This window comes from Myotis myotis, unplaced genomic scaffold (assembly GCF_014108235.1).
Source record: "Myotis myotis isolate mMyoMyo1 unplaced genomic scaffold, mMyoMyo1.p scaffold_m19_p_1, whole genome shotgun sequence".
Classification (NCBI taxonomy): Eukaryota; Metazoa; Chordata; class Mammalia; order Chiroptera; family Vespertilionidae; genus Myotis; species Myotis myotis.
Window position 1 is genome coordinate 147,258,945 of NW_023416313.1, and position 133,117 is coordinate 147,392,061.

The window sequence follows — 133,117 nt, forward strand, 5'->3', positions numbered from 1 at the left end:
GGAGGCCATGGCAATCAGTAAGTGGTGTTTTAGGTCTGAACTATTCTGCTGGAATTGATTATACACAGAAAAGAAGGATGACAAGTGACCTTGTGAAGAAAAAATGTCCAGTTTGGTGGCAAATAAACATGGGGTGAGGAAAGCTTATTTGGACCCCTCAAATCTGTGAACAGAGTGTTGGTGACACAGCAGTCTTGGCCAGACTCCTCCCTCTGATTTCCCCTCCCAGCAGGCCCCAAGGCCTCTGGGCCATGGTGTCAGGTCAACTTCAAGCTCTGTTCATTCATACCTCCAATCTAGAGTCCAACTCTAGGCCCATTGTAAGGCCCAAATCAGACGGCTCTAGCGAAGAACTATGGAGCCCAGGATCTTCTCATGTAAAGTTGGTGGCTGTAGTCTCAGTGTCCCTTTTGGGGGCTGACCCTGACCCTAATCCTGGGTAGAAGGTACAGAAGCCAGGCCGCAAACCCGCAGTGCTCAGACTGTTCCTTGACAGAACCTGTGGGTGGAGGAGAGGAAGGGGGCCCAGAGATGCCAGCAGGAAGAAAACCCCAGTGCCTGACTCTCATGTTGCATCTCGGTTATCTCTGTGACCCCTGCTACTTTATCTTCCAAACAAATCAGATCCGGATTCCTTTTTCAATAAAATTTTATTTTAAAAAGAAAATATAAAGTGCTTGGCTTTAGGGCTGGGGGAAGAGGAAATGGTCCCCCTGAGTTCACACCATTTGGACTTCCCCAGTTCAGTTCCTCAGAGATAAAAGAGGGTATATCTCAAAAATCAAAACAAACAAATAAAAAAGTGGCTAAAAACCAGCCAGACACCATGAGGAGTTGAAGGACATACCATCACAGACAACCACTAAGAATTATCACCGAGGGAGGCAGGTCCACAGTGTGAGAATGAGTCTTTCAGAGAAAACAGGAAGAACCGAGCAGAGAGGAGGAAGATAGGTCTTCCAGGCTCTGCACCAGGGACAGAGCGGCCGCCTGGTCCTCTGGACGCTCTGCCAGTAAATGCCGAGCGAAGGCCTGCTCCATCTGCGCCAGAAGAGGAGGGAAGAGGGCATCATGAGCACAGCAGGGCAGCCCCCACCCCTGCCCACCCCAGAGCCCTTCTCCTGGACCCCCTCGCCTACACAGGCAGCTATTCTCACCCTGCCCTGGACTCACCTGAACTGAGATAAGACTCTGTGGGGTGTGGCTGGGGTCAGGGTCCTCCTCTAAGAAATTCAGTGTCACCTGGAACTTGGGTGGGGGGCCCAGGCCCCGGAAGTACCTCTCCAAGTCTGAAAGAGAGAAGGTAAGAGTTGGAAGAATAAAAAGAGAAGGGAGAGGGCCATAGGCAGGGAGGGAGGGAACAGGGAAGAACCCATAATGGAGAAAGAGAGGTGGCAGTGGGGCCACCTGGAGATGAAGGCCAGAACAGGAGCTACAGGGTCACACGCCTGCTGCCTTGTGCAGGAGAAATGCTAGGACTAAGTGGTACTCGCCCATGTGCAGATAGGAAAAAGTACTCCTTCCTCCAGCAGGAAGTACTTAGCGGTAGCCGACTCTACACCACCTGACATGTTCACTGCTGGGAGTTTAGCGTCTTCTCAGCAGCAGCCTTGGCTGCTCACACACATGTTCGCACACCTTGGTTGCCTGCTCATACTATCTTGCCTGTGTCAGGGCACCCATGGCCCAGGAAACACTCAAGCTCTGTGTCCCTGTACTCCTGGCCCCACTTCCAAGGCCAGATTTAGAGTTGAATGGAGGCAGGAAATGAAATTCCAAGTGTGGATGGGAAAGGGGTAATTTGAGGGGACGCCCGGAGTGTGGTAGGGCCAGAGTGTGTGACACGTGTCAGCTCTCCTGAATGTGTGGGCGTGTGTGCGTGAGTGTAGGAGAGGCCCACGAGGTGCACCTTCCCATGATTACTGTATACGTCCATGTGATGGTGCTCTCTGAGCTGTGATGCTCTTGTGCTGGACTCCACCTGAGCCTCGTCTTCCGCGGCATGGACTGCGGAAGGAAGGCTGCCAGGCAGCTGCCACGGCTGAGCACAGGGCCTCACAGGATGTGCACCAGCAAGTGCAGGGTGCCATCCATGGACTGTGATGGTGGATCTGCTGGAGGAAGTGCAAGGGGAAGAGTACAGAGCAGACTAACGGGGGCGAGGGGAGGTCAGGAGCTGGGCTGCAGCAGCCTCACCTCTGCAGAAGTGGGCGGTTTTGAAGAGCTCCACATACTCGTTGCTGCGCAGCGTATGCGGGCGTGGACCAGGTGGGAACTCGGGCGCACTGTAGGAGATGCTGATGGGGCAAAGGTTCTGAACAAAGAGGCCTCTGGGGTTGCTAGCCACCATGACACCTCTCTCGAGCTGGCTCAGCAGGCGCTGGGTGGGTCCTTGCGGGCTGGGCTTGGGAAATACCACTTGCTCCATGCTGCAGTGGGAGCTGGAGGGCTCGGCCACCAGGCGGCAGTCCAGGCTCTGCACTTGGGCCTCGCCCACCACGTGACCATCGTAGATGAAGGTGAGCATCAGGGAGTAGTCTGTGGACAGAGAGCAACCGACTGCACCAAGAGCCTCTCCCCAAGGGGACATATACCTGGTCAGCATAGGCTCTGGGGAAACAAAGAGGGGCTCTTGCAAATCAAATGTCCTCGTTTTGCTGCTGAGGAACGTGAGGCCCAGACAGGAAACCAGGCAAGGGTTGGGGAGGACAAAGCAGGCTGTGGAGCGGGGACAGCGGCTACCCCTCCTGAGTTTAGAGAAGGCCCCGTCACTCCTCATCCTCCTTCCCCTCAGCCTCCCCGGCAAGGGGCCTCCTGTCAGACTTCCCTATCACTCGGGAGAGTAGCCAACAACCAGATTCCCACCGGGGCCTCAAGTTTATAAGAAAATCCAAGAGATTTGGTCTTTCTACAGAAATCCATGTCTCAAAGTGGATTTCCAGGGAACAGAATGTATAGGGGGTATTTCTGAGGAGCAAGCTGCTTGGAGTCTGTAGCTGGCCAGGTACACTGCCTAGAAACCAGTGCCTCTGTCTGGGTAAGGTGAGCCCAAGTCGCCGCAAGCCTGACATTAGATAATGCATGTACAGCCACAGGAAGGTGACCCGTGGCGACAGTGAGCAGGGATAAGTTAGACGTGCTAAGTACCTGAGCCTGGAGGGGGCAGAAGCTCCGGAGACACCGGATCTCCTTGGAAAGGGGCCTCATTTGTGTCTGCACCTGGAAGGGAGAAAAGGCACTCATTTCGGAGTGGGACTGGAGTCCCAGGGCCAGAGGGTGTGGCGTGGGGGATGACGAGAGGCGCAGAGGTGGTACCTTCCTGAGGCTCAGGGCTGTTGCTGTTGCTGCAGCTGCTGCTGCATCCAGAGTCTGAATGGCCTGCTGCTCCATTGGCCTCTACCTTCTCCTGTAAACACGGTATCTATTGTTGACCCCTTTTCCCCCCAGTTGCTGTCCTGCCCTCAGGCCCACCCAGTTCCCTCCCCCAGCTCTTACGTTTTCAAGGGAGTCCTGAAGCAAGGCAGGACTGAGTATACAGCTCTTTGTGGTACCCTCATCCTCCTCCCTCTTAGGGGACACTGAGCTGTGGTGTCTCTTTGCGGGCGATTTCTGTGTTGCTGGTGCGGCTGTGGAATGTTGTTGAGGGGGAGAGAGAGGTCAGAGCCTTAAGGGGGGGCAGAGGGTAGGGGAGAGCTAGGAGGCAGTGAAAGGATGGGCAGGCCTGGGCAGGGGAACCAGGGTACCAGAGTGGCAGCTCCCCGAGGATAGGGACAAGGTAGAACTCTGACTGCGGGGCCTGGAGGGAGTCCCGCCACGCTCCCAGGAGCTCATCTCCACCCTTCCTCCCTACGCTGCTTATTCTAGGGGACACTCACCGAGGAGGGTTCCTGGTGGCAGCAGCCGATACACCTTGTAGGGCTCAGCCCCATCCCTATGGCTATTCTCAGGAACCTCCTCAAATTCAGGGCTCTTGTTGAGAGCACAGCGTAGACGAGTCTTCCAGATAGCGGGGCCTTCTGTGTCTCCCTCCTTGTACTTTCCCTTAAATATTGCCCAGGCCTAGGAAACAGACGAAGTGCAGAGAGGCATGTTACAGACCGCAGCTGACACGCCACAGGGCCAGCTTCATGGATGTGCAGCCTGAGCAGCTGCACAGGAAGGCTTGTGCTGGGTTTATGCTCCGTTGTTGCCACTCTGAAATCCTTAGTAATTTGTGCATTTTCATCTTGCGCTGGGCTCTGACAGTCATGTAGCTGGTTCAATCCTCTACTCTCCCCTTTATCTGACACCCAGGCAGGCACAGCCCTTGGGCATCAGTGTCCACTCTATCCCTCACTTGGACCGGGGGGGGGGGGGGGGGGGGGCGTTGGTCCCAGGTCCATTCACCTTGAAGAAGGCAGCATCCTGGTCCTCCCGGAAGTCCTGCTTGCCTGCATGCTTCCAGGGAATCCGGAACATAGTCTTAGCTTCATCATCCCAGCACACCCCTGGGAACTGTCCACTCTCCACTTGCTCCACCACCCAGTTCCGGAGCTTTCGGGTGCAGCGTGCCCGGCCCGATGCCATCCTGGGAATAAGAGCAGCAGGCAGCATAAGTAGAACCAACCAACCCTTTGGGAGGAAACATCGGCTGAAGTCTTGGCCATTTGGTTTGTATTCTGGCAAGGGCCTCCAAAGAGCCCATCCATCTTTTTCTGTAGCTCAAAATACTCCTGAGGCCAAATAGCTTTGTTTCTGACATTACTGGCATTTACCAAAAATTATGCTTTTTTTTTAACACCCCAAGCTGTGACATCTGGAAGGAAACCTTGGGTACTGGTCTTAATTTTAAGACTTTTCAGGAATATGCCCTGGCTGGGTAGCTCAGTTGCTTAGAGCATAGTCACTATACACTAAAGTTGCAGGTTCAATGCTGGCAGGACACAGACAACAATGAACCAATGAATGCATAGATAAGCTGAACAAATCGATGTTTCTCTCCTTTCCTCTTTCTCTAAAATCAATACATTAAAAAAAAAAAAAAGCACTTTTTGGGAATCCACTGTTTGGAAGAGAATTCCCTTGGTGTTCTGTTCCTGGTGAGAGGCTCAGTCTAGATCCCTAAACATTTGCAGAGGCGTCTTCACCCACCATCCCCACCTGTCTTATGACCCCCACCACACCCCTCTGCTTGCCCCTAGGGGTAGGTGGGGCAGGGCAGGGGGCAGGGGCAGGGCCAGAGCAGAAGTAGGCAGGCCCTGAAGGCAAGAAAACAAACAGGGCCAAGTGCCCTGGAGCCACCAGTCTCCTTCCCCGAACCCAGCGGCAGGTCCTCTGGGCCTTTGCCTGTCGCTCGGGACACAGACCCTGGTCAATCTCTCACTCAGGCCAGCCTCCTGCTTCCTGGCTCACAGGCCTTTAGTCTACGCCTCAGTCTCGCAGAGGGGACCCCAGGAAACCTCACCCTCCTCCCAAGTGGCTGGGCCTTCCAGCTTTCTACCCAGGCTACCACCAATTCTTGGTTGATCTTCTTACCTGAGCGGCTGTGCAGGCTGCTACAGGGCTCAGCTGAGCTCAGCTCAGCTCCAGGCTGGGAAGCTTCCTGTAACTCCGCCCTGTTTCTACAGTCCCCTCCCTAAGTTTCACTTCTCCTCCTGGGAGGTCCGTTTCCCCGAAATCACGTGGCCTGAGTTGCAGGGCAATGAGAGGCCACCAGGGGGAGCAGCATTTGAAAATCTCAGACGCAGGAGGAACCATCAGAACGCAGGCTCATTCTCCTTCCTCCCTCAGCTACTCCTTGCTTGTGTCCGACCATCTCTGTGACACTGCTGCTTCCCCAGGGAGGTCCTGGTGTGCTGGTCTGTCCCCAGGGCGTCTGGATAGCTCTGTACCACCTAAGCATCTGTGCCCTGATGGTGCCTGCTTAGTACCTATTAGGTGCCTTAAGTATCAGCTGAATTTGATGAAAGGAAGAGAAGCAGGGATGGAAGAAATCAGCCCATGGCCAAGTGGCTGGACAGGGAGGACCTCCCTTTGTCAGCCATGATATCAATTCCTTTCTGGTCCTGGGTCCAGGGAAGATCAAGTGGTGGGCTGTAGGGGCCCTTTCAGCAAAGCTCTGTTCACCCCCCTTTTTCCCTGGTGCCCCCAGATAGTGGGGTCAGGAAGAAGGACCACCAAGAAGCCTGGGCAAGGAGATGCCTCTTTATTGGTGCTGGAGCTGTTCCTGAGGACGTGGGACCCTCATCAGGACCCTCGCCCTCAGCTACTTCCTCCTGCGGGGTATACTCTGTCCCAAGGGTACCTCTTCCATCAGTTTCTGCAGAGAGAGAGAGATGATGATGATGATGATGATGATAATCCTGGAGGCCTGGAGCTCAGACACAGACTGGACAGGGGACTTTCAGAGCATAGGATCAGAGGTGAGGTTGTGGAGGAAGCTTCACCTGTAACAAGCGGGCGTGGTAGGCAGGGGCATCCTCCCCAGCCAGGGGCTGTGGGTGCACATGCAGGTAGCGCTCGACAGCTGTCTCCAGCTCCTCCACCTTATACAGAGTGGCTGGGTCCAGTGAGTGGGCATTGATGAGGCTTACAAGATACTCTTTGTAGTGTGCCCTGAGGAGATTAGAAGGTGGGAGATTTGTTCTTCTGTTTGGCTAGTAGTAACTGAGTGTGCCCAGGTATACGTGGATGAATAAGATTGACAACCTTCACCTGTGAACGCATGCCTACCTGAGCACATTGCTTGCTGCTACCTATCCAGGCCCTTGTCCAGAAAGCCCCTCCCTCCTACGCCTTGTAGGACCTACTGCTCCCAGAGACCCACTTTATTGCCTGGGCACACCCTCAGTACTCCCCAGCATCATGCTCCCAGCCTGGCACTTACTGGCAGAGGCCGGCATAGCCAGCTGGCGTCTCCTTGCCACAAGCTTCGTCCCGGAGCCCATTGGGAACCTCCTTCTGCTCCATCACTCGGCAGCCACCTATGGGTAAGGGCAGAAAAAGATCCTTTGTTGGGAAAAGGCCACTGACAACCAAGCCTTAGAGAACTGGGATAGAAGCAAGGGAGGCAGCCTCCAGGGAGGGGCTGGGGGACAGGAGCCCCTGCTCAAACGGTGGTGGTGGTGGTGGGGGTACTTAGAGATGCCATCATGGCAAACCAGCTCTGATACAGAAGCAGGACCTTGTTGCCCTGCTTTTATCCAAGCCGCCTTTTAGCCTATAATCACATACGCCCTGAGACAATTCTTTTGTGACTTAGCTCTTGCATAGTTAACTTATTCTGTGAAGGTCTTACTCTGTGTAGATGGTAAGAAGTAGGGCATATTAGAACCATATGTAACATCTTTCTGTTGCCCTCATGGAACCTAAGACAGTGCAACTAGCAAGTGTCAGTAAATACTCACTCAGTTAATGAAACATTAACCTTTGGGAATGGGAGAAGAAAGTTAGGATCAAGGTGCTAGATGCTTTAATGTGGCCTCATGTAAAACAACCGAGCTGAAAAGTGAATATTACCCCCATTTTACAGAGGAAGAAACAAGGTTAACTCGCCAATGGGCACAAAGTCAGCACAGGATGAGTCTTCAGCTCAGAAGCTGAAACTTCCCCTATACTCACTGCACAGTGTGTGCCCAGCCACCCTCTCCCCTTCTCCAAGGTTTGTCCTGACCGACACTCACCTCCAGGGACTGCCCGGGCCCCCGCTGGGGGCTCTGTGTTGAACATGACCTTATTGTCCTGAGAAGGAGCAGATGGGGGGTGTTAGGTTATCCTTGATGCCAGCCCGCTGGATCCTAGGCCCTGCCCCCTCTCCTGGGCAACCTGCAAACCCAGGCTGGTTGGCCACCCCTCACCTGTAGCAGCTTCTGGAGCCGGAGAGCACTCCAGTCCCGCAGGTAGAAGAGGCAGTCTCGGGGATGGTGTCCGTGCAGGGACTTTTTCACTCTGCAGTTAGGCTCTGGACATTTCTGGCAGAAACCCAGATAGGAGAGGGGAAGTTGGAGACTGTTGGGGTCCTGGCCTCTCAGGAACCCCTGCATGAGGGGTGTAGGGGTGGGGGTAGATGGAGACACTGGAGGGTCTGGAGCAAGCAGAGGGGAAAGGGGACAGAGAGAGGTAATTTACACCCACCAGCCTCCTCTGCTCTTCCCCTGGGCTGCTCCTTAGTGGCCTCTACCCCTCACACCCACTGGCAGCCCCCTACCCTGTTATCCCTCCCGTCCCCATTCTCTAGGCTCACATTCTTGGCGTAAAAGGTATTGTAGCATCCACTGCAGAACTGGTGGCGGCACTGGGTACAGTGAAAGTGCATGCAACCTCCTCGGGCCAGTGCATACGAGAACTTGCACTTGGGGCAGTCTGCAAGGAACAGCAGGTCAGGGCTAGGGCTGCCACTGCTCCTCGAGGCTTTCAGGAAGAGAGCCACTGGCAATGATAGATTACTGGGCAAACAGGGCTAGTGGGGCAACCTTACCAATGCCATTTTCCTGAAGGTACATCGCCAGGCCCTGGGCCTGGTATTCTGGGTCATTGTTGCGTTTCCAGTTCTGGAAATCCTCACAGCTCCGGCCCCGGTGCTGCTCCTCCCACTGTGAGGAGGAAAGCAAGAGTCACATAGAGCTCTTAGGCCCTTCTACTCATATCCAGTGTCCCAGGCTTAGTTTATGGCACTCCCATTCACCATTTGCTCTCATCCCAAACTGAGGGGCCAGCCTTGGGGCTTTCATGTCCTCATACCACCATAGACTCACCAGCAAGTCTTGTTTCTAACACCCAAGCCGAGCTAACATTGTAACCATGTCTATTCACAACCCTGACCTTTCTCTTCATCCTACTGTGACCATCTTCCTCTGGGCCAGGTCCGGTCTTGCCTCAATTACTTGCCTCAGTTACTAGCTGCTCTGCCTCCACTCAGACTTCCCTTTGGTTCATCGTCAACCTTGCAGTCAAAATGCCTTTGAAAGTGTAAGTCAGGCAGCCCTAGCTGGTTTGGCTCAGTGGATAGAGCCTTGGCTCTCAGACTGAAGGGTCCTGGTTCAATTCAGGTTAAGGACACATGTCTGGGTTGTGGACTTGATCCCTAGTGAGGGGCGTGCAGGGGGCAGCCTATCGATGATTTTTTTCCCCTCTCATCACTGATGTTTCTCTCCCTCTCCCTTCCTCTCTGAAATCAATAAAAATACACTAAAAAAAGAGAAATCAATAAAATACTTTAAAGAACGTCTCTAAACTCTTTGGGGAAAAAATGTGTAAGTTAGGCAGCTTCAACAGAATAGGGAGTGTCCTAGTTTTGAGGTTTGGTGGTAGGATCTCAAGGTTTTTTGCGTTGTTTTAAATTATTTATTAATTGACTTGAGAGAGAGAGAGGAAGGAAGAGAGAAATACTGGTTTGTTGTTCTACTTATTTATGCACTCAATGGCTGACTCTTGCATGTGCCCTGACCAGGGATTGAACCCACAACCTTGGCGTATCAGGATATGACACTCCAACCAACCAACTGAGCTATACAGTTAGGGCTCAGGGACTTACTGTGTCTCGTAATATAGATGCAATTTTTTTGTATCAAACATTAAAGTTTTTAAAAGATAAATGAACTCGTATCACCTCTTGCTTGGTCTTAGGATGAAAAGCAAATACCTTCCTCACTTGGCCCCAGGCCTCTCCTGATCAGGCAGCTCGCTCCTCTCTGACTGCCTGCCACTCTCACCCCTGCTCTTGAGGCTCCAACCACACACTTTCTTCTGACTTTGGCCTTTCCATGTGCTGCTCTTTCTGTCCCAATAATCTTTGCATAGTTGACTTCCTCTTCTTCCTCTTAATTTTCAGGCCTGAGCTTAAATTACACCATTTTAGAGTAGACTTGACCTCTCTATCCTAAGTAGGTCCATTCCATTATTCCTAATCTCAGATTCCTATTTTCTTCACAGAACTTACGCCCTTGTATAATTATGCTCTTTCTCCCTTCATTTTCTTTCCTTCCCTCCCTCACTGCCACCCTTCCTCCTTTACCTTACCTTTCATCCCTCCTCCCTCCATCTTTCCTCCCCTTTCATCCTTCTTCCCCCCTCAAGCTGCTTCTTCTATCTCCCTCATCCTTCCTTCTTCTCACCCCTCCTCCCGCCTAGTCTGTCAGCACTCTGAGCCCAGAGCTCGTGTCTGTTCTGTTCTCCAGGATCCCCCGAGTCTAACAGAGTACCTCCAGCGTGCAGCAGGTATTTCTGGAAGGACGGATGTGCCTCACCTGGCGCTTACAGCGTACACAGAAGGTCTGGCGACACTGGGGACATGTTGCCTCCAGCTGCTCACGCTCGTATATGAAGCCAAAGGAGCACTGTGGGTGCAAGAGCATAAAGCTATCCGAGGCCTGACTTGGCACCACCCCTGACCCTCTCGTCAGCTCTGCTGGGCAGGCCACTTACCTGGGCACACCACAAGAACTTGGGGTCCCGCATGAGCACAGCCTCAGTCAGCTTCTTATGGAACAGGGCATAGGCATCTGGCTCCAGGCTCTCTCGAAGCTGGGGACAGAATGCAGAAGTGGTGTGTGGGCAGGGTTCCTATTCAGAGCCCAGGGCACCCTGAGTCCCAGAATCTGCAGTACCTGGATGTCAAGAGTAGAGAAGTAGCTGAGCAACTGTGTGTCATCGGTAAGGTCGGGGCGGCCACAGGCAGGGCACACCATGTCAGTGATGTGCTTCTCCTTCAAGGCGATGGTGAAGTGCTGACGGAAACAGTCAGGACAGATGGTGCATTCACAAGAAGTCAGAGCCTGCATCTAGAGGGTGAGCGGGGAGAGAAGGGGGTCAGAAGCCACAGCTGCCAGCCTGAGGAAGGGGATGTAGCTAGGTGTTCACTGAGAAATCACTAGTTAACAACTGGCCAGGGGTAGCAGCCTCATATGCCAACAAGTGCCAGGCAGGCAACCTAAATGTCTGAAGACTGTCAGGTGGAGGAAAACAGACAATGGTAAAACTAAGGTAAATTAACCAATGTCCTCTAAAGGTATTCACATCAATTAAAAGCTAACACATATGCCCAGCCAGTGTGACTCAAGTTGGTTGAGCATCGCCCCATGCACAAAGAGGTTGCCGGTTCAATTCCAGGTCAGGGCATATGCCCAGGGTTGGAGTCTAATTCCCAGTGTGGGGCATGCAGGAGGCAGTCAATCGATGATTCTCTCTCGTCGATGTTTCTATTTCTCTCTCCCTCTCCCTTCCTCTTTCTCTAGTCAATAAAAACATAAAAAAGCCCTAGCCCTCGCCCTAGCTGGTTTGGCTCAGTGGATAGAGTGTTGGCCCACGGATTGAAAGGTTCCAGGTTTGATTCCAGTAAGTGCATGTACCTCAGTTGCAGGCTTGATCCCCAGCCCTGGATCAGGGTGCTGCAGGAGGCAACCAATGGATGTGTCTCTCTCACATTGATGTTTCTCTCTCGGTCCCTCCCCCTCCCTTCCATTCTCCCTAAAAATTCAATGGAAAAAATATCCTCGGGTGATGATTAACAAAAACATTTTTTAAAAAGCTAACACACAAATAATCTTGAAATGACAAAATAACTGAGATAGAGAACAGATTAGTGATTTCCAGGTGACAGGAGAAAGGGACAAAGTTGTGTATATACAACTACAAAAAGGCAGCATGAGGTAATTTCTTTGTGGTGATGGAACAGTCTGTACCTTGAATTGTGGAGGTGGTGGTAGTTACATGGGTTAAAATAGCATAGAACCACATATATACACATCCATGAAAAAACAAACTAGGTCTGCAGTCTAGCAAACAATGTATACATTTCTATTTTTTGGACTTCATCTTATACTATAATTATATAAGAAGTCATCTTGGGGTAAGGTGAGTGAAGAGCACACAGGACTCTGTACAATTTTTACAACCTCCTATGAGTCTACAATTATTTTATATATACACAATTATCTTAAATAGAGTAAAAACAAAACAAAAAGTATACCAAGTGAGCCTAACTAAATTGGACTGTATTTAGCCAAAGAACTGCCAGTTTTCACCTAAAATAAGTGGGGGCTCAGGAGATGAGAAGGGGCCTTTTTCTACAAAATGGATTTTTTAAAAAAGTTACTCCTGTTAATTTATTTTATTACTAGTGGCCCGGTGCATGAATTTGTGCACATTGAAAGGAAATTAATTAGAAGAAATATTTTAATATCGCTATTCGCCCTTTCTCTATAATAGAAGTATCAACCAAATTCACGACCGACAATGACAGATCAAAACACACGCGTGCGATTGGCGCTAGCGAGAGCTTTATATGTATCGCACATACATGAGTCAACTTAGCCTTTTATAGATATAGAATAAATTTGCTTAATTAGACCTGCTTTCTCATTTAGCTAAACTTTTTCCAGTCCAGTGAAGCCCCCCAACTTCTCTTCCAGGTAATTGTCAGCAACACAGCAGTAAATATCAACACGCAGCAGATTATTGTACATCACACAGGGAGAACAAAGGGTAAAATATATTCTGTGCAGTGAGGCAACCTGAAGTCATTTTCAAGGTCCACTATTTCTTACTTCTTTTCAGACGGGTCAAGTTTCTAAACTTGGTAATCTCCATTTTCCGGCTAATGAAAAGAAAACAGGATTCCACCGAGTCTCCTATCTACCTACTCCAGGACTTCGGTGAGGATCAAATGAGATGAGGCATGGGAAATGCTTCACAGACATTTGGTTACAGTGTGAAATGTTTCCACCTGGCTATAAAGCAAGTCGTGTTCCTGGGCTGAAGAAACTGCAAGGAGGCTAGTCACTAGGGAGAGGAAACCGGGTGTTGCTATGTGATGTCATTACCTGGATGGACACTTAGCATATTAGCCTTATATATATATATATATACTATTGTGTGTTTTTTTATCCTCACCCAAGGACATTTTTTTCCATTGATTTCTAGAGAGAGTGAGAGGGAGGGAGGGAGGGGGGAGAGAGAAACATCAACATGAGGGACACACTGATTGGTTGTCTCCCACACATGCCCCTACTGGAGCTAGGGAACCTGCAACTGAGGTATAAGGTATGAGGTCTGTGCCCTTGACTGGTATGTGCCCTTGACCTGGGAATCAAACCTGTGACCCCTAGGTTTGCAGGCCAATGCTCTAACCACTGAGAAAAACAGGCCAGGGCCAAAATGGATATTTGATGATGTTATTAAAGAATTACTGTTGCCGAAACCGGTTTGGCTCAGTGGATAGAGCATCGGCCTGCGGACTGAAAGGTCCCAGGTTCGATTCCGGTCAAGGGCATGTACCTGGGTTGCGGGCATATCCCCAGTGGGAGATGTGCAGGAGGCAGCTGATCGATGTTTCTCTCTCATCGATGTTTCTAACTCTCTATCTCTTTCCCTTCCTCTCTGTAAAAAATCAATAAAATATGTTTAAAAAAAAAAAAAAGAATTACTGTTAACTTTTTGGATGTGACATTGTATTTGTGGCTATGTTTTCAAAGTGTTTTATATTTTAGAGATACATACTGAAATATTAGCAGATAAGCCATATGATGCCTGAGATTTGCTTCAAAATAATCCTGTGTGTGTGGAGAAATAAACAGTGGCCATACATTTATAATTGCTGAAGCCTAGTCATGAATACATGGTGGAGAGTGGAGAAGAGAATCTGTGATACAATTTTCTCTACCATTGTATGTTTGAAATTTTCCATAATAGAACATTAAAAAATGGGGATTGGGAGAGGTGGTCTAATTTTTCCTCCCCTTCCCAGAAGCCTTCAGGGGCACATGGGCAGCTGTAGAGCAAAAGATGATCAGAGACAGGCTGGAGTAGAGTGGGGGTCTAAAGGGAACGAGAGTCACTCTGAGGCCAGGTTCAGTGTGACGGGCTTACCCGGTTGCGGGGCAGGGTCCAACCACACACAGCACATTCCTGGGCAAGCAAGCGACGCAGAAAGGCCCGATCTTGGCTCTGCCTCACAGCTTCTACCACATCCCCTAATTCATAGTTCCTGGGTGTCTCCTGCAGCAGCGATAGCGCCAGCTCTGCCCGGCCCCAGCTGGGGAGTGTGTAGACTGCCAAAAGTCGTCTGACCAGGCTCTGCAATATGATTCAGGTGGAGAGGGAAGAAGTGGCTGTCAGACCCATTTCTATCCTTCAGCCTTCCCTCTCCCCCTCCATGTGCCTCTTCACCTCCTCCCAGCACCTGCTTATCTGAACTGTCCCATGAAGGGGTGGGCTCCGGGCCACTGTCCCAGAGGCGCTGATGGAAGGGCTCTAGGCGCTGACGCTGTAGCTCAGTCAGGGCCCGTGCCACGTCACCCCCGTGTTGATACAATGCTTGAAGAGACCCCTCCTCAGGCCCAAAGCCCAGGGACCGGAGCTCCTGCACCTGGGAGTTGGGAGTGGAGAGAAGGAATAAAGAGGGAAAAAGCAAGCAAAGGAGAGAATATGAGAGGCTCTGACCTACAACCTTCAACCCTATCCCACCTGCAGCACAGCTGGTACCTTCCTGCGCCGGACCCGCACACACTCTTCCACAGCTTCATCAAGATTGCCATGACGATCCAGCCAGGCTTTCTGGGCCTCCTGACAGGAAAAGGCACCTAGCCCAGGGTCCTGTTGTCCAGCCAGTTCAGCCACCATCTCCAGCACGTAGGGCAGCTCTGAATGCAACCACTGCAAGGGCACCTCGGTGCCAGAGTACTGCAGAGCAGAGAAGACCTCCTCTGGACAGGCGCCTGCGGCTTCTCCTTCCTAAGGCACAGACAGAGGGTTGATCAGGAAGGTGCCCTCCATCCCCCCTCAGACAGCACCAAAATGCTGACAGTGGTTGAGCTCAGACTATGATCATGTGAGCGGAGCTAAGCATGACACCTATCATATGCGAAGTGTTCAATATGTTCAATAACAAGTAGCTGTGGCTAACAATCACCAGATTTATAAGAATTCATATTATTTGACTGCAGCCTATCCTTCCCCCACCAGCTCAGCCCCACCTCATCCCAGGCCCAAATCCTCACCCGGATCTTGATCACTAGCTGACGACCTTCCTCCCGCATCTTGTCTTGGCGCATTTTGTCTTGGCGCTGCTTCTCAGGGTCCCCACAGGAACTGGGCAGAGGGGCACTGAGGCGTCGTGGAGGCTCTGGATTGGGGAGTCGCTCTTCCAAAGAGCTGGCATTGGGCCGGGAGGCATGCTTTACTGGGATGGGGCTGCTGGTCCGGTTACACATAGCACATACCCAGCCAGGGCCCGAATTGCAGAAGGTACAGTGAATACAGTACCAGATCGAAGTCTGGGCAGAGGAGAGCAAAGTATCTCTCTGCTGGGAAGGCAGAAAGAATTATCCCATTGAAAGTTGGCTGAGGCTCAAGATGGAAATGTTGGGAGCGGGTTGGAAGATAAGGGGAAACTGATGGAAAACCAGGGATGAAGAGGTAGAGAATGGCTTATGGTAACAGGTGCAAATAAAGAGCCGGGAAGGCCAGGAACAGGTTACCTGAAGGGGCTGCAGGCAAATGCCACCATCCTGAGAATCCACCACCAAGCTAGGAGGCTGAGCCAGCCGAGGTCGCTCACACATGGCACACAGCACAGCCGCTGGCTCATTCTCAAAGGTGCAGCTCTGGCAGGCCCAGTGACCCCGTGCAAGTTCAGGTTCTAGGCCGCCAGCTCCTTGGGGACCCTCAATCTCCAGCCCCAATCCCTTACAACCTCTGGGCCGATCACAGGCCTCACAGAGCACTGCCCAAGGTTTATTTAGCACGGAACAGGTGGCACAGTGCCAGGATAGACGGGCACTTGCAGGATCAGGGGACGAAAGAGAGTTATCTCCGAGGGCCAGCAAGGAGGTTAGCTGGGGCAGTGGTGGAGCTGCGGCAGGTAAGCTGCAATGGAAAAAGCAGACATGGCCTGCTGAAGGGGGGGGGGGTCCCCTGGTGCTTGGGTCCCCCACCCTGGGCATCCCTCATTCCCTGCATGATACATGGCTCTTGCCTTCGCACATTTTGTTCTATCTGGAACACTCCCATACCCGTAGCCTATTCAACACTTAAATGACAGCTTAAAGTTTACATCTTGCTGATAGAGATCCCTAACATAGGGCCTGACCCATCTAGGTGCTTAAAACACTGTCAGCTGATTGAGCTGATCTTCAGACTGGGTTGCATCCTCCTATTACCTATTTGCACACCATGATAATCTATCTTGTTGTGACTGCTACTTGCTTAACATGTATGTCTGTGATCTCCTGGAGGGCAATTACTAGCTACTTGCCCTCTATAAGACAGTCTTTAGCACAGAATATGGTACACAGAAAATTCTCAAATAATTGTAAGTTCTCTCAATTTCACTCCCTCCCAGAAGAGAAGGCCTCTCACCTAGGGGTCAAGTGGGCAGCGTGAGGGGCCCAGGTCTGGCGGAGGTGATGGGCACGGGATGGGTGCCCATGGAACAGGCGATCACAAGCTGGGCACAAGGCCTGTTTACAGGCTGAGCAGTGCAGTGTGCCTGGGGCAGAACCACAGAGGAAGCAAGGACCAGGAGTGGAGCCTGGAAAACAGGAGAGAAAGAATAGAACATCTTTCTGAAAAAGGCCAGGTTACATCTGAATGTGATTTGGGGCGGGGGCAGGGGGGGGGAGAGGGGGGAACCAGTCACAGACTACTTTCCACATATCTGGACTTAAGGAAACCATTTTAACCTCTTTTTAAAAAAGAAAGATAACCAAGAAGGTAGACAGAGAAGGGCTCCAAATTTCCATCCATACGGTCTACTAACCCTACCCCTCCCAAGATAGGACCAATAATACCTGGGGCAGAGGGTGTGATGAGGGGGCCAGGAGCAATCTCTCTCAGTAGGGGGGCAAACTCTGAGAGCTGTAGCATCTGAGGAAAAAGGGCAGGGAATGGGCAAGGGTTTGGAGAGTCCCCAACCCCTGTCCACTCTGTTCACCAGGCCCCAAAGCCCCATTCCTGCCTTCCTCGCATCATCTTCCGCTTTGTCATTCAGCAGCTGCTCCAGTGTTTGCTGTCTTGGATGATTATTCTGTAAACAAGATAAAGAAGAGTTCCCACCTACAGTCCCTCTAAGACCTGGTTCCCCAACATTCACAGGAAGAACAGTAAGGGTAGCTCCCAGATTGCTGAGGGGACTGTGCCCAGGGCTTAGTAGCATGGGAATCCCTAGGCTGGCTTTGGAGTTAGGCAGACCTTCCCAGCCCTGGTGCTTAAGCCCTCAAGACCTGAGAAACCTCACCTCTAACAGCAGATTGAGCTCGGTCCGAAGTAACAGTACTTCCAGGGTGACTGTAGCCACTTGGTGCTCATCTGGATCCTCTTGCCCCTCGGGGAAGCTCAACCCATCCGGCTGCTCCTCGGTGTAGCCATACAATCGCAGAACATCCCGGCCCCCCTGCCACACATTCACAACCAGTCAACACCCAGCAGGCCCTCTTCCCAACAGGGCTGAACCCCTTCCCATTCTGCTCAGGCCCTTTCTACACCCCCCCCCCCCCGCCCCTCCCTAGCCCAAGCCCAAGTCCTTTCTCCCATAAGGGACTCCAGGGGCTTCACCTGCACAGCATCCACCGTACTTCGAAAGACGGGGTTATTAAACTTGACTCCGCGCCAGTAACGCGGTCTCTGAGGGCTGAGGAGGTTGCGGCCATATTTCTCCAGGATGTTCAGGGCCGTGGAAAGGGTGCCGAGGTAGGTCTGGGGCTGAGAGCAGTCACAGAGCAGAGAGCTGTGAGCGCCTAGCTCGGGCTCAGATTCTCGGTCCCCCTCCCCAGCGGTGCCCGGCCTCACCTGCCCGTGAGCATTGCAGCGGATCAGGCGTGCGGCGTCCAGCTGCTGGTAGCGGGCGGATGGCGGCAGAGAGGTGACCAGCAGCGGCCAGAGCTGCTCCAGGGAAAACGCCTGCCCGGAATCCTTCCGCAGGGCGCTAGCCAGCTCCTCGCGGGCAGCCAGGAAGGCCCGCTCCTCCTCCTCCCCTGGCATCCCGAGACAGCAGTCAGCCCAGCCCCGCGGCCCGCCTGGACCCGCACCGGCTGCGCGAGGCCCAAGCGCCGCCCTCCTGCCTGCGGTCTGACTTCGCTGCGCACCCCGGTCCGCGCAGCCTCGCAGGGTCACTCCGTCCACGGTCACTCTAGGGGCCCCGGCTCCCAGCCAGGGGTAGTCGGGAACAGGAAGTACTGGAGTAGAGGGCGGGACTGCCACCCAGTTTCAGAGGAAGAGGCGGGGTTTAAGGTTAGGAAAGGGCGGGGTCATGAAATCAAGGGGCGTGGCCATGATGGGAGACTGGCTCCCAGCCAATGAGAAGGGTAAATGGCCCCTGGCTCCTCCCCTAGGGCGTCTCTACTTGAACCCAGTGCTGGAGATATTCCCCGCCTTCCTCCAGGCTGGCCCGCCCCTTTCCGGGGAGCCCAGGGAGCGGCGTTACCTAATTTCCCTCCAAGCCTTCCGCCCCATCCTGACCGGCAGGCCTGGCTCCGGTCCCCCCTGGGGAAGTCCCTCTCTGCGCCCGTGCCGGGCTCCAGCGAGTCTTCTCCAGTCGGCGTGGGCGGCAGGGAGCCCCCGCCTACTCCCTTTCATAGCTGCTAGCGTGCCTCAGTCCCCGGCCCCCTCCTACTTCTCCCGAAGCTCCGATGCCTCTCCACCTCTGAACACCCACTCCCCACCTCTCATTCTGACACTGACTTCCTGTAAGCCCCGCCCCTGCTCAGGCGGGGCCGCCCCAGTTCAGCGTTCGCGGTTCCACTCGCCCTAGCTCCTCCCTCGGACCCCCCCTGGCCTCGTACCGCCTCTCCTAGTCTCAACTGGTTGAGTATGGCTAAGGGGCTCCCTACGGTTGGCGGCCTGCCAGGGGGCGGGGGGGAAAGAGGAAGGGGGTGGGGTTAAGGGGGGCGGGCCTGGTATGTGGGGAGTGAAAGCGAAAGCCCAGGAGGCGAGCCCAGAGACCCGAGATCTAGCCACTGGAGCAGCATGGCCAAGCCTTGCGGGGTGCGCCTGAGCGGGGAAGCCCGCAAACAGGTAATGGGGACCGGGAAGCTAGGAGGGGGCCGGGGAGCCGTCCCGGATAGAGGCGAAGCTGGGTGTTCAGGGAACCAAGGCCGTGCCCGAGACCTACCCCAACCTCTCTCTTTAGTGGTTTCACTTCTGCCCGGGGATTCCCAGATTCCTGCCCTCTGGCCTGTCTCTGCACTGAGCATGGACTTCCAAGGAAATCTGGCTGGTGGTGGGAAAGGCCAGAGCCAAGTTGGAGGGCATTTAATTGGGGACGGGATCTTACTGTTGACAATTGAGACCCTTAACCAACGTTCGGGTACTGCTCTCTATGCAGGTGGATGTCTTCAGGCAAAATCTTTTCCAGGAGGTAAGTCTTCTGGATTCAAGCTATTTGCCCCAGAATCTTAGACCGATGCTTAAGGATCACGACCTCTCAGAGTGATCCCCAAACCCACCCTAGACTTGGGCCCTACTTCCCTTATCAAGCCTTCACCCAAGATAAGCACCTAATTGATCTCTACCTCTAATTTGATATCTTCTAATATTGTCCCCATTTCTGCCACTTCTCTCTCCTTTTCTGGTGTGGAGGGAGATGTTGTGGCCCCGAAGCAGGAATACCACAGCCTTAACCTTGGATCTGCCACTTCCCAGTTGGGCAAGTCCCTTCACTTTTCAGGACTTCAGTTTCCTCATTTGTAGGTCTTGGGTTCAGTAATTTTCAAGGGCCCTACCAGTCCCACTTCTCAGACATCTCACTGAGTCTTTTCTGTGATTCCCCACCCTTGCAATATAATCCACAGGCTGAGGAATTCCTCTATAGCTTCTTGCCACAGAAGATCATGCACCTGAATCAGCTCTTGCAAGTGAGTAGTATGGACCCCTTTTGCTCCATCCCATGACCTCTGTCCTCTCCACCCACCCTCTCTAACTAACAGCTGGGCTCAGCATGCAGAGAACAGTTGTGAGTGGTGGACTGGGAACTTGAGGACGGTGTGAGGCCTGAGCCTAGGTTGGGAGGGAGAGGGCAGATGGGATGTGTGGAGGGAAGGTCGGGCAGCCCCTGACAGTAAGCTTTGTGCAGGAGGACTCCCTCAATGTGGCTGACCTGACCTCTCTCCGAGCCTCACTGGACATCCCTATACCAGACCCCCCACCCAAAGATGATGAGGTGAGGCACTCAGGGTGTGGGGTTTAGACAGTAAACCCAGTGCAGAGGATGGCTCTCTAACCTCCCATGACTTTTCTGAAGCTACTTTCACCCTTTCTACTTTAGATGGAAACAGATAAGCAGGAGAAGAAAGAAGGTAAGAGAAGAAGGGGTAGCTAGGGAAAGGGAAGTGGCACAATGACTGCTGGATAAGAAGGGGCCTAAATCTCCTCTTTTTCACAGTCCCTAAGTGCGGCTTTCTCCCTGGGAATGAGAAGCTCCTGGCCCTGCTTGCCCTGGTTAAGCCAGAAGTCTGGACTCTCAAAGAAAAATGTATTCTGGTAAGCCTGGGAACTGAGAGAAATAGAGAAGACAAGCCAGGCCAGGCCCTGGTGTCCTTCAGAAATGCAAGTCCTTCATTCAGGAAACTATTCCTGAATAGGAAACTTCCTTCTGTGACATGGGTTTAGATACCCTTTGTTCTGCTAGACCTCTGATATCACAGTGGTATCCCTGAAATCAAAGACCGTGCTATATTCACCTCCATAACCTCAGAACTCACTGCTATACCTGGTGGATAGTGCAGATGCTATAATATAGTGGGTTGATTTAAGAGTTTGGGCCCTAGAGGAAAACTTCCTGGACTCAAATCATGACTCTATTACTTACCTAGCTGGTTATCTTAAATAAGTCACTTAGATGTTCTATGGTTCAGTTTTTTCATCTGTTAAGTGGGTATAATAAGAATATGTAACTTGAGCTCTAGACGATTTGGCTCAGTGAATAGAGCATCAGACTGTGGACCAAAGAGTCCTGGGTTCAATTCCGGTTAAGGGCCCGTACTTCAGTTGCAGGCTTCTCCCCAGCCTGGGTCCTGGTCAGGGTGCATGTTGGAGGCAATCAATTGATGTGTTTCTCTCACATCGATATTTCTCTCTGTTTTTCCTTCTTCCACTCTCTCTAAAAATCAGTGGAGCCCTAACCGGTTTGGCTCAGTGGATGGAGCGTCGGCCTGCGGACTCCAGGGTCCCAGGTTCGATTCCGGTTAAGGGCATGTACCTTGGTTACGGGCACATACCCAGTAGGGAGTGTGCAGGAGGCAGCTGATGGATGTTTCTCTCTCATCGATGTTTCTAACCCTCTATCCCTCTCCCTTCCTCTCTGTAAAAAATCAATAAAATATATTTTTAAAAAATCAATGGAAAAATATCCTTGGGTGAGGATTAAAAAAAATAATAATAACAAATAAATAAATAAAGCAGTTTTTTTTTAAAGTATATAACTTGAAAGATTAAATGAGATGTATAATACATAACACAGTACTTAGCACATAATAAATGCTCAATTAAAGATAGCTGTTATTATGAAATAGCAGAAATAGGAAGAACCCAGTAAGTTTGTTGAATGATTCCGACATGATAACCTCTTCATGTAGGTGATCACGTGGATCCAGCACCTGATCCCCAAGATTGAGGATGGAAATGACTTTGGGGTAGCAATCCAGGTAAGAAAAGGGTATGTGAAGACATTAAGAGCTGGGAGAGAGTTGGGGAGTAAGGAATAGGAGCTAGACATACTGGGAGGAGGAAGAAGACGGGAGGAGAAGAAGTGTTTTCTTTACCTCCCATCTCTTTTGTCCCCGCAGGAGAAGGTGCTGGAGAGGGTGAATGCAGTCAAGACCAAAGTAGAAGCCTTCCAGACAACCATTTCCAAGTGAGGGCAGCAAGAAGGCCACCATGGGCGGTGGGGGGTAGGGGAGCAGCTATAGGGACATTTCTTGTGACTCCCAAAGCTGGGCAGTCCCATTGGGATGATGGGGGGCTTTGGGAAGGGCCTGAGGGAATGCATCTCTCTGAATGCTTACTCTGTGGTTACTCCCCTTGCTCCTGGCAGGTACTTCTCAGAACGCGGGGATGCTGTAGCCAAGGCCTCCAAGGAGACCCATGTAGTGAGTAGATTGTCTACTAGCCTTTCAGCTGAGGCTGGCAGGTGGGAGGGTGAGGAAAGGGGGCTGGAAGTCCTCTTTGTCTTGTTTATGACCTTCCCAATATGGGGAATATTAAGGTAAAAGCATTGCCTAGGAAACCGATTTGGGTTTCAAAAACATTGACCCCTTTTTTTGTTTGGCACGATGGGAATCCCGTTTCTTGTGTAAGCGCTCATCCTCAAGTTACCTATTCCCTGTGAGGAAACCAGACTATGTCTCAATCTCCTGACTCAGCTTTGCCTTCCACATCCCAGATGGATTACCGGGCCTTGGTGCACGAGCGAGATGAGGCAGCCTATAGGGAGCTCAGGGCCATGGTGCTGGATCTAAGGGCCTTCTATGTGAGTATGGAGTAAGCCCCCAAGGGATTTGGATGAGGGGGTACAGAGGGAACGCCAAGGTCCTGACTGCTGTACTTCTGGCCTTCTTTCAGGCTGAGCTTTATCATATCATTAGCAGCAACCTGGAGAAAATTGTCAACCCAAAGGGTGAAGAGAAGCCATCTATGTACTGACCCCAGGGCTAGAAGGGAAATAAATTACCAATACTTTGTGTGGATTACCTCTGGTGTGTGTCATTCATTCAGAAAGCATTTACTGAGTGCCACCTTTGTCCAGACACTGAAGGTGAATGTGGTGGCGGGAAAGGTAGGGGGTTCCAGGAAGACAAAGATGAATTATATGCCCATTCTGTTCTTAAGAAGTCATCCTAAAGAATAGGGTGGAAACTGTTACCTTCCACGAAGGCCATGAAGATAACTTGTATTTGGGATTTTCACAAGATTATTTCCATCTGAGTGCTTCCTGGAAGAGGCAGTATTTGGGCAGTCCTTATAGGATGAATCAAGGTTTGGACAGACAAGAGGAAAGCTCTTTGGCTGAGGTCAGGGAATGAAGAAAGAAAAGCCTTTCATCCCTTCATCAGCTCAGAGCAAGCCTGGAGAAAAGTTTCACTGGAGAATTACAGGTTAATGGTTGAACTTCTCAAAGATGGGAGGAAAAAAAACTCCCAAGGCATTATGCTAAAGCAAATTACAGCACAGGACATTATGGGAAGGATGGGTCTGTATAGTTTTTTTTTGTTTTTTTACCCTCCTTCAGCCAATTGCTGTCTTTGTTTCTGCAGATATTACATCAAGGAAACCAAAGGCCAGATAACCTGTAGTTGGCTCATTATTAAATGCAAGAGCCGGTCTAGAGTACAAACCCACTCATTCGATAGTAGGAGAAAGGTAATTCGCTACGTGCCCAAGTTCAAAGTACCTAACGCGGGCTGAGCGGGCTGACCCTGCGGGCCCTTCTGGGCCGGCCGCACAGGTAACCGCAGAAGCCATCCTGCAATCACAGGTCCACGCTGGGCAGCCTAGCCAATCAGCGTGCAGGCCGTTCTCTTCACAGCGGTGGGTCCTTTCCACTCCGCTGGAGACAAAGGTGGGGCAAGTTTGGCTGAGGCCGGTGATTGGACAAAATGAGAACCTCTAAGCCTATCACAGAGCACCATGTGGTCAGTCCCCCCTAGAAGCTGGTCGCTCGGAGCGGGCGGCTCCGGGTCTGCGGCCGCCCCCTGGAGGCGGGCGGGCGCGGGCGGCGCGGGCTCCGCGCTGCAGCATGCTCTCGGGCAGCCTACGTCCCGGGCCGGGTTGGACCCAGGCTCCAGAGCCAAGCACCTTCGAGCCCAATCAGGGTTACCACCGAACCTAAGCGAGGGGGCCTAGGAAGGCCCAGGGAGGGTGTCGGGCGCTGGAGGAAGCCCCGCAGACGCGAGCGGGCGCCCGGATCGCCATGGGGGAGGTGGAGATCTCGGCCCGGGCCTACGGGAAGATGTTACTGCATGCCGCCCGGTACCCGCACGCCGCGGTCAACGGGTTATTGTTGGCGCCGGCGCCGCAGTCGGGAGAGTGCCTGTGCCTCACCGACTGTGTGCCGCTGTTCCACAGCCACCTGGCCCTGTCCGTCATGCTGGAGGTCGCCCTCCACCAGGTGCGGCTGCTGGGCGCGCACCAACCACCGTGAACCCCCCAACTCCCCCAGCCCACGACTGTCCCCGCTTCTAGCAGCGTGAACGCCCGCGGGCCGCCTACTGATGGCCCCTTTCCCATGGCAGGTAGATGTGTGGGGCGCGCAGGCCGGCCTGGTCCTGGCTGGGTACTACCATGCCAATGCAGCTCTCGGTGACCAAAGGTGAGTCGGGTGGCCGGAGGCGGAAGGCTAAGGGTTAGGGGTGAGTGTGGGGGTGGGGTCAAGAGAATTCCTCTGGGTCATTCCTTCCATCTTTCCTTTATCACACGCTCAGGAGCAGGGACTGTCCACCAGGCACGAGGTTGGGCACTGGAGCGAGGAAACAGAAATGTAAAGACGCTCTGGAGGAGCTGCGGTGGGGTGGGCAGGATGACTGTGTGTAAGAAAAGGCTGACACTTGTTTTAACCGAGGTGCCCCTCCCCCAACTGCTAAAACAACACAGGAAGCCCAGCAAGCAACTTAAAACCACAAAATTTCTTTTCTATAAGTAGAAAAAATTATCTACTTATATGTTAAGGATATATCTGGATCAAAGTATACATAGTTTTGTAATGTACTTTTCCCTCATTTATTAAATAGCTGACATCTTTCCATCTCTACACCAAGATCTACCTAAGCTAAGGCTATGTAATATGAATAAGGATGTACCATAATTTATTGAATGCCTATACTGAATATTGAGGTAGTTCTGATTTTTTATTATAGTGCCCTACAGTAATTTCTTTATAAGTGGACTGTCTGGGTCAGCATATGTACAGCATACAGTCTAAATTTGGATGGTTATGCCAACCTACCCCCCAAGACCACCTTTGATTTCCACTCTCACCAGCAGTGTCTAAGCACCTGTTTCCCACAGCACTCAAGCATCAAGCAGTCCTGCATGAAGCATCAAGCAGACCTGAACCCCCCGGGTTAACTACAGGGAAAGGCAATCACTGCATCCATGTCTGTGAGATCTGGAAAGCACAGCTCAGAGGGACAGGGCCTCTCCAGTCGGCTCCTCACTCCTCTGATCTTCCCTCTACACAGCCCTGGGCCCCTAGCCTTGAAAATCGCTGGGCGGATTGCAGAATTCTTCCCTGATGCAGTACTTATTATGGTGAGGCTTGGGTTTGGAGAAGGGGGCTGGAAAGAAAGTAGGAAGGCGGATCCTTGAAGCTCTCACCTGCCCTTCCTTATCTACACAGTTGGATAATCAGAAACTGGTGTCTCAGCCTCATGTGCCCCCAGTCATCGTTCTGGAGAACCATGGTCTCCGCTGGGTCCCCAAGGACAAGAACTTGTGAGTGCCCCACTCCCTCTACTTCTTGGAAATCCAGTGTTGGGGCCTCTGTCCTTGGTCCTGTTCCAAGGGTCATTCTCTAGACCAGTGGTTGCCAACGGTGGTCCTTGAGGTCCGAAAGGTTGGTGACCACTGCTTAGACCTAACCTGTTATGTCCGGCCCCACTGCCTGCTGAGTTTGACCTCCATGAGGGTTATTATTTCAGAGTGATGTGGAGGGACTGGGAGGATTCACGACAGATGGTGGGAGCACTTCTGGAGAGCCGGGCCCAGCAGCACCTTGTGGACTTTGACTGCCACCTTGATGACATCCGGCAGGACTGGACCAACCAGCAGCTCAACACCAAAATCACTCAGTGGGTTGGTCCCACCAATGGAAATGCCTGAGCCAGGGCCATGGGGTGTGTGTGTCAGGATCCAATAAAGAGACTTGAGCTAGTGGATACCATTATGACTATATTTATTGTGCCTAAGAGGCAAGTGAGGGAGAAACCTCAAATGGCAGAAGGTGGCACAGTCTGAAGTTCCCTGTCAAAGATAGGAAGGTCTCTGCTGGACGCACTACAGTATAAGAGGAAGCTCTCAATAGATCATTCCCTTTGTTTCTCCCCTGGGCTTCTTGAGCTTCTCAAAGTTCTTCAGGATGATATCATATAACACAGCCTATAGGATCAGGGAGGAGTGGGGATCAGCCATAAGTTCCCAGTGGCTCTGTGCCTCATTTCTAACCTTGTAGAGACACAGAGCTTTGTCACCCTTCACCCCCAGTTTGCAGAATCAGGGGATAGGTGGCCTGGGAAAGCTGCCTCTGCCCACCCCATCCCCACCCTCTCCTCCTCACATAAGCGTTTCGGATCTCCATGACCATTAGCCGGATGTCCCGGTACTCTGCTTCATCCAGCTCATGCACCAGTTGCCTGTAATCACCCTGTGGGAGACCTGGGTCAGGGCTGACTTCAAATGCGTCCTTCCCTTCATACACCCCACCTGGCTCTCACCTACCACATGGGGCTGCTTGGCTGCTTTGGCCACGGCGTCTCCCCGTTCAGAGAAATACCTGTGGGAAATAGAAGGGTGTGGAGTGGGAGAAGGAGAGAGACCAAGCCTCTATCCAAGCCAAAGGCAGAGAGTGTAATGGGTGCAATTGGGCAGACACTCACTTGGCGATTTGAGTGTGGAATCCTTCCAGCTTGGTGTGAAGGGCGGTCATCAGCTCAAACACCTTCTCCTGGGGAAAGAATTCAAGGAGGAAAGTGGAAAACAGCATGGACTAGAGAGGTAAGGACGGAGAGGAATGAGGCAGTGCTCTAACCTGGACAGCCACTCCAAAATTGTTTCCATCCTCAATCCGAGGTATCTGCAGCTGCAACCAGGTGGTGACCTGGGAGGAGGGCATAGCATCAAAGCCACATCAACCCCTCAACCCAATTCCCAACTTCCTGTCCTTCCTTGCTTGCTTCCTGCCATACCTTCACCTGGGTGGAGGTATCCCAAGACCATGCTGAGCCCCAGGGCCTAAACTTCTGACTTTGTGGCTATGCCCTCTCCTGCTAAGACCTGGCAGGTGCCATGCCCTAAATGGCAGGGGCCAAGGAAGACAAGGGCTTGAACTAAGGCCTAGAGGTGGAAGTGAAGTAGGAGGGCTCACCAGGTTAAGCTGCTCAATGACATCCTTGATCTCAGGCTTTAGGCGCTGCAGGAGGGTCAGGATCTTCTCGTTGCAGTTCACTGGGCCACAGGGAGGACCTAGAGAGTGGGCAATAGGTCAGTCACACGGCTGGGACTGAGTGAGGGGTGGGGAAGTGGAATCCTTTAGGAGGAGCTCCTGGGAGATAAGACTCAAGACCCTTCCCACCATAGTGGTACCTTTGTCTTCATCATCTTTCTTCTTTTCATCCTTGTCTTCCTTCTGCAGGGAAAGAATGGCTCTTGGGAGTCAGGTGTAAGGCTAATTCCCCCCATCGTTGGGTCCCTCCTCCCAGCTCTTCCTGGCTTGCCTCCTGCTGTTTCTTCCGCTCTTCCTTCTCTTTCTCCTTCACTGGATCAGGCACTGGAATGTCCAATGGGGCCTTCAGATTGCTCAGGTTGGCTTCATTGAGAGCTGGCTCCTGGCACAGGGTAGGAGGGAGGCTGGAGGCCAGGGTATCCTCGTGGCCCCTAGAGTCTCCCCCTTGGCCCCTACTCTATAAAGCTCCCTGCTCAACCCCAGTACCTTTAAAAATGCATCCAACTCGGAAATCTTCTTGGGGAAATAGCTCCCAAGCAGGTTCTCTGTCTGTGAATGAGGTGGAGGTGGGAGAAGTTGGGGGGGGGGGGGGGTTCAGAATCAAATGTCCTTCCTAGGCAGTAAGGAAGGGCTAAGCAGTGGGAATTGAGTAGGGATGGGGTGCTGATGGGGCAGGTCTTACCTTGGTACACAGGTCTTCACGGAACACATCTACCTGTGGGACACAGGCAGCCTTTCAGACACCTGGCTTTATGGCCAGTTCATCTGAGTACTGTCCCCTTAGGGTTGTGTAGGGCCTGGCCTGGGGAAGGTGGAGTGGGTCCCCTTGGGGCTGGGTTTTGGGGATGAGAACCTTCCTGGCTGCGAAGGGCGAGTGGTTCAAGTGAGAACAGACCCCTCGGGGCTCCTGGCTGTGTAAGGAGAGTGAGAGCCTGCTGCGCCCGGGGCAGGGGCGCAGTGCCCTGTGTGGTGGGCCCGGGCCCTCCCCGTGGAAAAGGCAATGCGGTGGTCGGAGAGGCCCCGCACCACGCCTGTGTGTGGGCCCGGCGCCGGGCCAGCGGACTTCCCCTCCACGCTAGCTCTCCGCTTCGCCTCGCCCCGCTGCACCTCGGCTGCCTCCCCTCTCCCGGCGGCCGAGCGCCGCGGGACTCCTCGGGGCTCAGGTGCTCCGGGCTTGGAGGTCACTAGGGCTCGAAGACTGACCCCAAGTGTCGGGGGGAGCGGGGGCCGGATCACCTACGCCCTCAGCCTTTCGGCGCCACGCCTCCCTGATGGGTCCTTCCTCGGACCCGCAGCGCTCACCTTGGCTTGGGCTTCAGGCTGGACCCTGAGCGTGGCCATGGCTGGGGCGGGCGGGGGTCCTGGCGCCGCACGAGGAGCGAGGACCGGGCTCGGGGAAGGGAAAGCGAAAGCAGCGCGCGCAGCCGGCCGGCCTTCCTGAGTAGCGGGGAGTGTAGGCGCTGGAGGAGGCGGGGACAGGCCCACGAGAGGGGCCGGGCCGGGTGGGGTGGGGTGGGGGTGAGGCGTGCGGAGCCAGGCGGCTCAGGCCGGGCTCCCCCTAGAGCCCGAGGGGAGCGTTTCCACTGATCGCCTCCGCCCGCCCCCAGCCCGCCTCCCTGCTCTCGACGCCCCGCCTCCTCCCTCCCGTCTCCTTTCCACGCCTGTGCGCTCTGTGCTCTGATTCTCCCCTCCCGGCCTCACCAGGCGTGCCCTCCCTCTACCCGGCCAGTGCCCGCCTTTGGACGCCCGCACCCCGCCTCCCGACTTCCCACTGGCTCTCTTCTTCACCTGCCGGCCTGGGACAGGGATAAGCCTTATCCGGTGCTCTACCATCTTTCCTCAGCTGTGGAACAAACCTCGCTTCCCCCCAGCCCTGCCAGCCTGGGTCCCGGACTCCCCAGCATCCTCTGGCCAACGCAGTGCCATTCAGACCCCAACCCAGACTCCAGTCAGCTCTCTCCTGACCCTTGTTGTGGACTCCATTCCTCCATAACCCGCTCTCCACACAGCTTTTGGAGACTATATATAATTTTACTGATTTCAGAGAGGAAGGGAGAGAGAGAGAAACATCAATGATGAGAATCACCCATCACCTGCAACCTAGGTCTGTGCCCTTGACTGGCACTGAACCCAAAACCCTTCAATCTGCAGGGCCACACTCTATCCACAGAGCCAAACCAGCGAGGGTGCCAAGTCTCTCTCTTACAAAGCATCCTGTTTACCTTCATAGCACTTATCTCTGATATGTCAGTTTATTTTTTGAGGCTAGTGTGGTTTAGACCAGGGTTTGGCAAACAAACCTTTTCTGTAAAAGGCCAGATAGTAAATATTTTAGGCTTTTTGGGCCATAACGTGTCTATCACAACTACAGTACTCAACTCTGCCATTGTAGCAGGCAAGTAGCTATACCTAAATGAATTAGTGTGGCTAGGTTCTAATGCAACTTTATTTATGGACACTGGAATTTGAATTTCACATAATTTTCACAGATCATGAAATATTAATTTTCTTTCGACCATTAAAAAAATGTTAAGGACCTTTCCTAGCAATCAGGCAATACAAAAACTGCCCACAGGAGGGCTGTAATTTGCTTATCCCTGGTTTAGAGACAGATAACAGACCCATAGTGCCTGGGTTTATAATCCTGATTCTCATGTTTATTAGCTGTGAACAAGTTACTTACCCTGTGCCTCAGTTTTCCCAACTGTACAATGGACATACTACCTACTTCATAGTGTTGTTGCTGTGAGGGCTAAATGTGTTCATTTATATGAAGAACTTACACTTAGAATGGTGCCTGCCACAGAGTAAGCACAATACAAGTGTTAGCTATTGTTATTTGTGAGTTTATCATCTGCCTTCCCCAGTAACCAACCCACTGGCCCCCAAGCAGCAAAAAACCTAGTCTTTCTTATTCACATGGCATGGAACTATGCTTGGTTCAATAAACATGTTAAATAAATGAGTACACACGGACCCCTATGAAGAAGACAGGGTAGAAAGGGTCTCTAGACAGGCAGGCCCCTGCAGAAAGCAGGGGTAGGATTCAGTGGGAGAGGCAGGAAAAATAAATCAACCAGGCTGGAGATGGGCACCTGCTCAGCAGGAATGCTGCCCATACCTAAGGGCACCATTACCTGCCCTAGCAGTGCCACTCCTTGACATCAGAGCCTCAGATAGCTCAAGTCTGTAAGGACTAGGAGAATAAAAGGACAGCAGGAGAAATGGCCATCAAGCATAAGGGAAGACATTCAACGTTGGTAACAGCAAGGAATGGCTGAGGAACCTCCGTGACCACCAGCCTCTTATTTATTTCAAATATTTATTTTATTTTCCAGGCTCTTTTTGCCCTTCCCACCCTTTCCAGGTCCCCCCAACCAAATGATGAGAGGGGCCAGAGCCAGGCCAGACGTGCCTTTCTTTCTTTCTTTCAGTTACGCTTGCGGCTGGAGTGGGGGCGAGGGAAGAGCCCATGACCAGGGCTCCCTGGAGACCAGGGCTGATGATACCAGCTGCCGTAGGTGAGGTACCAGGCAAAGGTGCCCACTGCGGCGCCCACCACCTTGTGAGTGTACTGGTGGAAATAGATGACAGTACAGAGCAGCAAGAAGTTCCAGAGGCCCAGCAACAGCACGTTGAGCAGGAAGACGAGGCGCAGCGGCGCGCCAGCGGGCAGCCCGTGGGCCAGGTACTTGGCAAACACTGCCGCTTCCTCAGCCATGAGCAGGCAGCAGAAGGTGAGCAGGAAGGTGTGGGAGGAGACCGTGTAGCCCCGCCACTGGTGGCCGGCTGCAAGGCAGCTGCGGCGGTCAGGCAGCTCATGGAGCAGCAGCCCTTGGGGCAGAGGCTCGAAGCAGGAGCCGGTCAGGTCCTCGATGAGCAGGAAGGCCCGGCCAGCCCCCCGCCACACGGCTGCCCCCACCACCAGCCGGCTCAGGTGCCGGGCAGTCACTGCCACACGCCGTGTAGCCAGGAACACCACCAGCAACACGAAGCCCCCCAGGAAGGTGCATGTCCAGCCCCATGCGGAATTCACAAACTTTCTGTGGGCAGAGAAGAGGAGAGATTACTAAAACCCTCTCCCCACTCTGGTCTGTGTTCCCCACTGCTGTCCCCAATCCTACATTTCGTCACTGGCTATTTCCTGTGTCTTATACCTCCCACCCCCATCCACTTATAGGCCCATTCAGCCTGCGAGGGTCCATATTTCCTCTTCAGTCCTGCTCCCGACTTCCCCTGGACCCCCAGTGCTGGCCCCCTCCCCCTTCTCTGACCTTCTCTTCAACCTCCTAGCCTATTTTTAGTGTCTGGCCTGGCAGGAGGACAGAAGCCTGGAGGGAGCTAGGATCCCAGAGTGCAGGGAGCCGGCGCCCCTAGCCTCGAGTGGACTCACATGTTGAAGAAGTTTCCGTGGCTGGCGAAGATAGTCCGAGGGTTGACATGGAACTGAAGAAGGGGCCCAAAGATGACCACTGCTGCCAACCAGGCATGGTATAGGCGCCGTAAGCAGGGGCTGCCCAGGAGGCGGGCAGCCTGTTCACTTCCAAAATACAGCAAGGCAGAGGCCACCCAGAGCAGCACCTTCACCAGGCAGCCCAGCAATGCCCGGATTCGGGCCCTGGCCCCCAGCCCTGCCCCCACCACCGGCCCCCGCTCCATGTTCCCTCCCCTCCCCACTAACTGCTTGCTCTGCTGGGCAGCTGAGGAGGGGCTGATGGGGCCCCCCCCTGGGCAAGGACAGACAGTGACAGGTGTGGCAGACACAGAGCAGAGCCCTGTTGGCAGCTGGCAGGCGGGGGAGAGGGGCGGGGGGCAGTAAGGGACCAGGGCAGAGGGCTGCCACGTCAGCAGGGACCCAGCCTCGGGTGTGTCTGGATTGCAGCCTGTGTCCTTTCTATTAACGCTGGTCCCCCTGGTCCTCTAGGTCTGTCCCCGGCTCTATGTTCTAGTTCATGTCTTAGGGCCAGGTCTGCTGTTTAGGGTTGTCTTTGACCACAGTCTGCTTGGGTCTGCCTACTTCTGTTTGGTCATCCCCACTCCATCCCAACTTTACTGTGTTTGATTCACAGGGAAATCAGGGGTCAGAAAGATAAAACTAACCAAATCTTTTATTAAAAAATCTGTCTCCCTCATCATCAGTGTGGTCCAGCCCCTCTCCTCAGGTTTGAGCACAAGAGCCCGCCACTGAGCATGCAGCAAGGTGGCTATCACTGCACTGTGTCCAATCAGGCCACGTTAGGAGCCCATGACCCCAGTGGCTTGGCTCAGCCCCAGCTCGTCTGGTCTGAGGGGCTCTGAGGGGCGAGTTTGGTCCCAGGGCTGCTGTGTGAATGCACAAGACGTTAGATCTAAAGGGGACCCTTCGTTGGTATGTTATGATGGCCAACAGATGAAATTCAAGTGACCTCAAAAAGGCGTACTATATGAGACGGTGATGGCCCAGATCGGACTCTCAAAGACCCCAAGATTAGATTTACTCCCAGGTGATGGGGAAGGAGGAGAGGAGACCTAGAAGGACAATCCCCAGCCATCAAAACCTTAGGTTGCGTCCTCTAACCAATTACTCTGGGTCTTAGCCACACATAAGACTTGGCCTCCCACCCTGGCCGGGTGGCTGTTGGAGTGTCGTCCCACACACCAAAAAGGTGGCAGGTTCGATTCCTAGTCAGGGCACATACCTAGGTTGCAGGTTCGATCAGTATGGGAGGCAACTGATCAATGTTTCTCTCACATCAATGTTTCTCCATCTCTCCCTCCCTCTCTCTTTAAAAATCAATAAAAACATATCCTTGGATGAGAATTAAAAAATAAAAAAAGACTTGGCCTCCCAACCTGACCACTGAGGCTAGAGCTATAGAGCAGGGAGCAACTACCTAAACAAAATCCTTGTTATTCAGTAACTGTTTTGCGACCCTTTTGTCTTCCTTCCTCATTCCTCAAAACTGGTGGTGGGACTTCAAAGCACAGTGGAGACCAGCAAAGCAATGAAAGGAATGAGCAAGCAGGCAAGGACACCTGGGTTCTGGGCCCAACTGTATGACTTTGGAAAACAACTAACCCTCCTTGGTCCTCAGCACCCTCATCTGCAAACTGATCAAGATGGATTAATCAGCCCAGCCGGTGTGGCTCAATGGTTGAGTGTCAACCCACAAACAAGGTCACAGTTCGATGCCCAGGTTGCGGGCTTAATCCCCAATTGGGGGAGAGGGGTCTTGCAGGAAGCAGCCGAACATCAATGTTTCTCTCTCTTCCTCTCAGAAATAAATAAAAATATATTAAAAAATATAAAGTTGACAAAGAAAGTTTTCATTGTAATTGTAAATAGTTGTAAAGGACATAATCTTAAAAATTGCCTTGAAATGTGAGGAAAGATGGACCAGAACTGGATGCGAACCCTAGTTCCCCACTGGCTGCACCATCAGCTGCTCTGGGGCATGCTGCACGCCTCCACTTCCTCAACGGTACGAGGGGTGGCTGTGGGGGTGGAGCGCCCAGATGGGGCCTGGCGTCAGTGACCATCAGGTTCTCTGGCTCTGGGTGATTTTTTCTTGTGGACAGACCAGTTCATGCAAGTGTGCTGACCTAAGATGTGCCTATTTCCTGCTCTCTTGATTTCTGCTTGCTGGGAAGTTTCTAAGTTGGTGAGGGACTGCCTATTAAAAGGCTCAGTTAAATAATTTTGGTATTTCCTTACATCTTGGGCACCAAAGGGATGTTTTTTTCCCATAGAGCAGCAAATCTGAAGGCTTCGTTGAAGGTATTTTCTTGACTTGAGAGTATAAAAGCCTCAGACAGGAAAAAGACAGACACCGAGCCAGGTTCCCACAGAGAGTTTATTGAGGGAGCCAAAGCCAAGGAGAGGACCAAGGAGTCCTACTCAACATCCCTCCTTGAAGCCGCTGGCCTCTGCAAGATGGACTGTCCTGGGAGGGAGGGCCTGCCCTGTGTGAGGCCACATGGAGCCCCTCACATCACAACCTGGCCTACCCCAAAGACCCAGACACAGAAAAGAAACGACATAATTCCCACCCTAGGAGGGTGCTGAGGACCTGCCTTCCCCATCCCACCCTCCCCCAAAGGGCTGCAGCTCTAGCCATCAGGACCTCTGACTGGCCAGGCTAATCCTTAAGGTGAAGGCCAGGCAACGGGCCTGCCTGGCTGCTCAGGTCAGACATGGCTCCAGGCATCTAATCTAGGAGCTAATACCTAACATCCAAACATGATTAAAAACACTCAGGACAGTGCTCTTGCTAACGATGGCCACACCCAAAGTAAAGGCAGTCCTGCCAGACCCCAGCCAGAGATAGAGACCCAAGCTGAATGAGGGTGAGATTGTGAGGAGACCCACGGGGAGGATTTTCCAGGGCTCAGGGCCCTCGAAAGCCTGGGCTTCTGTTTCTCCCCATCCAATGCCAATGACTCCCCAAAGATTCCTCAGAAGGGAGAAAGAGAAGAGAGCTTATCAAGAGGCTCAGCCACATATGGGCTGGGGGTCAGATCTACTGGGGCGAGGAAAAGGCTGAAGAGGGGTGGGGCACTGAGGCAGGAGCACTGGGGTGTTCCTCAGACTCTGGCATGTCATCCTGGAAGTACTCAGCCTGGCGGTACTGCCACAAACGCAGGTTCCCGTCCCACTGCAGGGCAGAAGGTGGCAAGTAGTCAGGGGGTGCTGCTCCCTCCCAGGTCCAAGTCCCAGACGTGCACTGCTCCCCCGGCTCCCCCCCCCTCCCCCAACTCTTGCAACCTCACCGAACTGCTGACAATCTTCTCCTCAAAGGGGTGCCAACTGACGTCACGCACACAGGCCTTGTGGTTGGTCAGCTTCTTCACGATGTGCCCACTGAGGAGGTCATACACTGTTCACAAAGGCCAGAGTGGAGAGGCTGCCACAGGACCTTCTGGCCACCCATCTCTCTCTGAGCAACGCCACTTACCTACCTCTCAGGCACCTTCCCACTTGCCTAGAGTAACAAAACCCACAGCAGAGGATGGGGCTGTTTCTCAATTTCTTTCCCCTTTTCCCACCTCAGACTGAGGGTATGGTCTAGCAGAGCTCAGATATCTCTGGCCCTCAGCTACATTTCACAAGGTCTAAATGCAATGTGGCTTTAAAGCTGTTAGCAGCCATTTTCTAAAAAGCCCACGAGATCTGGAAGGCATCACAAAAGTGAATAATAAATGTCTCCACAGGTACGAGAACCTGGTGTTCCTTATCTGGACAGGGCGCACCTTTCTCTCATTCTGGTGGGTCTCCCCCTGAGTGCGCGATTTCAGGCTCCTTATAGCTGCAGCTGTGTTTGTGCATTTCTCCTGCTCTAGGGCTTGAATGTCTTTGTGTCATTCCTTTTTCCTCTGTTCCCTCCTACCTTTCATCTGCAATCTCTCTTCTTGACTGTCTACAAAACAACAGCGTATATTTTTGGTAATCTGTTATATTTACTGACTAGAATTCTATGTTCCTTGTCTTAATTTAAAATGCTGATGAATAGAATGTTTTCTGTTTCTGTTTAAGCCTCCCTTGTTCTAAGCTAAATTCACTTCCACTTGTAGATGCCACTGAGCTTAAGGTGGTCACTGGTATTATTAACCTGAGGAACATTCCTGCCCTTCCCAAGACTCCCTGTTCTGACACAATCCTTACCAACCACTTTGCCAGTGGAGCAGCCACTATAGATGAACTGCTGGCCAGTGCTATGGGTCGGGGAGAATCGGCATCGGATGAGGGTATGTAGCACCCCATGGCCCCGGTAGGTCATCAAGGAGCTGTCCCCTGGGAGCTTCAGCTTCCGCCAGGCTGGGTAGGGGTGCAGGGAGAACCCTAGGTTAAGAGTCTGGATTCTCCCAAATCACCAATCCTTAGCAAAGATCGATGCTCAGAATCATTTTTCCAACCCCCAAATGGTGGCTCTTTCCCCACCTAACAGTCAACTGGTATTCACCTACAGTCAGCTGGGCTTCCTGCTGATTAAGATACTGAAATACTTTCATATTGGTTAGTTCTGAGTGATCCCCAGCCTCCAACCCTGGGAACCCTTGGCTCACCCCATGGTTTAGCAAACAAAGAGTTAATGCTCTAGGCCAGAGCATATTCACTGTGCCCATGACAGGCCTCTCCAGGGGTTAAATATTTTAACTACTACCCCTGACCCCTCACTCTCCATATCTCAGGCTCTACCTTCCACTCTCACCTTTAAAAAAAAATTAATTTCTTACTTACTAAAATTAAAAAAAAAATGTTTTTATTGATTTCAGAGAGAGGAAGGGAGAGGGAGAGATAGAAACATCAATAATGAGAGAGAATCATCAATCAGCTGCCTCCTGCACGCCCCCTACTGGGGATCGAGCCTGCAACACGGGCAATGTGCCCGGACTGGAATTGAACCTTGACCTCCTGGTTCATGGGTCAACGTTCAGCCTCGGAGCCGCACCAGAGGGCCCTCTCACCTTTCTTGGGCACCTGCTGCCAGCGGTAGTCCCAGTTCTGCTGTGTGGCAGCCTGGCGTGAGGCTTCCATGCCTTCCCGGCTGGAAAAGCGCCGGATATCCCAGAGCTTGATGGTCTGGTCTTTGGAGTTGGAGATGAGATACCGGGCATCACCCTGTGAATCCCAAAGTAGATGATGAAGTGTCAGATCTTGCAAATGTTGGTGCTGTCAGTCCAGCTCCCCTCCACAGTTGAGGGGTAAACACGCCAGTCCTCTGATTTTGCTTGCCTCTTTCCTCATCTAGGTGAGCTCACATTTTTTTTATTGTTGTTAATCCTCACCCAAGGATATTTTTTCCATTAATTTTTAGAGAGAGTAAGAGGGAGAGGGAGAGATAGAGAGAGAAAAACATCGATGTGAGAGAGACACATCAATTGGTTGTCTCCCGCATGGGCCCTGCCTGGGGCTGGGGATTGAGCCTGCAACCCAGGTATGTGCCCTTGAGTGGAATCGAACCCGAGACTCTTCAGTCCACGGGCATATGCTCTAACCACTGAACAACCGGCGAGGGCTCACATCCGTTTTCTCCCTCAGATCCCACCCCGTGGTTATTCTTCAGCTTCTCTGCCTGTGCCTGAGGCACTGGCTGGTTCTCCTATTCTACCTTGGACTGTGTTCTATGTTTCTTCTACGGAAAGCCCTGCCGAGCTCCACTGGTACCCATCAGTGCTGAGTACCAATGGATCTCATGTTTCCTGGCTTAAGCCCCTTCCCTAAAGTCCAGCTCTTGCGAACTTGGCTAATAAGGACCTTGGGCGAGTTTCCACACCAGTCCTCTCTGACATCCTCTCCTAGACAACTGGAACCTTAGTAGCCTAGCTTCACAGTGCTGCCTCCCTGCCTACCTTGCTGTCAATGAAAGTGATGCCATCTTGATGTCCGGCCAGTGCACCCACAGGCTTGGGGTCATCCTCCCGCATGGTGCGTCGATCCCACACTTTGCAGATAGCATCGTCACCCCCGGAGAACAGGATTTGGGAGCTTATGTCAGCAAAGGCCACTGCATTCACATCATCCTCATGGGACTCAATCTAGGGAGAAAGAGAACAGGATATCTAGGACTTCTTTCTGGGTCTTCTAATAGCCAAGGACCAGGAAGCAGAGACTCTAAGTCTCAGCAGCAATACCTGAAGGGTGCGCCGGTTCTGTTCTCGATCAAAGACATACAGGCAGCCGTCATTGGCCCTGAAAGGGAAGGGATAAAGAGGGTCCTGAAGACAGCACTGAGAGGACTGTTGTGAAGTCCTGCTAAAGGGCAAACCCTTGTCTCCTCTTATATAGGAGGTAGAAGGAGTGTGAGCTGTGTTTGCAAGGAGGTTTGAGACCTCCCATCTCATTCTGGGTAAATGGTGAGCAAGAGGTAAAGCGAGTCGTAAACCTTGACCTTGGAGAAGGGCTGGTTGTTCTCCACGATGCCTGAGTAGGGGTATCCAGTATAGTCTCTGTGATAGCAGAGCTGGTCTCAGGGAGGACTCTGTCTCATTAACTGAGGGCAACATCCCCCATACTCACCCTCCTAGCACTTCTCGTCCATCTGAGGACACAGCAATGGAGAAGACAGCAAAGCGACGTTCATCTGGCCTGAAAAGAGCAAAGGAGGAGCTGATTAAGTGCACTTCCCTTCAGCCTTTGTTGATCCACACAGAATCTGATGAGGGTTGTAAGGCACATTTCTCAGGGGAAGAGAAGTCCTGCCAACACAAGCCAGAATTTGGATCACCTCAGGGAGAACTCTGAAATAATCTTGCAACCATCTATTTTACCCCGCTCCTCTGCTGACAGGACGGGTGGGTCCCTCCCAGGAATCCACACAGAGAAACTTGCAACCAGTGTACTTTTCCCTCTAAGCAGGAGTTCCAGTTCAAAAGATTTGCTCCTGGAGAGCCTTCCTTGAGAAGTTTCTGACCAGGAAGGGAAGCCAGTACCTTAGATCCAGGGCAGTGTGTGTGTCTCCCTCCCCGTAGATGTTGCAGATATGAACTAAGAGAAGCAAGAGAAACAAGAATCTTTCAGGGCTGGGGGAAGACAGGTAGAAGTGAAACTAGAGAGGAGATGGAACAAAGGGCCAGGATGTCAGACCCTGGAAGTGATCTTTCCAGGAGAAGGTGTAGAGTCCTGGCACAGAGGAGGTGGGCATTTGGAAATCTCAGGTCCCAGGCTGGAAAGACACCAGAAGTCTGGGGCATACTCACTGTAATCAGACCAGCTGGAGTATAGGAAATGGTTTCCATCAGGGGTGAAGGCCACATCCAGGACACTCCAGCCTACATCCCGGGCCTTGATGCTCTTGAATTTATGAAAGCGGCCATACCGGCAGTCATACAGTCTGATTGTCTGGTCTGTGTAAGTGGGGACCAGGCAGAATTAGGGAATAACCTCCTCAAATCCTCCTATCAGACCTCTAACAGTGTATCTGAGAAATGTGCTCTGGATAGCATCCCTAAGTCAGGGTCTGGGTGTTTCTAGCCTCAGCCATAGGGAGCATTCCTTGTTCTAGGACAGTTCATGGGACCAGGGTCTGGTACCTTGGCAAGCAGACATGAAGATTTGACCATCTTTGCTGTAGATGCCACAGAAAGCCTTCTGAGAGTAGGTATCAGTGAAGCCCAGATCATTGGGCAAGAAGCTGGGGAAGCAGAGGGAAAGTAGGGTTAAGGGGAGCTCGGGATGAGAAGCTCCCCCGTTAGCAGAATCCTAACAGAGCTGGACGTGAATACACAGGCATTCTTCTCTTTTGGCCTTGGGTAAAATCCCCTTTCATTTATTCTATCATCCTCTCATTTCCATACTTTTCCACTTTGTTTACTCTCAAAGCCTTAAGCCCACTTAACCTAACCTTCCTATCCCTGAGGATCCTTTAACATCTATACCTTCAAAACGTAGGAGATAAGACCTTTCTGGCCCTTAGAGCGTCTCCACCGAGCCCCATACTCACTGAGACATCACTCGAGACTGTTCTCCAAGGGAGAAGCTTCCCCGGTGGCAGAGGCCCCGTTCTCTCTAAAGGAAGGGATTGGGGAATATTGCTAGCAGAGACACAGGCCCCTCCTCCAAAGTTGTTGCTCTTGTTACAGAAATGGACACCACATAAAGGATGTCCCACCAAACCCTGGAGCAGGCTGGCTACGAACTTCCAGTTCCAGCACTTGAGGCTTCTTTGGAAAGTTTAATTCCCTCTTCTCTGGGGATGGCAGCGCTTCTGGCTACCTTGATAGGCCTGCTGCCAGGCTGGCGGGGGGTGGAGAGGCCTACCTGGTACAGCATTTGAGGGAAACTGTGCTCCCGGGCTGACCGCCTAAGGCCCAGCCGCCCTGTGGCCAATTCCACTTGCGTCTTGATCTCATTGCATTCCAGCTCCCGGGTGTCAGGGGTTGCATCCACTGTGAAGGCCAAGGAGAAATTTCATCCTAGGTCTTTCAGCCTCAGAGGACAGTTAGCAGAACTGTACTCAAGCCCATTCAATGTGGCTGCATAGAGTGGGTCTTAAAGGACTCCCTCATTCCCTGAATTATCTCATCTTCTTTCAACCTAACCTATTATTCTTTGTCAAAATTAAAAAGAAGATTTTCTGCCCTGGACGGTTTGGCTCAGTGGATAGAACGTCGGCCTGTGGACTGAAGGGTCCTGGGTTCGATTCAAGTCAAGGGCACATACCTCGGTTGTAGGTTCCCCCACCCTGGTCAGGGGTGTGTGCAGGAGGCAACCAATCGATGTGTCTCTCTCACATCGATGTTTCTCTCTGTCTCTCCCTCTCCTTTCCCCTCTTTCTAAAAATCTATGGAAAAATATCCTCAGGTGAGGATTAACCAAAGTAAATAAATAAATAATAGAATGAAAATAAATAAATAAAGTAACTACTGATAAGAAGAGACTTATTTCTAAAAAAAGAAAGAAAAAAGATTTTCCAATGAAAGTCTTCTGATGTTAGGGTGTCAGTCTGCCTTTCCTCTTACCAGGTGGGTTGTATCTGTCTCCAAGACGCCCGTCCCAGGCACTGTCATGCTCTTCCTCGGAGTCCGAGAGGGCCTGGATGAGTTGTAAATTTGCTGCACCTCCTCCCTGCACCAACCTCACTTGGCCCCTGTGGAGATACCCCACCCCCCATGATAAAGGGAAAGGGTGCCTTTCCCAAACCAACCGAATTCAGGGTCAAGGGCTAGCCAGTGCTGAGACCACCTGGTACGCAGCCCTCATACCGTCCCCATTTTGAGGTCTGAGGTTGACTAGACCTTGGCTGTTATTTTCAGTCTCCTACAATTCTCACCCTTTCAGCAGGAGTAAAGAACCCCAACATTACATGGAGATTGACAGACCTACTAAGTTAACTTCCCAGAGAGTTAAAAATTCTGAGAGCATTTCCTTCTGAGCCTCTGCCCACGGAGTCCAGTATAGAACACAGTATTCTGAGGGGACCCCCAAACTTGTCTTCTCCTCAAGAAGCCACAGCTAAGAAACGAAGCCAGTGTCTCTCCCTTTCCAGTCAATTCCTGGTGGCCACTTGCCTCAAAGCATTCTTTCTTCAAGAGCAGGGTTATATTAGGCTAATTTAAACTTGTTTTTCAAGAAAATCCACATGGTCTCATATCACATGCAATTAACTTCACTAAAGTTCAACACCCACCTCCCCAACTCTTCAACCCCTCACATCACTCCTTTTCTACCAGGGCCTTTTATCTTATTTTTAAAATTTACTTGGAAAATAGATTACACTTGTGTAGTCATAGCTAGAGAGGCTCCCTTCAACAGTCCCGGAAAACACAAGAGTGATACTTTGGTGACCCTCCCTGGGCAAGAACCACTCTTCCTGGGTATGAGGCTCAGTGCTCAGTGTCCAGCAGAAAAAGGCTGCCGTGCTCAAACAGAACAGCTGTACCGGGCCAATCCCATTCCCTATCCTCTGTCTGGAGTTGGGACCAAGGGACTGTGGTGGCACCTGGTGGGGACACACCACAGGGCAAGTTACCTGCGGAGGAGATAGGCCAGTACCTGGGCCAGATCCACATCTTCATCCTCCTCTTCCTCTTCCTCACTCCGACGCAGACCAGCCCCTCTTCGGGGCAAGCCCTCGGAGGAGTCTCCAGACCCAGATCCTGCGCTGCTGCTGTTCCGCGATCCCATCTTCTGGTCACAGCATCCTTAAGTCCGGTGCAGGCACTCCTCCTGTCACCTCCTTAGGTTTGGTGAAAGCAAAGCCTGCTCTAGAAATACTAGGGTCTCCTGGGATAGGGGTGGCTATCTCTAGGAGGGCGACACTTCTTAGGGACCGAGGGGACCCCTTTTTCCTTAGCCTGTGACGACTCCCCACGCTTCAGGAACACAAAGCTTCCCCAATCTTGGGAAGCCAAAAAAAGAAGAGAGAAGCCTAGGGCCCTGGCTCACCAATGAGAATCCTTGAGAAGAGGAATTTCTCAGTTTTCTGCCTCAAACTCACCTATCAAAGTCCCAGGAGGGGGTGGATTCCCAGGTAACCTCTCTGGCAGACCAATCACAACCCCTTGCGGGAGAACGCGCCTCATTAGCTTATCTCATCTAGCCAATCAGAAGCCTATGGACTCAGAGACCCCCGACGCCCCCCTTACCGACCAATCAGAGTGCTTCCTTGTGAAAGTCGGCAGCAGCGACAACCAATGACGTTAGAATTCAGCCTAACACCCCCCCTCCCCAGCCTCACGCCCACGTGTGTGCGAGGGTGGGGGGTGTGTACGCCGAGGAGAGGAGGCAGGGAAGAGGCTGAGAAGCCCCTCCCACTGGAGCCGGCGGTTACCGCCTCGCTCGAGACCACCCACCAGCCCGGAGCGGTCGCAGGAGCCGCACGGGCGGGAGGTCTTGTTTACCCCGACTGCAGCCACAGCGTTGGCCAACTGCTCCTCCGTCACGCGCCCCCTTCGTCACTCATCTCCCGGCTTCCCGGTGCTCGGACTGTTGACGTCACGCGACGCCCCTGACGGCCCCGTCTCCTTGGCCCGCTAACTGGACAGCTGAGCGCGGTGATTGACAGGTGGGTGGGAGGAAAGTGCGTGGGAGTGAGGGGAGGAGCCTGCGCGCGACGGAGGAAGGGCGTTCGCTACTTGTTGGGAGGAGTAAGTGGGGAACCGGTTGTTTCCTGAATCAGAGATAACGGAACCACAATTAATAGGTGAGGGGTGGAGCTTACAAAAGACGTTGGTGGTTCGCTACCGAGAGGTGTCTTAGCAAGGGATACAATTTGATGTCGGTCCCAAAAATTCATGTGGCTTCGCACTTTTCAGATGATCTCTGAGGGCCTCCTCTCCCCCCCTCTCCCCCTCCGGCTCCAGCCTTCCTGTTGTCGTTGCTTGAAGCTTCGGTCGGCCCTACCAAGGGGTGTCGGCCCTATAGGGTGTGTTTAGATCACTGGTGCGGGACGCAGGCCTCCATACCCTCCTTTCTGGGTTTAGCTTCCGGAAGCCTTGTTCGCGTGGGGAGCGCCCTTTCTAGACCTCCCCTTAGCCGCTCTGATAACTTTTTAGATGGCCCCTGGCTTCCCCCCGCGGTCTTTGTAGACGCTCCCTAACACTCCGGTAGATCTCCACGGGCTGTCAGGTTCCGTCAGTTCCCCTTAGACACCCACCCCCTTGGCCCTCCAGGATCTGCAAACTTCCCCTCGACCTTCTGTCCTTGCCTTGCCTGTCCGGCCCCGACCACCTGGCTAGGGTGTGCAAGCACTCCGCCGCCTCCCCGCTCCTCCGGGTTTATTAGTAACCCGCCTGAGTCCGAGGCCCGGGCTTGCCAGGCCTCGGGATCATCGCCCAGCCCAGGGGGCGGGTGACTGGGCTCGAGTGACCTCGCTGAGCCGGGCGCAAAGGTCCGGCGTTCAGGCTGCACCTCAGCACCCCCGGCCGCACTCCCTCAGAAGTGCTTCAAGAGGGGGGAGGGCGGGGGTCAGGAGGGGGGAAAAGGACAGATATGTAAAATTTTAGACAAAGTCCTGGCCGGTTTGGCTCAGTGGATAGAGCTCGGCCTGCGGACTGAAAGGTCGCAGGTTCGATTCCGGTCAAGGGCATGTACCTTGGTTGCGGGCACATCCCCAGTGCGGAACGTGCGGGAGGCAGCTGATTGATGTTTCTCTCTCATCAATGTTTCTGACTCTCTCTATCCCTCTCCCTTCCTCTCTGTAAAAGATCAATAAAATATATTAAAAAAAATTTTTTAGACAAAAAAAAAAAAAAAAAAAAAAAGAAGTGCTTCGAGCTGTCCCGGGTCTAGAGCTCCCTGAAGACAGAGAGGGGAGCAAGGGCTCGTAATTCCCCCGGGCCTTCCCTTCTGGGCCTCACTCTCCCTGGGAGGGCGAGGGTGTGGTCAGTGCTTTGGGTCGGGCTCCTGGTCTCTAGACTGCTAGACCCGAGTTTATCTCTGCTCACCAGGGCCGGCTTTCAGGGCGTCTCACTGTACAATCGAACCCACACTTGTTTTACTATTGACAGCAACGCACTGTAAACAAATATACCCCAATATGGGACAGGATTGGTTAAATAAATTATGGTCCATGTGACAGGACACAGAAATACCAGGCAGACATTAAAATGGTGGTGTAGTCTTCTATTTTTATGCTATGGGAAACTGTTCAGTTTCATTGTTAGGTTTTAAAAACGGTGTTGGTTCTCCTGGTGGCATATTATGGTGGATACAAAAACAGTATGGTTTCAATTTTGCATAAAAAAGTATGAAAATACCCACGCTCATTATACCATTAAACAAATAACAAAATGCATGGATTAGTGACAAAGGTATAGCATGAACATTGCAATATGATTAATACACCTGGAGCACCTGAGGTCCACAAAAACGCACACACAAATAACTGTTCAGCTCATCTTAATAATGCATTTTTGGCCCCTTTCCTCTTCTTGGCCCCTTCTACTTAGCACTTACAAATCCAGTCTAAAATGGAATGAAACCCAAATTCAAGCCTTTGAAATACGAAACTTGTACATTATTATTTTTTCTTTATCTAGAACTTGTACATTATTGAATAAACATATAAAAGTCATGGAAATGTAAAACAGTCTGAGGTTGTATGACCAAAATGAGTTTTTTCTTTTTTTTTTTTTTTAATCCTCACCTGAGGATATTTTTTTAAAAAATATATTTTATTGCCGAACCGGTTTGGCTCGGTGGATAGAGCATCGGCCTGCGGACTGAGGGGTCCCGGGTTCGATTCCGGTCAAGGGCATGTACCTTGGTTGCGGGCACATCCCCAGTAGGGGGCGTGCAGGAGGCAGCTGATCGATCTCTCTCATCGATGTTTCTGACTCTCTATCCCTCTCCCTTCTTCTCTGTAAAAAATCAATAAAATATATTTAAAATATATATATATATATTTTATTGATTTTTTACAGAGAGGAAGGGAGAGAGATAGAGAGTTAGAAACATCGATGAGAGAGAAACATCAATCAGCTGCCTCCTGCACATCTCCTACTAGGGATGTGCCCGCAACCCAGGTACATGCCCCTGACCAGAATCGAACCTGGGACCTTTCAGTCCGCAGGCCGACGACACTCTATCCACTGAGCCAAACCGGTTTCGGCACCTGAGGATATTTTTCCATTAATTTTTAGAGAGAGTAGAAAAGACAGAGAGATGTGAGAAAAACACATCGATTGGTTTTGAGATACATGCCCTTGACCAGAGTTGAACCCGGGAACCTGCAGTCCACAGGCCAACGCTCTATCCACTGAGCCAAACCAGCTAGGGCAGTCCTTACTTTTTAAAAAAATACGTTTTTGTTGACTTCAGAGAGAGGAAGGGAGAGGGAGTGAGAGAAATCTCAATGATGAGAGAGAATCATTGATCGGCTACCTCCTGCACGCCCCCTACTGAGGATTGAGCCTAATACCCAGGCATGTGCCCTGACCGGGAATTGAACCATGACCTCCTGGTTCATAGGTCGACGCTCAACCACTGAGCCACACTGGCTTGGCAGCATTTCTTTGTTCATTATCACAATTTACATTCAATATTACTTTGTATTAGTTTCAGGTATACTGCATAGTGGTTAAACATTTATATAATTTATGAAGTAATCTGCCTGATAAGTCTAGTATCCATCTGACAGCATATATAGTTATTATATTATTGACTATATTTCCTATGCTGTACTTTATATTCCTGTGACTATTTGTAACTACCAATTTGTACTTTTTAAAAAAATATATATTTATTGATTTTAGAGAGGAAAGGAGAGAGATAGAAACATCAATGATGAGAGAGAATCATCGATCGGCTGCCTCCTGCACGCCCCCTCCCCCCCCACACACTGGGGATCAAGCCCACAACCCAGGCATGTGCCCTTGGCCGGAATCGAACCTGGGACCCTTCAGTCCGCAGGCCAACGCTCTATCCATTGAGCCAAACCAGCCAGGGCACCAATTTGTACTTTTTAAAAAAATATATATTTTATTGATTTTTTACAGAGAGGAAGGGAGAGAGATAGAGAGTTAGAAACATCAATGAGAGAGAAACACTAATCAGCTGCCTCCTGCACGCCTTCTACTGGGGATGTGTCCGCAACCAAGGTACATGCCCTTGACTGGAATCGAACCTGGGACCCTTTAGTCCGCAGGTTGACACTCTATCCACTGAGCCAAACCGGTTAGGGCCAATTTGTACTTTTTAAACATTTTTTTAAATGGATTTCAGAGAGGAAGGGAGAGGGAGAGAGAGATAGAAACATTTTATTCCATTGTATATATGTACCACAGCTTAAAATTTTTTCTTTTTTGTTAATTCTCACCTGAGGATGTTTTTTTTTCATTGATTTCCCCCCCCCATTGATTTTGAAAGAGAGTGGAAGGGAATGGGAAAGAGAGACATAGACATCCATGTGAGAGAGACACATTGATTGGTTGCCTCCCGAACATGCCCCGATGCCCCAACCAGACTGGGAATGAACCTGTAACCTGTAACCCTTGACTGGGAATTGAACCAGTGAACCTTCAATACTCTGGCTGATGCTCTACCACTGAACCACACCGGCAAGGGCAGCCTTTTTTCTTTTTTTAATGATTCGGTTTTCTTTTTTAAAAAAATATATTTCTTTATTGATTTCAGAGAGGAAGGGAGGAGAAATAGAAACATCAATGATGAGAGAGAATCATTGATCAGCTGCCTCCTGCATGCCCCACACTGGGGATCAAGCCCGCAACCCAGGCGTGTGCCCTTGGCTGGAATTGAACCCGGGACCCTTCAGTCTGCTGGCCAATGCTCTATCCACTGAGCCAAACCAGGTACAGCCAAGGGCAGTCTTTAATCCATTTTTAGTTTATTCTTGTATATGGTGCAAGAAGGTGATCTAGTTTCATTTTTTTTTGCATGTATTTGCCCAACTTTCCCAACACCATTTATTGAATAGACTGTCTTTATCCCATTGTGAAAATGGCATTTCTTTTAAAATAATTAAAATTAAGTCATTTTGATAAACTCTATTGGCCTTTCCTCTCATGATTTTGAAATTTGGTGTGTTTCTTGGTGACAGTTTAGTGCTTTTCATTTGGATAGCTCTATTCTCCCGGCTACACGTAAAGTCACTGAGAGGTTTTCCACCTTTAGCACCCATTTTAGAACCAATTCTGGTAATTGCTAAGATGTCATGACCTGCCTTGGGGTTTCCTGCTCATTAGCATCTCCACTAGAGGGCAGGCTGGGCTAAAGAGGAGAGAGGAAAGCAAAATTTTCTTTCTCTGGCTGGCACTGTCCTCCAGCTCCCCATCTCAGCTCCTAGCCTGGTGATTGCACAGAGCTCCTGGGACACGTGTCCAGCTCCAGGCAACACAAGGGAAAATTCTGAAGTGACTGATGATGTGTTTATACATTATCTTCTTGCAGCATTCTCTTTATAGAGGAAAGGAGGAAGTATGGTAATTTACCCAGGACTTAAAATATGTTGACTATAAAGCAATTGAGTAATTATGGGTTTTCTAATACTTTCATGTCCTGTGTCCTTGAGAATCAGAATTTTGTGTGTGGCAGACATGAGGTACACATGTGATACAGAAGACGTTAAAAGCCCTTGAGCCCTGAGTTTGAGTAGGAACTATCGGCATGAGGTGTTTTATTTTTCGATCCCTATTTACTGAAAAGGTCTAAAAACAATGATTAATTCAGTATCAATGAATACTCCTGCCACCTATATCTTCTTGTTGTTGTTCTGCCACTTATATCTTAAAATACCATTACCCACAGAAAGAAACCACAGCTTGGAGAGATGGCTGATTCTAGGTCGGGGCAGGAAGTGTATAAGATGAGCATGGAATAATTTAGCAAAGAAGCCAGCAGACACTATCAGGGTAATGCCAAAAGGACTCAGGAGCCTAGTTATCACGGCCACAGATGGGACAGTTTGAGCATTAATAAGGATAATTGAATAAACATTATGTTTAGGGGCCCTGGCTGGGTAGTTCAGCTCAGTTGGTTAGTGTCCTCCTGATAAGCCAAGGTTGCAGGCTTATCCCCATCAGGGCACACATAGGAATCAGCCATGAACGCATAAATAAGTGGGTCAACACATCAATTCCGCCCCCCCCCTCCCATTCCTCTCTCTTTCTCTAAAATCAATAAAAAAATTTAGAAAAAATAAACATTATGTTTAAATCCATGAGTTCATAATGGGGTTTGTGTATTTATAACTAATTCGTCATCTTATTTTAAAAAATATATATTTTTATTTATTTCTGAAGAGAGAGGGAGAGATAGAAACATCAATGATGAGAGAGAATCATTGATTGGCTGCCTCCTGCATGTCCCCCACCGGGAATCCCACAACCCAGGCATGTGCCCTGACCAGGAATTAAACCGTGACCTCCTGGTTCATAGGTTGACGCTCAACCACTGAGCCACACTGACTGGGCTAATTGGTCATTTTTTTTTTTGAAGGATAAGAAAACAAATCATTATTATGAAGATGGTAAATAAAGAAAAAGCAGTTATACTGCTGTTCGTATATAAACTATAGCCCAGGGTAATGAGTAAAAGATAAAGGGAGTGTCTCTTTGTAAAAGTATTCCAGCTACAGAACTTAGATATGGCTGCTTTGAAATCCCTAATAAATTAATGATTCTAAACATTGAACATCTAGGCCTGGATTCTTCAATGGTTAAATTGAGGTAAAAGAAGGGAATGGAGGAGGAACCTATAGTTTGAAAGAGACTTAAAAAGTCTATGAAATTGTTTGAAAATGAGCAAGGCTAAACTATAATGTTTAGGGATCCACATTTGGGTAATAAAACTACAGAAAACAAACAAAAAAAGCAAGGAAGTGATTATGGTGCACCATAGTATTCATTTATGCCAGGAAGGAGGGGCTGTGATGGATACAAACATGGTGAGGAGGTGTGTGTGGTGGTGGTAATGGGGGGTTACTTTTGGTGTCTGGCAAAGTTCTCTTTCTTTTTCTAGGTGATAGTTTCAAGGGTATTCACTTTAGTTTATTAAGTTATACTTTTGCTTTGTTTTATGTATCTATTTTAAAATTAAAAGGTTAGTAAATATGTGTTATTTATCTTTTATCATTCACCTGGAGCTATAGACATACAGCCCCATTTTATTCTAATCGACACAGTCATTTTTAAGACTAACATATTCACATCACTATGCATTTAGATACCAGAAAGGTGCCTAGAACCCCAATTCCCTGCTTCTTTGCTGAAGGGACTTACTTCCAAACTGATTTTCTTTTTCCTCTAAGTTTTATTTATATTGCTGATTTTACTGTTAAACTGCGGAGTCAGTAATATATAATAGGCTTACATAGCCTAATTTAATCAACATAGAGTGGAAAGGTGAGGACAGCTAACATATATTCAAAGGTTACTCCATGCCAGGTATAGTTTTGAGTATCTGGCACCGCTGACTTTTACTAGTAATCTTAACAATACTGTAAGATGTGGGCATATCTGTATTCTACAGATAAAGAAACTGGCTTGAGTCTACTATGTGCCTAACATCTGTTATGCAGCTTCTGATCATATTGTTTTAGTCATCACATGCTATTTATGAAGCTGAGGATTTGTCTGTATATTTTGAAGTGCAATGGACTCCATTGCTTACTGTATTTTAGCATGTGTCCACTCTGACCTTTAGAATCTTTTCTGTTCTTACACAGACTTCTATCTTACCCACCTCAGTTTATACATTGACTCAGCCTGATCCAGATCACAGATGAAGTTATCCTCAGTTGATGCCCCTGATTTATGTAGGATCATCTCTCTCTCTCTTTGTAGTTTCCCTCAAATTGATTTCAGAGTTTAGGCCAAGGCCTTGCTACTCAAACTATGGTCCCTGGACTGGCAGCATCAGCATCACCCAGGAGCTTGTAAGAAAATCAGAATCTCCAGACCACCCCAGACTTGCTGAAAGAGAATCTGCATTTTAGTAAGATCCCCAGGTGATTCATATGCACTTTTAAGTTTGAGAAGCATGGAATAGGGGGCTTCTACAAGTCTATGCTTCTGTGAGGGACATGGCTCTGCAGTTAGCATTTACCTTTGGTTCTACTGCTTACTTTGTGACCTTGAGTAATTACTTAACCTCTCTGTGCCTTTGCTTCTTCATCAGTAACTTGCCTCATAGGGTTGTTTTGTATGTGCTTAGGACAGTGCCTGGCACACAGAAAATGCTATAGAAGTGTTAGTTGTCCTAATATTGAATAAGCTTTCATGAATACTTTGTGAGTCCCAATTTTAGGTCAGGCAGGAGGAAGAACAGTTTTGAGAATTGACAGTGAACCACTTCACTGGAGAATGGGATTATAGAGGCTTCTGCTAGTCTGAGTGGAAGGTCAGGAATTTTAGGCCTGGAGGCTGTACTGAGCAGCTGGCAAAGGACTCCACCTTTTTAAGATCTCAGTACACAGAGTAGATAGTGCCTACTCCCAGGAATTCCTACTTAGATGGCTTGTAGATAGAGCTGTCTATGGGACATCAGCTGCTTAGAGGAGTTGGAAGAAGATTGTGAAATTGGTGTTAGAGGGACGCTGTGAAGATAAGTGGGAAATGAAAACACAAGTGTTGTGTAAAATAAATGAGCATCTCTTATTGGATAGCATGTGGGGAAAGGCCTCTGGCCTGGTCTCAAGTCTCCCAGAAGATGTTACATCAAATTGCTCATATTTTCTGCAAGCCTAGTTGCTCTCCTAGTCCCAGATGGCAGCGGGGAGTAGGGGGATGCTGTGCTCTCTGGCTAGACTGGAGCCTCAGGTCACATTCTGCGCACACGTTTCTCCAGGGCCTCCAGCTCAGTCAGTACCTCCTTGGGTAGATCCTGGTTGACCTGCTCTGTTAGGTAGCTCCTAATTTCACGAACCTCCTGTTCCCAGAAGTCCTTAGGGAGCGAGAACAGCTGGGCAGTATCTATGGCTCCCAGGCCGCTGAGATCCAAGGCGCCTTCCTTTGGCACCAGCCCGATGGGTGTCTCTCGGGCACTGTCCTCCCCCTCTAGCCGCCGGCAGATCCAGTCTAGAACTCGAGCATTCTCTCCGAAGCCTGGCCACAAGAAGCGGCCAGCCTCATCACGCCGGAACCAGTTGACATGGAAGATGCGGGGCAGCCGGGCCCCCTTGCGCCCCTCCATGCTCAGCCAGTGTTCTAGGTAGTGCCCAAAGTTGTAGCCAAAAAAGGGCCGCATGGCAAATGGGTCATGCATGATCACCTTCCCTGGGGAGGGGAAAGGATGGGTAAGGAATCTTCCTGCTTACTGGAAAAGAGAAGGGCACCTGACATCCAGTTGGAGGAAATTGTAAAATGTTCATGGTTCTGGAATCTCCTCAGGGTAGGGTGAAAAGGAATGGGGAAAGGGCTGGGCAGGAGGAAGGTCTGGCTCAGGCAGGGAGAGAAGAGGCAATGTGGGCACATGGGAGAGGGACCATGAAAGGTTCTCACCTTTGTGTTCAGCCGCAGCAGTGGACTCAGAGCGCATGGCACTGCCCACAAACACTCCGTGGTGCCAGTTGAAGGCCTCGTATACCAGGGGCACTCCTAGAAAACCAGTGAACGGGGTCATAGGCAACCCTTTTTATTGGACTCACTCCATCCTTTCTGGTGATTCCGACTCCTAATCTCTCTCCTAGAACCTCAGCTGTCCCATTTTCAAATCTCATGCCTACCCCATGTTTGTATTCTCCAGGGGAGAGCTCTGGAGACAGACAACTACAGTTGGCAACCTGAGCTTTGAGTACAAGAGGGAGGTGGGCCCTGATGTAGACTCAGATCCTTTACCGACACAGCATGGCACCCACACAATGTTTACCTTTGGGTCTGCGACCTCCAAAGATGATGGCATCAATGGGGACACCCTCTGGAGCCTCCCAGGCTGGGTCCATGATGGGACACTGGCGAGCCGGGGCACAAAAGCGAGAGTTGGGATGTGCACAGGGCTCCTTGTCACCTGGCAGAAGAAATACAAATACTATCACTTCCAAGGGCAATCCACCCCCAGCACACACATGCATGTACTCTTGCACAATTTCTTTTTGCCTCATCAGCTCCCTACAACCTCATGTGGTAGGGAGTAGGGAGTTAGGACATTTCCCCTAAAAGATCAGGTTATTTATCCATAATAGTACTGGCAGCTGAGCTGTGTGAGAAAAGAGAGAGGAATTGGGGTTCAGCAGGGCACTAATGTTTATGCCAAACTGTGGCCAGTGTTCAAAGGAATGGAGTTAGATGCTGGCATAACCCCCCCCAACCCCCGCAAAGAAAGGATTTCTTTATTTATGGGATATTTAAATAAACACTCAAACCTAAAGCAAAAACTGAATCTGTCTGATGAGTATTTCAGACAGTTGACTTTTCATCAGCACCCTTGAGCTATCAAAATGCAAATAGAAATTGATTTTAAAGCTAATAGAATTTTGCCCTAACTAGTATGGCTCAGTGGATAGAGCGTCGGCCTGTGGACTGAAGGGTCCCAGGTTCGATTCCGGTCAAGGGCATGTACCTTGGTTGTGGACACATCCCCGGTAGGGGGTGTGCAGGAGGCAGCTGATTGATGTTTCTCTCTCATCGATGTTTCTAACTCTCTATCCCCTCTCCCTTCCTCTCTGTAAAAAAAATCAATAAAATATATTAAGAGAGAGAGAGAGCGCACACGATTGTTTTTTAAAAAAAGCTAATAGAATGTTGGTGTTTTACCTGGGCCTGCCCAGTCCCTGATGGAGTGATAAGGCTCGAAGAACTCAGACAAGGATATAACCTGGGCAGGCATAACCTGAGGAGCCCAGGTCATTTGGCCCCTTCAGGTGCCCTAGAGATGCTTTGGGACCAAATCAGGGGCAAATGTGTACTCGTATGTAGGGCACTATCATGGGGACCCCAAATGGACATGGTGCCTCCTCTGCTGGAGGTTGCTGGTCAGACCTAGGGGGCAAGGAAGTCAAAGAGCTGGTTATCCCTGCCCTTTTCCCACCCACCAGCTCCTGCCTCCACTCTCAGGAAAGAGCTGTCCTTTACCCTCTCTCTTACACTTTCATCAGCCCCTAATTCAGGTCCCTAGCACGGGGTGTTATTCTGGGAACTGAAGCTGGGAACTGAACAACATGCTCTAGTTATAGCCCTGAATCCAGAAATGATGAAAGGGTTGGGGAATCAGCCTGTAGGGAAATATGAAATTTTCTTGGATTTCTCAGTTGGGTAGGAAGACTGAGGAGGGCTTAATGATGATGTTGAAGAAAATAAAGGGTGATTAGATGAGGAGGGTGACTGCTAGGCCAGCTTGGAAAACTTGAATATAGGCTCCAGTGATCACAGGGCCACCTTCCCCCACCATGCTCTTCTTTGCTCCCATCTCTTGGTCTCTGGGCTCTCTGACTGCTGAAGGCCACAGAAAACTGAAGGGCAGAGTGCAGGGTTGGGGGTGGGGGCAGGATTGCAAGGCACAGGGAGAATTGACAGGGTTGAGAAACTCACTTCTAGGAGAGGCTAAAGAACTAGTCTGATTTAGTTTGGAAGAAGAATTTGAGTGTATGTGTTGGAGGGACAGGGAAAGGGTAAGGGTTACAATACTGACCTGTATTTATTTATTTTGGTATTCCTCACCCGAGGAATTTTTCCATTGATTTTTAGGGAGAGTGGAAGAGAGAGGGAAAGACAGAAAAACATCAATGTGAGAGAAACACATTGATTGGTTGTCTCCTGCACGATCCTGACCAGATACATGCCCTTGACCGGAATCGAACCTGGGATATTTTGGTCCGCAGGCTGACGCTCTATCCACTGAGCAAAACAGGCTAGGGCAACAATACTGACCTTTAGACAGTGGTTATTATATAGGGGGATGGTGAGAACCAAGTGGCAGGCGGAGGGGCAGGCTTCCTCCCTTCCTAATAGGTCAAACTTTATGGATTCTGTTGTGAGCCCTGTTGCTTCTATAATAATTTTCAAAACAGTCCTTCTCTTTTCTTTTTTAAAAATACCTAGTTTATATTTATGGTGGATTTACTATGTGTTCAGTATTGTCCTAAACCCTTTGTATGCATTTAAAACTTCAACAACTTTATGTGATAGGTGCTACCCCATTCAACTGATGGGGAAACTGATACTCAGGAAGTTAAGCAGTTTAACCAAGTCACAAAGCCAGTACTTGATGGAGCTGGGATATGAACTGAGACCTTGCCTGGAGTTAGAAACTTTAAACATTCATAACCCCCTGTGCCTCCTGTAGGTCCTGGAAGATGCCTGTGGATTGTGAAGGATTTTATATCATCAAGGTGCTGAGCCCTGGGAGCTGTGTCATGACTCCCCTGCCCCACATACCAGGTTTCCAGGCCTTGCCCAGCCAGGAGGTAACAGTGACGCCAGGTGGAAGAGGCTGGTCAATGCCCTCCCAGTACACGCCACCATCGCTGGTCTCAGCCACGTTGGTGAAAAGAGTGTTACTCTGGATTGTGGCCATGGCATTGGGATTGGTGGTGGCAGAGGTGCCAGGGGCCACCCCGAAGAAGCCATTCTCAGGGTTAATAGCCCGGAGTCGACCTGTTAAGAGAAGTGAAAAAAAGGAAAGACCAACCAGGAAAAATTGAGGGGTCAGCCAGGGAAGGTCCTGCTTTGCCTCTCTTGCCCTAAGCTGGACCCTAGATCTGACAAGGAAAGGTTTGTGCCTCTGCCAGGATTTTCAGGCAAAGATGGACTATTCAGGAGAAGTTTCTTCCTGACAAAGCTCACCATGAGCAGTGGAGGGGAGACCTCTGTGCTCTTGTAAGAGCCAGAATAAAGAGTATGATCCAAGGACCACTCACCATCACTGTCAAACCTCATCCAGGCGATGTCATCCCCCACACACTCCACTTTCCAGCCTGGCAGTGCTGGCCGCATCATGGCCAGGTTTGTCTTGCCACAGGCACTGGGGAAGGCGGCTGCCACATAGCGCTTCTTCCCCGCAGGGCTGGTGATCCCCAGGATCTGCATGTTGGGGAGAAAGGGAACGAGGGGGAAGTCACCAAAGGTCAGGGCATGATCTGCACAGGAAGGGCAGCTACAGATTAACAGGGAGGACTGATGTTTATTCACTTAATAGGTGCATTGCCTTGCTACTGGGCCAGGGGTGGCAGTAAGGGAAGCCCCCCAACATTTAGCAGCTTGGGGTCAAAGCTTTGGGCTTTTGGCAGAGTCCCTGCCCACCAGCCTGGCACCTGGCAGTGGGGAGGCAAGGCTGCGGCAGACTGGCCAGGCCCCACCACTGCCTTGCCCCCCACAGCTGCCCAGTCCTCACCAGGCCCTCACCAGCATGTGCTCCGCTAGCCAGCCCTCATCCCTGGCCAGCCGAGAGGCGATGCGAAGGGCAAAGCACTTCTTGCCCAGCAGGGAGTTGCCACCATAGCCGCTGCCGAAGGAGACGATTTCCCGCTGGTCAGGCACGTGGCCAATCAGGGTTTTCTCTGGGTTGCAAGGCCATTGGCTCACCGGCTCCCCTGGGGACAATGGGGTCATGGGGCTGCTAGCAGGAGCATCAGAAACTGGGGTTAGAGGGATCAGGGGTTGGCAGGATAGACACTTGAGAGCAAAGGTGGTGCCAATGGATGGTTGAAGTTCCCCACCTCATAATATCCATCAGCTCTCTGTTCTTAGAGACTTTCTCAATCTTGTGCAAACTGCTCTGCAAACAGCCTCATCCCCAATCCAGACCTGCTGGACTGGGTCTAGGGAATTAGGTGTCTCATTAATTAGGATGGGAAGGATTTGGGGTTCCCTTTGAGTGTAAACAGGCCTTTGTATCTTCCCAGGACAGAGCAGGGGCTCACCTTGCCCAGTCAGGGGCCGACCCACGGAGTGCAGACACTTGACAAAGTCACCATCTCCGAGGGCTTGAAGCACAGGCGTCCCCAGCCGGGTCATAATACGCATGCTTGCCACCACGTAGGCCGAGTCAGTGAGCTGCACGCCGATGCGGGACAGTGGGGAGCCCACAGGACCCATGCTGAATGGAAGCACATACATGGTTCGGCCTGTGGGGGGAAATGTCACTTTGAGGAAGGGTTCCAACCTGTTAATACCACCAGTGCCCTTGCCTCTGTATCCCTGCCCTGATTACCCTGCATGCAGCCTGGAAACCTCTCATCCACAGCTTGTTGGAACTCAGCTGGGGACATCCAGTTGCCCAGCTGCCCACGGGCCCCACCAGTCGGGATGGGCACCGTGTCTCGTTGAGATGGAGTCACAATCACTGTCTTGCTCTCTACTCGTGCCACATCCTTGGGGTCTGTGCGGGCCAGCCAGCTGCGGGAGAGAGGATTATCAGGAAGATGATGGCCAGCAGGTCTCCCTCATCCCCAGACCCACTCTTTCAAGTCCAACTTTGATTCCAGGTCTTCTGTTTTCCCCATCCATTTGCACCTCAATCTTCCTCCAGGTTATGTCCCATTTAAGGGGACACATGAAGGGGAGCCAGCTGCTGATATTATTGCAGGCTTAGCCCAAGCCCATATTTAATTATGTAGTTCTTGTGGTCCCCAGCCCTCTAAAGGCCCCTTTTCCTGGCAAAAACTCCCTGAACTTGTGAGAAAAAGAAAAGAAAAAGCTTTTATTTGTATCTGCTTCTTTATTTAACATAAAAATACAGACCACTCCCAGTGAATCCTGACTTTGTTTCCTCTAAAGCTCCTATTCTTGCTCATTCCAGTGAGATGGTCTAGTTAAATCTCATTTTGTCTTAGTAAAGACAAAGTGAGTGGCCTCAGTCCAAGCAGCTGCCCCCATCTTGTGGGTCGCTGGGCTCGGGGCTTACCAGTTACTGTACTTGGGGAGCTTTCGGATGAGTCCCTGCTGCTCCAGCAGGGCCAGTGTGGCAGAGTTCTCTGCCTCAGTCCCATCACAGATGTGGATGCCCTCTGGTTGGCACAGACGTGCACTACGCTCCACAAAGTCTCGAACCCCAGCAGGCAGCTGGCCCAGATCTCCACTGAGAACTCGCAGGGTCTGGATGCTGCGCTGTGATGACCAGCCACAGGGGCTCAGCTTATGCCAGCTAAGCCTGTGAGAGAAAAAAAGAGGTAATGAGCCAGGATAGGCAAGTCAAGAGGATAGGAGGCTGGGGCTGCTAGGGAGCATGCTAAAGCAAGCCTGGGTGCAGGTCTCATGAAGAGCAGGCTGGAGTAGGTGAGTGGGATGGGTTCAGGCGACATGTATCTTGTGGCCTTTATGAGGCTTAGGGTGTCTCCTGGTCAGCAATGGGCAGGTATTGCCAGATGACCATAAAGGCTGTGTAGAAGTACATGTATAGGCATGCTAATGTTAGTGCAGGCTTAGTCCATGCCCATGTTTAACTAGGTCTGGTCAATGTTTAGAAATGAACAGGTGCCCAGGGCCCAAGTGTGGAAACTGTGCCAAGGTGACAGCTTCATGTTTGGTATTGGAAGCTCTCATCCCTGTTCTTTCCATTCCCGTTTACTTTTGTCAAAGTTAAAAAGGCAGCTATTTTTATTTATTTATTTCTTCTGGTGTGCATGCTGTAAGACTGTGAAAACCTCATGTAAAGAACCTGTTCTTTGAGATGGTACAGTCCCGGTTTCTAGATTAGGACTCTTGCACAGAGAGTAGGTGATCAGATGTTGGGGTTTCAGGCATCAGATCTGCTGCCGCCCACCTGGTCCAAAAGGATTGCAAAAATATTGCCATTGGGTAGTTACTTTTGAACCATGTGAAAGGCTGACTATTGGGAAATGTCACTGGCTAGGCATGCTCTGATTCCCGGGAGTGTAGGGTCCCTGTTGTCTCTCCCTTCACATTCCTGGGAGAGGGAGAAGCAGGGTCTGCTCTGGTTGGCCTGGACCCAGAGTGGAGTGAGCCAGAGAGACCAAAGGCCAAGAAAGGGAAGTTGCCCTCCTATGCACATGATCCTATCCCTCCCCTGGCTCTCTTTCCTGGAGGACATGTGCCTAGAGAGCTTTGGGTGTGGGTGGTGGGGTGCAACAGCAGACTGCAGGAAGCTCCAGTGCAGAGGGTGTAAGCCTGGGGAAGGGAGAAAGCTCAGACCATAGATGTGGGGATTGGAACCTGGCTGGAGTGTGAACCGGGGTGGCTTTCACTGGGCAGAGTGAGATGGAAACCAGTGTGGTCCCAGGGGCAAAGGAGGAGGGTGCCTGGGACCTGGGTCTGTTCTCGCCTCAGAGAGGCTTTCCCTGAGCACTGATTTTAAAGGTACACAGTCTGGGGAGAGCCACTGCAAGGAAGCCTGGGGAGGCTCCACCACTCCTTCCAGTCTTCTAACTAGGACCTGCTCCTTTTTCTTTGCTCCAGAGACCACCTATGTGGGCTGGCCAACTGAACCAGCTGTGGGAGAGAGATGGGGTCAGCTCAAATTCTGGAACAAAACCTGGGGAGAAGGGAGGCTACAGAGGCAAGACAGGAAGCTGTGAAAAGGGGGAGAAGGCAGACAAGCAGGGCCTAGGGGCTCCTGTCCTGGACTGGGGGTGAAGCCAGCCATATACGAATTGAAGGCAACTTGGATCCCTCCTCCTCCCTTCTTTCCCTGGCCCCAGGTCCCTCTCCCTGTGCCAGGCTTCCCACCAGGTTCCAGTGGGGGAGGCCGGGGAATGGATGTTTACATTAGGGAGCTGTGCGCCGATCCCTGAGCTCATGCACCCTTGACCCCAGGGCCTTACTGCTCCTCGTGGCAACCTGAGCACAAGAGTTACATCTGTAAAGGAAAGGGGACAGACTCAGAAAGGGGCTACGCGGGGGCGAGCGAGGAGGTGGAAGGAAGTTCTGAGTGTCATAGAGACCGCGGGGCAGAGATCAGCAGAGCAGGAAGGGTAGGAGGGGACGGAAACGGAGAGTCCGGAGCCGCTGAGGCAGCCCCTGATCTCAGGCAAGATGTCCGGCCAGAGAAGCTCGGGATCGAGAAACACTCGCCCCCTGCCCGCTGCCCCCTTGGATGGGAAGCCAGGCCGAGGCTGACCAGCAGGAGAGCACAGCTGGCAGCGCCACGGGGGTGAGCTCCGCGGAAGGTGCGGGCCGCCCCGGGCTGGGGGTCACTCACCGCAGGCCCGGGCGGTACACAGCGGCCATGGCAACTGGGCGGGGGCTGTGGGGTGGCACGAGAACGTAGCGGAGCCTGGCAGAGATGGAAGGCGGGAAGGGAGAGTGCGCGGTGGAGCGACAGGGAGCTGAGACTGGGCGGGAGGCGCTTAAAAAGCGGGCGGGCGGGCGGATGCGGGGGCGGGACCTAGCCGGGCCAGCGCGACCCTCTCTCCGCCCCGCCAGCCGGCCAGCGCTCGGTCTGTCCTGGGCACCCAGTCCCGGGCCCGCCCAGCTGCGCCCCACCCCCGCATCCTAGCCCTCAAACCCCTCTCTCCCATTGGGGGACGGGCTGCTCTCCTCGAGGCTCCGCCCCGCCCTGCCCACTGCACATGATGTAACTTTGAGGACTCTTGCTCCGGGTAGATAGTGACGGGAGACACTGGGTGGCAAACAAGCCAAGGGCTGGAGTCCACGGGGCCTGGAAGTCTAGTAGCAGGTGTTGGGCATGACATTCTTTCTAGGGACTGGGTACTCTGAGCCCCAGGCTCTTCTGATTTGCAGGGTCTCAATTCTAAGGTCTCTTCAGTCCCCAACTCCCAAATCCTTGTTTCTTCTCCAGATGAGGCTCCCTGCTGCGCTGCCTTACCATGAAACAGTCTTCAGGCCAGTCTTCTTTGGGCCTCTGCCCTGGTCATGCTTTCCACATTCCCCTGGAGAAAGCATCTGCCCCACCCAACCATCATCATAAAAGTCCTCAGGTAATTTCTCAAGTTATGTCTCCATCCAGACATTTCTCTTCAATTTGAGACCACTGGGTATCACCCCAAATGCCACAGCACCTCAAACTCAACATGTCTATGGGAGGCATCCACTCCCCCTTTCTGATAATGGCACCTCCATGCTCCTCTTCAGTCTGTGTGGTCATGTGGGTCTCTTGGGGGTAGGTTCTCAGCTTGGCCAATTTGTGTGTTCCTCACTCTGACTTCAGCAATTGGGAATGTTCAAGGATGAGCATGAGGTCCCTCTCTTCAGCTTTTTCTGTAAACTTTCAAAATAAGCTTCTGTCCTGCTGAGGTTGCTGAGCTAGTAGACTATAAGCCTGGAGCTTCTGGGTGTCAGCTTAGCACTGCAAAGCAGGAACCTGCCGAGATGCAAGCCAGCATAGAGGAATGGAGAGAAACAAATTTGTGATTTAGATTATAGGAACCAGTAAGTTTTTTCTCTTGCTGAAGCTAACCTTCTTAATAGAGGAACGGGGGTGGGGGGGAGGGGAGATAAGAGAGAAACATTGATTGGCTGCCTTCTGTATGCACCCCAATTGGGGATAGAACCTGCAACCTGGAAATGTGCCTTGACCAGGAATCAAATCTACCACCTTTTGGTGTACCAGGGCAACGCTCCAACCAACTGAGTCACACTGGCCAGGGCTGTTCAAGCTAACTTTAAGTGCATTTCTGACCTTTGCAACAGAAACCATCTTGATTCTCAGATTTCTGAGTTCTGTGCTGGAACATAGTGAAACAAGCAGAGCTGGTCTGTAGCCTTGGGCTTGCTACTGGTCTTCCTCTCCCACCCAGACTCCATCACACACTCAACCTCATCTGTATGTATTAGGGACTTTTCCCTCCAGTTTCAACATTTAAACTCTGTCCACACCTACCCCACTGCAGAAAGCTGACTGTTTGCCCCTTTGGGCCTAAAGGTTTGCACACTGTTGGGCTGGTCAACCTACCAAAGGTCATCATCTCTTCCATAATCCTGACCTGCTCTCATGGTTCCATATCTCAGCAAATGGCTCCACCATCTAGCCAATTGCCCCAGAAGAATCTGAGTCTGTTTAGACAATTCCTTTTTTATCCTCCATAGCCAGTCAGACACCAGGACCTTTGGGTATACTTCACAATTATCTCTCAAATCTGTGTCTATCCCCATAGCCACTGTCTTAGTTCAGGGCTCATCTTTCACCTGGTTTCAGGTGATGGCTTCCAAGCCACTTCTTGGCCTCCTACTTCTCCAAATGCTACCCTCCCCCCCAACCCCCACACTAAGCTACCCTCCAAACTCTGCACTTATGGTCACATTGGAGAGTTAAGAGAGAGGGATAATGTTTATTGTGTGGACACTAGCTGCCATGCTCTGTGCCAGCAGCTTTACATGCATAATCTCATTCAGTTTCACAATAACCCCGTTACACGTGTGGATGCTAAGGCTCAGAGAGGTTGTCATTTGCTTAAAGTCGTACAGCTGGTCAGCTTGAGCAATGGAGCCTGAATCCACATCTGACTCTAATTACCAACTTGTTTCCCCCATCAGCAGCCTAATATTGTCCCCTTGATTCATCATTTAAAAAAGTGAGACCATATCACTCTCAGGCTTAAAATTCCTTCAAGGCTTCTTTCACATCACATAGTAACTGATGTCCTTTATAATCTGTTTTATATTTATCCAATGTTATTACCCCATCTCCTTACTTGCCACTTTCCACCTACATATGGAATTCTGCAGTTTCCAGAGAACTTCTGTGAACTCTTTCTGCCCTTCAGACTTAAACATCACCACCTACATGAAGTCAGTTTGCCCTTTAGAATTAACATCTACCTCATCTCTGTTGTTCTATACTGTGTACTATGCCTATAGTTTTGTACTTATCATATTTTATTTACTAGTAGTTGTTTTTGTATCTCCATTATGCTCACTACAATATTAACTCTTTGAAAAAAGCATTCAAATTTTAGTTTTTTCCTGGCTGGGGGATTCAGTTGGTTGAAGTGTCGTCCTGTACCCAAAAGATTGAGGGTTCAATTCCCAGTGAGGACACATACCTAGGTTGTGGGTTTGATCACTGGTCGGGGCACATACAGGAGGCAACTGATGTTTCTCATCAATGTTTCTCTCCTCTCTAAAATAATAAAAAAAAATCCTCAGGTGAGGATGAAAAAAATTAATCAACAAACAACAAATGCTGGCGAGGATGTGGAAAAAAGGGAACACTAGTTCTCTGCTGGTGGGAATGCAGACTCATGCAGCCACTATAGAAAACAGTCTGGAGTTTCCTCAAAAAATAAAAAATGGAACTTCTGCTTGACCCAGCAATCTCACTTCTGGGAATATATCCTAAAAAAACCCAAAAACCAATCAGAAAGAATATATGCACCCCTATGTTCATAGCAGCATTATTTATAATAGCTAAGATTTAGAAACAGCCCAAGTACCCATCAGTAGATGAACAGATTAAAAATGTCCCTTGCTGTGGGACATTTACACAATGGAATACTATGCAACTGTAAAAAGGGTGGATCTCTTACTCTTTGGGACAGCATGGATAGACCTGGCAAGTATTATGCTAAGTGAAATAAGCCAATCTTTGAACAACAAATATAACATGAGCTCACTTATTTGTGGAATCTAATACATGGAATGAATTGACCAACAAAATAAGACCTGAAGCATGGAGGCATGGAACAGACTGACATACCTCAATTTGGGGTTGGGGGGATGAGAAGAGGTAAACTAAGGAACTTATATACTTATAGGCATGGCTCATGGACACGGGCAATAGGGTAGTGAAGACATGGCGGGGAGCGGGGGCGCGGTAGGGGGTAGGAGGTAAAGGGCTGGAAGGAGGTAAAGGAGCTGGGAGGGGGGTGGTGAAATGGGAGAGACCTGTAATACATCAACAATAAAAAGTATATTTAAAATAATAATAATTTAAAAATTGGTCTTGTTTTTATCCTAGCTCCCTGCAGAATCTGTCCTATGATAGGTACTTAATAACTGTTGGTTGAATGAAAGAATGAACAAGTCCCACCCATGTTTCTGAATCCTCCCCCTCAACCCCTTTTTCTTCCTTCCTTAATTTTAGGTAGACTGTGCAAGGGGCTCCTGAGAGGATTTCCTTGCACTGCTGATTCCCCTTATCTGTCACACACTTTGTTCCCTGTCCCTCCTGGCAGCCTGGGCCACCAGCTGACCAATGTCCTGTTCATTGCGCACCACCAGGGGGCAGCGTGTGACCAACCTTACTCTGGTCTGCATTTCCTTCTTTCCAGGGAGCTGTGGACAGGAGTTGGGGTGGGGATATCGATGGCTCACAGACACCCTGTAGTGGATGCTGTGGTGTGCTGCCTAGATCCCCCTTCAGGATCATGGTGCTCATTGTCCCAGCCACTGAGTGTTGGTCCTGATAGCTCACAGCTGAATGTTTCCCTGAGAACTACCTGTGACTGAAGAAAACCGTCTTGTCAAATGCAGTGCCCCTTTTCTGGGATTACATGGCATCAATGACTGGTTAATGTACGGGTTCAAAGGCCTGGTCCCCTGGCCTCAAATTGAAACAACTCTGGAAATTCATCCCAGCTCCAGAGATCCTATAGAATCAGCTGAAGTCTCTTCTGTTGCAACTGTAATGCATTTCAACTTTTCCCCTGCCCAGTCCTGCTTCTCTCATTCCCTTTGAAAGTCTTCCCTAATAAGCCACCTGTGCACAAGTTTTCATCTCAGTGTTTGTTTCCAGCTTAAGATTTTCCCCAAACTCAACTTGTATACTCCATTAACTTCCTTATCTGACTTTGATTCCATTTTTGCCCTCCTCCACACTAGATCCAAAGTGATCTTTTTAAAAATCTGATTATGTCAGGTCTCCACTGAAAGCCCTTCAATAGCTTCTCATTGCTGGTATTTATTTATTTATTTATTTGTTTATTTTTAGATAATTTTTATAAGAGTTTATTTGAGGAAAAAAAACTTGGTTTGTGGAGGAAACCAAGATGGCGGCATAGGTAAACACCGGAGATTGCTGCCTCGCACAACCACTTCAAAAATACAACTAAAAGACAGAATGGACATCATCCAGAACCACAGGAAGGCTGGCTGAGTGGAAATTCTACAACTAGAAGGAAAGAGAAAGCATACCAAGACTCAGAGGAGATGTGGTGCGGAAGTAAAATACAGAGGTACAGAGGCGCATGCGGAGAGGGCTGGCGGCTGAGGACATGGTTGTCTTTTTCATTCGGGAGGGAGTCTCAAGCTCTGAGCTCCAGTTCCGGGCGAGTCTCTGGGGACCCAGACTCATACAGTAGAAACTGGACTGTCTGGCATCAGTCGGAACTCGAGGGCAGTTTTCTCTCGGAGGTGCTTGCAGCGATTGCCAGGACACTGAGAAGCAGGGCCTCTGAGGGCAGGACTGAGAGCAGCCATAACTGCTCACTCTGCCCTGTTGATCCCCTGGGACCCTGCCCTGCCCAAGCCACTGAGGCTTTTGCATATGAAAGGCCTGGCCCTTTGCAATCTGATAATTACCTAACAAACTGCAGCTGGCCCAAGGCCCCAGGGCAACTGGCATTGCGTCACAGCTGGCTCCTGCTAGGTAGCCTCAGGCAAAGGCTAGATTAGCACCTCCTTAGAGATCCAGGAGCCAGTGTGCCCAGTGGTCAGAGTGGGACCATCCAGATTGAAGCTCCTCAGATCCATAAAGGACACACTCAGGGGGCAGACTCAGTGAGCACCAAAGCCCCATTGAAGCAAGTTTTGCCCTGGAGGGGTGTCTCCAGCACAGAAGTTCTCCCACTGCAGACACAGCTGATTCTCACAGCCAATTGGCCTGAAGGTCAATCCCTCCCAGTGTTACCTACAACAATCAAGGCTTAACTACAACAAGACTGTGCACAAAGCCCACAAGGGGGTGCACCAAGAGTGTCTACCTCAGGTAATTGGGGAGGCTGAGCCACTGGGTCCTATAGGACACCTAGCTCAGAAAGCCACTCTGTCGACACAGCGAAGCATAAAAAAATGCAGAGACAAAGAAACAGGTCACAAATGACAGAAATGGAGGAAAGCAAACTACTGGATATAGAGTTCAAAACCACACTTTTAAGGTTTTTCAAGAATTTTCTAGAAACCACTGATAAACTTAATGAGACCCTCAAGAAATCTAATGAGACTCTCCAGGTTGTGATAAAGGACCAACTAGAAATTAAGCATACACTGACTGAAATAAAGAATATTATACAGACTCCCAACAGCAGACTAGAGGATAGCAAGAATCAAGTCAAAGATTTGAAATATGAAGAAGCAAAAAACACCCAACCAGAAAAGCAAAATGAAAAAAGAATCCAAAAATACGAAGATAGTGTAAGGAGCCTCTGGGACAGCTTCAAGCGTACCAACATCCAAATTATAGGGGTGCCAGAAGAAGAGAGAGAGCAAGATATTGAAAACCTCTTTGAAGAAATAATGACAGAAAACTTCCCCTACCTGGTGAAAGAAATAGACTTACAAGTCCAGGAAGCACAGAGAACCCCAAACAAAAGGAATCCAAAGAGGACCACACCAAGACACATCATCATTAAAATGCCAAGAGCAAAAGACAAAGAGAGAATCTTAAAAGCAGCAAGAGAAAGACCGTCAGTTACCTACAAAGGAGTACCCATACGACTGTCAGCTGATTTCTCAACAGAAACTTTGCAGGCCAGAAGGGAGTGGCAAGAAATATTCAAAGTGATGAATGCCAAGAACCTACAACCAAGATTACTTTATCCAGCAAAGCTATCATTCAGAATTGAAGGTCGGATAAAGAGCTTCACAGATAAGGAAAAGCTAAAGGAGTTCATCACCACCAAACCAGTATTATATGAAATGCTGAAAGGTATCCTTTAAGAAGAGGAAGAAGAAGAAAAAGGTAAAGATACAAATTATGAACAACAAATATACATCTATCAACAAGTAAATCTAAAAATCAAGTGAATAAATAATCTGATGAACAGAATAAACTGGTGATTATAATAGAATCAGGGGCATAGAAAGGGAGTGGACTGACTATTCTTGGGTGGGAAAGGGTGGTGTGGGGGGTGCGGGAAGAGACTGAACAAAAATCGTGCACCTATGGATGAGGACAGTGGGGGGGGGGTGAGGGCGGAGGGTGGGGTGGGAAACGGGTGGAGGGGAGCTATGGGGGGAAAAAGAGGAACAACTATAATAATCTGAACAATAAAGATTTAATTTTAAAAAAAGAGTTTATTTGAGCCATACTGACGATATATGCTCGTAAGCTAGATCTCAAATGTGCCCAGCTTCTCACTGCTCTTAGAATAAAGCCCACATTCTAAACTTGGCCTACAAGACTCTGCATGATCTTGCACCTATGGACTTCTCCACCCTCATCTACCACCATTCTTCCTGCCTTTCTTAGGTTCTACTCTCTGGCCCCATTGGTCTTTTTCAGTTTAGTGAACATGTCCACCTCTTTCCTACCCTGCCCTTCTCTTTCATAGCACTCATCTCAGTTACAATGGTTTGTTTTTAGGTAGGCCCATCCCTAACGTGGATTCAAATTTAGATTTTATTTGGAATCCTCAGGATTCCCCAGTAGAATGTGGTGGTGTGGGGAGAGTCAGCTACTTGTCCTCAGGTCCACCTCTTTTCCCACCCCTGACACCGTCTTGTACTGCCAGGGGTCTCATGTGCATGTATGTGGACCTCTCTGTCTATACATCCTAATTCTGTCCATAGCCTCCTGCAAGCAGCCACCCCTTGGCCACTTAGGTCTAGGGATGTGTGAACGGGTAGTTTGGTCTACCCTTGGGTGGGCAACCCAGGGAAGAGGTCCATGTGGGCCCTAGAAGCGGGCTTGGGGTCCTTTGGGCAGGGAATTCTGGAGTGTGGCCCAGAAGGAGACTGGGTGTGTGCGCAGAGGAGGCCTGGCACATAGCTGGAAGAGCACCAGAGTGGAGCCTTCCAAAGCACAGCGCCCAGGACAGGGGTCAGCAATACAATGCTGTTTCTGTTTCATCTGTAAGCTCCACAGAGGCAGGGGGCTGGGGTCAGTCTGATTTGCTGAGGTGTATCTAATGCTTAGCACAGTGCCTGGGGTGGAGTAGGTGTTTAATAAATATTTGTCAAGTGAATGTAAGGGGTAGACCAGAAAGAGGTTTAAGAATTTGTATTATTACTGAAGATCTAGATACCAAAAGTCAGAACTAGGAATGAGAACAAATCTTACAGGGCTCCAAAAATGGATATAGTGACAGCATCCTGGATTACTGACTCTTGTCTCTTCACCTCTCCTTTCTCTTTGTTTTCTACTCCACTTCTCTAGGCCCTTTGCCTGCTTGGCCCTCTTTCTACATGGTCCAGCATCCCTCAGTCCATATCTTTCTACTTTTTCGTCCTTTGGCAACTACTCTTTCTTTGTGACCTGACCATCTCTCTGTCTGCTTCTCTGTATTTGTTTTAGTTCTTGGTCCTCGATTTTACTTTCCTTTGTTTCTTTCTTCTACCACTTTTGCTCTTCTAGTCCTTTGCTCTTGTCTTTCTTGTTACTCTTACTCCCTTCTTGATCTCCTCCCAGAAGCTTTCCATGGCCCTTTGCCCAACTTGTCCCTCTCCCTGCTTGAGTCTAGATCCCTGGGGAACCCTTGACTTGTTCTTCCCTCTGTCCCAGGTCTATATCCACTGCCTCCTTAGCTAAGTCTTCCTGCCTCTCTTCCTCTGTTCTGTCATTCCTAGAGTCCACCTGGCTTCATCTTTTTCATCCCCATCCCCGCCCCCCCAGATGTCCTTGAGCCAGTCAGTGTCAGCATTCATCCCCTCCCCCCCTGACAGAGGACACATTAACTACCTCCTGGGCCACAGCCTTTCCTTTCCATGTCCTTGGTCCTTTCCTCTGGCCCAGCCCTCAGTCCTCAGACTCCTTTTCCTGCTCAGTGTCGCCTGGTCTGAACCCCTAGCAGCTCAACCTGCCTGAGCTTGTTTAGTCTGACTCCTTTAGCCCGTTAGCAGCTTAGCCCTCCCACCTCTCCTTTGAGCCCTCCAGTAAACAAGAGGATCAGTGCAGACCTGACAGCTGCTGAGGGGAGAGGGGCCAAGTGTCTGGCCAGGCCAGACCAGGCATAAAAAAGGGGGCTGCATTCAACATTTCCATTTCCTTCTTCCACCAGGAACATTCTGGGGCCTCTTTCCTGGCTATCTGCTTTAGAGCCACATACTATGGGCATGTGTGAGGGATTCCCTGTCTCTATGGTCTCCATTCTCATTTTGTGGCTTTGTTTCCAGGACTTGAGCTTTTTGGTTCTTCAACAAAACACCACTAGATTCAGGCAATCACACTGAGAAGCCTTTCTCCTTGAATGGTCATGGTCTCTGCTCCACAAAACAGAGGCTAGGTGTGGGAAGAGAGAGATGTCATCTGATCTAGGTCTTCTTATATGTGTGTGGAGAACATGGCAGGAGAGACCACACACAAACACACACAAAGGGAAGGTGAGTTCACTGTAGGCATTCTGTAGAGCAGTAGTTCTCAAACTTTAATGTTCATCAAAATTGCCCAGAGGGCTTATTAAAACATAGATATTTTTGGCTCCATCCCCAGAGTTTCTGATTCAGTAGATTTGAAGTAAGGCCAGATAATTTGCATTTTAACAAGTTCCCAGGTGATGCTGCTGATCTGGGGACCACACTTTGAGAACCACTGTCTTAAATCTCCCACCTTTTCACCCAACACCTAAGGCTGGGACTAGATTAATTTTTATAAATTATGGTCATTGGGGCTGATGGACACCCACGTCTCTCTTTTGGTTGGGAAATAGGATCTGTTAACCCCATGGGAGAGTTTAGGTGTCCTCAGAAGGTAGGGAATAGCCTTTAACTCATGGAGTTCTATTCCAGTACAGACCGTATTTAAACAGCTTCAGACAGGTTTAAACATCTTGGCTAATTCCTAGTATCCCTGTTCCAACTTCTACTCGGGGATGATAGCTCTAAGAGGTGTTAGGGGATTAGGCTGAAAATGTAGGTCACCCACCAACCATCTGGGAACCAGGATGAGTGAGAGAGGAAAAGAGAGGGACAGAATATACACAGAGAAAAGATGAGGGGAAGCAGAGGGCATATGAGGGCAGTCACAAAAGTCTCAGATGAATTGGTGGTGATTAGATTTCAGTGTCCCACATTGGCCTGGAAGGAAGAAGCAGAATTTCCCATTTTTCCTTCTCCTGTTCCTTCTCTGAAGCTGGATTGCCTGTCCTGGGGCTGGTTCAGCAAGAGTGAGAAAGACTGAGGTTTGGATGGTCAAATCCTGGCGATTCATCATGAAGAAGATGGCTTCTCTTTCTGATTTGATATCTATGAGGGTCATGAGTCTAGATACAGTGGGGATGAGGCAGGGGGAAGAAATGTGAGGATTCCTGGAAATAGGAGACACCCAACAGTCCAGGTGAGAGTGGGTTCCAGAGAGCTTGAACTCCCCCAAAACAATCACAAGGGCCTGCAGAGCCTTAGAGGGTGAGGGCACTGGGAGCCGTCTTTTCTAATCCCATACTTTCAGTCACCAAGGGCTGAGGGTTGTGTTCACATGCGGGTGGTGGTCTGTACCAGGGAGCTGAGCACATGTAAGTCAGACTATCAGTGAGGAGCTTTATTGGGGAAGGTGCCCTCTTTCCTTCCTTGAAAACAGGCATACTTGTTCTCTCCTCTTGTTCCCCCCACTCCCAAGGCCAATGAGATAGTCAAATGATCCCCTTACCTCATTGGCTGCAGGCCTAAGGACCACAAATGACCTCAGAGAGCTATCCCTTTAAGAGTGCCCTCTGGGCTCTGTGCCCACAGCCCCTTGTTCTGAGCATAGAGGCACTGGGCCTTGCTCAATGGTGCCTCCAGTCTCTGGGGAAGCTGTGCTTGCCTGGCTCTGACACTGACCACATCACCTCTGCCATCCCTTAAGTGAGTATTCCCTGGGCCTTCCTGGGTGCTGGGTCTCTAACCTAGAGCCTAGAGCCCCCTCCTCTGATACCTGTTGTCTGCTCTCTGTTGTCTATTTTCAGGAATTCTCACATTTCTGTCCCCTGCCCCACTCCTACCCTAACTGGCTCTATATCCCTCACTGCTATCACATCAGAAACATAAACAAGTCTTCTCATTTATTCTTTCATCTTATTCTCTCTGGACACTTCTCTCAGTGTCTCACCACCTTCTCCCTGCCAAGAACCAGTTCCTTCAATCTGTGTTTTTATTCCTGTCTTCTCTGTCCTCTCAAGGGCGAGGAGCTCAATAGAGAGGGCAACAGCCCTTCCCTGGGAGAGGAAGAGAAACCTTGTCCTTTCTCCCCCCTCTTTGGGCAGAGCCTAGGGTCTGAGATGTGGTTGAGGGATATCTAGGTTTGGGGCATCAAAATTAAGCCAAACTCTAAGCCTTGCGGATGTGCTCATCCCTGCTTTGCCCCTTCTGGAACTATGGGTGTGGCTGCTGAAACTGGGACCTGAGCTAAGGGAAACTGGGGTCAGAATGGGGAAGATGATCTGCTCAAGTTCACACAACATAGGGGGTTCTGAATAGAAGAAGGAAAACCAATCTTGCTTGGTTCCCCTGGGAGAGATTGGCCTTGGGGAAAGATAGTTGCCACTTGGTCCTGATCTTTCTAAGACTCATTCTAGAATCTTTTTCCCCCCTTGGAAAGTCTCTCACCCCTATAAAAGGGGTGGATTAATTCATAGAACAGATGTGCACTAAGGGTCTTCTATATGCAAGGCATTGGCTTGGGTGCTCTGAGAGATAGAGAGGTATAATCATAGCATTGTATCCTTATTTCTACATTAAAATTCACAGCATACATGTTTCCCTTTGTCTTAAAATATATACGTACTCTCACAGTTAATTAAGCAAAATTTTTAATTGCTTGGAAATGGAATGGTGCCTCTTGAGATGACAGAGCATCTCAGCATGTTCCAGCAGTAGAGTTGGAGCACTGCCATATTCCTCTTGTTTTCGTAAATCTCAGAGGCACCAGTGGGGCCAGAGACTGTGCTGTCCTCTTCCTCATGCAAGCTGCTTGTCCCTGGGCAGGAACCCCTGCCATCTGAAAAATTGGCCCCCAGCCCGGAGGTGACTATGCAGGGAACAGGGCAGCACCGTCATCCCGGCTTCCCAGAATTGAGGCTCCAGGGTACTTAGGCTTTTGGGGGAGCAGGTTTTGGTGAAGGAGTCTGGCAGGCAGTCTCCAAGTGCTCCAAATGTCTCCTCTGTTTTGCAGGTGTGCCCCCCCCCGCCCCCCCCCCATCCAGCCCCAGGATGGCCCTGCCTTCCAGCCCCCTGGCCATGGAATATGTCAATGACTTTGACTTGATGAAGTTTGAAGTAAAACGGGAACCTTCTGAGGGGCGATCTGGCACCCTCACAGCCTCACTGGGCTCAACACCTTACAGCTCAGTGCCTCCTTCACCCACTTTCAGTGAGCCAGGCATGCTGGGGGCCACTGAGGGCCCCCGGCCAGGCCTGGAAGAGCTGTACTGGCTGGCCACTTTGCAGCAGCAGCAGGGGGCTGGGGAGGTACTGGGGCTGAGTCCTGAGGAGGCCATGGAGCTGCTGCAGGGTCAGAACCCAGTCCCGGTTGAGGGGCCCCATGGCTACTACCCAGAGAGCTCAGAGGAGACAGGAGCCCAGCATGCCCAGGTGAGTGATCAGTGAGCTGTTTTGAGGGGAGGCTGGGTAAGAGAAGGAGTTCCTGGACTGGGAAAGAGACAGAGGGCAGAAGAAGGGCCCTTGGAAGAAATCAGATAGAGAAAACAACGTTCTGCCCCCTCCCTTTTTTCCAAATGGAGAGAAATGAATAGGCTGACCCAGGAGGAAAAGGGAGAAGATAAGGTTAGAAGAGGACAGAAAAGGCAGAGTTGAGAATTAAAGGGCGTCGAGGAGCAGGCGATTACGGGCAGGTAAAAAGGGGAGGTAAAAACCATGCGTGGAAAACAGGGAATGGTGTGGAGTCAAGACTGTGGGAACTCGTATGAAGTTGGCCTTTTCAAGACTTCGTGCTACCCCAGCCCACAACCTTCTCAGAAAGGATTGGGACTCATCCTATTAATTATAGACACAAATGGGGGTGTTGAGGGCATTAAGATTTAATCCAAATCTGTTGAGGGTCACAGGGTTGCGGCCTCCAGGAGAGGAGAGCCAGGTGCGTTGGAAAGGTGGGGTCTATCTGGCCATGGATCCCCTGGAGACACGTGGGCCTGGAGCCCGATGCTACGCCCTGGGCTCAGGTGCAGGATGGGCTCGCTTGACAGTGGGAGGCGGGCGGAGCCAGCAGCGCTGGGCGGGTCTAACGGCTGGAGTCCCTGGGCAAGGACCTATGGGAGCCCGGAAGTGTTGGGACCTGGGGCGGGGTCTGGATTGGGAGATTGAATCAGTGGAAGGACGAGCATTCAGGTCAAGTCCAGAGCCAGGCGAGGCCAGCCTGGCGTTGGGAACTGAGTGTCCAGGTCAGACCAGGTCTCTACCTACTCCCTCTGCAGCTGGCCGAGCGCTTTTCTGACGCGGCGTTGGTGTCGATGTCTGTGCGGGAGTTAAACCGACAGCTGCGGGGCTGCGGGCGCGATGAGGCGCTGCGGCTGAAGCAGAGACGCCGCACGCTGAAGAACCGAGGGTACGCGCAAGCCTGTCGCTCCAAGAGGCTGCAGCAGCGGCGCGGGCTGGAGGCGGAGCGCGCCCGCCTGGCCGCCCAGCTGGAGGCGCTGCGGACCGAGGTGGCCCGCCTGGCCAGGGAGCGCGACCTCTACAAGGCTCGTTGTGACCGGCTGTCCTCCGGCGGCCCCGGGCCCGGGGACCACTCTCACTTCTTCCTCTGAGCCTCTTGGGGCCACGGAGTGGTGGTGGAATAGGTTGGGGTGGGCTCACCATCCAGAAGGCAGCTTTCCCATTCACTAGGTGGTTATTGAGCGCCTTCTGGTGCCAGACACTCCTTTGTATGACCACCGCAATATCCCCAAATTTCCTGGACCCTTAAGGCATGTGCCGAGGTTAGATGATGGTCATTTTCTGGGAGAGAGTTCCCCTCCCTTCAAGCGGGCCATGTACAGAAACCCTCTATCTTTTGCCCAAATCCACACGACCAGGATACTGAGTTCAGCAGGAACCAGTACCAGGCACTGTGTGTGGGTGGGGGGAGGGCAAGGGCGTGGATGATGGCTGAGTGACAGTGCATGGGAGGTGAGGGAGTGGTGTATATTTTAATTAAAGGTTTTCAACCTATAGTGCATTAGGCAGTAATTAGCAAGAAGGCTGTATTTTCATTCTGGGGCTTGTAACCTCCCCATTTAGGACTATTGCATTTTCAAGATTTTAATTTCCAATAGCAAGACAGACTAGGAATTTTATCCAAGAGGCTTTCCTCCTACCCAACCCAGTGGCTTCCAGGGCCCAGAGCTGCAAAGGCCTGAGGAGCTCTGGGGTGGTTAGTGTGGGCTGGGAGAGAACCCTGGGCAGGAGTCTGGAGACCTGGGTGCTCCGGCTCTGCCAAGGATACCACTGTAATCTTGAGCAAATCATTTACTCCCTGGGTCTTGGTTACCTCATCTAATCCTCATTCGGGTTGGATGACTTCTGTTACCTTTCCAGTTCCGGCTCCTTAGTGTGGGAGTCCAGTGGTCTCCCCAAGACAACCTCACCAAAGGGACTGCCTGTCCTGCTCCAGCTTCCTGGCTGCAGCCTACACACTGGATGAGCCCATGCACGGGTCCTCTGCTGCTCCCTGCAGGCTGCCTCCAGACCTACATGAGGTGACCCTGCTACCTCCTGCCTTTCTGACGGCTGAGGTGAGACTTGCCCCAGAATGACAAGGAGCTGAGAGTGCAGCTTTTGTGAATTAAACTTGAATTCCAGACAGAACTTTATGCTATTGCCTAATGTTCTTGTAATTTAGAAGTGTTCGTTTTTTATCCTTGCTTCAGACGTGTGTGTGTGTGTGTGTGTGTGTGTGTGTGTGTTTGTGTGTGTGAAAGAGAGAAGCCCCACCTGGGCTGAGTGGTGCTTTTCAGTTCTGGAGGCCCAATAAAAATTGGGTGGAGGTGTGGGGACTGGGCCAGATGGAGCCTGCCCCTCCCACCACTACTGCACAGAAGCTCAGGAGCATCAGTGACTATTCTGAGGTCTCACAGTTGCTATAGTAATCCAGCCCTCTGCTTCATCAGCCTATGGTGAGAGTGGGTGGGGGATATGGGCTGATCAGAGGCATTGAACTGGGAGCAGCAATCTCACCAGCTACTGTCATAGGTCCTCTAAATGACATAAAAAATGGGGAGAAGCAGTCAGGCATGGGGGAAGAAACGGTCATGTCTCTCTACCTTTCTGCTCCCTCTAACCACTGCTTCCCCAGCTGTCTCTTCCCATCCCAGTTCTTGTTACTGCCTCCCCCTCCTCTAGCCCAGCTTGTCCCTCCTCCACTCAGGAGCCTGCATTGGAGGCCTCTCTTTCATCTCCCCAGGATTTCTTACTTTTCTCCTCTTCTTTTCCCACTACTGGCTATTGGCTACTGGCAATGGCTGGCTCATGGCACCTTTAGCCTCTCCTCCTTCATCCCCTTCCACGCACATCACTGAAGGGAGAGGCTGGGGCAGGGAGGATCCCTTAGGAGCCCAGCTCTTCTTCCTTCATTCTGGATCTCACACATGTCTTACCTGCTCTCTGAAGCTGCAATCCAGACCTATTACTGTTCTTGCACACCTTACTTGATTGGCTGAGGCACACACACGGACAGAGATGCCCATCCACAAGTGTCTCTGGGTCACAAGATGAGGGTCACTCAGATATATTCCACACAGAAATTGCACTAGTGATTGATAGTGTGTGCACTTTAGTCAGATGGGCCTGGGCTCAAGTTTCAGGGCTCCCGGTTCTTCTTTGGCTAAACAATAATGTGCCCTGCTATTGTGAATGTTATTAAGAGTACACAGCTGGACTACCTGAACCATTAAGGCCACACTCATAGAAAACCAGGGATGTGCAGTCATGAGCACACACATACATTCGAACAACTAGGAAAACCAGGCAGCACAGACCTTAGATGCCCCTTCTGTATTCTTAGTTCACTAGCAGACCTCCTGCCCTCCTTCATTCCCCACACATCCCTTCTGGGCCTCACCCCACAGCTGTGTGTGGGCTGGAGTTCCACCCCTTGGGCTCAGCTGGGATTCTCTGGAGACAGCTGTAAAAAGGCATTAGCCTGCCCCCTTGACAGCCCCTTATTACCTTCCCCATCTCCAATAATTAACCCCCATGGTGCCTGGGATCGGGAGTTGAGGATAGGGGCTCCTCAGATCTCCTTGGTACATAGTTGGGGTGAGAGTGTAGAGACATGTGACTGCCTGGTGAACTCTGGCCCAGTTTTTGAAAGGTGCTGGTTCTTAATGGTATTTGTGGGTGCTACAGACTGCCCAGTGGGCATCTGAGACATGATGGGTAGAGGCTGAGGTGCTAAGACTGGTTCCCTTTATTAACGGCCAGAAAGTCAGGATCACTGAAGAGCATCAGTGAGGGGCCACAAGACTATGGGGCCTGGAGAGATGGGGCAGGGCTCTCCACTCACTTCCAGGACCCAGGGGGCACAGCTGATCCAAGAGGGAGAGGCACTGGTCACTCGAGTCACAAGGGTCAGGACAGGCACCTGAGAGAGAGTGGGATAGTCATAAGCACCCTTCTCTGTACCATACCTGGCCGAGATGGGCTCCACCAAACCCCACTTTGCACCCCCTAGTTAGTGTCCACTCCTTTGGGCCCCCAGGACTCACTGAGAGGCTGAGGGCGTGTCCATCCGGTGGGAGGCAGTCATGGGCTAGGGCTGGGAGTCGTGGCAGGCGTGCAGGGCCTGGGCGCCCCCGGGCTGATGCCCTGGCTGGCGTAGTACTCCACCACCTGCCGAGGCACCTCAGCCAGGACACACTTAGCCAGCGCAGAAGGTGCGGCCTACGGGTAGGGATCATGGCAGTGTTGTTAGGAACCCAAGCATAAGGGGCAGGGGTGGGTATGGGCAGGGCTTCGGAGTGGCCAGCTGGGCTCTAGCATCCTTCTCAGGACATCCACCTGGTGGGAGAACCAGGTCAGATTTGGGTGTGTGAGGAGCTGTGGAGTCCTGCTGGGAGGGAGCATCAGACACTCACATCCTTGAAGTCCCGGAAGGGAACGAACTGGACGATGTCGCGGGCCGCAGGCACCCCTCGAGGGCAGCGCAAGGGACCCTCGTCGCCATCCAGCAGCCGCATATCAGAGAAGTCAGCATTGCCCACGCCCACGATGATGATGGACATGGGCAGGCGGGAAGCGCGCACGATGGCGGTGCGGGTCTCAGCCATGTCGCTTACCACACCATCTGTGAGCACCAGCAGCACCGAGTATTTCTGCGGTGGAGGGGAGGAAGGTAGCCTCTGTATGCAAGGGTACTGGCACATGCCCCAAGCCCTGTCCCTGCCCCCTGCCCCACCTAAGAGCACCCGGGCAGAGTCTGGTTGCCACTTCCTCTCCTCACCGTGGCTTGGCCGGTGCTCTGCTCCCGCTGGGCTGGCTCAGCCACACGGTTGATGATGGGGGCCACGTTGGTAGGGCCATAGAGCTGGATCTGGGGCAGGCAACGGCGGTAGGAGGTGATGACTCCCGAGATCTCTGTGGGCAGAGGTGAGGCTTTAAGAGATTAGTGGGGAGCCCTTCCTGATACCCCTTAAAGCAAGGAAGTGTCCTGTCCCTGCCCACCACCACCACTTCCCCCCCCACCCCCCGCCCCAGTTTCTCAGTAAGAAGGAGAGTTGGATGATCCAGGCACTGGGCAATTGGGTGGGTAGATGCTGGACCAGGGTCTGGAAGTCTTACCAAATGGACCCAGGCACTGAATGGGTAAAGGGTCAGGGAGCTGGGCCCATGGGAATGCAGTCTGTGCTTTGTCGTGGGGTGTACTGGAGTGTGCAGCAAGCTGTATTAGGGGGCTGGTGGGAGCATCCCCTCTTACCTTCACATTCAGGATTTTCCGGGTCAAAGTTGATAGCAAAGTCATGGGACACCTATGAGAACAGTAAGGGGATCATTCCTTCTTGTCTCACTCTCCCACCAGCTCCTCCCTTCTCTTGGCACCCAGCCTACCTCGAAGTTGGGAGGGATTCGAGCCCCAAAGCCAAATGCTGGGAACCGCTTATCACTGGGGAGAAGAAAAGGTTGTAAGGGCCCATTGGGCAAAGCCTCCCTGACTGTCTCCGGCCCTGCCCCCCACCTCTTTCTACCTGTCATAGTCTTGACAGATGCCTCCCACTGCACGCAGGGCCTGCAAGTAGTGATTGGGCTGGCGAGGGCTGAGGCAGTGTAGGGACTGGCTGCTCCTCGGGTCCCCATTGGAGGCTGTGAAGTCAATGGCCACCTGGTGGAGGTGGGGAAATGGACTTGCTACATCCTTGAGAGCCAACAGAGAGGCTAGGCCAGTGCTAGTGTCTGTAGGAAGGACTAAGGTGAATCTGGGTGAGCCCACAGGTAGCATCATCATAGAGCGGGGTGAGGGGTACAAATGATAATGCCAGGCTCATGAGAGGCCTAAGTAGGGCAGAGGGCATTCTGGGTTCTTTCTGTTCACTATAGGCTTAGCCCTTCCCTCTGGTCTGTGTCCCCATCCCCTGGGCATTTACCGTGAAGCTGATCTGGCAGCCGCCCATGATGTAATCCAGAAATGTGTGTACTTTTTCCACCTGGTGGAAGCAGGGGAGATAAGGTGGAGGGATAGTTCTTCGGGGAGGGACTAGATGGGGCTTCTGTGAGGGAAGTGGAGGAACCAGAGCTTTTGAGATTGAAGTTGGGAGTGGTATAGGGCAAGGGTTTTCAGTTCCCAGAGGCAAAGGAAGAGTTGAATGTGAGGTTGCAGTGGGGCTCAGGGCTGGGGCAGGACTGGAGGCGGGCACTGGCATTTACCGTGCACTGGGCCAGAACTACGGTCCCCGAGCTCTTGTAGTTCTTCTTCTTGTCCCGATATTTGGGGTTGATGCAGTCCCACTGCATCTAGACCCCACATTCCCCAAAAGCCCAGGTCACAATTCCATCAGGTGACCCCTCATCCCCCTTCCAGCAAAGCCTCCCAGAGCAGGCTCAGTCCTTAGGGTGATGCTGACGATGCATGGTGGCCTCTTCAGCATCGCCCTTAGAATTTTCCCAGAGGTCTTAGGGGGGATCCTAGGGGAGGGGTCTTTGTGACACCTCTTGTCCAGGATTTGCCGTTCCTTCCTGCATCTCCTGGAAGGTGCTGGTGAACTCTCCAATGAAGTCATGTTTCCCACTTGAGTCATAGTCATACACCAGGAACTGAGAAGGCAGGGGGGTCAGGGTCAGGATGCTTTGCGGTGGTTCCTGGGGTCAGGGGGAGGGACTCAGGGAGGTAGGGGTCTAACAGTCTCTAGGTCCAAAAAGACGAACGCAACCTGCCCAGAGAGGCCATTTGCCGAGAACGTCATTCTTTGGCTCAGTCTGGCAGGGACTTTGGCTTCTGATAAAAGGCACACATGTAGGCACACATGTAGGCACACATGTAGGCACACTGAGCTGTGACAGGTTCTTTACCGCACAGTGGGGGAGAGGAAGGGAGCTTGCTACACTCAGGGGGAAGGTCTCAGGCAGAGGCTGGATGCTTCAGTAGGCTGCCCTTGCTTGAAGGGGGCTTCACCTTGAGAGGCCGGTGGATGTCACAGCTGCATAGGGAGTGCAGGGACAGGCGGAATGGCTCCCAGGTGGGGTTCAGGTTGTTTTTCACCACCTTGGAGAGGCACCAGAGAGCCGGTCACCTCCTATCTAGGTTTTCCTACTCTGCTCTTCCTCCCTCCTTCCCCATAGCCCCAGGCACCAACCTCAGTCCTCCAGACCAGCTGGTCACTCTGGTCCTCGTTGGTCTTATAGATCTCTATGAAAGGGTCAGATTTGCTGAACAGATCCTGGGGACATAGGGGAACAGACCCATAAGCCTGGTGAGGTGCAGGGGGAAGCGGCTAACACAGAGAAGGGAACAGTGCCGGGACTTTGGGATTTGTCTTGACTTGGGGGCCTGGCCTCTGGGATTTTAACCTTGTTGTCCAGCTTGTGGGCTCTGAAGGTGAGCTGCACATAGTCGTTGGTGCCAGACACCTCCTCAGCGACAATCTGCAAGGGGAACACAAGTGGCAGGACTCCCCCCCAACCCCCTACCACAAGGTCCACCCTATGCCCTTTCCTTTAAGTGGGGGCCAGTCCTGGGCATGATGTCACCATGGTTGTTGGTGCAGGGGCATTGAATGCCCTGTCCAAGGGTGAGTAGAGGTGACCTTGCCTACCGTGATGGTGGACTTGCCCGCAGTCTTCCCATTCTTCAGCAGCAATGGCTTAGTGACCTTGGTTTGTGACACAATCTGGAGATGGAGGTGGAGGGAGACCGGCTGTGAGGCCCCACCTGCCTTGGCCAGGGTATAAGGGACGGGGGTAATAGCTTGGGCTAGGGTCGGACTGTGACCCCCATTGTTTAGATGAGGAAACTAAGACTCAGAGAGGTTAAGTATCTTGCCCAAGGCTGCACAGCCAGTGAATGGCGGAGATGAAGGTCCAAGCCTGGAATGAACTAGCCCTAGAGCTCATGCTCTCTGTTAATTTGGATTTCAGAGAGGAAGCAGAAGCTGATGGGGGTGGGGTGGGAATGCAGACCTGGCCCAAGGTGCACTCTGTAGAGCCAAGGAAGGTGTCACTGCTGGGGCTGGTGGCTCCGTCCTCGGCATCAAACACATGGAACTGCAGGGGCTGCTTTTCTTCAAAAAAGTACTCGAGGGCCAGCACCCGGGAGAAGACGGGGCTGGAGCAGGAGCGCAGCACCTCTGTGCGCTCCACCTGCGGCAGGAGGGTGAGGGCCCTCTGGGAACCCAGGTACTTTTCCCCTGGACCACCCTCCGTGCCAGCTTTCCTTGGGCTGGCACACCCCCAGCGACTAGCTCTTCCTTCCCTAGGTTGACCTCTCCCCTCACCCCTCCCCCACCCCAGCTCAGGATGCTGCCAGCTCACGATGCTGCCAGCTCACTAGAGCTTCAGCCCTCTGGGGCTCTCATAAGGCCATTGGGAGCAGTGCCACTGCCCATGGGGCCATCTCAGGCCCCTCTGTAACTCTGGGCTTTAGAAACTAGAAATGATTTGTGTTTGTAAGGATGGCACACCCTTCACCAGGGTTACCCACACAGCCTGGAGGAGGCCCCTCAGGGTCTTCACTTTCCCACCTGAGGCCTTTGTTGCCTCCACCCAGCCTCCCTCCTTCCAGGCCTGAGTTGCTCTCACCTCCACCCACTGCTCATCAGAGTAGAGCTTGAGCAGCACGCAGGGGTGGGGCTTGGTGAGTGTGTCTCGGTCCAAGAGGCCATGGCAGGATACCCGAAGCTCCACCCGTGAGGCCCCCAGTGTCATGGCTGGGGGCTCAGGCACCCATCCCATCTCAGGGTCCGACATGTCACTGTGGGGACAGAGCAGATGGCCTGGATACTGGAAAGGGAACACTTGCCATGGGAGGGGGTCTATCTTCTGGAAGGCTGGGCCCCACCCTCCCTTGCCCTGTTTTTTTCCTGAGGCCCGGGACCTCCTGCACCCCCTGCACCTCCTGGACCTCCTGGACCTCCTGTTTCCCCTGCCCCCTCTGGGCTTGGCTTCTCTTGGAGCTCTGAGCAGAGGAGGGCAGAGTACCTGAGCCTCCCATACCTGCACAGTCTGTGCTTCTGTCACCCCTTCTGGCCTAGTAGGTGTGGAAGGGGCTGGACAGGGCTAGAGGGTTGGGGGTGTTCCTGGCAGTCTTGGCTCCTAGGCCATCAATTGATCCACACTTTTTGCTGCCTCAGCACCTTCTGCTGTTTCCCAACCTATGTTTGAGCCAGCACAGCACTCAGTCTTGGCCCCAGGGAGATAAACTGGGGCAAGGGGGGTGGGGAAAGGAGTGGATGGGCCCCTGGAAGTCTGAAGAGGATGGGCCTCAGGAATGGAGCTGCAGTGGGCAGGAGAGGGCAGGGTGATAGGTGCCCTGGGCTGTCCCTATTTATCTCCCCTCACTCACTTTGCAGTTGGCTGATGGGAAGGGAGGATGGTGGGCTTAGGGAGCTGGAGGCAGAGCCCTGTGCCTGCTGAGAGCTCCTCCAGGCTCCTGGCAGGGGCTCCCACTATGACAACTCTCGCTTTCCTCCCCACCTCCCCTGTTCTCACACTTCTTGGCAGCGCTGCCAGTGTCTCTAAGCGACGAGATTTTTGGGGAGCTGCGGCCCCCTCCATGCTGCCCGTGGGATGCACGCACGCCACCTTCCCCCAGCAGTGGTACCAAGCCTCGGGCAGCAGCAGGCAGGGGTACGCTGGCCCAAGTTCATGGCTGGTCAGTTCATCTATCTGTATCTGTCCACGTCTCAGGGTGAGGCTGTCTGATCTCATGTTGTGGTTCTGCCAGCGAGTGTGCATTGGTGTGTCTGAATGCTCCCACCTTGTGTGTCTGTCCCCTAGTCCTGTGTCTGTCTCCAGGAGGGTGTGACAGTTCCTGTAGGCACCTCCCTCAGAACGGGGACCCTTCTCTGGCTGGGTACCCCCTCCCCACAGCCTGTGCTTTCTGGATCTGTGAGGGAGGGTCTGGATTGCAGGGGTCTCTGCCTTCTAGCCACCAGTCTCCGGTTCTTGTAGGTCCCCTGAGAAGGGCAAGGGCATGTGATTGTGAGGGGATCCAGCAGAACCGGAGACTTCTCTGGGGGCTGGGGGAGATGCTATTACAGAGATTGGGTCAGGCTGGGCTGGGCAGGGCTGGGCTAGGCTAGGGAGGAAGGGGAGGCTCACCTGGGCTCTAGTTGGGGGGTTCCTCTCTCCGGCTCTGGCCCCAGCCCTGACTCCTTTTCTTCTCCAGCCGCTGGCGCCAGCTCCGGCTCTGGCTCTGCTGCTATTTATGGGGCAGAGATGGGGAGGGGAGGTGGCAGCACCAGCTCCCCCCTCACCCTCCCTCCAGTTGGGAGGGAGAAGAGAGGAGGGGCAGGGACACTGCCTGGGAGGGAGCCATAGATCTCGGGGAGGAGGGTGGGCTGGAGGTGGCTCAGAGGCAGGACCTCCATGGACACAATGACACACATCTTCTCCTTCACACCGCACCCACACCCAGCACCACAGAGATGCACACACATTCACACCGGGAAGTGATGGAGACACGCACCCACAACCCACAGGCTCACACATATCTTGACATGCACAGATGCCAGCACGTAAACTCTCTGTGACACCACGACAGTTATAGCCTTACAGATACACATAGGGAAACACACCCAGTCTCACGACACTCTCCACATCATGCTTGTTAAGGATATTTGCGCATATAAAAGAACGCCGGCTACACTTGTCACTCACACACACTCACTCATGCCAGCTCAAATTCAGCAGAATGGAGATCTTCACGTGCTCCTTAAAAACCACTCGGAACCTCATAGCTCTGAGAATGAGATTCAGTGTCCCAGCCACCAGTCTCCCTTTAACAGGGAGACACAAGGTCATGGACACAATTGCTTAAGGGCATGCAGTCTCACATTCTGGTCACACAACCAACCCCCAGTGAGATGTGCTGAAGGACTGATTCCAGAGGCATCTCCCCAGTGCCCACAATTCACTGTCCCCCAACCCGAGATTCCTTGTGGGAGGGGCCAAACCATGCACAGATCCTGAGGAAAGATTAGTCATTCCCTAGTGAGATCAGGGGAAGTGAGCAATTGCCTGAGGGCTGCCTGCCCCACGTGAAGACATCTGGGTCCATGTGATGGTGATCTGGGATGAGTAGGCAATAAGGTTCCCCAGAACACCTTCACCTTCAGCCCCTAAGCGGGCAGTCACTTACTGACAGCTCCTGGGTACCAGGCACTGTGCCAGGGGCTGGGGCTATGCAGGTGATTAGGACACAGCTCCCGGCCCTGGGGAGGTGTGTGTACATAGAACAGACAACCTCACAGACAGAGATGATAAGCCAATAGACAAGCGCAATGAAGTGTGGCAGGTGCAAAGGTGTGGATCTGGTCAGGATGCAGTGGGCCGCAAAGAGGGAGGGTTCCCTGGGATGGGTCAGGGGAGGGCATCAGGAAGGGCTTCACAGAGGAAGAGGCTCTTGAGCTGGAGTCTGGAATGCTACGCTAGTATTTGGCAGCACACCCATGGGAAAAATTAATGTAATCATCAATCTTCTCACGCCATAGATGCTCTGTTCACCTTCAGGCCGCTTTACTGCGGAGATTTCTGACTATTGATGGTGCCTGTAGGATGGCACACCACCTAATTCCACCATTAGTGAGCCTGCCTATGTGTAAACACACACATACACACACACACGCATGCACACGCACATGCACACACACGCACAGCACCCTGCTCCCAAGTCTCCTCCTGGTACACTGGGGTCTTCCAATCCCACCACACGCCCCAAAGCTGGACACACACTGGTGCTGGTTTCTATCATTTTGGTCTCTTCTCCAGCCAGCTCAGCCCAGATCCTACACATGACACTTACTGGGGTCCCCTCTGACCTGCCCATCACTTCTCTAGTCTCTCCTCTCTGCTCAGAGCCCCAGCCCCAACCCTGTGAGGTATGCCTCCCTCTTCCCCACTGAGAACAAGCACTGAAGGGGAACAGATGGTGGGGTGTGGGGCAGTGAATGGGGAAGGCAGCAAAGACGCAAGGCAGGCAGTGATTTTTCTTTTTATTCTATACAAGTGGGGAGAGAGCCCCTGGGGGTAGAGGGATAGATCTGCCCTCCAGGGAGGGAGATGCCCCCCACCCCGACTCTCTGTTGAGGGAGCCGGCATTCAGAGCCTCCCTCTTTCCAGGTTGCTCCCTCCCTCCCTGTCCCCCTCTCGCCCCCACACCTCATCTTGCCATTCAGCCCCTGTGGGATGGGCTGGCAGAGGGGCCTGGAGGTGCAGGGGGTAGGGGGTCAGTCCTTGTGAGGCACATGTCGAGGGGAGGGCTGGGGAGGGTGCAGCAGCGGCTGTCAGTCTGTTCCTGGCTCACTGGTTCCTGCTGGGGACAAATCCAGGGAGCCCTGTTTCCTGGGCAGGGAGAGCCAGCCGCCCGTATCGGGTGCGCCATGTTGGACAGGAGGGTGGGAAGGGGAACTGCCCTCTGGCCCACCCACCGGCACCTGTGGAGTCAGGGGGCCGTCTTCTATCAGGCTCCAGCTTGTCACAGGACTGTGCCCGCCGTGTCCTCTTGGGCTTCAGGGGGGCAGTCCGGCGGCCTGGATCTAAGAGCCCTGAAATGATAGCCAAGGCAGGTCCGGCATAGGAGTGGGGCTCCCAGCTGGGTGCTTGGGATGGGGACCGGTGTGGGCAGCGGGGTCCCAGAGGCATCCCGAGGCCCCCTCCAGCCAGGCGGCAGACCTTGGACCTCGGACTCCTCTTGGTCCTGCTGTGAGCCCAGCCTCAGCCGGGGTTTGTTCATTCCTGGGGCTGCACCCCCAGCCTCAGCCTCTTCCCTGCCCCCTGGCTCCTGGGGGGGACGGCGGCCCCTGGGCACAGCCACTGGCTTGGGGGGCCGTGGAGCTAACGGGGGGTCCTGCAGCTGACAGAAGAAGGAAGATGCTGGATCATTAGTTAGTCCTTTGCCTTTTCAAACTGCCTTCCCCACTCGCCTTGCCAGCCCTCACCTTGGCATTCCTAGCGGGAACGGTCCTCTCCCTCTCCTCCTCCCCATCCTGGGAGGAGGGACTGGGGCTCTGGCAGCTGTGGTTGGGGGCACTCTCCTCAGCTAGGGGATGAGGAGAGAAAAGAAACTGCAGGAACAGGCATTCTTGCATAGCCCTCCCTCCCCTGCCCCTATGTTGCCCGGAGGCCTGGGCTTCCCCATTTGCTCCTATGCCTCTGCTAATGTTCCCTCTGCTCTCACATTTCCTTAGACCTTGGCCCCCAGGATGGTCCGGAGCCCGTCACCTCTGGAGTGGGCTCAGGCTGCCCCTCGTGAAGAGCAGGGCCTGAGCTCTTTCCTGCTGGGATAGAGCCAGAGCCTGGGGCCGGCTGGCCCACAGGCGGGGCTGCTCAGCCAGGGCTGCAGTGCCCGGGGCCCTGCCAAGGCTGCAGCCTGGCTCTCCCAGGACTTTGTCTCCTGTCTGACTTAGTTGGCGAGAGCCTCAAGGAGGGGCGCCCTGGCACCCCCACCTCCTGCTTCTGTGGCTTTATGCAAATTGAGCCTGAGGGTAACCCACCTGGAAGGTGTTGTCTGTGTGCGTGTCTGTGGGTGTGGGTAAGAGAAGCCTGAAGGGTGCTGGGGCGGGTGTGCACGCAGCAGAGCATCCAACTCCCGTGGTCTAAGTGAAGGATGGAGCCCCACTTTGCCTATTTAACCACTTTGTCGGCGGGGGGGGGGGAGATGGGGAACCAGCAAAGATGCCCCCAGTACTGTCTGGGCCTTGGAGGATGGGCAAGAGCACAGGCATTCCCAAGTCAGGGGCCAGCCTGGCTCTGCACGTGCCTGGTGCCCTGGCGTCGGTGGAGGGGAGGAGGGTGGTGGAGCGTCTATATCTACGGTGAGATGTGTCCCTGTCAGTGCTGTTGAAGGGTCAGACGCCAGGCCTGTGGGAACTTAGGTTGACGCTGAGCTGACCAGCTTTCCTTCCGAGGCTCCGTGGGTACAAGGTGCTCTGAACCCAGCAGAAGCGAATGTCATAGCATGAACCCTCCTTTTTATTCCTTCAGAGTTTCAAAGCCAGAAGGTCAATAACTGGTATAAGGTTATTGCTGGTGGTGGCTGGGCTGGGCCTGACAACCAGGGTTTCTGACCTCCAGGGCAGGACGGGCTCTGGCCCCTTCCCTGTGGCACCTGGTGCATGAGCTGAGGGTGGCTTGGCAGCTGTTTTTGGAGGAGACTGGAATGTTTGAGGTGGGTCTGGCATGCCGAGTACTTGCCCACTCTTCCCAGCTGAGGGTCAGAGAGAGGACTTGTCTGTAGAGGGCGCCACTCTGCTGACAGGGACCACGGGTGGCCCTGCCTAGAGAACTATCTGGAATCTCCCACAGTGTGTGCTCTTGTCTGCCAGTCCTGGCAAAGCCACGTCTGTTCCGTCGGGCCTTTCTTTGGGTTGGGCTGTCTCTTGGCTCTCGCTTTGTAAATATCCTTAAACATTTCCCGTGTTGAGTCTTCATGGCCCCACCTAGGACTCCCCGATGCAGGGGCGTGGCTTCTGGGTCTGTGGGCACAGCCTGGGCCTTAGCGCTGCTGCCAGAGAGAGGGGCCCGTACCTATGTGCCAGGTGGCCTCTGCACGGCGCATGGCGCTGAAGCTCGGCTTGGTGCTTTGAGGTGGTGGTGGCGGCTTCCAGGCTCCAGGCCCTGGAGTGGAGGCGGGGGGGGGGGGATGGAACAGGGGACCGGGAAAGGCAAATTAGGAGGGGCCCCTGAGAGAGGGGTCAAAAGAAGGAAGGGAGGGTGACTGTGCTCACCTGCATCATCCGAAGAGCGCCGTTTCTGCCAAGCCTGGACGCTGTCCTCCAGGTCTGGGCTTGTGCCCTGAAAGGGGAGTCGAGTCGGGGGCGGGGGGTGGGGGGGTTGGGGGGTGGGGGGCGGGGGCAGTGGGGATCAGAAACGCCCTCTCCAGGCGGGGGCTGCAGTTAGCAAGGGGCTTCTGCTCTGGCGCTTGCACCGTTTTCCCCAAAGAGTGGCACCCAGACCACCCTAGGGGCATCAGGAATGGCTCGCATGAATGAAAGTACTGCTATTTTAACAGTCATGTGTTTCTTTTATGTGTAGTAAAAGAAAACAGGACTTTGGTTTTAAAGATAATAACACACAGGTCCAGACTAAGTTAAAAAAGGCGAGTTGATTTAAATGAAAACAATATGTAAATAATAACACAGGTGGAATGTGGAGAAGATAAAAATCAGTCCTAAAGTGGTAATCAAGTCACCAAAGTTTGGGAAACAGCTCTGGAGGTAAGTATTTTTATGACCGCCCATTTTACAAGGAAGTAGAGGCCCCAGAGGTTAGGTGACCTGCCCGGGATCCCACGGCAAGTGTCTGGTATGGGCAGAGCTGCAGCGAACACCTCTACCCCCAGTGCATGGTTTTTTCCACTGACCCACCAGGGGTGGGAGTGCAGGAAGGAGGGGGCGGTAGACAGGGACCCATAGGACCCTCACTTCACCGCTTGGGCTCCTCTCACCTCTTGTTTCCCATCGAAGCTCCAACCTTTGGTTCTTCCCAACCCAGGAAGGGCAACACCCTGGACTCTTGGCTGTTGTGCTGTCCCAGGGGCCTGGCCCCCCTCCCCTGGCTCTGACCCCTCAGAACCCTGAAACAAGTTCTCAGGTTTACAAGCAGTTCCTGAGGGAGGAGGGGTTCCACAGGCAGCAAGGCAGTGGGAGGGCCCCTGCCCCTCGGAGCCCCCTGCCCACACCCTTGGAAGAGTTTTTCCACTACCCAAAATGCACGCAGCACTCCCAGCATGCTCTACAGGCCCAGCCCACTCGCAAGGAGCAGGGAGTTGGGATGACCAAAGTTCCCCAGAGTCCCTAGCATCCTCCCCTTAATTGCCTGGGTGGGATGAGCAGGTGGGCTATGTGTGGGACAGCAAACGGGGAGGGCACAGACCTCCTGCCTCACTTACCATCTTCCTGCGGAAGGAAGGCCCCCGGTTCCCCCCCAGTCCAGGGAGCAGGCCGCTCTCCTCCTCTGGGCTCCAGCAGGGGGAAGAGTTGTTGCCGAGGCTGGGAGGGTCTGGGCTGGGGGGGCTCTCCTGAGTTGGGGGTGGGGGTGGGGGTGGAGGGAGGAGGAGTCCAGTGGTGGGGGACCCTGGCCCCCTGTCCCCCTTGAAGCTCCGGGGCCGACGAAAGTGAAACAGGCCTCGGCGCCTCTTCTTCTGCAGTGGAGGCAGTGGAGGCTCCGGGAGGCCTGGCCGCAGGGGCCGCAGGGTCCGAGGGCAGCTGAGCAGGTCGGGGTGCGTTAATGGCGGGGCTCAGGGAGACGTAAATGCCAGATGCAGAGGGTGGTGCTGGTCGTCTATCTCAGGTCTCACAAACCTCCCAGTTTCCTCTCATCTAGCTCTCCTGCGGCTCTGCAGCCCTCCCCACTTATCTCAGGGGAGATGGTGTCCTCACCTTCCCCGTCATAATCCTCTAGCAGATCAACTCTTCCTCCCAGGCACGCTCCTGCCCTCCCCTCTGTCTATCCAAGTGACCCAGTTCCTCAGGGCAGGACAGTGACTGAGAACATGCCCTCAGGCCTCTTACCCTAATGGTCATACCACCCAGGGCCTGCAGCCAGCCCCAACCTGCCCCAGCCCATCCCCACCACCCCACTGGCCCCATCCTTTCTAGTTAGCTGTCCTGAGACTAAGAAAACATGGGAGACAAGGGCTAGGTGTGGAAGGACGAGAATGTGAGGGAATGTCCCAGAGACTGGCTTTGTCCCGGGGCCCCGTCTCCATGGGAGATGGGCAGACATGAGTCCTTCCAAGCCTCGGGGCCTGGTGAATGGGAGTATGTCTCGGTGCCACACCTGGAACTCTCATCCATGACCCTTCGGCTGAAGAAGTCCTCCAGCCCCTCATCCAAGCGGGTGGCCATCCCATTCTCCTGACGTGTCCCAGGCACGGGCACCTGCTGGGAGGAAAGTCCTGTAGGGAATCTCATCCGGGCCAGGAAGGCCCTCCCCTCCACCAGGGCCTTCTGCCCCTTTGGACGTGGACTGGCCTCTCTTGGCCCCATGGACATTTAGACTCCAGTCCACCTGGAAATTTACTAAGCTTGGCAGCTCTCTCCACATGACTGCTACTGTCTGGCAGACGAATTTCCTATCTGTGACAAGGTCTAGCTCCCATCCAAACTGGAGAGCCCCTCTTTTGGTGGCCTGCCAGGGCCCCCGCCACATCCCCCGAGGCTGGTGCTCCGCGCCTGGCCTTGTGAAGTCGATCCTCTCGAGAGGCCTTAGGGACTCACACTGGGCCGACCAGGTCCTGGAGGGGTGGTCCTGGGGGGCCGGGGTCTGCCTTGTGTTTGATGCCTTAGTTTATAGCCGTGAGTGGGAAGCTCGGATAGACCTTCCCAGGAGCCACTGGCAGTGGGCTGGCTGTTCCCGAGTCCTGAGAACCAACCAGGAGGGATCCCCAGACTCCCCAGCTGGCTTTCCATGTCCTGAGGGCTCCCACCTGTGGGGACAGCAGCGTTAGAGGAACTAGCAGGAGGGACAGGGAGAAAGCAGTCTGGCGAGACAGGAAAAGGAAAGGGAAACAGGGCCAATAGAATCGAAGCTGGGGACTCACTAATGAAGGCGGACACTGGCCGGATCTTGCGGCAGCGTTTTTGCTTTTTGATGGCCATGGTGTCCTGTAGAAATGGAGGTGAATAGTGGGGCACATGGCAGGATCTCATCTGGAGCCTCCATTTCTCACGAAACCTTCTTTTTAGAGTCCCTCCTGCCTCCCTCTCCTCAGGGGTCTGGGCATTGGGATTAGGGAAGAGGCTGGGCTGGTCGGGGCTGGTGGATGAGACCAGTTCCGTAAGGGGCGGGTGGAGTCCGGAGAAGTGGAAGGGGACAGTATTTTCCAGGTTCAGGGGCAGGACCTAGGTTAGGGAGCGGATGGGGATGGGGTGCTCACGATGTTAGTCCCAAGTTCATCATCTGTGGTCTCCTCGTGGTCATGGTTACGGCCCCGGCCCCGGCCCCGGGAGGACAGATCCTGCCCTTGGCCCGGTCCCCCTGATGGATCTGATAGTGTCCTTAGCTGGGCCAGGTGCCGGGCCTGGGGAAGGACAGGATCCTAAGGAAGTGGTCTACCTCCCAGAGCCTTGAGGGGAGGGGGCTGGGGGAGGTAGTATGATGCCCACATTCAGGGCCTGTCTGAACCTGGCCAGGGTTCAGAAACCTTACCAGGCTCTTGTGTGAGTGGTATAGCTCCTGCAGGATCTCATCCACTATGGAGTTGGTTAAGTAGGTGACGACTGAGAGCTTCACTTCACTGTGGGCACAGGTGGGGCTGCTCAGCCACTCCTTCCCCCGCCCTGAGCCTCAGCCCTGCCCTTCCCCAGGTCCCTGAGGGGGAGGGCCAGCTAGCCCGCCCCGGCCATCCAAGGAGGCCCTAACATGCTGTAGGAGGCTCCTGAGGGCCACACTCAAATCTCCATGAAGGCATACTCAGTCCCACCCACCGACCTCCTGCCTGGGTGTGTGTGGGTTAGGAGGTGGGCAAAGAGACTGAAGGCCCCTGGAGCTCCAGTCAGCAGAGCTGGGTGAGTTGGGGTGCCGAGAGAGCTCTTCTGGTCTCTGCTGTAAGAGCAGAAACCAGTTCTTCTTGTAATAATTTTTCTTTTTCTTTGCTTTGGAGAGTGGTGGCACCCAGACCCAGAATGAAAGAGGCCCAGGGGTGAAAACTGGGAGGGAGAGCGTGTAGTCCACACACTCCAATCACATCCATTCTCTTTGGCCATGCCTCCGCAGAGGCTGTGTTTGTTTTCGGGAGATGACTCGGTGTGCGTGTGGGGCTATGTGTGTGTGCGCGCCTCTGTGCGCACTGCCCGGCTCCTAAACCCCAGCTCAGCACTTAGATTTCTAGGGCAAAGACCAGTCCGACCCTGAATAGCAAGGTTGCAGTTGGTTAAAGATTTATCCCTGGTAATGGAGATTGTGCCATTCATTATTCATGGTTGAGAGCTGGGCCCCAAGATCCTAAGTGTTCTGGGTCCAGTCCAGCCCTGCCCCAACCCGTCTGCCTCTCACTCCAGCTTGTTCTGAATGTCCTGGCCGGCCTGCTCCAGCAGCGCCCCGCGGATGAAGTTTCGGGGCACAGTGACGCGCTCGGCCACATTGCTCAGCATCTTGTTGTGCCCCTCAGCTACCCGCATGGCCACGGGACATAACTCCTGCGTGAGGCTGACCATGGACTCCAGGATCACCTAGTATGGGGGAAGGGAGGCCAGAGCCCAAAGCGGGGCAGGGTCAGGGGTGGCTTCCCAGCCGAGAGACAACAGCCTGTCTCTTCCAGCCCCTCAGGTGTCCACCCCACCATATGGACAGGGAAGTCAGTCCAGGGGAGAGGGGAGAGGCCAGGGGCCAAGACGGAAGCTAGCAGAGACAATTCAAGCCCAGTGTCTAGTAATGTCTTGGCACAGTGGGAATGTGGGTGGTCTCAGCTCTGCGTTTCCTTCTTGCCCCAGTAATCTCCCCGGGCAGGCCTAGCCCTCGGCTTAGAGCCTGGGTCAACACCAGACTCTTTCCCCAGGACTTGCCTGCAGCTCCTTGTCCACAGCCTTGGACACCTCACTGGCTACAGACTCCAGCCTCTGCCGCACAGGCCCGTCGTTGGCCAGCACGTGCCCCAGCTCATAGAGGCTGGGAAACAGCTGTGTGAGGAAGGGGTTATGGTCAGGCCAGACACAGGCCTTTGTGCCTGGAGGGCAGATGCACAGGCAGGGCCCAGACCCTTCTGGGCTAGCATGGCTGGCCTTCCTGGGTTCTGGATTGCCAGGGAGAGTGTGTGGGGTGTGGTGCAGGGCTCACCGCCCGGGAGTTCTTGGCGTCTTTGATGAGGTCCCGAGCGTAGAGCAGCTCATCCTGCACGGGTTCCAGGGGGCACAGCCTCAGGGCCCGGACCTCCTCCTGCACGCGTCCACACAGCCGCTGCAGCATCTGCAGCACAGCCGGCAGGAGTGTTAGGGGGACCCCGCACAACACCCTCCCAGGTTTCTCTGTCTCCTTGGGCAGTGCTATTGGTGCCAGCACTGCCTGGGTGGTGGTGATATCTCTGGATGGCCTGCTCTCACTTCTGGGGAAACCCTTCGTGAATGCCCAGTGGAGCTCCCTTTTCTGGGGCCCCCACTGTTTGCCCACATGTTCTCTCGTTTTGGGGGCCCCTCTTCTTCCCCATACTTGAGCCCAGTTATGGGCATCACATGATGCCTCTTTCATGCTCCCCTGCCCCCTGTTACATCACACCTGTGCCTTGCATGCCCCATGCATGACCCACACATGCCCCCTGTGTCCCAGAGGGAAACGTTTACTTGCTCGGCGCTGCTGGTCACCAGGCCCTGCTGCAGCCTGAAGGCCTGCTCCTGGGGACACGTCTGGGAGTGGTTGTTCCTCACCAAGCACCACTGGATCTGGAGATGACCGGGTGAGCGGGTCAGGGCCTGGGGATGTGGGCTGGCCCCTGCCCTCTCTGTTCCACCCTACTTAGACCGCCACCTTCTGCCAGACGTCCTCAGTGCGCTCCGGGGCGCTGCGGTAGGCTTGGGAGATGTCGCTCACGGGGAAGGACATGAAGCGCAGCGTGTGGTTGCTGTGGACGTAAGCGCACAGCTACGTGGAGGAGGAGATGAGGAGAGGCCCCTGCTCCCCCAGACCCACCTCTTGCTGACCACTTCCCTCGTCCATGGCCCTTTCTAACATTTCTGTGCAAATAGGTCAAGAGGGCTGAGGTGAGGCTGAGTTAGTTCAGGCTTGGTCCAGGCCCAGGAAGCTGGGGGCCTGGGTCAGGGAAGGGCCTGGTCCACTCACCTCTCCAGGGCCCTCGCAATGTCCAGAAAGCCCAGGGCAGATGTATTGTTCCGATCCCACAGGATAGTTCTGGGGAGAGGTTGAGCACAGCTTGTTACCCTCCCTCTGAGTTCCTGTTAAGGGGCAGGACACAGCCCCTCCTTTCCTGGGTAATGAGGCAGACTCAGAGATGGTTTGGGACTGAGGGTTTCCTGGAAGCTGGGGCAGAGCAAGGCAAGCAGGAAGGGCGTGTGTGTGTGTGTGTGTGTGTGTGTGTGTGTGTGTGTGCACATGCCCGTAGGGGGTCAGAAGTTTCAACTGGGGACCCACCTGAGGGAGGAGTTTATCTGCAGGGCCTTAGACAGCATCTTGGCCCCAATGTCCTCCATGCCATTGCCGCTCAGATCCACCTTGGCCAGGCAGGTGTTGCTGCCCAGGGCATTGATGAGGATGCTGGTGCGCAGCTTCAGCCGGGAGTCTGCCACAGACAGTGACTGCAGGGACTGTGTGGGCAAGTAGGGGTTGGGCCCAGTTCCCAAGGCTCCCGCCACAGCAGGTTTCCCCGCCCTCCCGCCCGTCACTCACACAGTCCTCTTCCTGGATCATCTGCACCAGCTTGTGGAGGATCTCCTCCAGGGTCCTGTGGGGAGAGGGCTGGGGTCATGAAATTGGGGGAGTAGGGAGGGGGTCAGAGGCAGTACAGTGAGCCAAAAGGAGAGGGGGCTGACAGAGTGAGGGTCTGTGTATGGGGAGGGGCCTTACTTGGCCTTGACATTGAAGTTCTTGCCCAGGAACAGGTGCTTGAGGGACTTGTTCTTGCCAAGTGCGGGCACCAGTGTCAGGAGGTCGGAGTCAAACCCTGGCCAGTAGATGGGAGAGGCCTGGCCTTGAGGCCCAGGCTCACAGGAGTCTCCTTAACGCTTCTCCCCCACGCTCCAGGCCCTGTCCCCACCTGGCTCCCAGGAAGAAAGCACCTCCACTCACCATTGTCTGACAGATCCAGGCTGCCCACACAGGTGACAGCCCCCAATTGCTCTTGCAAAGCCTGGGCTCCTGCTGAGCGGAGCTGCAGGAACAGGGTAGGGGTGGGTAAGGGTAAGGGCGGGGGGAGGCAGGGTAAGGGCGGGAGGAGGGCACCTTTAATGTTCAGAGACCAAAGTAGTTACGCCAGGACTCAAGGTCATATCAGGTCTGGGGTGTAAAATCAGGAGGCCCCTTCTCCACACCAGATTCTTCCCCAGGGCTCTCTCCCTTTCAGTCAGAAAAGTCTCCAGGCCGCTGCACCCGAGATAGCTCGCTCCTGCCCTCTGGTGGGAAAGCCTGGTATCTCCGTCCGCAAAGCTTTAAGGGGGGAGATACTGGAGACTGAAAATGACCTCTGGAAAGAGGGACGCAGACCACAGACTGAGGCGGGAAAGTGGGGGTGTGATCAGGTTGGGGGTCACAGAGGAGTGGTGCAGAGGCAAGAGACTGCCAGGGTTTGACTAGGTCAGAGAAATGAACAGCGGGTGGGGGACAAGCAGTGGGACTGGGGACGGAGGGCTCACCTCACAGCCGCTGAGGTCCAGGTGCAGATCACTGAGGTGGCTGTTGAGGGAGAGGCCCTGCAGCAGCGCCCTGTGGGGGGAAGGCCAGCAGGCCCACTTGCACCTCTCGCCCCTTCTCTCATGGCTCCCCGTGGACGCTCCCCCAGCCCTGCACCCACCCGACCTGAGGGCCTCCAGGGGCAGCTTTGTGGCAGACAGGTTGACGTGGCTCAGCGTGTAGGCGCTGCTGAAGAACTGCTTGAAGGCTGGTGGGGCCTCCCGGCCCTTCCTGCAGAGACCCCTGGGGTCAGCAAGGGAGAGGGACACCCACCACTTGCCCCATCCCTTCCTGCGCCCCTCACACTCCCACCTGTGAGAGCAGCTGTTACGCGCCAGGTTGAGGTAGGTTAGGTGGGAGCAGCAGCCATGGAGCAGGGCACCCAGAAGCTGTGGGGAGAGACATGGTGGGTCTCACAGGGGCTGGGAGGGGTCCTCCCTCCCCATCAAGGTCCTGCTCTTACCCCCCATGGTCAGTCTATGTGAGCCCAGCTATGGATGCCCACTTCCCCTCGTATTGCCTCGGTTTCCCCCCTGTGGAAAGTGGGTCTACTCCTTGCTTGGTCCCCAGGGGTGGTAGAGAGGCTCACAGACAATGGATGCGTAAAGCCAGGGTCACCACAGGCTCACAAGGTGCCTTGTTCACATAGCCTCCTGGTGGATGCAGCCTTGGGCCAGGGGGATGGAGCGAGGGCTGGCTTTCATGGAGCCAGCACAGCCTTGGGCAGGGACCGAGATAAAGTGCGGCACCGGTGTCAGCTGTGGGCATTGCTTTACAAGTCAGCTGAACCTGAAGCCATCCTGCCAGCTCTGCCCATCTTCATACCCAAGGAAGGTGGTGGGGCACAGACCTACACTGGCCTCCCCAGTCACTGCAGGCTGGTCCACCATAACCAACCCACCCCTCACCGAGTCAATGGCACAGTCAGTCCCTGCCAGGTCCAGGTGCACCAGAGCGTTGGGCTGGGCCAGGAAACTGTACAGGGCCTGGGAAGGGAGGGCAGAGGAGTTGCAGGGGAAGGGGAGATAGAGACCCAGGCCCTGCAGCCTGAGCGTGCTTCGGCAGGGGCTGGAGGCTGTGCTCCGTGGACTCACATTGGACTCGTCTGTGGCAAGCAGCCCAGGGTTCTTGCTCAGGTCCAGGTATCGAAGGGAGCTGGCAAAGGCCGGGTTGGCCCCGAAGGTCTGGCCCAGCGCCTGGAGCCCTGAGCACAGCGGGCACTGGGCTGGGTTGGCCCCCATCCCCACCTCTTCTCCGGGTGTACAACGCTTCCCCCCACCCCTAATGTGGCTCCTTTCCTTCCCTTGATCCCCGGGAGGCTGTGTGAGTGTGTGGATATGCCTCTGGACGGGGCTCAACATCCTAGGCAGCACTGGGGAGGTTAATGGTCACACGTCAGGGTCCCCAGTGCAAATACCTCGAGGGGAAATGGCGGTCTTGGCCAGGCACAGTTTGGTGAGGCCCGTGGGGAAGCAGAGGAGCTGCTGGCTCAGACTGAGGAAACCTGGGGAGTGGGGAGAGAAATGCACCCAGTGGGAGCAGGTGGCACAGTCAGAGTAGGGGTGTGAGTGGGGTACAGCCCTGGGGTGAAGGATGGAGGTGTTGGGGCAGGGGCTGGTATCAGGTTGGAGATCCACTGTTCAGACCGGGCTGGGCTCTGGGCTAGGTCAGGGGTCTGCACTGCGGTGGGGGTAGGATTCCGGGCTCACCCTTGTCCTCGATGGGATTGTGGGACAGAGTGAGGGCATGTAGCACACAGCTTCCGTTCTCCCCAAACACGCAGGCCAGCTTCTGGACAAAGTCCCTTCAGGCGGGGGAGGAAGGGTTTGTTTGTCCCAGGCCCTGGGCTTCCCCTTCTCCTCCACCTGCCCGCCTGGCTGGGACTGCAAAGGATAGAGCCCCCAAGGTGGGGAGCAGCTCAGGGTCTGGCACGGAACTTGTCACCACTCCGGAGCACAAGAGAAGCTGTGCTGAGGCAAAGCCCAGCTTCGGGCCCTCGAGTCAGAGAAACCCACCCTGCCTGGTGGTTGGTGGAGCATGCTGGGGCAGGCCCTGCTGGGGAAGGCCCTGCTGGGGAAGGCCCTGGAGCTGGGGAAGGCCCTGGAGCTGGGGAAGGCCCTGGAGCTGGGGAAGGCCCTGGAGCTGGGGAAGGCCCTGGAGCTGGGGCAGGCCCTGGAGCTGGGGAAGGCCCTGGAGCTGGGGCAGGCCCTGGAGCTGGGGAAGGCCCTGCTGGGGAAGGCCCTGGAGCTGGGGCAGGCCCTGGAGCTGGGGAAGGCCCTGGAGCTGGGGCAGGCCCTGGAGCTGGGAAGGCCCTGGAGCTGGGGAAGGCCCTGGAGCTGGGGCAGGCCCTGGAGCTGGGAAGGCCCTGGAGCTGGGGAAGGCCCTGGAGCTGGGGCAGGCCCTGGAGCTGGGAAGGCCCTGGAGCTGGGGAAGGCCCTGGAGCTGGGGAAGGCCCTGGAGCTGGGGCAGGCCCTGGAGCTGGGAAGGCCCTGGAGCTGGGGCAGGCCCTGGAGCTGGGGCAGGCCCTGGAGCTGGGGCAGGCCCTGCTGGGGAAGGCCCTGGAGCTGGGGCAGGCCCTGCTGGGGAAGGCCCTGGAGCTGGGGCAGGCCCTGGAGCTGGCTGGGGTCAGGAGGCTTAGGTCTGAGTCCAGCGTGACCATGGACTTGTTTTCTGCCCTCTTTGGGCCCCAGAGTCTTCTGTAAAGTGAGGAGCAGGATGAGATAGCTCAGAGGCCCCTATCGTGCTCTGAGGTTCTGTTGCCCTAAGATTACATCGCGGGGGCACCACCGCCCAAGGAGGAGGCTGGCTCACGTCTTCAGTCCAGCGTTGTCCAGCACCAGCTCTTCGAGGCTCCCCGACTTGCTCAGGGTATGTAGCACCTGTTCTAGCACTTCAGAGCCCTGAGGACAGAGGGATGCTGTGACCAGGGACCAGAGAGGACACTTCTCCTCCCACTTCCACCACCCCTCCTCGTCCCTACCAGCCGCAGGTCCTTGCAGTAGAGTTTGGTGAACCACTGGTTGTAGGCCAGGGCTGCCACCATTAGGGCCAAGTCTCTGTGGGGAGATTGAAGTGGGTAGGAAAGGGTGAGCAGGTGGGCAGGAAAGAAGAGACTGGGGATAGAGTGGTTGGGCTGGGGAAAGCCTGGATGGGTAGAAGGCAGTGCAGGGGGGTTGGGGAGAGAGAGCTGGGACTGTGGGTGGGATCAGAAGGGCTTCTGTGGTGGGGGTGGGGAGTCTATCCCATCAGCTTACCGGCTCTCCAAGTGGCTGAAATCTAAAAGGTTGAACTCGCGGTTATCCTCGGCATGATAGATGGTGTCCACATCCTTGCAGAGGTAGAACTGGCTCACACCTGCTCCCCTCCTCCTCCTCTGCCCCCTCCCTCCAGGTCCCAGCTGCCCAAACAGTGGGTCCCTGCCCAACGCACCCATTGCACCTCCTCCCGGCAGTGCAGCCCATTGTAGTCACACAGGGCAGCGTAGGTCTCGGAGAAGCCACCTGTGGGCAGAATATGGGTTGGCTCCACGAGGGGCAAGGGAAAGAGGAACAGGTTTGGGGGTCAAGGAAAGGTCAAGGTCATTTTATGTCCTGGGTTCCTGCTACACCATGAACCTCTGAGGTCCGGGAGCTGTGGGGTCCTCGGGGCAGGTGAAACCCCATATATAAAGGACTCTGGACAAGGGGCAGGGTGGTTCAGGTCCCACTTTCGTCAGGTCTGCCCCTGCTCACCACACACACTGTGAGTGGTAGATGTGGAAGTCTCAGAGTTGGGGGATGTGTCTCGGGGCCCTTCTGGAGTGTCTGCATTTCCACGCCGGATTAGACACCTAGAAGATGAACAAATCCATCCCAGAGAGAGGTGAACAGAGGCTCTCAATGTCTTATGGCTTCTGGATCCCCAGGAAAAAACAGGAGCAAGAACATGCTTGTTCTTCTCCTTGCTGTCCTCGGAGCTCGGGTCCAGGGGAAGGAGGGAAGGAGGGGAGGAGGGAGAGGTCTCCTTGTTGTCCACCCCCTTGCGATTCCTCCTTTGCCACTCACCCAGGGCCAGGGCAGACCTTGGAGAGGGCTGAGCTCACATGTCGCGTCACTTGGTCCACACTCTCAGCTGATGGCAGCCGCATGCTCACCATGCCTCGTTCTGTCTCCACTAGGATCTGGGGGCGAGGGAGCAGCAGGGCCTCACATATTGACCCCTTCCTCCTGCTGGCCCGATAGTGGGGCCCAGGCCCTGGTGCTCACCTGGTTCTGACTGAGTGTGTTGAAGGCCCGGATCTCCAGGACATTGAAGGAGCTCTCCACCTGGGGGTGTGGGATGCTCAGCTCATGGTAGGGGTCTGGCTGCCACGCTCAGGAGGGAGCATGCCAGGTGCTCTCCGCTCCTCAGCCCAACTTACCTTAGCTGGGACTTTCAGGGGGAAGAGGTGGAGGCGCCAGGAGGTCAGGGCCTTCAGAGAAAGGAAAAGAAAATCAGCAGCAAATGGCCATTCCCTGGGCCATCGATTCCTGCCCTCCTTTAGCCCCCTCAGCCTGTGTGCAACCTGGCCAGCAGCGGCCCTCTGTGCTGGGGGTCCTCCCTCTCTCTCATGCCCCATTCTAATCTCCTGGATGTTGACCCAGCCCAGCCTAACCCTCTCCTACACTATGGCTCCTCAGCTCTTCCCCACCTCTGTGTTCCCTGCCTCCCAGGCTCTCTGCCCTCAGCAGCCCTGCTGCCCTTGGGGCCTCCCTCTGCTCCCAAGCCCAGTGCCCTCACCAGCACTCGGTCCTCAAACTTCTTGGGCTTTGTCTCCAGCTTCACGCGATGTTGCTGGAGCACAGCCCCTTGGCTCAGGCACCTCCGGATGCTGTCTGCAGGTGGATAGGGGCCTGCTCAGAGCTCCCCTTACCCTGGCCACCCACCTCCTCGGGGCTCTCCGGGGGCAGAGTCAGGTGGGAGGAGAGAGAAGAAGAGAGACAAAGAAGGACAGGGACACACACCTTTCCTTCTTGGGTGACTTTTCTCTTCCTATTAGAGAGGGAGGGGGTGTGGAGAAAACTCTGGTACCTGATGTTTCTGAATCAAAAGACAGCCGCGGGGTGACCCTGTCTGTGGGAGGGCGTGTCTTACACTTCTGAGGGTGTGAAGGGTTTTTCCAGCCTGTTCACTACAGGCTGTCAACCCATACACAGTGAGTCAGTGTGTGGGGGTGTGGGCGGGTCCCTTTAACTACATTCTAGGTGGTCTTGGGTGTGAGTGTGTCTGCCTTTTACAACGCGTGTGTGCGTGCCTTCTGCAGATGCCGTTGGTGGGAATGGGGAAGTGTGAATGAGTATGCTGTGCTTGCAGTTGTGAAAGGGGCATGGAGCCAGAAGGTTCCGGTGTGTGTGGCAGGTGGAGTTAGTGTTTAAATGAAACCCTATCCATCTGCTGGCAGACCATCGAGAGAGAGAGAGAGAGAGAGAGAGAGAGAGAGAGAGAGAGAGAGAGAGAGAAGGAGGGAGAGGTGGGGGTCCAGGCGCTATAGAGATGTTTGTACACACATCTCAGGATTGTGCTTGTGTGTGTGTGTAGGTGTGGGAAATCGCCAAGGCCCGCACGCCTCTGAGGATCCTTGAGAGCCTGATCTCTGCCTGGGCTGCTGCCTCTGGGGGTCAGGGCTGTGGCAGCGCTGGGGGCCCGGGCCTTGGTTTGGGCCATGCAAACAGGAGAGGCCTTGAGGTGTGGGTGTAAGGTAGTGAGAAGGGGGCCGGCTGGGACGGGGGCACTGTGGGAGGTGAGCTGCAGAGATCTTGCTCTAGCTTTTAGCTCCAATGCAGGCCCTCTTCCCTGACTCCCTTCTTTGCCCCACTGGTCTGGGCGCTGCTAGGCTGCCAGGGGGCTCTCCGGGGCCAGTTCCGGGGCGGGGCCGGGAGAGGGAGGGTGTAGAGCCAAGAGGCGGTCAGGACCAGGGGCAGCTCCCTTCGTGCAGCCCGGGGTGGGCCTGGCTCCGCCCGGCGGGGAAACAAGGACTCTCCGGAGAGAAGACAAGCCGCCTCGCTTAGGGGTGGGCCTGAGAGTCAGCCCTAGGGACGGCGAGGGGACTGTACCTGTCACCAAAGATCAGCACGGGCGGCTCTGGGACAGGAAGGTCCTGACAGGGTGAGGCGAGGGGGGGCAGCGGAGGATGCTCCGGGGTCAGATGCCCGCAGCTAGGATGCAGGGGCAGGGGAGGGGGTTGCCTTGCAAGCGGGATGCATGGGGCGGGGGCGGGGCGGGAGGCACCGGGGCCGGGGTGTACCGTGGGGAGGAGCGCACTGGGTCTCGAACGCTCCCAGACCTGGCGTCCCGGAGACCACCGCAGCCTCGTACCTTGCAGCTCGCGGGTGAGCTCCGTGCTGGACTTGGCCATGGCGGCTGCTGTTGCTGCCGCTGCTGCAGAGGAGCTACCGCCACCGCCGGGGAGCCGCGGCACATGCTAGACCCGGCTCCGGCAGGGCCCCGGCGCTGAGCGATGCTGCAGCCGCCGAGCCCGCTCCAGTCGGGGCGGCTGCGTGAGCGCTCCTGCCCCCGCCTCCCGGCGCCGGGTCCCCCGCCCGCCCGGGGAAGCGCGGGACTGAGCATGCGTGCCGCGCCTCCCGGCTGCGTGAGACCCCGCGCGCTCGCGCCCACCCCTCCTGCCTGCTCCCGCGTGCGACGCCTGGTGCGTGTTGCCAGGAGCCCGGGCCATCTCCTAGGCGGGGGACAGCGTCCCCGCCTTGCGTGCCACACACTCCTCGAGCATCACGAGCAAAGCCCATGTCTTTTGTTCGTGGGTCTGGGTACCCCGTTCATCCTTGCAAGGCCCCTTCCTTTTCCCGATTGTTCGGGCGGTCCAGCTCGCCCTCGCGGACCTGCGAGGGAACTCGGGGCCCAGGGCAATGCCAGGAGAGGACTTGGCCAGATCTGGGGGAGCTCGTCCTTCCTCTCCTGCTGCCCAGCCTTGGGGATCCCTGTGGCGCTCTGGGAGTTCCCATGCCGCCTCCTTCCAGCTGGCAGCTCTGCAGACACCTCCACTCCGAGCAACACGCTCAGGCCCTGGAGACGGGGAGGAAGGTTAGGGGACCCAGAGATCCAGTTCACTCAGACTTATGCTCTCTGCTCAGCTACCACACCTGTGCACCCCACACTAAAAAATGAACACACTGAGTTAAAGCAACACGATCATCTGCATTTTATTGGCACCTCATTTGCAAGTTAATTTCCAACCTTCCCAGCCCCTCCTTCAACTCCAGGCCCTTCTCTCCCAACTCCCTCAAATTGCCCCCTGCCAGGAAATAAAAAAATATGTTTTTTGCCAAGGTAGACTCAGCCTACTCAGCAGGCCTGTCCCGTGTCCTCAGGGGAAGTCTTTATCCAAGGCTACAGCAACAACAGGAATCCTCATAAGACCAAACCTCGATGGCAGGGAAGGCTGGATCTTGTCACAGGGTGTAGCTGATTTTAGGGGGCGGGGAAAGGTGAGCGGTGTGATAGAGGTGGTAACGGCTGGTAGATTAGTGCTGGAACCCGATGGGGGCTGAAGCCCAACCTCTGCCCTGGTAGACTCTCCAGGTACTCAGAGGCGGGAGGGGGCTCCTCCAGCCACGGTCACTGTTTCCCCAGTGATGTAGCTGGCATCTTCAGAGCACAGGAAAGACACAATGCCTGCACAGTCTTCTGGCGTGCCTAACCTGGGGTGCAGGGAAAACAAAGAAGGGGGTAAAAATCAAACAGGCCAGGCCCCCACAGAGAATGGAATTTACTTAATAAGTATCAGATGATTTTTCAGGACCAGTGTACAGGTCCATCAAATTGGGTTATCCTGATGATAAGCTGTTATAATTTAGTATAAGCATAAGTACTGTACTCTGAGAAAACACTGTAAGTTATATTCAAATAGAGATACTTTGTTCTTTAGAGAACTCAGGACACCCAAATCCAAGATTTTATAGATAAACTTGTGAGCAGCTCTTTTATACTTCAAATAATTTGTTTCACATGTGTGCATACTAGTCAAGTATCAGGGAGTCTGTGAGATAGTAAATGGTTTGTTTAAAATGACTCCATTTGCACAGCTTTAATTCACAGATAGCATTTTCAGGAATCTATTTTTGTCCCTTAGAGTCAGGTTCATTTTGTGAGAATGTGCTAATTCTCAGTGTTTGTATCAGTGATTGCTTAGTTGGGAACATTTTAACATAACTGCCCGAGTTCTCTAGAGGTGGGGCAGAGTGCGTATCTCAAACCCAGATTAGTAGTTCCTCATCCTAGTTGTATATTATAATCACCAGGAAGGCTTAACACCTCCCGCCTCCTTCCTCCCACCCCTGCCCAAAAGATGCCCAGGACTTGCCTTGGACCAATAAAAAAGAATCTTTGGGCCCTGGCTGGGTAGCTCAGTTGGTTAGAGCATTGACCCAATAGCCAAGGCTGTGGGTTCAATCCCCAGTCAGGGCACAAACAAGAAACAATCAGTGAATGCATAAATAAATGGAACAACGAATTGAAGTTTCTCTCTCTCTCTCTCTTTCTCAGCAATAATAAAAAAATCATCTTTGGGAGTAGGGCCTGACATCTGTAGTTTCATAAGCTCCCTAGCTGAGTTGAATAGGCACCAAGATTGAGAAGGATGGGGCTAGTGAACCACTGGGGCGCTAGGAAGACAATACCCCGGCTTATTAGTGAGTTGTGGACTAGGCCTGCAGCTCATGCTGACATCAGATGCTTTGGGAGCACCAGGGGGAGTCTTCTCCCTTAAGTTGGCCTGTTTCCACAAGTAGTCCTTGAGGGACAAGATGGAGAAGCTGAAGACAAGAGTTCCCAGAAGCCCGAGGTTGGAGAGAGGCAGGGAACTTGGAGGAAAGGGAGCCAGATGAAGGTGCTGGAACAGTTCGTCCAGCCCCTTGGGGAGGAGGCCAGTTTTCTTAGGCAAGGGGAGTTTTGGGACTTACTAAAAGCTCTTCAGTCCTTTTATTTGGGTTGTAGGATCATCAACCTGAGCTTTGAAAACATGACTTTCAAAAACACACATGACTTTTTATTCAAAGGGAACTAAAAAAGCATGTTTTGGTTTTGGTCCCTAGTAGCTAGGGATGCCTAGAGGTGGTGGCAAGCAGCCAGCTGGAGAGAGGAGTCAGGGAATCTCCCAGAGCTCTTCTTTACTGAAACCTGGACACATCTGTGTTTGCTTTTGCAATGGAAGTGGACTCCCTGTAGCCCCGCCCCTCACTGTGGTGGGGCAGTGTTCATGAGCTTGTGAAGTGTGAGTGTTTGAGGCAGAGGAGAGCATGCCCCTGCTGTCTGTGGGACCAAGAGACACGCGATGTGGGCTGTGTGAGGGGCCGTATCTTCCCATCTTTATCCCTCTTAACTCCCTCTGTGACACCTCACCTTCTTATCCGCATGGCTTCTTTTAAGGTCTCCTCTCTTGCCTTGTCCATCCACAACTGCAGGAAAAGGGAATCTCTTTATGTGAAAGACGCAGAAGGGGGCCAGGCAGGGGGGAAACGGCCCGCCCTCACATTGCGGGAGAGGAAGGGTAGAGAGAGGCCCTCTTCCACTTCCTAGTTCTTCCTAGCCCCCAGCGTCTCCCCACCGCCTTCTTCTGTTCATTCTTTTCAGATTCTAGTGAGGCACTTCACTGGGTCTCCCCATTCCCACCCACTTAAGGAGATATGAAACGGTGTGAACAGAGTCTGAATTTCTCAGTCTCCACCGAACACCCGGAGAAAGAACAGGTTTGGTCCGGACAGGTGGCTGGCACGGAGGGGGCGACAGAAAGGCTGGGGAGGGGAGCAGGGGTGATTGGGAGCTCAGGACCCCGGCGCCAGCTCTCCCAGCAGGATGCAGGACAGCCCCTCCTCACCACTTGGCTGAAGTTAGTCTTGATGATTCCGGGCGCCAGGCAGTTCACCCTTATGTTACTGTGGGCCAGTTCTATGGCCAGGTTCTTGCCGAGACCCAGCAAGGCTGTTTTACTGACATTGTAAGGGCCCAGGCCCTGGGGAAAGGAAAAATGGGTTAGTCTCTTTGTTTTTGGTTCATTCTTGGTTCTTACTGGAAGACATAAAGGGCAGTAGATAACAGGGCATCTCCTGTAATGGAGGGTCACAGTTAGGAAACGGCCTTGAGGCTGACCCTCCCCAACGCTGGGGTTCGTGGAGGCCGGGCATCTGTTTTATTGGAAGGGACTTGGTGGTGTGATTGCAAAAGGGGACACAGCTTCTTCGGGTGACTGGAGGGTAGAAAGGTGCAGGATGGGAGTAGCAGAGGAAGGGGCTCTTACAGGAAACGGGGTGTAGGCTGCTATGGAGGCCACAATCACCACTGAGCCGCCTCTGGAAAGAGAAGAGAATGACCCTCTGCCCAGCAGAGACCCCCGCCCTCAGACCACATGGGGCCCGTCACACCCAGGCTCCCTCTCCTTCTCCGTACCCTCGTTTCTCCATCTCTGGCACCACTGCCTTTGTCATCAGGGCTGTGGCCTTCACATTAATGTCCAGAATCTGAAACCGGGGGAAGAAGGGGAGCAGCATGAGGGGAGAGCTGGAGAGGGCAGGGTGATGCACACTCAGAATACGTTCTCTCGGATCTGCCTGTTGGGGCTGGTGGAGATCTTGGAGATGATTTCCGGGACCTTACACATGAAGAAACCAAGGTCCAGGGAGAAAGAAGTGTCTCTCACCAGCGTATTCAGTGAGAGAATGAAAATTAGGCCTGGGTGAGAAAGAATGGAGCCTGGTTCATCTTGTTTCCTAAGTAGCCAAGTGTGATTTGGCCTAGAATGGACCTAAACTCTCAGGGCTACATTGGATTTTAGCTGGATTTTCTCTGTTTCTTCTCATTAGGGAGAACCTGGAATGAGGTGGGCCTTCTGGGATCTGCCATGGAGTGGGCCGTGCTTCTCAGGGAAAATGTGGCCTGACCTGGGGCCCCTGGGGCGTTCCAGCACTGCTCTGGCTCCTGAGCTCAGGGACTGCGATGCTCCTGGCCCTCCAGGGTGGACTGTCCGGCTGAACATTTGTTGGAAAGTGGGGTTATGAGAAGTGGGATCATTTTGGGGAAGCTGGGGCACAGGCTGGAATCAAAACCTCACACCCATAATTTAAAACAAACATATCACACTGCTGCCGAGGTAGTCCCCTCCCACGCCCCCTGGCAAACTCTCATTTTGAAAAATTTCAATTGTACAGAAAAGTTGAAAAAGAAGTACAATGCATATCTTTTGCCTAATTCATCAATGGTTCACATTTTGTCCCTTTTGCCCTGACTGTGTTTTTCCCTGAACCACTGAAGGTTAAGGTGCAGATGTCATAATGCTCTAACACTAATATTTATGGATATTCTCTAAGAGATTATAATCCATGATCACACCCAAGAAATTTAACACTGATAATAATGATTTTATCTAATGTGCTGCCCATAATAAAATTTCCCCAATTGTCTCCCATATGTCTTTTTTTTTTTTTAAAAACAACCACATGTTTTTATTGATTTCAGAGAGAGGAAGGGAGAGGGAGAGATAGATAGAAACATCAATGATGAGAGAGAATCATCAATCGGTTGCCTCCTGCACGCCCCCTACTGGGGATAGAGGCCCCAACCTGGGCATGTGCCCTGACCACGGAATCAAACCGTGACCTCCTGGTTCATAGGTTGATGCTCAACCACTGAGCAACATTGGCGGCATCCCATTTGTTCTTATTTGAAAAACCCAAGGTTTAATCAAGAATCAACGCTGGCATTTAGATTTGATGTACTGTGATATTTTTTTTTAAATGCAAACTAAAAAGAAAAATTACTTGGTTTAAAATTATTTTCCTGTGGTCTCCATTCAGACTGCTCATGAAAGATGTTTTTCTACTTTAAAGAATATCAATCAGGAACCGACTCACTGAAGAACAGTCGGCACTTTGGTCTCTCTGTCTGTGAAACACTGATAAACTACGATATTTTAGTATTCTTAAATTCAGTGTTGAGATATTGATGACATCAGAAGAAAACCAAAACCAGGGGCAACTATAAAAAACCCAGCATTTCCAAATCATGTGGGAATATTAACCTTAATAAACAAAGACAGATATTTTAATTAAGGCTTTATAATTAAAGAATGTAGGTGAGCGAAATATATTATAAATGTAGTGTGATTATACACATTCACATAAAACCCAAAATTCCACACCTGAATTTGGACAGCGGGATCTCCAATTCACTTGTTGCAGTTAAGAAGAAAAGAGCGCAGGTCTTTTTCAGAAACTGTATGTTATAAAGCAGCAACTTAGGTCATTTCACCAGAATTGGTATCTCACTGAACTAGCAGCTATTAAAGTTTTCCAACTCATGAGAAATACTCTTTTTTGGCAGCTGAACAAGGGGACAGGTGGTGCGCAAATTTCAATGTATCAGTTATTGGCATATTAGCTGCCGTGTCTGCTGGAGATAAACCAGGAAGAAGCACCTGGGTAAGGGCACAGTGAAGGCCGGGGTGCAGGGAAGAAGGTCGCTAGGAAGGAGCAAATGGAAGAAGACAAGACCGGGAGAAGCAGCAATGAAAGAGCTGGGCAGGGAGAGAGGAAGCCATGCCCACCAGCCCTTTCCCAGGTGCACTCCAGGTGCAAATCCCAAGGATTCCTCACATTTACTAGCACATTGCACCTGACAAATGCCTGGTAAAGGCAGACTGAGTTTGCGCTGCTCTCTAAGGCCTGCCCCTCTTACCTTGTCCCACACCTCCTCGGTGACGTCCATGAGGTTTCCAAAGAAAGGGTTGACGGCAGCGTTGGAGACCAGGATGTCGATGCCCCCGTGAAGCTTCACGGCCTGGAGAGAGTCAGGGCTGAGTCAGGGCTTCGGGTGAGTCGGGGACGCGTGTTGATTAATGGTGATAGAGAATTCCTCGTTAGGAACAAAATGATGTCAAAATGACATCTCTGTTTCTGGGAACATTTTTCTCTAGAAGTACCCTAACCTCTGCTCAACACTGAAGGTCGTCTCATGTCTTTGACATCTTTTCTTCCTGCCCCCACTTCTTCTAAGGCTGTCGCTGGCCCTTTACTCATTACACCTTCTCTTTGGGGCGCTCCTTTATTCTCATGGCCTTGCTGTCACCTCAAAACCTATCTAGACCCTCTTCTTTTCACACGGAATCCCAGCCCCATTTCTCCAAGTGCTCACTGTCCGGTTCTCCTTGATATGAGTTACCATTCTCTCAGACGCAGCCTTCCCACGCCTCCCTGAATGGAGAAACTGGTTTAGATGGACTCAGAGAAAGTGACCCGGGGAGGGGCCGTGAGGTCAGTTAGCCGCATGTCCTTATGGTGAAGGTGATAACTCTGAGGGCCGGGTAAGTTAATTTCTCAAGACCCTACAAGTCAGGAATGTCTTATTAGGGCCAGCTAAGCACAGGAGGCCTATTCATTTTGGTCTCTGGGAGGGGCAGAGAGATTTGCTCAGGGTGCAAAGCTAGGTAGTGGTGGCAGAACTGAGATCGGTCTGATGGGGGGACACCCGTCTGGGATTAAGTGGTTCTGCACTTGGTGATGATGTCATCCCTCCACGCCCCCTTTAATGGCCTGGAGGCATGGAAGATTCTAGGCAGAGCTGAGATTGAAACTGGGAAAACCACGGGTAACATCTCTTTACTAAAGAGTAAGTATGTGGTAGTAGGAATGTGCTGGAGAAATGATTGGCCAAACAGAATCTGCCAACAACATACTACCCTGAAATCAGACTTTGCATTTGCCCAGAACTGGCAATTTTTTGTTATCCTCATCCGAAGACATGCTTTTATTGTGTCGTTTTTTAAATTCTCACACGAGGATATTTTTTATTTAATTGATTTTTTTTACAGAGAGGAAGGGAGAGGGATAGAGAGCTAGAAACATCGATGAGAGATAAACATCGATCAGCTGCCTCCTGCACACTCCCTGGGTATGTGCCTGCAACCAAAGTATATGCCCTTGACCGGAATCGAACCCAGGACCCTTGAGTCCACAGGCTGACGCTCCATCCACTGAGCCAAACCAGTTAGGGTACGAGGATATTTTTTTCATTAATTTTCAGAGAGTGAAAAGGAGGGGGGATGGGGGTGGGAGAGAGAGAGAGAGAGAGAGAGAGAGAGAGATGAGAGATGAGAGACATACATTGACCAGTTGCCTCCTGCATGCGCCCTGATTGGGGCTAGGGCGTGAACCAGGAACCAAGGCACATGCCCTTGACTGGGAATCATGGGAATCAAACCCTCAACCCTGTGGTTCAAGGGCCGATGCTCTTAACACTGAGAAAAACTGGCTAGGGCTGTTTTTAAGTTAGAGAGAGAGAGAGAGAGAGAGAGAGAGAGAGAGAGAGAGAGAGAGAGAGAGAATATCATCGATGTGAGAGAGAATCATTGACCTGTTGTCTCCCATACATACCCCGATTGGGGATTGAACCACAACTTAGGTATGTGCCCTGATCTGGAATTGAGCCTGTAACCTTTAGATGTACAGGATGATAGTCCAACCAACTGAGCCACCCTAGTCAGGGCCAGAACTGGCAATTTTTTTGCCTGGGGCAAGCAGCATTAAATGGGCCCTCAGTTGACTTTGTGCCTCACGATTTGGCACAGGGAGGGGTGTTATTAACAATGTGTACCATCTGCTAGCTCCCGTTTTAACTAATTATTCTTGCTAACTAGGTGCTAAGCTCAGATGTTTTGAACGCCTGAGCTGTCAACATGTAAATTTCACAAAAATTTAGTCACATAATCTTTAAAAACCAGTATCAATACTTTCTTGCCCTCTCTAAATTTTAGCGTCCTGGCACAAAGCCCCAGTCATTTGCTTTGGCTCTGTGTAAGCCTGGCCTAGGGACTTGTGACCCACAAAGAGCAGAATACGTTAGAAAGTGTGTGCTGTGGCCTGTGCATGTGTCTTTGGGAGTGGGGAGAAGGTGGTGGATTGCACCAGAATCACCTGGAACTTTTTGATTTCTGCTGTGTATCCCTCTCCTTCTAGGCCTATCAGCATGGACAGGGGAGGAGGCTGGGTTTTGATTGAACAGAGATAGAGGAGCATAGAAGATTAATGAGAAAGGTATTCTGGCTATCCAGCTGGTGTCTTCTAAGCTTTTCTCTAAATTGCGCGATCACTACACAAAAGTAGTTAAGCATTGGTTGCTCTGTGTCCTGAGGATATTTTTTCCATTGCTTTTTTCAGAGAGAGTGGAAGAGAGGGAGGGAGGGAGAGAAACATTGATGGAAGAGAGACACATTGATTGGTTGCCTCTTGCATGAGCCCTCACCAGGGGTGAGGAGCGAGCCTGTAACCTAGGTATGTGCCCAAGACCCTTTAGTGCGAAGGCTGACGCTCTAACCACTGAGCAATGCTGGCTAGGGTGTGATAGGTATCTATACTAATAAAAGGGTAATATGCTAATTAGACTGGGAGACCTTCCAGGAGACCCTCTGGATGTCCTTCCAGACAAAGCTATGGTGGCGGGGCCGAGGCAGAGGCGATCAGGCCAGGAGGGGAGGCAGTTGGGGGCAAGCAGGCCAGCAGGGGGGCCAGTTGGGGGTGAGAAGGCCAGCAGGGGGGGCAGTTGGGGGTGAGCAGGCCAGCAGGGGGGCCAGTTGGGGGTGAGCAGGCCAGCAGGGGGGCCAGTTGGGGGTGAGCAGGCCAGCAGGGGGGCCAGTTGGGGGTGAGAAGGCCAGCAGGGGGGCCAGTTGGGGGTGAGCAGGCCAGCAGGGGGGCCAGTTGGGGGCAAGCAGGCCAGCAGGGGGGCCAGTTGGGGGTGAGAAGGCCAGCAGGGGGGCAGTTGGGGGTGAGCAGGCCAGCAGGGGGGCCAGTTGGGGGTGAGCAGGCCAGCAGGGGGGGCAGTTGGGGGTGAGCAGGCCAGCAGGGGGGCCAGTTGGGGGTGAGCAGGCCAGCAGGGGGGCCAGTTGGGGGTGAGCAGGCCGGCAGGCAGATTGGTTAGGGGCGATCAGGCAGGCAGGCAGGTGAGCAGTTAGAGCCAGTGGTCCCAGATTGCAAGAGGAATGTCCGACTGCCAGTTCGGGCCTAAACCGGCAGTTGCACTTCCCCTGAGAGGTCCCAGATTGGAGAGGGTGCAGGCTGGGATGAGGGGCAGCGCCCACCCCTGCATGAATTTTGTGCACCGGGCCACTAGTACTTTTTTAGAAAAATATAATCAAGTGGAGCAGTGGCTGATCTGGTTTCCACTCCCCACACCTTTGAGAAGCTTCAAGGTGCAGGTTGGGGGGTTACTGGGTAGTAACTACCCTCAGAGCACAGCTTTCCTCATTACAGGGTGACAGCTGGCAACTGGTGGCACACATCTCAAATTGCTAACAAGTATCCCATTACTCCCCACCCTGACTTGCCCTGGGAGTTGCTCTGCTCCTCTCCTCTGCTTCCCATTTCTTGATGCCGGGTTAGAAAAAAGTCTTGGTTGGTTCCACTAGACGCCTCTTGGGCATATACCCATTTGGTCCCACCACCACTGCTCTAGACCTGAGTGACAGCAACAGCTTCTTCACGGATCTCCTTGGCTCAGAGTTTCCTCTGGTCCCATACATCCTTCCTACCAGCGCCAGATTCTTTCTTTAATAACATTTCCATCTTGCTCAACACCTCACATGGCCTCTTACTTCCTACAAGGATGTCGGAACTCCTCAGGATCGAGGTCCCAATCTCGGGCTTTGTCCAGCAGCCTATGCTAGACAAGGTCACTTTCTTGAACCTACCTTTGGCTTTATCCAATCACATTTTTTAAAAAAAACAGGTATATATATTTAAATATGTTTTTATTGTTTTTTTTAGAGAGAGAGGAGGGAGAGGGAGAGATAGAAACATTCAAGGAACAGTGATGAAACACTGATTGGCTGCCTCCTGCATGCCCCCTACTGGGGATCAAGCCCATAACCCTGGCATGTGCCCTGACTGGGAATCGAAAGGTGCATGGGACCGTGCTCAACCAACTGAGCCACCCCAGCCTGGCTCCAATGCTCACTTGGGCATTCCCAAACAGTTCTTTCAAAATGGAATAACCTTATGCCATCGGCCATTGTTTAACATCCCCCTCTTCTAATATTACCCACATAATTTCTGCCATTTGGTTAGTACATCCCCGCACTTTCCATTCTAGGGTAGACTCTCTCTTCCACTCCAGGAAATGAAGTGTAGCCTGAGCCTGAGAGAAGGGGAGCCTCTTTGCCAGATGTTCGTATTTTCCTGTGTAGCTGGAAGGCTGGTGCCAAGTACCAGCTCTGACACTGGCCTAGACCTGCCTTTGAGAGTAAAGTCCAAGTGGGCACACAAGGCCTGACCTGACGATAATGGGGAAATGCCTGGCAGTCTGTAGGCAGCTTGGCAGGTCTGGGTGACACTCAGCTCCTTTCTTACTGGCTGTTGGGCCTTGGGATACGGCTCCACCTTTCTGAGCAGAGTGTAAACAAGGAGAATAGTCTTTGCCTTGTTTGGGTTGTTGTCAGGTTGAGAGGTGACCTGTGTAACACTCTGAACAAAGTGAATGGCACACAGTAGGTGGCTGAAACATGGTGGGCTTCCTCCTGCAGGTCTCCAGGGACTGCCTCTACGCTGAAGAACTGGGGATTGATTGCTGATTTGCTCATAGGTGGGAACATCTATTTTGTGATGGTATCTACCCTTCTCATCTACCCAATTAAATTGGAAGCTACTGGAGAATCGGGACCAGCTGTGTGTTTTTTTTCGGTGCCCCCAAGGGCTGAAGCATTAGATTGGTTTTTGATTCTCTGACTGGGATGATGGGATGATTGGATGATTCTTAGAGACATAATAGAAAGGCACACAATAAAAGTGTGCTGGTGGACTGGTGTGGGTATGCAGAACACACTGTTATGTTTTAGTTAATAGTGCTGGCTTGGATCACACCCATGTGGTCCAGGAAAGCTGGGAAGGAGGCTGAGGCTGGTTCCCTTCCGCCACCTCCTGGCTCTGTGCCCATATCCTTGCTGCTCACCGTGGTCACCAGCCGCTCCCGGTCCTCAGCTTTCCCCACATGGCACACGGTGCCCGTCACGCTCAGCCCCTCCCCCTGCAGCGCTGCCACTGCCCGGTCCACATTCTGCTGCTTCCGGCTGCTGACCACCACATGGGCCCCGTCCTGGGCCAGACGCCGGGCGATTGCCAAGCCGATCCTGTGGGCAGAGAGAGATATGATGGTCAAGGCCAGCACGGGGAAGACGTCGAAAGCACGGGCTCCAGAGTCAGACAGCCCTGGTTTGAATTCTAGCTCTCCTTTTGGACACTCATTTACTTAGTTTTCTTATGGTGTTGGCCTCAGACTAGGTTCCCAGAAAGTGACATCACCTTCCACAGGCCCCACCACCATGGGGTATAGGGGGCGCCCCGTACCCTGTAGGGAATGAGGGGAAAGAAATGAGCTAGGGGTGCAGCAGCAGCCCTTCCATGATTGGAAGAGCCCTGCCCCCAAATATCGACCTTATTAGTCTGCATCATATCAAAATTCTATCGTTAGTTATGTTTTGGGGTGCATACGGAAGGGTGGGTCTCTGGTCAAAAACGTAAATTTTTTATTTTACTCTCCTGGGAGTGAGGGCTATACATTTTGCAATTGTTAGCTATTAGCGTTTCCAGTCCATTTGTATTTTAGATTCGTGCCGAGTTGGTGTCTAGCAAAGTCCTGTGAAGAGAAGCAGTATAGACAAGAGCGGTGGGTGCAGAGATAGGCTGTGCAATGGAGGCCAAAATGTACGCAGCCAAACAAAAATTTGAATAGGTGAGTCTTGTCTAGGTAAGGGGCGCGGTTCTGGGAGACTTGTCGAGGTGTCCAAATGGGGTGTCTGGAACACTGCCATAGTCCATGGAGGCAGTGGGACAGCATATATATATTTATAGTATTTTTTAAATCTGGTCTTCCTGGACCTAAGGGCCAGTGGACTGGGGCAGCGCAGAGCACTGAGGCCCTGGGTTGAAGGGGGCAGCACTGAGCTGGCGCAATGGCGCAGAGGCAGCAGCGGAGGAGACTGGGACGCTGCCGGTCAACCACGTGGTCCCTGACTTCCTGGGCCGCGTGTGAGGCTGAGGACGCGACCCGGGAGGCAAAGGACGGGAGTTACCGCCTGTCCAGACAACGGGGGGCCTCAAAGACTCCGGGCCGGGCACTCACCCGTCGGTGGAGGCCGTTACTAGGGCCACCTTATTCGCGAGCGGGTCCCGGCGCGCCACCCCGGAGCTAGCCATCCGCACCGACTTCCAAGACCGGACACAGGCGCCCAGCAGCAGCCCCGCCTTATGCATGGCGCCGATCGGTTGTGCAAGGTTCCGCGCCCCGTGGTGGGGCGGTGCGAGGGGCGGGCCGTCTCTCCCCGCGTGCCCGCCCTTGAACTGGACCGTTCCTCCCGCTCAGCGCCGGCCCTTTGCGCGGGGAACAGGCTGTGGTTGCGGGCGCCCCCTGCCGGCGCATGGCCGCCGCGCCCCGCAGCTCCCTGCTCTGCTCTGGCAGGTGTGGGACAGGGCTGTGCGTCCAGATTTCCTGAAGGGCCCACCCCACTGCTGGAACCCCTCTCACCCCTCCTTCCACATCTGCTTGCCCACGTCATTTTTCGGGGGGGCAAGGGGTGCAGCTTTGAGTTGGTTGCTTTTGCTTCCCAGAACTTCAGGATGGACCTTCTCTGAAAAAGTCTGGGTCTAAATATATGACAGCCCATAAGGGGGCAATTATTTTGACATTGCCCATAGAGATGAGGCCTGTGTGCATTACACGAGGGTCTCAGGTGAGGGTGGAGGCGCCTGGGAGGGAGACATAATGGGGACAGCTGGGCCAGGCCTGACACTGCTCTTCATTCTAGCTCAAGGTCACCTCCGTCTTCACAGGCCTGGGCGGCAGGCTCTGACAGTGTGGTAACCAGAGTGCAGGGATAAAGATCCTGGCTGGACAGGCCTCATATACCCTTTACCCCAAGGGGACTTCCCCGTTATACAGGGCCGAAGTGGTAGCAAGGAGGCTAGAGGGCCCCCAACCAGTGGGAATACAGAGAACTCGGGAGCACTCTCTTCTCCACAATCACCAAGTCCCCAGGTCCTGGCCTCCAATACGTATTTGTTGAATGTAAAAGCACTTTATAAACCGTAAACTACTAAGCATAGTAATTATTGCCACCATAAAGTAATTATTATTGCTGCCAGAGGCCAGGCTCTTCATCTGTAAACTAAGAATGCTGGAGGAGATGATGAATAAAGTCCTCTCCACTATAAATTGTGTCCGAGACTTCAGCCTCCACTTCTGCCAAGTGGGCTGAAATGATCTCCCTGCAGGGTTTCTGGGAGAATTCATAAGTCTGGATGGCTTATAGCACACTGTAGAAAGGCCCTGGCAGACCCAAGTGCTAGTGTCTGCATTGGTTTAATCCAGTGGCCTCTAAAAGCCAGACTGAGAAGTGGTACGGATCCATGGCAAAGTTTTCACTAGTTCAAGGCAAAACGAGAAAATAAAGAAAATGTAGTGAGTATCATAAAGCTAAGCTTATTGAACTCTACAGATACTCCTTTATTCTGGGATAGGCTTTTGCTTTTGTGTGTGTGTGTGTGTGTATTAGTCTTTTTGTTAAGAAAAGATGATGAAAGCAGATGGGTAGGTTGAGAAAAGTGTTGTTAGTTGGTGAAATTACCAGTTTGGGAACCCTATGTCAGTCCCTATAATTGGAGGAGAGAGAATGCTGGTCTGTGAAATTCAGTTTGGAGGATTGCTGTTTAATAGAATTTATACTTGCTAAAGATTCATTAAGTGTATGTACAGGTTAGCTGATCAGCCAAAAAGGGGATTTTAGCCGTCAAAAGGGTGTGTGTGGGTAGCAAGCAAGTATTATAACAACACACAATGGATTTATAGTATATTCCTCAACCAATAAGTTACGGCTGTGGTACTCAGTTTTGGTACTCAGCACATCCAGATGAGATAAGAGAGCTTAAGTCTAATTTTCCCCATATCCGGGGAAAACTGACTCTCTGACTGGTGCCCCTCAGTCTGAAACTCATGAATTATTGACAGGCTGGATAGTGTGACACTGCTCTTCCTCCTCCCCTGTTCAGAGCTAATGCACTGTGGGAACCCTTCCCAGCGCTCTCCACCTGTGTGTGTGGGGCTGTGGAGAGCGTGTGTGGGAGGACTGGGGTAGGGGTTCTCAGGGCTTTTGGTTCAAAGGGACAAACTTGAAGGCAAATTTGATCTCTCATCACCTCCTGCCCAGAGGTGAGTAGCCAGATCCAGGAGCTGAGGTTGTGAGGGAGATGGAGGGATACCATACTCCAAAGAGCAAAGGGTTCTGGGAAGAGAATTCTGGCCTGGGAGCTCCGTGAACATTGGCTTCTCCTCATCTGGGCATGGACCAAATAATGAACGATATTTGGTCTCCAGCACCATTTGGGAGCATACAGGGGACACTAGGGAGGGGATCTGAAAAGAAAAGGGCAGAAGTGTGGGATCTCCAGTTCCCACTCCTCATCAAGGTGGTTTGTTGGATATGTGGGTAGGACATTTTGGGGGAAAATGCACGGATGTGTTGGAGTCTCTTTGACATGGGAACTTTAATAGACAATGGGATTGTTCTTGTATGGAGATGGTACCATCTGCAGATTTGAGGAAATGCTCTGTGATTGAGGACTATACTCCCATCTTCTTCAAGGGCTGACTGTGGTCCAGAAGGAAATTCACCTGGAATGGAATTTAAATCTTGGGTTTTGCAATAACCATTCCAGATTGGTTTTTGGTTCATGTGCTATCATTTGACACAAGTCAGGAATGGGCAGTGTGGGAGGGCTGGGGATAGCAACTTTTTAAAAATATATATATTTTATTGATTTTTTTTACAGAGAGGAAGGGAGAGGGACAGAGAGTTAGAAACATCGATCAGCTGCTTCCTGCACACCCCCTACTGGGGATGTGCCCGCAACCAAAGTACATGCCCTTGACCGGAATCGAACCTGGGACCCTTGAGTCTGCAGGCCGACGCTCTATCCACTGAGCCAAACCAGTTAGGGCGATAGCAACTTTTTGAGTCGGCAAAGGTTAGTGCTTTCTAGAAATTTTATTGAATATTTCCAGTCTCATGAGGTAGGTGTTTTTATTTTTGAATGTGAAACCATAGTGACTCATGGCAATCTGACCCTCTGTCAATGTCAAATAGCTACACTTGTTTTTTCTGACATTGTTGGAGAATGACAGTTTTCTTAAAAAAAATTAATTTTCCCTGAATTGGAATTTTACTTCATCATCAATTTGTTATTATTTTAATCATTAAAAAATATATTTTTAAAATCATATAAGTAACACATGTTAATGATTTTAAAAAGAGAAGTGAAAAAGTAACTCTTCCCTATGCTTCTTTTTACCTACTACCCATGTAGCACTTGGTCTTGTGTATCCTTCCAGAAACTTCCTATGCATTTACGTGCATTGTCCCCTTAAAGATGTTCCCATGAATGGTCTGACACTATACATCATTGGTCCCTTCAAATCACTGGTTTCATTTCTTTCTTTCTATCCCCCTTCATTCCTTTGTTTCTTAAAGTAGAGACTGTTCTGAGTGGTACACAATAGATCTACTCTATTCTCTCTCTTTAAAAATAGCTATGCAGTATTCCATTGTGTGGGTATTCCATAATTTATTTAGTCAGTCTCGTACTGATGAACATTTAAGTAGCTTTCAGTGTTTTGCTATTTCAAACAATGCTATAATGAACAACCTTGGATGTATACATACTGTGTGTTTGGTGCAAATCTGTTTGTACCTTGGGCCAAATGTTTTAAATGAATGACTATGGTAAAATTACCTTAAAAAGAAGTTCTGGGGGATTTGTTTTTCTACAGTAAATTTACCTGCTGCCCTACCCTCATATATTGACGTAGAAGGTTTTCAACTTTGGTTGATGGCATAAACTCAGTGATAAGTATTGACATACCCTGGCCTCAGTGGCTGGGAGGCCATGAGGAAGGGGGTCCCACTGACCTGCAAGCTCACAGAACGAGGCATACTCATTCCCACGATTGTCATGGAGAATGCCAGCCCAGCATTGCCAGATCTTGGGATTTTTAAACAGAAGGTAGAAATCTGGATTTTAATATGAGATATTTGATGTTTAACTGTTGACAAATAATTTATTTAAAACACACACACACACACACACACACACACCCCAGTGAATGGATCTGTAGGTGCCAGAGACTGACACAGTCTCTGCCTATTTAAATGTAACGGATTATTAATTTTGTGAAATATTGCTCTATCCAGAATCTCATAATTCTGTTGCATAGCTTATTCAATTTCAGGTTTTTCAGCCCCCTCCCCCAGATCGCCCTGTATTTAGGCAGTTATTTATGAACACTGTTTAGAAATCACCCACCCAGTGTCTGTGTAAGTCTTTTCCAGGAGCTCTGCATAGCAGCAGGCAAAAGGTTCTTTCTTAGAGACAAGCTACTCTTTCCCTCAGAACCAGGATTGCTTTCAACTGTTGTGTTTGGGAAGGGGTGGTGGGGGTGGGGGTGTCCCTCAGTCTGTTTTAAAGTAGCAGTTGGCTCCATCTTGTGTCTCATCACTCTCTGCCGCCGGTCACTTCTGGGAACTCCAGGATTATAATCCTGGTATGGTCTCCAAATAGAGGCTGAGATGCAGGGACAAGATGGGAAAGGCCATACTTTCCCAGCTGCCTTATCCTTTTTAAAAAAATTTAATTTATTTTTATTGATTTCAGAGAGGGAGGGAGGGAGAGAGAGAGAGAGAGAGAGAGAGAGAGAGAGAGAGAGAGAGAGAGAAACATCAATGATGAGAAAGAATCCTTGACCACCTACCTCCTGCATGTCCCCTATTGGGGATCGAGTCCGCACCCAGGCATGGGCCCTAACTAGGAATGGAACCGCGACCTCCGGGTTCATAGGCCGATGCTCAACCATTGAGCCACGCTGTCTGTGCTCTTTTAAAGTCCAAATAATGTCATTGCATCAAGAAATTCACTGAAGATTTTGGGGTGGAGTGAAATACCACATAGAGGGACAAATCCCCCCGACAGGCTGCCTAATAAAGCTTCCCATTGGGCACAACCAAGTTCCTAGCCCTGTTTTCAAAACTGTGGTTTCCCCCCTTCCTCCCTCAGTGGCAGTCCCTCTGGCAGACCGGAGATGCAGGTAACACTCAGATCCTCTTTCTAGAAAGGACTTGCTGGCTGCCGGGACTCTGATGAGCTACCAGCCTCCAGCTGACAGTTAACTCCTTCTTCTCGCGGTGGCCCCAGCCCGTGACTGAGCAGGATGGTGGTACAAGGACCTCGTCCTTTTCGCCTAACGTGGGGCTCCTCTAATGGCCACCTTTGCTTTGGAGCTTCCTGTTGTTTGTCAGATTTGCATCGTGTGGTGTAACAGTTCCTCTTTCTCAGTCCTGCTTCCTCCTTTTTCCTTTCACAGGTGTTACTCTAACCTTTCGGAAATCTCTGTACTCCTAACTCCAACCAGGCATCTGCCTTGTTGAGGACTCATTGACCGTCTCTTTTTCTTCAGAATCTTTCCAATGCAAGACCCCCCTCCCAGCACACAGGGGTGTTTTCCCAGAGGATTGAGGATCGGCTTCCTCCTCCTTCAGAGCTTCAGGGCGTTCGGAAGCAAGAATCCTGTCGCTACGGTCTGGGTTATTGGAGGGGAGGCTTCCGTAGAAAATTGCAGGGTGGGCATTGGCAGTCTCAGGCCACACACAGGGCAAGGCCAGCTCTGGAGCTCCACGTATTTTCCTTCAAGATTTCTCTGCTCCCATGAGGTGAAGAACTGCCCCCTCACCCCTCTTGAGGTACTAGTATTCCATTTTCCTGTGAGGAACTTCCACATCAACTGTGCGCATGCACCCAAGAACCAACCTCAATTTTTAGGGACAATGCAATTTAAATCCACGTTAAGAAAGAAAGCCATTTCCCTAGAGGTGCCAGCCTGCCCTCTCAGGAGATATCTCCTCTCAGGAGATAACGTTTGACATTGTTATGCAAAGCAGTTTCAGGTCTCTGGTCCCGCTCTGAGATCAGTGTAAGAGGCAGATGGTATGAAATGAATTAGACCCATCACAAGCCTTGCCGAAGGACAGAGCCGTACTTCTGAGGGCTCTCTCCTTGTTAGCCTAGATCAGTGGTAGGCAAACTCATTAGTCAACAGAGCCAAATATCAACAGTACAACGATTGAAATTTCTTTTGAGAGCCAAATTTTTTAAACTTAAACTATATAGGTAGGTACATTCAACTTTAAATTCACGGTTTTCGTCTTCTGTTTTTCTTTGCTTCTTCTCTGTAGCCATCTCAAACAGGGCACCTAAAAAAATGTTTCATTTTATAATAATAAAGCCACCAACACAAAGGAATTACAATTCTTAAATTAATGACAAAAATACCTGTAGGATTTGCAGCTGGTTGGAAAAATACAGGTAACTTTATTCTTCGAGTAGGTACTTTTGTCACCTGCGCGCAATTTGCGGACGCGACTAGCACTAACCACTGCACAATGAGACTGCTGACTGACTGGCATGAATTGCACGCACCTCCCCCGCACTGTGTATCCCACGGCCCTTCTGCACCACGTCTCCCGTCGCCTGACCGACCGACCGACACCCCCCACTTCCAAACCACTTCCTCAAAATAGACTCGCCCAGGCCGAAAACCCACTTCTGTGCATGGACCACGAAGTTTCAATCGCACTGTACGTGAGCGCCCGCACGTCGTATTTTGTGGGAGAGCCACACTGAAGGGGCCAAAGAGCCGCATATGACTCGCGAACCGCCGTTTGCCGACCACTGGCCTAGATCAAATTCTTGGGCAGAACTGCACTTGTTTTAATCTCTGCAAAGGAAGTGGGGGTGGTTTATGAATTTATTATCCTTCTGCCTCTAGCAAGCCCTCGGAAGTGAAGGGAATGGGTGGGTTGGTCCTGGTTATAAGTTCTCTGCTCTCTGGTTTTGAATTTATTGACACAGGGATTGTTCTTACCTATTGATAGTTCATAAATAAACAAGGAACCATACCATATACACTTTCTAAACTTAAAGAGCACACCTTTTTTTCCCCAAGTAATTATAGACTCAAAGGTAGTACATAGAGACCCCATGTTCCCTTCCTCCAACTTCCCCCAGTGATGACATATGCAGTACAATATCAAGACCAGGACATTGGCATTGGTACAGTACTATTAAACTAGACTAAAGCCCTTATTCAGTATTCATCATTTCTTTTTATGTGCATTCATTTGTGTGTGTCAGCGTGTATGTGTGTATGTGTGTGTGTGTGTGCGCGCACACTTGCAGGCTCCTTAACTTGTTGGTATATCTTGGAGATCTTTGACTAGTAGGCCATACAGAGCAGAGCTACTTCTTTCTTATTCCTTCTTTCATTGTCTGGATGGATGATCACTTATCAGTCCCCCTTTGAAGTCAACTTTAGTTGTTTATATCTTTTCTCTACTACATAGGATGTTGCAATAAATTTTTGTACACATAGCTAGGAGAACTTGTACTAAGCCCAGGCAAACAGTTGAAGTGATGGGGCAAAGGGTATGTGCCTTTGATATTTGATAGAAAATTCCAGTTGCCCTTCAGAAAAGCGGTGCCCTTTTCCAGTCTTAGGGCACTTCCCTGGCGGGCAGTTCAGTGTGATAGTGTCCATTTCATCACACCCTCATGGCAGTCAGTTTCAGCAAACATTTTAATTTTTGCCATCTGGGTGAAAAAAAATTTTTTAAATTTACATTTCTTTATTAAGATGATTGTGTATTTTTTCAAATGTTTACAGGTATTTGTATTTCTTATTTTATAAACTGCTTTTTTTCATGTCCATTGTCCACTTTTGTTGGGTTGTTTACATTTTTCTTATTCTTATACATTCTTTATGAAAGGAAATTAACCATTTGACTTATGTGTTGTGAATATTTTTTCTCAGTTTGACTTTTGAATGCATGTCTTTTTAATATCATGTAAATGCTTTAAAATTTTTATGGAATCAAATTTATCTTTTTTTAAAAGGCTTCCAAATTTCATGTCATGCTTAGAAAGGTCTTCCTACTCTAAGAGTATAGAAAATTCATGTTTTCATGTAGTTATTCAATGCTGTGTTTATGTGTGTGTGTATTTAAATCTTTGGGCCATTTGATATTTGATATTTGTTCAATGAACAAAGTTGATATTATTCCCACTTTAAGAATGCAGAAAAGTCTCAAGCAGGTTAAGTAACAGCTTGTAAGTGACTACACTGAGATTCAAATCCAAGACAGCAAACAAACAAACACCAGAATAGAAAACATCACAGTCCAAGGTGATGTCCCTGCTCTGGTCTTGTCCAGTGGAATCCCTTGACCTTCTCTGTGCACACAAGTCTGTGTTCTTTTCTCAAAACCAGCATGTTGTAGGAAAGTGCAGGAGAGCCCGAGGGGCCTGGGGATCTGTGTCCTTTCCCTCCCTCCATAGCCCATAATCAACAACTAATAGGGACAGGGATAGACATACCCCAGCTTTTTTGACTTTTCATTGGTTTTGAGGTGTGACTTACAATGCCCCCAAGCCCTCTGTGGGAATGAGTCAAAATTACTCTCTATGTGACTTAGCTTGATATTACAGCCTTACTGGGCCCCTTCCTGGTCCAGCTTCCTCACTCCTCTAATTCTTTTCCCTGGAAATATTTCCCACTAAACCACTTTCACATGCATCTTTCTATAAGCCAGTATTGTTCCAAGAAATGTGTTTCAGTTATGTAGGTATGTGTGTGTGTGCATGTGTGTTTGTATATTGTGTTGCCATTTAACATGCATTTCTTACTGTGGAGCCAAAAAGTTTGAAAGCTGCTGTCTTATATACCACATAAACTGTGTGTAGTTTGGTAAGCTAGACTGTTTCCTGGATGCCCCAGAATCAGAACTGCAGATCAGATTCCAAGTGTTATTGCCTTTTTTAGTACAGTGACTTAAAATATATTGAATAAAAATGTGTATTCATAGGTCTAGAGAACCCCATCAGCTTTGACACAATTGGCTAGATTGTTCTTTGAAATTCTTTGGGCAGTCAAGCCTGCCAAATAGCTAGCTGGCTTTCTTTCTCTCTCCTCCCCTCAGCCCCCCCACAACTCAGAGGGGCACCAAGAAGTTATTATTTAAAAAAAAAGATTTAAAAATTTTTCAACTACAGTTGACATTCAGTATTTTTATTAGTTCAGGTGTACAGCATAGTGGTTAGATATTTATATAATTTACAAGCCTGCCAAATAGCTTTCAGAGTTCAGATTTCCTTTTGCCAAGATTGATAAATGTGGTATAAAGGTCACGGTGGTTGAGTGTTAATTTTTTGCAGACTAACATAACAGGAAGACCAGGTTTGCCTTGCAGAAAAGCCAGAGCATATGACTGCCCACAGGCAGGGTCATCATCCCAGAGCTTGGCCTTAGGCCTGGCTTAGAGGGAGGGAGGTGGGGTCTTCCAAATTGCTCTTCATTTAACCCCAAAGACAGTGCAGCTAAAGCAAGAGAATACGCTGCATACTCACTAACGAACGACCAGTGAGACCTAGCAAAGGTCAGGCAGGTCTCTGTCAGTCAAAGCTGTGGGGATCCCAGGGCACGCCTGGCTATCAGAATCCACTGGAGGCCATGCATGGAGGGCAGAGAGCACCAATTCCCAAAGTACAGTGGTGATGAAATCTGGAAGGCAGTGCCAAGGAGAGGGCAAGACGCCCATCTTCCTAGGGAGGCCTTGGGGGCCCTGCCATCAAGGTGTAAGTTGAAGATCCTTATTGATCAGGACATGATGTAACATTGGCTCCATATTTAGAAAAGAAAAATAAAAGTTGAAAATCTGGTGGAATGATTAAGAGAAAAGGAAGGAGGTTCAGGCCATCAAATTTAGGATGAAGATGGCTGAGTTAAGAATGTATAAGGTCTCTACTATTGTCCCAGGGAAGAGCTATGCTTTCTGCTAGCCATGGACATCCTGGTCACCTGAAGGGGTGCTGCAGTGTGGGGAGTCGGTGCTTATCAGCACCAATAAGGTCTGGTTGAAGGATTCTTCAGAAACAGACAACTCCCTGTTTCCTGATTCCAGACTTACTCCTCTGCCTCCTGACTGTTCTCCAGGAAGGACGTGTGGGTCATGGACGTCTTTTCTCATGACTGGAAGGGCATGTTCCACAATGAAACTTAATCCATTTGCCGATGAGACTAAATCAATTTCATGTGAGTTTGGGTTGTGAGAGTCAGTACCATGCTCCCTCTGAAATGTTGACTCCCCATGTTTCTGGCTGAGCAGTCTGAGGGCCACACCAGGGGCCAGGACCCTGTGAGGCCCAGCCTGAAATGGGCAGTCAGAGCTCATGCCTATGGACCACAGAGGAGTGCCAGGATCGCATCAGGGAAGATCCTGAGGCTGAGCTGGAACCCTGAGAGTAGGCAGCACAAGCGGATTCCTGACGGAGTAGCAAGCTTTAACTGTTGGTGAGACTGTAGAGTTCAGCAATAGAGGGAGTGTCCACATAGGGGTGGGGTAAGAGAAACCTTTGATTCTAGGGAGCAGTGCAGGGGTGGAAGGGAGATAGGGAGTCAGTTTTGTCCCCAGTTTCTGTCTTGTTGCTGGAATGTTAGGTGTCTCCAGGGGAAGCTTGCTCTATCCTAGCAATGATGAGAGGCTCCCTCACTCTGGATCCTGTCTCTCTGACAGGGCGGGGTGGAGTGGCCCCGGTGAAGCATGATGGGTTAGGCTGTGGGGAGATCCTTGGCTCGTAATGTACAAGCATTAACTATTTTACACTTTATTATATTCATGTAGTGCTTTCACATACACTTTATTCTGTAATTGTTGTAAGGGTATACCATTCCCCCCTAAAGCAGATTCTAATTAGTCAACGGTATGCTGATTAAGCATCTGAGGAGAAGCCCTGTGCTAAATACTCAGAGATTAAAGATTTACAAATAAACCTAGTCTGCGCTCAAAGAATTTACAGTTGAGCTGAGGAGATAAGACATGTCAAGAAACACCTAGAAGTTAGGGGGTGAGGGTAGAGGTGGGCTGGGAGAGGTCAATGGGGGAAAAAGGGACATATGTAATATGTTCAACAACAAAGATTAAAAAAAAAAAAAGGAACACCTAGAAGACAACTGCAAAAACTGCTGAATTATCTGCCTACTCACCTCCTTCCCACCCTTCCATTACATCTCCCCACAGTGAGGCTCAATCCTGCCCCAGTTGGCAGGACTCTGGAGGCACTGGGTAGATAAATGAATCTTCCCTCCTTTGCCCCACCCAGTCCTCATTCCATGGGATTTAGTCTCAGTTCTTCACACCCCTCTGTCCGCAGCCTTACCTTAGGGCTCAGTGGGGGTGAATGAGAATAGGGTTTTATGTGAAGTTATGTCTAATGGATCCTGCAAAGCTGATCGTGCTTAGATAAAAATAGGCTTAATTTCTCTGATCATCTTATATTAAAATTGCATGGGGTCGGTGAGTTGAATGGGTCTGATGTACCTTGTTAAATCAATAAGCATCTGCTAGTTTCAGACATGCAGAAGGAAGGGAAAAGACCATCAGGAGACCTGGTGTAGACTTCTTGGGACTCCTCTGGTTGCTTTTCCATGTTCTTCACTCTGCCTTTATACCCATATTCTGGAAATAAACATTTCCCCCCACCTTGTGCTAATGCTTGTGTAAGTATAATAGTTTCTGTGTGGTTCTTTGAACTAAACAGGTTCAAGAGAGTGACAAAAGTATTACTGGAACTACTTCTGCTATGGGCCAGTTTTTCTTTCTTTGTATTTTTATTTATTTAAATAGATTTTTTATTGATTTTTTACAGAGAGGAAGGGAGAGGGATAGAGAGTTAGAAACATCGATGAGAAAGAAACATCGATCAGCTGCCTCCCACACACTCCCTACTGGAGATGTGCCCGCAACCAAGGTACATGCCCTTGACTGGAATCGAACCTGGGACCTTTCAGTCCACAGGCCGACACTCTATCCACTGAGCCAAACCAGTTTCAGCTCTTTGTATTTTTATTGATTTCAGAGAGTAAGGAAGAGGGAGAGAGACACAGAAACATCCACGATGAGAGAGAATCATGGATCGGCTGCCTCCTGCAAGTCACCCACTGGGGATCGAGCCCACAACACGGCCATGTGCCCTTGACCGGAATCAAACCTGGGACCTTTCAGTTCGCAGGCCGACGCTCTATCCACTGAGCAAAACCGGCTAGGACGGGCCAGTTTTTCTTAACAGGAGTTCCTGGAGGGAATTAAGGTGTACAGAATATTATTTGAATGACTATTTTCTCAGTTTCCCCAAAGCTGGCATATACCTAGAGATTGAGAAGCACTGCTCCGGACCCTGGTCCACGGCTCTCAAGCAATACCTGAGCACCTCCTTTTCACAGCCTGCCACAACCGACCCATAAGACTTCTTGCCTCATGAGCTTTGACAGTGTTTACTCGGAGAGTTCAAAGGAGAGACTAGCTCCCTATGGGTGGTAGTATGGTGAGTTATAAAGTTATTAGACATACAAAGGCCTTATATTAACCTAGATCTTATAAACAGTGATTTAAATGGCAAAGGTGAAGAAAGTATGCCTGCCCCATCTGATACATAAATTTAGAGATTTTATGATTTGGTAAGAGGAGTCAAGGTGTTGAGTAAGTCTGGAATTTGTCAGTTTTGAGAAGTAGATAGAGAAGATAAGGGTACGGTGCCTTGAGCTCATCAAGACAAGAACGGAAACCTGTTGGGACAAAGCAGCACAGTAGCCTAGGGACTGTCGCTTCCTTACTCCCCATATGGTTCTGAGCTGGGAAGAGACCTGGGAAATACTGTAATGTCGGAGCTTAAATGTTTAGGAAAGCATTTTCTCTGAGCCAGGCTTGGCCTACGCATTGCCTGACACCTGTGTTTTAGAGGTTGCCAGGGAGATAATACATTCCTCCAAGATTCTGGTTTCTCCCTGGACTGGACCAGCAGGCTGCCGAAATAACTCCACCCTTTCTTCTCTGCCACTACCGCGCACTGAATCCTGCTTGAAACCCTTAACTTCCCCTTCTCTAGCGTCCGTCCTTTCTCCCCTGCTGGACTCAGGGAGGATGAGCAGTAGCATGAAAACTTGCCGAACTGCAACCCTAGTTTGTGGGGCTGGGTCTCTGTGGAAAGACCCACTTCCTTAGAATTTCTAGTGTTACCCATGGAAAAACAAAATTTATTCTTATTCTAGGATAGATCTCTCTGCTCTATGTTCTTATGTACTTCCCTTTGAAATACTTACCATACTAAAGATTGGTTATTTAATATTTGTTTTTCCCAATAAACTGTGAGCTTTGTGGGATCAGGGCCTGAGCTTGTCTTGTCCACTGCCATATTCTTATCAACGTGTACAACGAACCCCTCCTGGGCATTTCAAAGAGGGAATTTAAAACAGGGAATTGATTACACAGGAAATGGTAAGAGGTGAAAGCTGAAAGGGATGATGGGATAACCAGATATGAGTGACAGCAGGAAGCTCCTGCCACCACAAGGGCCCAAAGGACACAGGAAAGGGATGGTGTCACCAGAATCAGAGGTTGAGGCTATACCATGGCTGGGCCTGCCAAGGATGCCGGGTGGAGGGGCTGTCTAATGGGGAGCTGGAACCACACAGAAAATGATGCTCAAAACAGAGAGAGGGCCGAAACCAGTTTGGCTCAGTGGATAGAGCGTCGGCCTGGGGACTGAAGGGTCCCTGGTTCGATTCCGGCCGAGGGCATGTACCTGGGTTGCGGGCACATCCCCAGTGGGAAATGTGCAGGAGGCAGCTGATCGATGTTTCTCTCTCATCGATGTTTCTAACTCTCTATCTCTCTCCCTTCCTCTCTGTGAAAAATCAATAAAATATATTAAAAAAAAAAAAAAAAAACCAACCAAAAAACAGAGAGAGGGAAGGAGAAAATAATCTGGCTTCTCCTTACTTCCCAAACCAGTATCTTGCTAATGCCTCCCCTTGGCCATTGTAGTTGGAAGATAGTAGCAAGGATAAACAGAAAACTGAGTTCTCAGGAGAAGGTTGGGGAAGAGGCCTAAGAGCAAACAGGCAATGACTGGTACAGTATGAACTAACGGATATTTGTTGCTTGCATAAATGAATAGATGTAGAGATATGCATCAAATATTGGCTGATCAATAATTTAAAGTAGCCACAACCCTCCCATTCACAGCCTGTCAAAACAATTCCATCCCTCACTCCTCTGCCACTAGTTGCCACAGATGTCTTCTTTAGACATAGGTGTGGACAGTGTAAACCAAGTGTTATTGAAGCTCAAAGGAGAGACAAAAGCTCTAGAGCTGGCATCTTCATTTTGAATAGCTTTATTCTGAAACACTTGAATTAAATTTTTTTTTCTCCTGCTGGGAGTACCCAAAATACTAGTAAAGATGTAGGCCATTTAACATTGCCCAGTTAGAAATCAAGCCTAGTTTTCTTGAGCCTCAAATCTAACAGCTGCAGGGCTAATATGCCTCAAAATGACACAAGGTACCACTTCTGAGGCAAAGACCTGTCCCTCATAGGCAGGCCCTTGGTTAGGGTTTTTATTTTTTATTTTTTTATTAAATCTTTATTGTTCAGATTATTACAGTTGTTCCTCTTTCCCCCCATAGCTCCCTTCCAACCGGTTCCCACCCCACCCTCTGCCCTTACCCCCCCACTACTGTCCTCATCCATAGGTGTACGATTTTTGTCCAGTCTCTTCCCGCACCCCCACACCCATTTCCCCCTGAGAATTGTCAGTCCACTCCCTTTCTATGCCCCCGATTCTATTATATTCACCAGTTTATTCTGTTCATCAGATTTTTTATTCACTTGACTTTCAGATTTACTTGTTGATAGATATGTATTTGTTGTTCATAATTTTTATCTTTATCTTTTTCTTCTTCCTCTTCTTTTTTTAAAAAAATATATTTTATTGCCGAAACCGGTTTGGCTCAGTGGATAGAGCGTCGGCTTGTGGACTGAAGGGTCCCAGGTTCGATTCCGATCAAGGGCATGTACCTGGGTTGTGGGCATATCCCCAGTGGGAGATGTGCAGGAGGCAGCTGATCGATGTTTCTCTCTCATCGATGTTTCTAACTCTCTATCCCTCTCCCTTCCTCTCTGTAAAAAATCAATAAAATATATTAAAAAAAATATATTTTATTTTATTTATTTATTTTTTAATTTTAGTAAATCTTTATTGTTCAGATTATTACATTTGTTCCTCTTTATTTCCCCCCATAGCTCCCCTCCACCCAGTTCCCACCCCACCCTCTGCCCTTACCCCCCCACTGTCCTCATCCCTAGGTGCACAATTTTTGTGCAGTCTCTTCCCGTATCTCCCACACCCCTTTCCCCACCAAGAATAGTGAGTCCATTCCCTTTCTACATTCCTGATTCTATTATAATCACCAGTTCATTCTGTTCATCAGATTATTTATTCACTTGATTCTTAGATTCACTTATTGATAGATGCATATTTGTTGTTCATAATTAGTATCTTTACCCTTTTCTTCTTCTTCCTCTTCTTAAAGGATACCTTTCAGCATTTCATAAAAAAAAATATATATTTTTATTGATATTTTACAGAGAGGAAGGGAGAGGGATAGAGAGTTAGAAATATCGATGAGAGAGAAACATCGATTAGCTGCCTCCTGCACACCCCCCACTGGGGATGTGCCCACAACCAAGGTACATGCCCTTGACCGGAATCAAACCTGGAACCCTTCAGTCCGCAGGCCGACGCTCTATCCACTGAGCCAAATGGGTCAGGGCCTTCTTCCTCTTCTTAAAGAATACCTTTCAGCATTTCATATAATACTGGTTTGGTGGTGATGAACTCCTTTAGCTTTTTCTTATCTGTGAAGCTCTTTATCTGATCTTCAAATCTGAATGATAGCTTTGCTGGGTAAAGTAATCTTGGTTGTAGGTTCTTGCTATTCATCACTTTGAATATTTCTTGCCACTCCCTCTGGCCTGCATGTTTCTGTTGAGAAATCAGCTGACAGCCATATGGGTACTCCCTTATAGGTAACTGACTTTTTTTCTCTTGCTGCTTTTAAGATTCTCTCTTTGTCTTTTGCTCTTGGCATTTTAATGATGATGTGTCTTGGTGTGGTCGTCTTTGGATTCCTTTTGTTTGGGGTTCTCTGCGCTTCCTGGACTTGTAAGTCTATTTCTTTCACCAGATAGGGGAAGTTTTCTGTCATTATTTCTTCAAATAGATTTTCAATATCTTGCCCTCTCTCTTCTTCCTACACCCCCATAATTCGGATGTTGATACGCTTGAAGTTGTCCCAGAGGCTTCTTACACTCTTCATATTTTTGGATTCTGTTTTCTTTTCCGGTTGGGTGTTTTTTGCTTCTTTGCATTTCAACTCTTTGACTTGATTCTTGTGATCCTCTACTCTGCTGTTGGATCTCTGTATATTATTCATTATTTCAGTCAGTGTATGCTTAATTATGCTTAATTTCTAGTTGGTCCTTTCTCATATCCTCGAGGGTCTCACTAGATTTATCGAGGATCTCACTAAATTTATCTGTGGTTTCTAGAAAATTCTTTTTTTTTTTTTAATTAAATCTTTATTGTTCAGATTATTACATTTGTTCCTCTTTTTTCCCCCCCATAACTCCCCTCCTCCCAGCTCCCGCCCCACCCTCCGCCCTCACTCCCCACCCACTGTCCTCTTCCATAGGTGCACGATTTTTGTCCAGTCTCTTCCCGCATCTCCCACACCCCTTTCCCCCCCAAGAATAGTCAGTCCATTCCCTTTCTATGTCCCTGATTCTATTATGATCACCAGATTATTTATTCACTTGATTCTTAGATTCACTTGTTGATAGATGCATATTTGTTGTTCATAATTTGTATCTTTACCTTTTTTTTTTCTTCTTCCTCTTCTTAAAGGATACCTTTCAGCATTTCATATAATACTGGTTTGGTGGTGATGAACTCCTTTAGCTTTTCCTTATCTGTGAAGCTCTTTATCTGACCTTCCGTTCTGAATGATAGCTTTGCTGGATAAAGTAATCTTGGTTGTAGGTTCTTGGTATTCATCACTTTGAATATTTCTTGCCATTCCCTTCTGGCCTGCAAAGTTTCTGTTGAGAAATCAGCTGACAGTCGTATGGGTATTCCCTTGTAGGTAACTGGGTTTCTTTCTCTTGCTGCTTTTAAGATTCTCTCTTTGTCTTTTGCTCTTGGCATTTTAATTATGATGTGTCTTGGTGTGGTCCTCTTTGGATTCCTTTTGTTTGGGGTTCTCTGCGCTTCCTGGACCTGTAGGTCTATTTCTTTCACCAGGTGGGGGAAGTTTTCTGTCATTATTTCTTTAAATAGGTTTTCAATATCTTGCTCTCTCTCATCCTCTGGCACCCCTATAATTCTGACGTTGGTGCGCTTGAAGCTGTCCCAGAGGCTCCTTACACTATCTTCATATTTTCGGATTCTTTTTTCATTTTGCTTTTCCAGTTGGGTGTTTTTTGCTTCTTCGCATTTCGAATCTTTGACTTGATTCTTGCGCTCCTCTGGTCTGCTGTTGGGTGTCTGTATAATATTCTTTATTTCAGTCAGTGTATGCTTAATTTCTAGTTGGTTCTTTATCACAACATCGAGGGTCTCATTAGATTTCTTGAGGATCTCACTACATTTATCGGCGGTCTCACCAGTCTTTTCGAGGGCCTTACTAAGTTTATCGGCAGCTTCTAGACAGTTCTTAAGAGACCTTAAAAGTGTGGTTCTGAACTCAATATCCTCCATTGACAGTTTTGTCCTGTTTCTTTGTCTCCGCATTTTTTATGCTTTCTTGGTGCACCCCCTAGTGGTCTTTGTCCGCAGTCTTGTTGCCTTTAAGCCTTGATTGATGTCGGCAATACTGGGGTGATTTGACCTCCAGGCTAACTGGCTATGAGAGTCTCTCTAGAAAATTCTTGAAAAAGCTTATAACCGTGGTTTTGAACTCCATATCCAGTAGTTTGCTTTCCTCCATTTCTGTCATTTGTGACCTGTTTCTTTGTCTCTGTATTTGGCTGCTTCCCTGTGTTGATAGAGTGGCTTTGTGTGCTAGGTGTCCTATAGGGCCCAATGGCTCAGCCTCCCCAATTACTTGAGGTGGACACTCTTGGTGCACCCCTTTGTGGGCTTTGTGCACAGTCTTGTTGTAGTTAACCCTTGATTGCTGTTGGTATCACTGGGAGGAATTGACCTCCAGGCCAATTGACTGTGAGAATCAGTTGTGTCTACGGTGGGAGAACTTCTGTGCTGGAAACACCCTTCTGGGGCAAGACTTGCTTCAGTGGGGCTTTGGTGCTCACTGAGTCTGCCCCCTGAGTGTGTCCCTTATGGATCTCAGGAGTTGTAATCTGGATGGTCCCACTCTGACCACTGGGTACACTGGCTCTTGGATCTCTAAGGAGTTACTAATTTAGCCTCTGCCTGAGGCTACCCAGCTGGAGCTATGGAGAGATCTGCAGATTCCTCTACTTTGTTTGGGGTTTGGAGGTGCCCAGATGAGGCCCAGCTATGAAGCAATGAAAGCTGCTGTGGGGCCTTCGGCCTTCTTTTGGATGTTCTGGGTCTCTCTGACCCAGCTGCAGTTTGTTAGGTAATTTTAGATTGCAGAGGGCCAGACCATTCATATGCAAAAGCCTCTGCGTGCAGCTTGGGTGGGGTGGGATCTCAGGGAATCAACAGGGCGAGCAAACAGCTATGGCTGATCCTCAGCCCTGCCCTAAGAGGACCCGAGTCTCAGTGTCCCGAGGTAATCGCTGCAAGCACCTCTGAGAGAAAGCCGCTCTCAAGTTCTGTCTGATGCCAGGCAGTCCAGTTTCTCCCCGTATAAGTCTGGGTCCCCAGAGACTCACCTGGAACTGGAGTTCAGAGCAGTTGAGAGCTTGTGTCTCCCTCCCGATTGAAAAAGACAACCGCGTCCTCAATTGCCAGCCCTTTCCACGTGCGCCTCCGTACCTCTGCACTTTACTTCCGCACCTCCTCTGAGTCTCAGTGTGCTTTTCTCTTTCCTTCTAGTTGTAGAATTTCCGCTCAGCCAGCCTTCCTGTGGTTCTGGATGATGTCCGTTCTGTCTTTTAGTTGTATTTTTGAAGTGGCTGTGCGAGGCAGCAATCTCCGGTGCTTACCTATGCCGCCATCTTGGTTTCTCCTCGATTAGGGTTTCATGTTACTGGTGGAACCATCTGAGGGTGCCATTCCAGTTGGGCTCAGGTGCCTTTTCCCATGCAGAGAAGGCTGCAATTCTACAGCGTGTCCACCAGATGGCCACAAACAGCCCCCCCCACCCCCCCACCCCCCGCCCACTGTCACCTCTATTCCTCCCCCCAACCTCCCCAGAGTCCAGACTAAACTGAGACATAGTGTCCCAACCATGCCTTGGCTGCCGGTGGGGTCTCCTCTTAGGTACCTCATGTGTTGGAGCATATCTGGGAAGTAGAGGCTGCGCTGATCCCAGAGGGAGGCATTTCCTATTCAGTTCTCTTTTTTTCCCCTTCACTGGTTCATTTTACGTTTAATAAGAGTTGAATTCAAAAATTTATAGATGGGGAAATCAAGTAGGGGAGAGAGAGAGAGAGAGAGAGGGAACATACATATGCATTTTGAAGGTGCGGTGGCAGGAAGTGGGGACATTCTGGTCGCATCAATTCGTCCCTGCAGTTTAAAGATTATTTAATGTAGAAATTCAGAGCTGGGAAAAGACCTTGGAAATAATTTAGCATCCCCCTCATTTATAGCTAAGGAAACCAAGGTAGCCTTTATTGCTTACGAGATGCCTGGAAGGTTCAGAAACTTTAGGAATGCAGTTAATAAATAGAGTTATTAAGGGGTTTCTGATAAGATTTTATTTCAGTATTCCATCCTTCCTCCCCCTGTCTTAGGCCCAGCCCGAACCTTAAAAGCTGCAAAAAACACAAGAAGGCATTTTTCAGTTTACTATTGAAAATGTTTGGTTCTCTGGTTCTAATCCTTTCTTTGGTCTTTGGATTCTTTCTAGACTCTGTTGAAACAGAAGGTAGAAAGAACTGACTTAGTAGGAAAATTATCCGGGAAGATGGCGGAATGACTAGAAACCCAATCAAACTCCTAATTACAAATGCTATTAAAGTCAATCAGAAATTTCACTAAAGAATTTTCAGCACTAAGGTAACCTAGGGGAGCATGCCTTCATCTTGAAAAATTGATGTGGGCTCCCTGAAGAAGCTTCATCACCCCCCAAAAGAGCA

General features: G+C 51.5%; 12 protein-coding genes across 44 annotated transcripts; 3 read left to right on the forward strand and 9 right to left on the reverse strand.

Annotated features, from left to right (window-relative positions):
* Positions 1 to 631: 631 nt before the first annotated feature.
* On the reverse strand, positions 632 to 6,204 carry IRF9 (interferon regulatory factor 9). 4 transcript variants are annotated; one of them, XM_036354927.1, is made up of 9 exons: positions 5,515 to 6,204; positions 4,387 to 4,611; positions 3,876 to 4,059; positions 3,496 to 3,626; positions 3,316 to 3,406; positions 3,148 to 3,219; positions 2,197 to 2,538; positions 1,174 to 1,289; positions 632 to 1,041 (listed from the first exon to the last, which is right to left on the reverse strand). In XM_036354927.1, the coding sequence occupies exons 2-9, from the start codon at positions 4,591 to 4,593 to the stop codon at positions 913 to 915; spliced, it is 1,272 nt and encodes a 423-aa protein (XP_036210820.1). In that variant the 5' UTR covers positions 4,594 to 4,611; positions 5,515 to 6,204; the 3' UTR covers positions 632 to 912. The 4 variants fall into 4 exon arrangements, 2 of the variants coding, with proteins under 2 accessions (XP_036210820.1, XP_036210811.1); XM_036354918.1 differs by having other exon boundaries at positions 3,148 to 3,406; XR_004975052.1 differs by having other exon boundaries at positions 1,004 to 1,041; positions 1,174 to 2,111; positions 3,148 to 3,406.
* On the reverse strand, positions 6,163 to 18,676 carry RNF31 (ring finger protein 31). 8 transcript variants are annotated; one of them, XM_036354871.1, is made up of 21 exons: positions 17,761 to 18,675; positions 17,527 to 17,673; positions 17,210 to 17,365; positions 16,931 to 16,999; positions 16,764 to 16,839; positions 16,333 to 16,504; positions 15,453 to 15,840; positions 14,973 to 15,275; positions 14,458 to 14,706; positions 14,156 to 14,341; positions 13,843 to 14,049; positions 10,584 to 10,757; positions 10,402 to 10,500; positions 10,224 to 10,313; positions 8,456 to 8,570; positions 8,222 to 8,340; positions 7,836 to 7,949; positions 7,662 to 7,719; positions 6,866 to 6,962; positions 6,426 to 6,594; positions 6,163 to 6,298 (listed from the first exon to the last, which is right to left on the reverse strand). In XM_036354871.1, exons 1-21 carry the CDS (start codon positions 17,950 to 17,952, stop codon positions 6,245 to 6,247), a joined length of 3,234 nt encoding a protein of 1,077 aa, XP_036210764.1. In that variant the 5' UTR covers positions 17,953 to 18,675; the 3' UTR covers positions 6,163 to 6,244. The 8 variants fall into 8 exon arrangements, 5 of the variants coding, with proteins under 5 accessions (XP_036210764.1, XP_036210755.1, XP_036210781.1 ...); XM_036354862.1 differs by having other exon boundaries at positions 14,973 to 15,278; positions 17,761 to 18,673; XM_036354888.1 differs by lacking the exon at positions 10,224 to 10,313 and having other exon boundaries at positions 14,973 to 15,278.
* A 183-nt stretch (positions 18,677 to 18,859) lies between these two features.
* On the forward strand, positions 18,860 to 22,655 carry PSME2 (proteasome activator subunit 2). 2 transcript variants are annotated; one of them, XM_036354969.1, is made up of 11 exons: positions 18,860 to 18,984; positions 19,295 to 19,327; positions 19,761 to 19,823; positions 20,042 to 20,128; positions 20,234 to 20,264; positions 20,351 to 20,448; positions 21,543 to 21,611; positions 21,753 to 21,820; positions 22,001 to 22,055; positions 22,329 to 22,435; positions 22,528 to 22,655. In XM_036354969.1, the coding sequence occupies exons 1-10, from the start codon at positions 18,937 to 18,939 to the stop codon at positions 22,422 to 22,424; spliced, it is 648 nt and encodes a 215-aa protein (XP_036210862.1). In that variant the 5' UTR covers positions 18,860 to 18,936; the 3' UTR covers positions 22,425 to 22,435; positions 22,528 to 22,655. The 2 variants fall into 2 exon arrangements, with proteins under 2 accessions (XP_036210862.1, XP_036210852.1); XM_036354959.1 differs by having other exon boundaries at positions 22,349 to 22,435.
* A 125-nt stretch (positions 22,656 to 22,780) lies between these two features.
* EMC9 (ER membrane protein complex subunit 9) lies at positions 22,781 to 25,838 on the forward strand. Of its 4 annotated transcripts, none has more exons than XM_036355011.1 (6): positions 24,017 to 24,073; positions 24,198 to 24,274; positions 24,387 to 24,491; positions 24,970 to 25,212; positions 25,301 to 25,395; positions 25,602 to 25,838. In XM_036355011.1, exons 4-6 carry the CDS (start codon positions 25,057 to 25,059, stop codon positions 25,780 to 25,782), a joined length of 432 nt encoding a protein of 143 aa, XP_036210904.1. In that variant the 5' UTR covers positions 24,017 to 24,073; positions 24,198 to 24,274; positions 24,387 to 24,491; positions 24,970 to 25,056; the 3' UTR covers positions 25,783 to 25,838. The 4 variants fall into 4 exon arrangements, with proteins under 4 accessions (XP_036210875.1, XP_036210884.1, XP_036210904.1 ...); XM_036355001.1 differs by having other exon boundaries at positions 24,387 to 24,442; XM_036354982.1 differs by lacking the exon at positions 24,387 to 24,491 and having other exon boundaries at positions 22,781 to 24,073; positions 25,143 to 25,212.
* Positions 25,839 to 28,585, reverse strand: PSME1 (proteasome activator subunit 1). The gene is made up of 11 exons (XM_036354946.1): positions 28,424 to 28,585; positions 27,804 to 27,836; positions 27,608 to 27,670; positions 27,393 to 27,503; positions 27,262 to 27,304; positions 27,044 to 27,141; positions 26,708 to 26,776; positions 26,556 to 26,623; positions 26,398 to 26,452; positions 26,237 to 26,323; positions 25,839 to 26,058 (listed from the first exon to the last, which is right to left on the reverse strand). The coding sequence occupies exons 1-11, from the start codon at positions 28,460 to 28,462 to the stop codon at positions 25,978 to 25,980; spliced, it is 747 nt and encodes a 248-aa protein (XP_036210839.1). The 5' UTR covers positions 28,463 to 28,585; the 3' UTR covers positions 25,839 to 25,977.
* A 1,797-nt stretch (positions 28,586 to 30,382) lies between these two features.
* On the reverse strand, positions 30,383 to 33,805 carry FITM1 (fat storage inducing transmembrane protein 1). The gene is made up of 2 exons (XM_036355105.1): positions 31,515 to 33,805; positions 30,383 to 31,164 (listed from the first exon to the last, which is right to left on the reverse strand). The coding sequence occupies exons 1-2, from the start codon at positions 31,778 to 31,780 to the stop codon at positions 30,552 to 30,554; spliced, it is 879 nt and encodes a 292-aa protein (XP_036210998.1). The 5' UTR covers positions 31,781 to 33,805; the 3' UTR covers positions 30,383 to 30,551.
* A 131-nt stretch (positions 33,806 to 33,936) lies between these two features.
* On the reverse strand, positions 33,937 to 42,581 carry DCAF11 (DDB1 and CUL4 associated factor 11). Of its 7 annotated transcripts, none has more exons than XM_036355033.1 (15): positions 42,440 to 42,581; positions 41,569 to 41,775; positions 40,559 to 40,686; positions 39,858 to 39,985; positions 39,541 to 39,605; positions 39,131 to 39,231; positions 38,798 to 38,944; positions 38,531 to 38,585; positions 38,118 to 38,186; positions 37,733 to 37,790; positions 37,451 to 37,636; positions 36,566 to 36,719; positions 35,763 to 35,915; positions 34,871 to 34,977; positions 33,937 to 34,755 (listed from the first exon to the last, which is right to left on the reverse strand). In XM_036355033.1, the coding sequence occupies exons 2-15, from the start codon at positions 41,721 to 41,723 to the stop codon at positions 34,621 to 34,623; spliced, it is 1,641 nt and encodes a 546-aa protein (XP_036210926.1). In that variant the 5' UTR covers positions 41,724 to 41,775; positions 42,440 to 42,581; the 3' UTR covers positions 33,937 to 34,620. The 7 variants fall into 7 exon arrangements, with proteins under 7 accessions (XP_036210926.1, XP_036210943.1, XP_036210963.1 ...); XM_036355050.1 differs by having other exon boundaries at positions 42,392 to 42,515; XM_036355070.1 differs by lacking the exon at positions 42,440 to 42,581 and adding an exon at positions 42,189 to 42,331.
* An 8,045-nt stretch (positions 42,582 to 50,626) lies between these two features.
* PCK2 (phosphoenolpyruvate carboxykinase 2, mitochondrial) lies at positions 50,627 to 59,223 on the reverse strand. Its single transcript, XM_036355024.1, has 10 exons — positions 59,088 to 59,223; positions 56,835 to 57,080; positions 56,142 to 56,326; positions 55,852 to 56,055; positions 55,334 to 55,521; positions 54,850 to 55,012; positions 54,368 to 54,586; positions 51,864 to 52,001; positions 51,497 to 51,592; positions 50,627 to 51,271 (listed from the first exon to the last, which is right to left on the reverse strand). Exons 1-10 carry the CDS (start codon positions 59,114 to 59,116, stop codon positions 50,817 to 50,819), a joined length of 1,923 nt encoding a protein of 640 aa, XP_036210917.1. The 5' UTR covers positions 59,117 to 59,223; the 3' UTR covers positions 50,627 to 50,816.
* Positions 59,224 to 71,125: 11,902 nt separating this feature from the next.
* On the forward strand, positions 71,126 to 73,752 carry NRL (neural retina leucine zipper). The gene is made up of 2 exons (XM_036323913.1): positions 71,126 to 71,506; positions 72,346 to 73,752. The coding sequence occupies exons 1-2, from the start codon at positions 71,126 to 71,128 to the stop codon at positions 72,676 to 72,678; spliced, it is 714 nt and encodes a 237-aa protein (XP_036179806.1). The 3' UTR covers positions 72,679 to 73,752.
* A 1,542-nt stretch (positions 73,753 to 75,294) lies between these two features.
* CPNE6 (copine 6) lies at positions 75,295 to 81,782 on the reverse strand. The gene is made up of 17 exons (XM_036355118.1): positions 81,656 to 81,782; positions 80,135 to 80,306; positions 79,517 to 79,696; positions 79,153 to 79,227; positions 78,908 to 78,982; positions 78,694 to 78,777; positions 78,513 to 78,602; positions 78,050 to 78,154; positions 77,768 to 77,854; positions 77,488 to 77,547; positions 77,092 to 77,225; positions 76,955 to 77,009; positions 76,824 to 76,875; positions 76,350 to 76,483; positions 75,985 to 76,221; positions 75,616 to 75,790; positions 75,295 to 75,491 (listed from the first exon to the last, which is right to left on the reverse strand). The coding sequence occupies exons 2-16, from the start codon at positions 80,300 to 80,302 to the stop codon at positions 75,653 to 75,655; spliced, it is 1,674 nt and encodes a 557-aa protein (XP_036211011.1). The 5' UTR covers positions 80,303 to 80,306; positions 81,656 to 81,782; the 3' UTR covers positions 75,295 to 75,491; positions 75,616 to 75,652.
* Positions 81,783 to 83,541: 1,759 nt separating this feature from the next.
* Positions 83,542 to 100,506, reverse strand: CARMIL3 (capping protein regulator and myosin 1 linker 3). Of its 12 annotated transcripts, none has more exons than XM_036355204.1 (40): positions 100,223 to 100,506; positions 98,648 to 98,742; positions 98,289 to 98,339; positions 98,134 to 98,193; positions 97,933 to 98,048; positions 97,621 to 97,718; positions 97,319 to 97,389; positions 97,144 to 97,217; positions 96,870 to 96,945; positions 96,701 to 96,789; positions 95,599 to 95,693; positions 95,307 to 95,393; positions 94,984 to 95,093; positions 94,798 to 94,875; positions 94,202 to 94,278; positions 94,016 to 94,120; positions 93,853 to 93,922; positions 93,290 to 93,371; positions 93,068 to 93,164; positions 92,891 to 92,945; positions 92,636 to 92,808; positions 92,327 to 92,395; positions 92,015 to 92,108; positions 91,831 to 91,929; positions 91,331 to 91,459; positions 91,060 to 91,173; positions 90,551 to 90,726; positions 89,705 to 89,792; positions 89,433 to 89,576; positions 89,097 to 89,160; positions 88,774 to 88,982; positions 88,334 to 88,434; positions 87,444 to 87,759; positions 87,000 to 87,128; positions 86,281 to 86,347; positions 86,081 to 86,170; positions 84,493 to 84,593; positions 84,227 to 84,401; positions 83,983 to 84,099; positions 83,542 to 83,867 (listed from the first exon to the last, which is right to left on the reverse strand). In XM_036355204.1, the coding sequence occupies exons 1-40, from the start codon at positions 100,260 to 100,262 to the stop codon at positions 83,839 to 83,841; spliced, it is 4,110 nt and encodes a 1,369-aa protein (XP_036211097.1). In that variant the 5' UTR covers positions 100,263 to 100,506; the 3' UTR covers positions 83,542 to 83,838. The 12 variants fall into 12 exon arrangements, with proteins under 12 accessions (XP_036211097.1, XP_036211101.1, XP_036211091.1 ...); XM_036355208.1 differs by having other exon boundaries at positions 83,542 to 83,864; positions 83,989 to 84,099; positions 84,227 to 84,407; XM_036355198.1 differs by having other exon boundaries at positions 83,989 to 84,099; positions 84,227 to 84,407.
* A 533-nt stretch (positions 100,507 to 101,039) lies between these two features.
* Positions 101,040 to 113,200, reverse strand: LOC118678978 (dehydrogenase/reductase SDR family member 4). Of its 2 annotated transcripts, XM_036355226.1 has the most exons (8): positions 113,018 to 113,193; positions 111,848 to 112,025; positions 106,589 to 106,690; positions 104,306 to 104,376; positions 104,157 to 104,208; positions 103,737 to 103,871; positions 103,262 to 103,317; positions 101,040 to 101,562 (listed from the first exon to the last, which is right to left on the reverse strand). In XM_036355226.1, exons 1-8 carry the CDS (start codon positions 113,146 to 113,148, stop codon positions 101,448 to 101,450), a joined length of 840 nt encoding a protein of 279 aa, XP_036211119.1. In that variant the 5' UTR covers positions 113,149 to 113,193; the 3' UTR covers positions 101,040 to 101,447. The 2 variants fall into 2 exon arrangements, with proteins under 2 accessions (XP_036211119.1, XP_036211125.1); XM_036355232.1 differs by lacking the exons at positions 103,737 to 103,871; positions 104,306 to 104,376 and having other exon boundaries at positions 113,018 to 113,200.
* Positions 113,201 to 133,117: the final 19,917 nt, after the last annotated feature.

Bases quoted from the DNA above. Each gene is read 5' to 3' on its own strand.
- PSME2 (XM_036354959.1), top strand. From the start codon at position 18,937: ATGGCCAAGCCTTGCGGGGTGCGCCTGAGCGGGGAAGCCCGCAAACAG. The intron at 21,821-22,000 runs GTGAGGGCAGCA...TGCTCCTGGCAG, and splicing joins TTCCAGACAACCATTTCCAA to GTACTTCTCAGAACGCGGGG. The intron at 22,056-22,348 runs GTGAGTAGATTG...TCCACATCCCAG, and splicing joins CCTCCAAGGAGACCCATGTA to ATGGATTACCGGGCCTTGGT.
- CARMIL3 (XM_036355130.1), bottom strand. From the start codon at position 100,262: ATGGCCAAGTCCAGCACGGAGCTCACCCGCGAGCTGCAAG. The intron at 98,049-98,133 runs GTGAGCACCAGG...CCTCGCCCCCAG, and splicing joins ACACACTCAGTCAGAACCAG to ATCCTAGTGGAGACAGAACG. The intron at 92,396-92,635 runs GTGGGTCCCCAG...ACCTCTCCCCAG, and splicing joins CAGATAAACTCCTCCCTCAG to AACTATCCTGTGGGATCGGA.
- IRF9 (XM_036354918.1), bottom strand. From the start codon at position 4,593: ATGCTGCCTGCTGCTCTTATTCCCAGGATGGCATCGGGCCGGGCACGC. The intron at 4,060-4,386 runs GTGAATGGACCT...TCTGTTTCCTAG, and splicing joins AGGATGCTGCCTTCTTCAAG to GCCTGGGCAATATTTAAGGG. The intron at 3,627-3,875 runs GTGAGTGTCCCC...AACATTCCACAG, and splicing joins GCCACCAGGAACCCTCCTCG to CCGCACCAGCAACACAGAAA.
- DCAF11 (XM_036355033.1), bottom strand. From the start codon at position 41,723: ATGGGATCGCGGAACAGCAGCAGCGCAGGATCTGGGTCTGGAGACTCC. The intron at 39,606-39,857 runs GTAGGCCTCTCC...CCCTTCCTTTAG, and splicing joins TCCCTCAAATGCTGTACCAG to AGAGAACGGGGCCTCTGCCA. The intron at 37,637-37,732 runs GTATTGCTGCTG...CTTTCTCCCTAG, and splicing joins AGAACCGGCGCACCCTTCAG to ATTGAGTCCCATGAGGATGA.
- NRL (XM_036323913.1), top strand. From the start codon at position 71,126: ATGGCCCTGCCTTCCAGCCCCCTGGCCATGGAATATGTCAATGACTTT. The intron at 71,507-72,345 runs GTGAGTGATCAG...CTCCCTCTGCAG, and splicing joins CAGGAGCCCAGCATGCCCAG to CTGGCCGAGCGCTTTTCTGA.
- PSME1 (XM_036354946.1), bottom strand. From the start codon at position 28,462: ATGGCCACGCTCAGGGTCCAGCCTGAAGCCCAAGCCAAG. The intron at 27,504-27,607 runs GTACTGGGGTTG...ACCCTGTGCCAG, and splicing joins AGTTGGATGCATTTTTAAAG to GAGCCAGCTCTCAATGAAGC. The intron at 26,059-26,236 runs GTGAGGAGGAGA...CTGATCCTATAG, and splicing joins TGGAGATCCGAAACGCTTAT to GCTGTGTTATATGATATCAT.
- FITM1 (XM_036355105.1), bottom strand. From the start codon at position 31,780: ATGGAGCGGGGGCCGGTGGTGGGGGCAGGGCTGGGGGCCAGGGCCCGA. The intron at 31,165-31,514 runs GTGAGTCCACTC...CTCTGCCCACAG, and splicing joins CACGGAAACTTCTTCAACAT to AAAGTTTGTGAATTCCGCAT.
- CPNE6 (XM_036355118.1), bottom strand. From the start codon at position 80,302: ATGTCGGACCCTGAGATGGGATGGGTGCCTGAGCCCCCAGCCATGACA. The intron at 77,226-77,487 runs GTAAATGCCCAG...CACCTCCACCAG, and splicing joins GCTGCCAGATCAGCTTCACG to GTGGCCATTGACTTCACAGC. The intron at 76,222-76,349 runs GTGAGGAGAGGA...CCTCCACCGCAG, and splicing joins AGAGCACCGGCCAAGCCACG to AAATACTCGGTGCTGCTGGT.
- PCK2 (XM_036355024.1), bottom strand. From the start codon at position 59,116: ATGGCCGCTGTGTACCGCCCGGGCCTGCG. The intron at 55,522-55,851 runs GTGAGCCCCTGC...CATTGTCCCCAG, and splicing joins TCGGCCCCTGACTGGGCAAG to GGGAGCCGGTGAGCCAATGG. The intron at 55,013-55,333 runs GTGAGGGCCTGG...CCCAACATGCAG, and splicing joins GGCTAGCGGAGCACATGCTG to ATCCTGGGGATCACCAGCCC.
- RNF31 (XM_036354862.1), bottom strand. From the start codon at position 17,952: ATGCCAGGGGAGGAGGAGGAGCGGGCCTTCCTGGCTGCCCGCGAGGAG. The intron at 16,840-16,930 runs GCAGGAATGGGG...CTTTTTCCTCAG, and splicing joins CGGAAGATGATGCGAGGAAG to ATGCTACAGCTCTCAGAGTT. The intron at 8,571-10,223 runs GTGAGGCACATC...TCCTCCTCACAG, and splicing joins GTGTACGCTGTAAGCGCCAG to TGGGAGGAGCAGCACCGGGG.
- LOC118678978 (XM_036355226.1), bottom strand. From the start codon at position 113,148: ATGCATAAGGCGGGGCTGCTGCTGGGCGCCTGTGTCCGGTCTTGGAAG. The intron at 106,691-111,847 runs GTGAGCAGCAAG...GACTCTCTCCAG, and splicing joins GGGAGCGGCTGGTGACCACG to GCCGTGAAGCTTCACGGGGG. The intron at 101,563-103,261 runs GTGAGGTGTCAC...CCTGCACCCCAG, and splicing joins GAAGCCATGCGGATAAGAAG to GTTAGGCACGCCAGAAGACT.
- EMC9 (XM_036354982.1), top strand. From the start codon at position 23,876: ATGGGGGAGGTGGAGATCTCGGCCCGGGCCTACGGGAAGATGTTACTG. The intron at 25,213-25,300 runs GTGAGGCTTGGG...TTATCTACACAG, and splicing joins CTGATGCAGTACTTATTATG to TTGGATAATCAGAAACTGGT. The intron at 25,396-25,601 runs GTGAGTGCCCCA...TTATTATTTCAG, and splicing joins GTCCCCAAGGACAAGAACTT to AGTGATGTGGAGGGACTGGG.